This window comes from Amia ocellicauda, chromosome 4 (genome assembly GCF_036373705.1).
Source record: "Amia ocellicauda isolate fAmiCal2 chromosome 4, fAmiCal2.hap1, whole genome shotgun sequence".
Lineage (NCBI taxonomy): Eukaryota > Metazoa > Chordata > Actinopteri > Amiiformes > Amiidae > Amia > Amia ocellicauda.
Genome location: NC_089853.1, coordinates 30,550,638 through 30,694,816, shown reverse-complemented (window position 1 = coordinate 30,694,816; position 144,179 = coordinate 30,550,638). Strand labels below are relative to the sequence as shown.

At 37.2% G+C, this 144,179-nt stretch overlaps 2 protein-coding genes across 6 annotated transcripts; both read right to left on the bottom strand.

Moving 5' to 3' along the window:
* Positions 1–40,616: 40,616 nt before the first annotated feature.
* vps13c (vacuolar protein sorting 13 homolog C) lies at positions 40,617–137,886 on the bottom strand. Of its 5 annotated transcripts, XM_066701859.1 has the most exons (85): positions 137,678–137,883; positions 131,063–131,106; positions 129,392–129,434; positions 121,299–121,394; positions 120,810–120,842; positions 114,314–114,415; positions 108,574–108,683; positions 108,057–108,116; positions 106,265–106,324; positions 105,726–105,806; positions 98,151–98,208; positions 97,009–97,136; positions 96,519–96,625; positions 96,022–96,193; positions 95,529–95,591; positions 95,089–95,224; positions 94,501–94,595; positions 94,206–94,348; positions 93,660–93,852; positions 93,430–93,544; positions 92,758–92,894; positions 92,446–92,578; positions 92,148–92,265; positions 91,799–91,931; positions 90,330–90,420; positions 89,575–89,675; positions 89,180–89,333; positions 88,679–88,758; positions 88,362–88,421; positions 85,400–85,550; positions 84,717–84,833; positions 84,446–84,549; positions 83,510–83,677; positions 82,717–82,752; positions 80,777–81,081; positions 79,561–79,708; positions 79,019–79,130; positions 78,319–78,449; positions 77,850–78,006; positions 75,950–76,029; positions 75,043–75,102; positions 73,037–73,202; positions 71,481–71,600; positions 70,932–71,035; positions 70,492–70,659; positions 70,036–70,340; positions 69,628–69,775; positions 68,993–69,143; positions 67,979–68,106; positions 66,641–66,810; positions 65,928–66,172; positions 65,557–65,789; positions 65,309–65,401; positions 64,622–64,987; positions 64,019–64,108; positions 63,668–63,823; positions 62,861–63,125; positions 62,182–62,342; positions 61,526–61,647; positions 60,576–60,873; positions 59,481–59,870; positions 59,213–59,317; positions 58,924–59,088; positions 58,651–58,776; positions 58,169–58,302; positions 57,772–57,898; positions 57,301–57,536; positions 56,759–56,903; positions 56,094–56,234; positions 55,544–55,625; positions 55,352–55,421; positions 55,125–55,236; positions 54,097–54,210; positions 53,437–53,570; positions 53,066–53,147; positions 52,653–52,766; positions 52,280–52,355; positions 51,630–51,793; positions 49,372–49,417; positions 48,939–49,062; positions 46,819–46,933; positions 43,399–43,490; positions 42,858–42,981; positions 42,347–42,430; positions 40,617–42,162 (listed from the first exon to the last, which is right to left on the bottom strand). In XM_066701859.1, the coding sequence occupies exons 1-85, from the start codon at positions 137,775–137,777 to the stop codon at positions 42,061–42,063; spliced, it is 11,208 nt and encodes a 3,735-aa protein (XP_066557956.1). In that variant the 5' UTR covers positions 137,778–137,883; the 3' UTR covers positions 40,617–42,060. The 5 variants fall into 5 exon arrangements, with proteins under 5 accessions (XP_066557956.1, XP_066557959.1, XP_066557958.1 ...); XM_066701862.1 differs by lacking the exon at positions 82,717–82,752; XM_066701861.1 differs by lacking the exon at positions 120,810–120,842.
* Positions 137,887–141,108: 3,222 nt separating this feature from the next.
* c2cd4a (C2 calcium dependent domain containing 4A) lies at positions 141,109–142,904 on the bottom strand. The gene is made up of 2 exons (XM_066701858.1): positions 142,791–142,904; positions 141,109–142,593 (listed from the first exon to the last, which is right to left on the bottom strand). The coding sequence occupies exon 2, from the start codon at positions 142,560–142,562 to the stop codon at positions 141,231–141,233; it is 1,332 nt and encodes a 443-aa protein (XP_066557955.1). The 5' UTR covers positions 142,563–142,593; positions 142,791–142,904; the 3' UTR covers positions 141,109–141,230.
* Between the last annotated feature and the right edge of the window lie 1,275 nt (positions 142,905–144,179).

Sequence of the window (144,179 nt, the reverse complement as noted above, 5' to 3'; positions counted from 1 at the left end):
CACTACTGTCATAAACCTTTTTGTGTAATATATTTAGTCGTTTTTATATATATTTGATATATAACACCAATGGAATGCATATTATTTTAATTATTTTTCTATAACTGCTGGTATTGGTGCTAACCCAACTAAGAATGTGTATAGAGTATCTCAGCTGTAAAACTGTATGGGAGACAGCAACAGGGATATAACTACAGAGCCCCAGACATCCTGTGCTGGGTTAGTGGATTCAGGCTGCTTTAGCTGGAGCTCCTGTGAAACGCACTGTGAGTGAACCCAACCTGTCTCTCGCAGCAGGAGCGGTGATTAAGCAGCTCCATCGCAGAAGGCCTTTGATGGCTAAGGTTGATAAACGGGGTGAAGAGATTTTTTTTTTTTTTTTTTACAAATTAATTTAGAAAAAGCTAGATTGCAATAACTTAGTGTTTTGTTTTCTCAGGGCATTTATATTTTATAAATGTATTAATTATACAATATATATACATACACACACACACACACACATATATACAATTATTACAATTGTCAGGACAAACACAAAGAACAAATCAAATAAACCCATTAAGGTATTTATAATGATTTGTTTTAACGTAGCAAACACAAAAATTGCATCTTTGAAATCTCCAAACTTACTTTCACCAAGATTGCTTTTTGCGACCAGTTAAATTGAATTGTGTCACTTTGTTTTTGTGCATGCTATTTTGTTTGTTGGTAGAGCTCTTTGAGTGCCTCCCCCTGCAGCTAATATCACAGCTCTCTTTTCCTTTGTCCTACAGGCTTCAATAAGTGGTTACCTGCATTGACCATTCTTTCCTGCCATGACCATTCAGACTAAATCACTCTCCTCACTTGGCTCCTCGTCTACGCAAGCAGTACTGTGTGAAGAGATCCGTGGGGCACGTTGACGTCTGCAACCTACAGCTTAATTAACCCTGAAGAGCAGAAGATGTGTGTGTGTTTGTTGTTTAGCTTCTCCAAACACAGAGAGGCCACTGCCTATTCAAGTACTACAACATTTAATCTGGCAAGGTATTCCGATTAGGTCTTTTAATAAACATACTGTGCATATTTTATAGATGTGTTGGTAGCATTAAAGAAACCAAAACACGATAAGGAAGTGTTTCATAAGACTGCAGGTTTCACAGTCCATTGGCTCTGAACCCTAACCAAACCTGTGATAAAACATAAATAACCAACATAATAATAATAATTGTATATATTATAAATATATTTAAAATACATAAGTAAATACATTAAAAATAGAAACATCACATAAATGGAACACCTGCCTTATCAGACTGATTATGGAGTTGACCGAGAAGCAGCTTCTTGAGGTTTACAGATTAAAAGTGAGAGGGTTAGGGACACTGATTGGTTTAGCTATGGTGTAATGTGAAATAGGTATTTCATTAGCATATAAGAGTTAAAAATGAATTAAACCCAAATCAGTGGGGCAGGTTGCATTGGAAGCGCAGGATGGGCACAGTTGTGAGTGCTGAAGGCCGATAGATAACAATTCATCATGAGCCCGAAGCTTTGGTCCTGTGGAATCACAGCAAACGATAAATTACAGCAGGGATTTTTTTCCTATATATTTTTTCTGAATACAAAAGGTAGGTCTTTTATATATATATATATATATATTTTTTTTTATTATTATTTTTTTATGGCAGCAATGACATTACAAGGTGCATGACACAACTCCAGTGATTTAATGTGGCCAAAGGAGAAGAAAGGAAAAAATAAGGGACTGGGGACTTAATTGTAGATTTTTAGATTCCTGCTAAATAAAGTTGTGTGCACTGAAAAAAAAAGATAATGTAGCAGGATTTCCAGAGAGCTAGTGTGGAGTCGGCTGTGAAGCAGTCGTGGTGCTGGAGCTACAGCTGGGAGCTGGACCATCCTGCCTGCTTAATGAGCCTCACTCCTGCCCCCGAGGAGCCCCACTCTAGGGAAGATGAGGGTAATTCAGTCTCCATGCCCATCAAACGCTTGGGCTCTCTCTGAAATGGTAGCAAAAAGAAAAAAGAAAAAGAAAAGCCACAAATTAATCCTAATCTTGCTGTAGATTTAGTTTTATCCATGAAATACAGACTCCTACAATGTCCACACTATGTTTACCATATATTCTCTCCACAAAACACATACTCACAGGGAATTTTAAACTTAACACCTTAGCTTCACAGCTGTCTTTTTTTGTTGGCATTACTTTAAAAAAGAATATACAATAGTGGTGCTGATGGTGAGATGGCTCCAAATTGACAAACAGTAGAGACACAGCCAATGGCATTAGGAATCAACTGTGACTTGCTAGGGTACAAAAAGATTTTGGGGGGGGTAAAGCACGTCTTATTATCTGAAATGTGCAGGTCCTGGTGTGATGAGAGCGGGAAAGTAATCTAACAGAATAACATTGAATATTAACTCAACAGTTTTTGTGTTCAGTAAATACACAAGAACATGTACAGTGACTAAGTTTTGAAGGTGTGTTAGCACTATTTGGAGCTTCTGTTAAGAGCACTGTTCTCAAAAACTGTTTTGCAGCTACTGTGGACAATTATAGCAATATACACCTGGTACCCAAGTCCTTGTAAATGAAAGACACACAAAAACACAGATGGTTCATTGTTGTGGCCATACCACTATCCAGTGACTTACAATTACATCCTCAATCCTTTTTAGTCAGGTAAATCAAGAGCCAAATGCCTTTCACATTTTTAGTACTCTCATAACTGAAGAATACCAGCATTTCAAAATAACATCTTGGTCCTCTCCCAGTTACCCAACAGTTCCTAACAAACCCAATAATCAGCCAGGGCCACAGTCAGAGACCTTAACTTGACCTTGTATTTGTATCCAAAAGGAAGAGGTGTCAATAAGCACCTAACGGCCAAATCCTCTGACTGACGGAAAATAATGGTGATAATCACAGGTTTTGACCTATAAAACTGTTCGTGTAGCTGATGAGTTAGACTGGACTCTTGTAATAAATCTTAAGGAAGTTTGCCATGGGTGCTTGTTAAAAGATGGCTAATTTTAAGCAGCCTATGGGTTTAAGATTTTTAATTCAGCGTTGGCCCACTGAGCCCCTGTGGTATTCCTCAAGTTATGAAGCCTTGTGTAAATGGCCTTTGCCTTCTGGAGCAGCAGTCAAAGCTTCCCACCCTCGACGCATACTCTCCAGGCAGTTGTAAATCCCAATAAGAGGTTCTCCAAAGTGAGTGTAAGCATTATTTTGTTAAAGGAGAAGAGGTATTACTTCAGTTTCCTATTTCCAGTACTGCTGCCCCTGCACTTAATGGCCCTGCCATTCTCAGATTAATAAATGTGTAGTCTACCATGAGGAAATATAATATATATATATATATATATATATATATATATATATATATATATATATATATGAAAACATGTTGCAAACACAAATGAAGAATCTTGAACTGGCAGGGAAATAATGATGTATTATAGCACGCTTTTGGTCTGAGTTTGTTGCAGTGACGCTCATTAAAAACGAGATGATTCTAATGAGGTTTAATGCAGTCAGGACGATTTATATCACATGTGTTGAGAGATCTAGCCTTCTAATGAAAGGAGGGCGTATGATGCACATACTCCCCTGTAAAAATATTTGAGCAGTCTATTCAAACACGGTTAGGCATGTGGTGGGGATGGCTGCTGAAACAATGTCAGGAACAGGCAATTAAGCCTTTTAGCCAATTGTATATTTTCTTGGCATTTGTTGCCAAACGGCTTTGAAAAGCTGAGCAGCTATTGATAATTTTTTCTCTCATCTGTTTCTTTTCTTACCCAAGCCAAATAATAAATGATAAAAGCTGTGATGTCACTTTCAACATTTAATTGTGTTTATATTTCTAGCGTTTTCAGTAGAGAAATGCACCAGGAAAAATGCAACATATATATTCTTTACAGGTATTGTAATGCCCACAGTATTTTAAATATTGAAGGGGAGTAATACTGCAAATAACACTGGTGGGTAACATATTTTAGAATTTTAAGAAGAAACAATGAAAAAAAAGCCAACAGTGCATTTCTACAGACAGCAACAGACATTTCACATGTTATAGATTCATTTTTTATATTTCACTATATTTATTTATTTTTCCTCTGTAATTTCTTTGATGCTTAAAATATTAATTTAAATGATGGCTGTGCATTAAGCATACATTAATATACATCACACACAAAGGTGGTAGCAGTAGTAAGCATGGCCAGAAGAGGCATAAATACTGCATCAAGCCCCCTGGTCTCTCCTAAGTCTGTTTGCTCGATTGTCTTCACTTTCCACAGTCTCAGCACCCACTCCCCTTTTGCCTCCCAGCTACCCTTGAGCTCCAGAAAGAGGCAGTCTGTTCAATGTACTTAACGAAAACACAATTACAGTCTGAATTATGGCTGCGTAAAGTAATATAATTCTGTGGGTGAAAAATGACACTTTGGGTAACCAAATGTGTCTGAAACTACAGGAGGCTCAATGTAGACACCTTCAGAATGAAAGCAAATACCTAAATAAACAAATAAGCTTACAATAGGCTGTAGTTAAGGTTGCATGGTACCATTCCAAGCAAATATGGTGAATCTTAAGATGCTTTGGTTCAATCTGAAGTTTCACACATTATTTACCAGGCTTAATTTTCAATTCATGTCCATTACCATCGATTTCAACAACTTGGGCATTTTGTAACTGAGCTCCCATTGAACATCAAGCGAACTCTACAACCTCAGATTTCACGCACACGTGTGCAGCTAAACCGTGTAACTGTGCATCATGCATTTTCTTTATGTTCCAAGTTTAAAAAGAAGAAAAAACAAACAAACAAACAAACAAATAAAAGAAAGAGCTGTGGATATTTTATGTTTTCAGGTTTCTCCAACAGATTTTCATAGTTACATTTTCTGAAAGCATTAATGATTCATCCAGATGTAAATTTTTCACAAATGCCATATTGCAGAATCATGTCACCCTTTCCCCCTGCTGGACAGCTTTCATGGAATAGTGATTAATTCTGTTCCCAGTATCTACAAACACACACAAACCGCCAAAGAAACATGACTTTTGAGCCAATGTCTCTACTTCTGAGTGAGGTGAGTGCACAGTTAAGCCTTTCCATTCTTCCTCTCTGCTCTTTGTCAAGAGAGCTAACCATTCAGAACCTTCACTGGAGATACCTATACAGCAGACCTACTGAGAAATTAAGCCCATCTTCAGCTCTTGGAATGATAAGCTAGTACGATAGCCCCCATGCCTGTCTGTGGGAACATACTTTTATTTCAATTATTCATTAAGAAGGGTTTCTAAATTATTTAACTAAACTTGGAGGGTTTTCAGCGCAATGGAGCTTCACATGAGCATGATGGATCTCTGGGATTCAATGCCTTGCACATTATATAAGCTGAGGGAAACGTAGTGCATATCTGTGTTTGCTTTTATTTAATTAACAGATCCATTATTTAGAGCAAGTCTTTATAGGTGACCTCTGCTCTGAGAAGTCAACAGCATTTTTATCAAAGGCACATCCATTGATTTTTCTTTTTCTTTCAACGTGTGTCCTTAATATCCAAGAGGCAGACATCATTTATATTTTTACTGGCAAGGCAGAACCATGATACAGAAATGTAAACATCTGTCAAAAGCGATTTGATCTCTGAACTGACACTTAGCTATAAAACAGAATGTGCAAGTGCTGATACTTTTTATAACTATAAATGTTTTGAATTTGAATGAATATAGGATATCAATTTAACATGGCAAAGCATGTATCACTGCATATCTTGGGTTCAAGGGTGTCTTTTCTTGAAGGAATTCCTATCCAAGATCTGCACAGTGACACACAGGCATACTCCAGAATAAAAAGTTTCTTGTTGATCAAAGCCAATAGCACAAAACTCCAATCCCAAAACTCCAGCTGTTACGTTTGTATCCAAGTGAGATTAACACAAAATACAAATTTGCCTTCTCAAGAGGAGAATACTAAATTAGAAGAAAGTGATCTACCTGCACATGCACAGCTGGCATCTGGAAAGTAAATGCAGTAATTGAAAACATCTGGTTGAACAAGTGTAAAAGCCCCTTAATACAAAAAAAGAGGACAAAATTAAATTCGACATTTCTAATAGTCTGTAAATTCATAAAAAAGAAGGAAAAACAGGATGTTAAAGCTCCTGTCTTTGTCTGTACAAAGGCTAGTTTTTCCTGTTCTAAGAGGAATCAGTAATACAGTATCCCACTGCTAGCAGTAAGATATTCCGATAATGAAAAGAAAACTACAAAGTAAGACTTGCTTGAGATGTATAATGTTATATGAAAGAAGTTGCCTCCTAAGAAAGAAAATGAAAAGAGTGCAGCATAGATGTCATGCTACTCTTCAATTTATTTATTTTCCACCTGCCAATATTTAGGACTGAGCTGGATTTTTTTTTTTATGTTAATATGCAAGAAAGCTACATAAGGTGCATACCACTTAATGGCAAACCTTTGCTCGAAGCAAAGATTTTAAGATTTCAGGTGCTTCTTTTATTATTTGTTCCAACGGACTCTCCTGTAATTATGAGCTGTAATGGAGCGTAGCATGTGCACTTCATTGCTATGCTGTAGCTCTTCCTCTTGAGAGGGAGGTAATGTGTTCCCCAGTGTGACAGTCCGGCTCGCCGGGTTCTCTGATGGGGTTACAGCTGTCATACTTCCACGGGCGAGGGGGCTGAGCAGCCCAGGGAGCACAGAACACTAACCTCTGGGTTGGAGGAGGTCAGATAAGAGGAGATCTGCACACGTTCTGTCATTGCGATGATGAAACCAGCCTCCAAATTCAAACCTCAAACACTGCTCTCCCCAGCAGTGGTGGAATGGGCTGCCTGTGAGAATCAGGACTGCACAATGTCTTACCACCTTCAGGGGCATCATACATTGTTTTTATTGTTTGAAAACCACGGATAAAGTAAACTTAAGCAAAGGCATCTGTTTAAATGACTTATAATAATAATTAGTAGTTAGTAAGAATAAAAATATGAAGATTGTAATGATGATCATGCTGCATGGTGCCTGTGACTGAAACAAGCATCTAAAATATAGTTTTCTCCCAATAATCTTTTCAGTCAAATGGAAAATCCAACAGGAATGATAGTATCGCACTCCTGACATTGGCTGCCACTGGCATTAAACCAAACTTAGTCTGACAGCAGGTAACTCAGTGCCTCTCCAGCTGTTTTATAAATGGCACTCAGAATGCTGAAAGGTACTGGTTACAACCCTCGTAACTCAGCATCCTATATTTTAGTATGAATGTCGGTCACTAAGGCACAAAACTGAAGAGTAATGCAAAGTCACAGAAAGCAATTCATGCTCTTGCAGTTTACTGCTTCGGTCTTTACTTATAGTGTACTCCAATTTCAGACTGTATGTCTTTATAGATATGTACATCCGTGTATCTGTACACACAAGCTGCTGGTGTAACAGGGCTCTTTCTGTGTAGTCCATAGTCTGTATATAGTGTGCAATGATGACATCACTGGCTTCAGTTGTAAAACTCCAGCTCGATCAGGAACTGTTTGTAGGCCTAGTGTGGTTTGGATGCTCGAAGCTATACCTGTGCTGGTGTTTGAAATCTGGGATGTGACTTTATGCTAGAAAGCTGCTAAGACCCAGATGAAGTTTTAAAAAGTTATCAATTGCCAAGGTTACTGCGGAGTTTACAGGGAAGAGACTGGACTCATTTTGTATAGTGAGGTTGCTACGGTGACATCACTCCCATGGGTTTTCAAGAGTGAAAAGAAAAAAAAACAATCTTCCATTTGCTATCATTTTCTGTCTATAATATGTTTGTTGCTCATTTGGACCGTCCCGCTCAGGCACTCAGGGGTCTGCCTGTGGCAGCGCAGCAGCAGCCAGGGAGGAAAAGGCCCCACGAAGCTCACCTTTTCAGACAAGTGAAGCATAACAGTTATGGAGATTTTAACTTGTATCTGAATTGAAAAGGTGCTGACTGTATGTGTGCAGGATAATTAAGCTGCCAGGAATAAATCTAGAAAGTACACGGAAAACATGTTTATACTCAGTATATATAAAATATACAATCCACATGCACAGATGAGTTTAACATTAAAGAAATCATGAAGGATTTTAACAACATTTGTGTGCATTTTTCATCTTTGATTTAAGTCACGCTGGTGAGAATTTATTATTAGCAGTGTTCCTCCTATTAAAGTTTATGCCTCACATTTTGTTGTTCCCATGTCATGGGATACTGTTGTTAAGAGTATTCTATCACATGTCCTCCCTGAAGTTATAATTATTTATCCCTTTACTGAATATAAAATGTGCCATTTGTTTATGTGCATGACGGCAGTGATTCTGTTAACGGTTTATTTTGGTTAGACAAGATAAGGGACGGAAAAAAGAAAAGAAAATGGAATATAAAGATATCTGCCCAAAAGAGGCGATGCTGAAGACTGTTGAAAGGGGGAAGGAAAAGAAAAGGAATTCATTTGTAATTTTGAATCAGCCCATGAGAGAGTATTCAGTATTGTTCGGCACTTGCACTTGGGAGATGGGGAAAAAAGCTTAAGGCCACAAGCAATGCTGTTAATATTCAGAATCAGAAAAACTTAATGCACATCCACTTGGAGGTCAAGTTGAGCTTTGTCTAATGTAATTTATAACACTGTTGCCCGCCTTGAGCAATGGAAAAGAAATCTGAACAATTGTACCTCGTTATAAAACGCAATTTGATGTGATTTAATACTTCGATGAGGAATTGCCTCGACTTTTCACTTGGGCTGAACACATGTTTTGAGAAGTGTTTGATCTTTTTATTGAGAGGGGTATACACCAGTCTTCACTGTTGTTTTTCCTTTTTTTTTCTTTCACTATGGATGAATATCCAATTGGGATAGCCAATTAAACCTACAATACTTTACAATTAATTTTAGAAGTCTGTATTAGATCTAATGTCACAAATGTGTGCAGTTTGTAAAAAGAAAATACATATTTATACTTACATTTCTGATGTAAAGACTCACAGTATCTGTAACTCCTAAATCATACAATCTCTACATTAAGTCTTCTTCCCTTTCCATCACTCATTTTAAAGATTTGGTTATTCTTAAAACCACTTTTATATTTTTGGTGTTAATAATGACTGTAGGAATGAAAATGAAATCCATGGAAAATTCTCAAGGAGTTTTTTTAGATGTATTTAATTGATCACATTAACACTATAATCAAATGTCAATTGGGGATGGCCTGAAATTAGAAAATGGCTTAATAAGCAGTATTGTTTTTTCTCCTGGTGATATGGTATTAAAAGCAGTGATACAAATTGTTAAAGGTCTTTGTATTGGAGTGAATTTTTTCTCCTTTTTGTGGCAAAACATTGAAAATATATTACTGGGAGTACACCAACTGCAAACATCACATGGATAAAAATATTAATTATTCAGATAACTTCTTATTCCAGATAAATAGATTTTTCTAAATGTAAAATTCAGCATTGTAATATGATGATCCTGTGGGGTTACATGTTTCCATTTTATACTTCTAAACTAAAATAATCATATATACACTGAAAATGGGTTACATTTCTTCAAAATGAATTAAATAAATAAATAAACAAACAAAGTAAAACTAAATAAAACATATTTTTTTGTATGGAAAATAAAGAGAATAATCTGGAGACTAAGTTCTTCAAAAGTGCACTGAAAGGTCTGTGTGGTACTTTTATTTCCAGAGAATCCAGTAAGGCCTAGCTTGGGTCCATTTAAAGATCATATAGACACATATCATTATGTGGTGAGGAGGGAGACATAGAAGGCAGCTTGAACTTTCAGTGACATTAGCATCATATTAAAATAATGACATTTGGAAGTACAGAATCTGTTTTGAATCCAACCTGACGTAGAGAAGGTAAATTATTCATGAATGCAAATAGAGTTTTCAGTTGGAAATCAACTATACCACATCTTTTATACAATGAAGGGAAGGCAATTAAGTAGAAATAAATTCAGCAGCCTTAATATCAGCCGAGGGGTAAAGCAAGGGTCTTTATTGTGAACATTTTTACATTGTTCCTTTAAAAAAAAAGTTACCATATAGTCACTGGGTTGCATCTGTGGATATGTTCTACAAAGGTAGGTGCTAGGAGGCAACAAACACCTAATTTGTGATAAAGCTTTATTCTGATGTATACTTCATTCTCACAGGAATTCATTATAACCAGAGGTTACTTTATTTTTTTCTCCAAGACTCATTCCTTCAGTGAGGATGATTTAATTGTATTCACATGGTAATAAAGAACTGTGGAGTGTGACAACAGATACAGTGAATACATTATATTTTCCTTTCCCCCCTTCTCCTCAGGAAGGTTATTTTTTGTAATGTGAATTACTCCATGCGCGCAGCATGGTTGTTGTTCTGTTGGTTGTTCTGTTGGTAGTGACAAGATGCACAACATATTTACACCATCTGATCTGTATATAGAGCTTAGAAAGGTTATGGGATTATACTTGGAATAAGGTATTTACCCTGAATACCCTGATATGCATTTACTGTATTTATTTGACACTTGTATCATTTACTTTTTTCATCTTTTGTACACATGTAAGTATAATTGATCACTTTGAAATGTATTTTGTATCACTTTGAGTTCCCATGGATATATTTTTTAAATGTGCTAATGACTAATTAAATGAATAATTTGTGTCTTGTGCTACCACTACCAGTGAAAAATATTGCATTTTATTACTTTAATATTACAGCTGTTATGTAACACTACTGTATTTCTCTACTGTAAAGATTCAAATCCATCTCAGTGTTTTAAGCTTATTCTTGTCATGTATTGTGTTTTTGGAATGGGGCTGGGGGATTGGGGGGCATAGCTTGGCCAGAAAAATATATGCAAAACATTACATTAAATTGACAAAGTGCTTTGATTTATTATTATTGCACATATGAAAATGATGTTGCTACTCAGCTCACCTGTGTGTACTTTGCAGCTGCCATCCCTGTGCTAAAACCCTAACCTTTAGGCAAACACATATGGTTTTAAATGCACCCGATTAAACTGGCGCTTTGGATTAGCAAATTGATGTTGGAGTACTCTGATCGGCAGTTATCCATTTAAAAAAGGCTATGTTTAAAATCAAGTGTATTGGCTGTATGTCATTAGAATAAACATACCATAAACACTGCCTTCTGATTTTTGATTTCTGGGATCATACATTTGATAACTGTATCCTAATTTGAAAAATTCACTCTTTCACTCTTCACTGATGGTCACTGCGAGATTTGACTTCAGTTTCATCACATACTTCAGAAAAGATTCATAAAAATTGGCCTCTAGACAAACTCACACATACTGTGATATACATACATGCATGGTATGTGTCTATATAGGCTAAGACCCCCCCAGATCTTGCGTGGGATGATATCTCTGTTTATGTTTTCTTGTTTGATTTTACATAAGGAATGTTACCTGGATAAAAAAGAATCTCAGTCTCTTTCTAAGGATTATTAATATATTTTTTCTCCACCAAAGGATTTATTTAAAAATGTTTTTGAAATGGGATGCACCATCTGCGGCTATGGCATGAGCAACTGTTGCTTGTTAAATTAGCCAGCTCCATCATCTTGATGCATCAGTGGAGTACCCAGGCTTTCGGTGACCTTTCTCTATCCCACAATCAAATCCTCCCTTCCGCTAATATAGATGCTAACTCAAGTAGGTCAAGCACCAGGTATAAATCTTCCTTGGCAAGGCACGGCAGTCTTTGCCAAGCACACACCGCAGGCTAGCATGACAGACCGTGAACAGGGCTTTGGTTAGAACTCATGGCATGAGTGTCTGTCCTCATGCCAGTGGCTTCATCTCAGCATGTGATTGGCCAAAGGGCGAGGTCTCCTGCTTTGTGACCAGTTGGTTGCTACCTCGTGTTTTGAAAGCAGATATTTGTTACTGGATGAGGGCTTGGTCTCGGTTGAAGAGCTGTATTGTCATGGCCTGAAACATTCAATACAAAACAAAAAAAAAGATACCGAAAAAGAAAAACAACCAGATAAGATTTTTTCCTTGAAATGCAGCGGAATTCTATGACCAACCTGATTAATGGCATTAGTTCTGGTAATACTTGTACTATTGTGCACACTAATTGCTGATTTTACGTATAAGCAAGGGCAGGGGCAAGGACACAAAGCTACATTCCCTTCACACTAGATGAAATACAAAGATTACCTCGTTGAAATAAAAGAAAGTTGGGGGGTGGGGGGATAGGAAGGAAGGTTCCCCCAGGCTATCCTTCAGTTCAGCAGTACAGTATGTGTACAATTACCTCCAATATAGCATGGCACTAAATTAATTAGGTTTAAATAGATTAAAAACAGAAAATTGAATCCATCCTTTTCTATTTGTAAAGATGTTTTCTCATGTGGGGTCATTTGCGACCATTTGATCAAACAGAGCACATGGTTATGAATGGGAAACCGGGGCCTGTACTTAATTATTTGTACACACACACACAAGAAAGGCACTGTTACATCAATTTTCTGAAGTCAAAAGTGTAAGCAGTGTGGTCATTTTTTTGACAACTGAGTATATTGAGGGCTAAAAATTAAAATGGGTTTAAAAGAAAAATAAATGAGAACTTTCAAAATTAAACCATGCTACTATTACTAAGATGCTGTTAACTTTCTCATAGTTATAGCTAAGTATTGGTTCTGTTCTCTTGTGCACCAAATTCACTCCATTTCCTGCTGATTTTTGGAGATTCCATTTTTATTTTCAGCAATTTCTCTGTTTGAGGCCGTGTTGTATTAAGACTAAAATGAATCTTAAAATGTTCCTGTGTTACAAGGGATCTATAGTACCACTAGAAATATAGATATTTGCTTCTTTTATTGTATTGTATTTTTATAAAATTTTATTTGCTGCACATTAAATGTCACACTTTATAGAAAACAGCTCAAAAAGAATATTATTTATGTAGTTTATGATTCACATATTTGTGACAGGTTTGTTTTTATGTGTTGGAACATCTGGTTCAAATAAATTATTAATTAGAAACACATCGATGAAGGAGACAAAACTAAAAACAACTTTACTTGAATAACCCCACATTTTCAAAATAGTTTTAAATTAGGAAGCTAAAAAGAAAAGTTGTCATGTTCCGCAAAGGAAGTTTTCAAACCTATTTTGTAAGTTATTGGGAATGGCTTTGTGACAAGACGACATGATTGAAATTGACATTTGACTGGCTTCCTTTAGAGATTTAAAAGGCTGCATTTTCTACAATGCTAAAAAGGACTTCACATTTCAGAAGCAGTGGGGACCTGATACGTTTAATGATCAAACCCTTTCACCTCAATATACCCTCATGCATTCACAGTACAGATCAACATGCCTTTTACCAACAGTTGGGACACACACCTGCAATAAAAATATACTTTCCTTTCAGTTTTCTTGGTTACATAACAGATGTTATTAGCCCCCAGGTGGGATGAGGTAATGTGTTACAAGTGCAAACTGCATGTGCTAAACAGTTTGAACTTGGTGTTCTACCCTTAAAACCAAGTGCGAGGTCATATTTTTCTCTCAAGTCTCCTTCAATTATGTTGACACTTCATATCACAGGAATGAGAAGGTCCATGTCTTAACGTTCTGTGGTACTGAATGCATTGACATATAGGAGGGGTGGATAAAATACATATTTTTTAAGACTTGAATATACATTGAGATACAGTACAATGTGTATTTAATATAACATATATTTCATATGTGTTGCATGACCTTCCTTGTATGTTTAATATGAAGGTTGATATTTAATATAGGATTGTCTTCACCATACTCAACAAAGGTATAAAACCTCTTTACATGAAACTACAACTGAAATCTGAAAGTAATGGGCATTTTAATGAGTCTGGAAAGCAGGGGCAGTAAAAGTGAAGATTACCTCAAATGAAAGTGATGCCATTCCTCAAGGGTGCTGGTACTGGAGTTTAGTTAGTTGCCATCTCAGAAAATGAAGAGCTGAATGTCGATAATTTTGGGAGCCTCTGAGGTGCATTGATAACCTAAGAATATCCATAAAATACAAATCTAAATCATAAAAATCTTTAAAACTTGGATTTGTAACTGAAATGAACATAAAAGAGTAAAATGTATCTATGTATTGTTTAGTCATCTTGTGCCATCCTTCGAAGTCCTTGCAGGAGATCATTTCATTGCACCGTCCTTACTGCAAACATTTTCTCACCATGACGTATGTTTTCCCCCATGTTTAACAACCAGACTTGACAGACCTGACTGGATGGGCGTTTTATTAGGTTAAGAAGTGGAAGCTGAAGAATCTCAATGATCTGAAAAATGCTTAGTACAGGACAAAGACAATTAATACAACTATATTTATAGATGCTAGTGTTTATCTAAGCCAGTGGTCATATGGCAAGCCAAATTATCATTTAGAGATATCCGGAAATGCATTTCAAAATATCTTTAAATATTTTGAGATATCTCTACATTATTTCAATATATCTTGAATTCAGATATCTTTAAACCATTTACAGATATCTAATTAGGTGCTTTTTAGATATATCTGTACATGATTTAAATATATCTCTAAATAATTTGCAAATATCTTAAAATCATTTAGAGATATCTGCAAATGATATAAAAATAAATCTCAATATACTTTAAAATAAGATATCTTTAAACCATTTACAGATATCTAATTAAGGTGTTTTTCAAATATATCTCTAAATGATTTGCAGATATCTCAAAATTATTTGCAGATCTCTAAATATTAATTTGGCTTACCAGATTTGCCAAACTGTAATTTACATTTTTTAGAGATATATTTTAATAATTTAGAAAAATCTTTAAATCATTTCAAGATATATCTAAATCAGTTCAAGATCCCTAAATGTACTTTTAAATAAGATACCTTTACATTATTTAAATGATTTACATATATCTTTAAATGGTTTTGAGATTTGCTTACAAAGGAAATCAAGCTTTCCAGGGCTCTTTAAAGCACATGGCAGATGTCCTGGATTAGTAAGAGGGCACAGATGTATTGTTTTTAATAAACAGGTAGAAATGAGGCCCACCTTCATCACCATATGTCACCTACTTGTTAAAACAGAAAAACTGTCACTAAAATCAGTCTCACTCCAATTAACAAGTAATGTACATAATGCAACCTAATGAAAGTCATAATGTTAGATGTATAATGCACATACACGAGTGCTAGTGCAGTGATTTAAATTGAATTAGCGCTAATTGCTTCCACTTGTATTAGATTAGAAAGACAAGCACAGATTATGATCAAAGTATTGATAGATTGGCAAAATACAGAAAACATTAATTAATTTCACAAATACAGTATTCCTGTAAAAATCCTATGCACCCTTTAAGTTGAAGAAGAAAATAAATACATTTAGTTCAGCCTTTGTGAACTTTTTGATCAAGGCAGCTCATAAATCGCCCAATATTATGCAATGGACTTTAACTATCCTTGTCATTTCAATTCGTCTCCACAGATTTGTTTTAGTGAGGCGGACTAATACCCAGAGTTCCACTGCATGTGTTTTGACTGCTTAAAGAAGTTCAAAACATACATACCAGAAATGGAACCATCCCTATATTTCAATTATTTATTTATTTATGTAACTACAGAAAATGTTTCAGTTTAATAATGCTAAATTGGTAAACATTGTGCATTTGCAGCAGGAGGGAAGAGTGATAAATAGTCCTGCAGGTGAATGTCTAGCAAATCAATTCCGTGAATGTTAAGATAAATTGTCCGCCATGCGCCGATTCTGAAAGGTGTCTTTTGGGTTTTCCCGTCACCGAGAATGATATTTCGGCTTTGAGGAATAAGTCATTCCTCACAGGCTGGAATACATCTTTTTAAAACTGCTTTAGGACACGTGCGAGCTAAATGAAATGTGAACCTGCAAGTTTCTCATCAAAATTTACATAATTCATTTCTGTGCATTTCCTAGAATGCTCTCTGCATAGAGTGAAGGGAGGGAAGCAGGTCCAGCAGTATTTGGGGTCCTGGAAAGGAAATTCACTGATCAGCGCGTTTATGTCCTCCACGCCTGCAGTTGTAATTGGAATTGATGTTGCTTGGTCTACATTATTCCACCTACAAATTAGTCAAAATTTATCTTGGCTCTGCAGTTATATTTGACTTGGTCCACAAATATGAGTGTTGTATATTTCTGTCCATTTACAGAAGATATAGTCTGTTGTTTTTCCACATCGAGTTCTTTGGAAGAATAAGTAATAGGTTAGAGAGCAAAGATGAGCATTTAATGGCATTTAACACCATTGCAAGAGTGAAGAGTCTCATTGGAACAGAAATATTGGGAAGGATTCTAAGATTTAATGTAAAAATGTGCATATTAAATAAGTACACAAGACAACAGACAGCACAAATAACTAACAATGTGCACTGTGAAGAATAAATGAAATACGTCCAAATAAAACAGGGAAAGTGGCTAGGGCTTAAGGCCATTACTATGTATTTAACTATGTCAACTGTTTTGGTCCAAAAGTTGTTTAGAGTTCTTCAAAGTATTAAGTGAGTCAGAACTGAAGTCAGAATAAAGTCATAGGGTTGGAAAGTCATTATCTATATTAAAAAAAACAAAAGCACAAGAAAGTTTCCAAGAAAAAAGCAACCCAATGTATACTCCAGAAGAAAAAAAATGTAAAAGGAGTTATCAATACTTGGATGCATCATGGCTTTAAGTTTGTATATATATAATGCACTGTTTTACTTGTTTGGACTTTGGCATTCATCACCAATACTGCTGAAATTTGGTGTGACAGCATTTTGTCTATTTTTTGTCTTCTGCCTTGGAGCTAGTTGGAAAGTTGGTACATGTCATACATTTTTAAAGTTACTTCTCTTTAATCTCTGCAGTTTCATGTGAAGTTTTGGATCAATAAGAATGACAAACATTTCCCCCCTGTTTTTAAGCATCAATAAAGCTCACAAAAGCCTCAAATCCACAATTCTCCTTCTCGTTATTTTAATCAGCAATCCGTGTCCCAGCCAAAAGAGGTTAGGTTTCCCTAAACTGATCAAATCTTACAAGTTTTTGTTCTTGTCCTCATAGTTCTCTCCAAAATCTTGCAGAATATGAAACATTAGAAAATTCTTAGCAAGTTTATCTGTCTTATTTTCAGAAAATCATTAATATTGTAAAAAAAGTAATTGCAAGGTAATAAGATTTTTAATCTAAGTAGCAACTGGAACTATTAGAAAATAGTGCCTGATATCAGATTACCAATTAATATATATGTATCTTGCCAATATGTAAACTTTACTGTATAAGGTATTTAATATGACATACCCAAATAAAATACAACTTCCATCTGTTTTTGACTCATTTTATTACGATATTTACAATTTTTTAATAGGGTCAGCTGACTGCTTCAATGATTAGAAATGTAAAAACACATGCACACGCACACACACATGCACACAAACATTTGCAGGCAAGTGGATTAATTAATTAATTCATTTTACCACAATCCACTGTAATCGATTATATTTAAACATTTGAGAAATAAAGGGGAAATAGAATGCAAAAAGATTAAAGTGAAAGAGGTTGACTATAGAAGAATAAATGGTTAAAATACAAAAATATTCTGACACAATATTCAAAACCTTCACTGAGCAGAAAACCAGTGTTATCACCTTTTGGATTAGACATTATTCAGGCCTGTACTGGTGTCAATCAAACATCTATGGGTCTCTTTCAAAGAATTGGTGTGCAAACTCGAGTGCTTTGACTCAGTTTCATCTGCAGCATCTGAAATAGTCACTCTAATTCAACTGGTAAATTAATTTCTCAATCCTCCACCTTCCTTTGTAGATGGCTGTTGTGTGACACCCTGGAGGGTGCTGCAGTGCTCTAATGGTTGATGTGAATTCACTCATACTTTTATTCTTGTTAGTATTATTGTTTTTATTATTACTGCTACTACTTATGTTATTCAATCTTCAGTACCATCCCAACCAGCTTGTATATCTGTAGAGTGGTTCAGAATAGGTTGCTATAGAAACATGATGAAAGTTTTACTGGTTTCCCCTGCCAAGAGAAGTCTAAGGGTTTTGATCCTTGAGTTTTGTTCATTTTTTTTCTGCTTTATAAAGGGATGGTAAAAGATCAGCCTTTTCACAGAAATATAATTACAGGAAGAGGAAAAAGCACGGAGGAAGAAAAAAGACTGCTTCCATGGTTTCAGCTAGAGGAAAAACAAGTGAAGCTCAGTATAATGTACCAAACACTGGCAAACCACAGTTTCAAATAAGTGTTGAGGTTAAGATATTTTTTTGCTTTTTAAATTTAAATAACTTCTATAGTTCTATTTATTAATGCTTCGCTCTATAGCTATTGCATTGTGCTGTAATGTACCTCATGCGACTTATTTTGCCAAAATCTGTTTGCCAAAACAGCAATGAAAAGATAAACATACAAGATAAAGATAAAATACAGATCAGCCGAGGTCCACAGTTTGATGCTCTTATTCACAAATTACTTGCTGGCTTGTTGTACACGGTAAAGGGGGAAAACATTGTGTCAGACGAAAAGCTGCCAAGACGTCACTAGTCTGTGAATTTACAATGGGCGGATGGAATGTTTTCATACAATCTGGGCCTAAATCAGTCTTCATCATCAGGAAGTTCTTCTGTCAGGACTTTTTTTCTTGTCCATTTCCTCCACTCTAGGCTGTCCCCCACACTTTGCCTTCTAGCAGTATTTGAATAATTTTCTCTTTGGGCAACATGTTCCTGTTTGTCAAGCCTGTCTTTCATGTTTATCCAATACACTATAATTTACAGTACACACTTATAAATTACAGTATATACAGTACAGGCACAGTAATAATTATTCTTTTGATTGATATGCCATCAGTTTCTATGTTATGCAGTGCAGGGCATTACCTCTGAAAGTAAAATGTTGCTACTTTATCAACCCCTAATGCTTTTTTGATCAATGCCTTGTGAGGCCCATTTAATATAATTTCACATTTTGTTAACTAAGCTTCTGCTGCCAGCTAACAAGGCAAACAAGCACAACTGGTAGGTGTCACAATCCACTTATAAATACATACCGTGGAAAACAAATTGGCCTTGTACCAGGACTAATGTGATTTACATTGCTAAGCTCAAACAAGCTTAGTTTATATAGATTCCTGAACTACAGCAGGTCAATTTTGTTTTACATTTTGGTTCTGTTGATTTATTGTGCAACCAGTACAGCTGTGATTATTATTGACAATTAAATATGATATATACGAGGGATCAATTATTTACTTGTCAAAGCTGGGTGAATTAAATATATATGTATTCATTAGAATTGGTATTTTAGACAGAGAATGGACATAGAGGAAAGTAAAGCACAGGACCAGAGTACAGATATTTAAAGAGCTTCTGATCTTCAGCACCATCATTAATAACCAGACACAAGTAGCCCAGTGAATTAAGAAAGCTACTGGAGCAGCTGCAGAAGATTATAGGTTGAATTCATAGTGTGGACACCGGCTAGAATGAGACCCAATAGAAGCCTAATTTATCTTGAAACATCTCCCCAAACACTCCTACTGACACCCGCAGAAGAAAGAAAGAAGAAAGTAGAACCCTGAACTATTCCAAGCACCAGAGTCAAGCCTCATTCATTACAGACGATGTTTAAATTAGAGGTCCGTCGTTATACTTAGTGTCTAATATGATAGTAAATCATTGTAATATGCTTCCAGTACACATTGTGCATTTTTGTCTTCTTCTTTTATAGAATAAAGGAAAAAGCACAGGAAAAAAAGTTGCTCTTAGCACCCAACCAAATTAGATACAGTTTGCATATACTAAATGCAACGGCATCATGGTGTGCCTTGCTAAAATTAGCCAATATTGAGACCTTGCTGTTAGACTGATAAAGAGCGCGCAATAACGTCCTCCACATGGCATTCAAGATGAAAGGTTTGGCCTAGTTTGAAACAAACTATTCTTAGTCTGAAAAGTTGGAATTTAGCTTTGCATAGTTTATTGCCTTTATATATAAATATTTATATGGCATAGATGTATAAGGTATAAACAAATAATTGTAATAATAATAATTTTATGAAACGTGCCCTCACAAGATATTCTTGAAATATATGTTTTGTGGTTGACTGACATAAATTAAAGCCTGATATACAATATTGTATAACTAGATATGCATTGGTTTCATGTTAACTTTATTTTTGTGCTTAATGACAATAAATCTTTACGTCAAAAAGTTTCAGTTCTAAGATGAATGTATGTATTATTGTCTATGCCATGAGGGGATCTCAGCAGCTTTCATGATTTTGGGACAAAATTTATTTAAGAACATACAGATTTGTTGCTAAGATCTTTAGGATCCAATTTTGTTCACACTCTCTCGCAGTGTTAACTGTGTGAGGCCAATTTACACTTACAATGCTTCCTCTACTGCTGATTGGTATCCTGATATGACAGCTTTAAAAAACCCAACTAATGTCAATGTTCCTTCCAGAATATGTTCAAGCAATTTATTGACTATGTTATATAAGCTGTACAGGCCTATCTGAATTGGTAAGTTCACCAATAAGAGCTTCAGATCATGTGATAAATAAATCATGTGGTGCCTTTGTTATCAGATTTTCGATGCAGTTCACCTGAAGACAACGCCATTTCAGTAAAATAGCCATGCAATGTAACGCTCATGATCATAATGACAACATAGTTTTGCAAAGTTTAGTTAATAGTCCTAGATTTAGTTTATGAAACAGGGAAGGTAACGGAGGGGAGCGGGTGGGGGGCGAGAGAAAACCCTAGCGGGAGATTTTGCCTGAGGTAAGACACAGGTGGATGGAGCCAAGAGCAGGGTCACAGTAAAGATTTATATTATGTACAAAGTAAAGAACAGAAGAAAAATAGCCGTTCACGTTGTGTCTCACTGAAGCGAGCGAAACAGCTGTTCACAGAGTGAAGAAATGGTCAGGTAAGACAGGCTGGAAATAATAATCACAGGGCCATCTGCTGACCTGGGACTGCACACCCCCAGGGCAACCAGCACAGTCTTACCTTATGGAGCACACTGCACAGTTAAAGCTGTGAAAGTTATTCAGTGAAAGAAGGCTTTAGCAGGCCATTAAAGGTGTTATATGCTTCCATCCAAATGTACATTGCAGTATCTTTGAGATGCTGTTATCTCTTGTATGACTGACCAACCCCCCACCACAAACACAAACATATTAACATTTGAAATATTCCAATCCATCAAAATTATAACAGCAAATAAGGTCCTGATCTTCGTAGATCATTTGACCTGAACAAGGTCCTTTTTGCTTTTGTTTCTGGGATGATTTTGAACCTATAAGCAGATATTAAATAAAACAAATTCAAATATAGTAAACATGGAGAAAGAAATCACCTACTTTGTACTGTCAAATGACTCTAAATACACAAACACTCTAGCAATACACAGTTAATCTTCCAGTTAAATAATTTATTTATAACGAAAAGTAATGAATTGCTGAACTACACTATTATTTTACAGTGGAACTACAAAATGAATTAAAATGGATTTCATATATCTGTGTATTGAAGTGTTTCTGAATCCTGTTAAGTGAAATGGCCAAAAACAGGCTGATGCAGTGGCAGCAGACGCAATTTAATTTAACTGTTTATATAGTAGTTAATAATAGTACAAGATGGCATTTTAATGAAACATGGGATTAAAAGGCATTTATCATATTAGACTGCATATAAGTGATTTCCACCTTGTGTTCCTTTAATGGATTTCCTGGGAATAAATCAATATTGTCTTATAATTGATCGATGGAGGGTGAAAAGTGGGAAAAGTTGAATTACAAATTTAAATAATTCCAACTCTTTAAAACCGGATTGTAGGAGACGAAAGTAAGGGGGTCTAAAGTGAAAATGTAACTCACGTATCAGTTGAAGTTACTGGCTTGTGAAGATTAATGGTATTGTCCTTAAACATCATATACTTACTCTACCCCCATCCACTCTCACTTTTCCTGTGGACCTCTTTAACAAACCATTTTGATGTGCGCTGACATCTCGCTATAGATGCGGCTGCTAATTACCAACACCAGAGTTCTACAAAAGAAAGTTGAGAAGACCCTTTCTTGTGCCTTCTAGATGAAATCACTGTTAACAGCTGCTTCTTGGAAAAGGCAGCTCTTATTATAAGAATAATGCTTTATTGCAGCTGAAGCACTAGGCACAACGGAAGCTATAACTAATGCCAGCAAACACACAAATCGTAAATCATAGAAAATAAGATCAAATCTGGGGCATGTGCAGGGGGCTTCGAGCCACAACCACCTTTAAAACTGCAACAGCTACGGTGCAAGGAACCTTTGGAAAACAAACTCGGGAAAGCACAGCTGTTCATTGGCCCTGAAAGCTTGGCAAAATGCTTTAAAAGTGCTGAAAATGATCACCAAGTTGCAGACACAAATATTATTTTAAGTACCGAGAGAGCATTAAGTTGTCTGCTTAGGTTTCATGTACAATACTGAGCTATGTGTAATGTTTGCCCATTTTTCCATCAACCTGTGCATTCCAGACATCAGCATGTTAGCAATTGATGGGGAACATCCCAGTAACACCAGCATTTAGAAAACACAAGAAGTGTTTGAACTATGTTCACTTGCACCCTTTTTCTCCCTTAACTTTATAACGTATCTAGAAATGTGTTAACCTTAGAGGGAACCACCTGCGTAATGATCTTGCAATTTGTGTTGGCAGCATAACCATATGCAAATAATCCTTTGGAAAATTTCACCACAGTCTGCACCATGGACTTTTATCAGCCCAATTTTTCACTCAGTACTGCTCTGCACTTACTTGGCAATATATAATTTTCTTTCTTTGAAAAACCAATACAAGCTGTGCTTTTAACACTATAGTAATACAATTGCAGATACATGTAATGAAGTAAAGAAATCTGCAAATCTCAGGCCAGGGTCCATGACATTGTTCCATAAAACATATCCAGATTTCAGAAACAGACAGAGATAAGGCATAGCAGCAGATAGATGACTAGAAACACATGTTTTCTCAAAATCAAAAGCCTGTTCATTATAATATGCTTAATCATTATGAAATCAAACCCATTTAATCCAGTCTCTGCTTGCATTCAAAAGCAACATTTATTAAAATCCATCTTCCCTGCCACCTTTCCCTTCCTTTTATATGCTAACCAATTATCAGATGATCTAATTATTCCCTGTATGACATTGACAAACATAACACAGAACTGCAATTGCTTCTATGGGTATTTAAGCAATTAGTGTAGATTAAAAAAAAAAAAAGGAAAAAGAAAAGAACTGGGAAAAATGAAGAAATCCATTTGCCCTGGTGGTATCTGCTGTCAAAGCATTTAGTATAACTGCAACCTTGTGTGATATGGAAACAAACCAGTAAACAAACCCGATAGAGAAGATTATTATCCATACAGCACTTTATACTGCTGACATCTTAAACAGGGTTCGTTTTATGCACTGTAGGTCTTGAGGTTTGTTGCAAGCAAGTTGACAGGGATGAAAATATTAATGCACAAGGGGTGGGAATCTAAAGTTTGCTGATGATCACACATTGAAGTACAAGTAGAACTTTACAAAGCCCACTTTAATTGTATTGATTCAGCTATACAAATGTATATTTCCGTTCCAAAGTGTAATCGTCAGCAGCATGTCTCCTGCTTGATGAGAAAGCAGGCGCGTTTTGAAAGCCTGCATTTCACAATGTCAATAAATAGCATCTCCGTGAAGGGCTTTGTTTCATGTCAGGCTGAACAATACCAGAAAGCCTGAGTGAAAAGAGGAAAACAAGCAAAAAAACACCACCAACAACAACAAAAAAACGACTTTCAGAGGCATATTTAAAGATGATAAACGTCACGGCCCTTTGCTACATAAAAGACAAAGTTTGACATCTTTAAATAAAATAATATGCAAGTGATTCCTGAATTGGTCTCTTTTTATTATTTGGTGGAGGTTGGATTCTAAAGGAAAAAAGGGAGCTTTGTCTTCCCGCTTTGGAATAACCATATTTCTATATACTTGACACCTGACAAATGCTTTAAAGGTGGCCTGTCAGGTAACGGCTCATAATAAAGAGTGTTGGCCAAATCAACCTCCAATTACGCTTGTCGGCAGCAAAACAGACAAAACAACAAAACAGCTTTTGCATGTCGCTTGCTGGTGATTATTTTCTCTCTTCCAGCTGTAGATAGTGATTATGCCAAAAGCTACCCTTTTATCATGTGGTTTCTGGGGGGAGAGAGAGAGGGAGAAAAATAAAAACACAGCTTTTCTCCAACACAGAAAGAGCAACATTTTCTCTTGCAAAGCATTTTTCTTTATATTCTCCTGACATGTGGGCTGCCACGGTTTAAAAACAATTTTGAGCGTTGTTTGTACAATCATTCTACAGACTGGCCTTCTAATACTTTTAGTAGTGTTTAAAGAGCAGTTACTTTGATAAAGCATCTATGCAATGAGGAATTTATCATCGTGTTTAGTTGTAGGTGGCTTAGCTGGTGGCACATTGGTCATTATAAAGCTGTGTGTTTATGGTTGAAACAGACCTCAGTGAAAGACTTACATGTTTTTACAAGAGCTTAGGGCTGTGTTCAATATGTGATATATATAGTGTATATACCAATAAATGTGTTATCTTTATATATATGTATAAGAAATTGATTCTGTCTTTTTCTCTTACATGAAAGAGCTGCTTTCTAGAGATTTACACTTGTTACCTTTGTTGTGTTTTACTCTTCCCTGTTACTCCTCGCATTTCCAAGTAGTTCTGAATATATCTATTACAAACATATTCTAAATAACACCTATTTCGTTTTCTATAATTTCTATATCAGTACAAAAGTACAGACTTACATTAGATACACAAACTGTATACATATATATCACTGTATTGTTTTCTTTTTGCAATTAAATACAAATTACATACACAAAATAAATTAAATAATTTTCATTACACAATGTTAACGTTTCGAACTACACAAAATTGTAATTTCTATTTCTCATAATTGATGCATAAGGTATGATGAGCAAATTCTGTAAGGGAATCTCCCAGAAACAGTAGTTAAACGGGTCCTTATTTTCCCTTCAGGAGTCTCTGTATACATATGTTAATATAACATCAACTGTTCAAGCAGATAAAATCCTTACATTTGAATTTTATTTTGGTATTCATAGAGCTGAGTAACGGAAAGTGGGCACATGCTGTAAACAGAGCTGCAGGAAACCAGAATAACAAAATAATTGCAGCTTGTGAATTTACTATGCCAATTTATCTTCAAGGGGTAATGATAGGCAACAATCACTACAAAAGAAAACATGCGAGATAGAGCCGGCCCCTGTCCAAATTCACTGCCTATGCAACAACGTTAACGTCAAGCAGTTATTCAATTTATGTCTTTTAACAAATGAATAACATTTCACTCACCCACATAAAACGGTTTTAAATGATACATGTCATTTTTCAAGACTGTCCCTGGGCATGAATTAGTACCTACCTGGCCACATGTGTTATGCAGTTAGCGCCTGGTCCTAAAAGAAATAGCTATAAAGTTAATGCCTGAGGCTTACAAATGTCACAATCATTTTGATTGTAGGGAGGGGTGAGGGTCTGATTGCACTATCGAGTTAGCTATCATGACCTTAAGGAAAAAAAAGTTTTGATTATTTTTCTTTCAGCCTTTGATGTGGTATTTTTTTCCTTCTTCCCAATGTGTGCATTATTTTTATAATTCTTGTTGCTGTTGTAAAAAAGACTGTAAAATAATAAATGTAACACATGGCTGTATCCTCGAGTTTTTAAGGGTGACACGGTTTCCATTGCAGCATTAACATTAATAGCACAGATTGGCAAAGTTTTAATGCATTAAATATATAAATACATGCTGTATTTTCCCATGTCTGGGGAATATTTAATTTAATTTGGGCTTATGTGTATGGTTTTTTATCTCAGTAACGCTGTGCTTCTCAGTAATATCTTTGCAAGAGAGAAAGATTGCTTCACCAATTCCAAATAAATAACAAAAATCTATCAGGATCCGTGTCAAAGATACTTTGAAAGAAGGAGTCTCCTCACAATTGAAAAGATACCCATCACCTGTGGGACTAAAGTCTTATTTTTTGATGGTTTACTATTTGATGTATTTCAGTTTTAATCCCTATTAACCTTGACAAGTATTTTAAAATACCTCTAAATCAAGATCTATAATATTTATGAAGGGAAAGAGGGGGTGTCCTCAGATCCTGAAATGTGAATGTGAATGTGTTCCACTACTATTATGCTGTTTATTTGTATATATATATATATATATTTTTTTTTTTGTATTTGTTTTACATTGTCACATATTAAACAAGGCAGTGTTTGGTTTGACTTGGGTTTAGCTCAGAATAAAACTAATCTGCTGATCTCTCTCATGACAGACTCTCCTTAATCCAGATTGTGCTGGCATAAGGGTATCCCACTACAGGAGAATCTGTACTACGCAAGAATACTTTTCCATTTTGGATACAGTGGCCTGAAAAACATATTTACTATACAGAAGTATGTAATATACAGGATTAAACATTGTTTTCTCTTCATTCAGTAAAGGATCAAGAAACATTTGAGATGATGTTTCAAAGAAAAAAAAAAAAAATCAAGGTTATCCATGATTGCTGATTTATACTGTGATTTTTGCATATGGTTTCTTTTTAAAATGCTACATCCATTGATTATATCCCCAGTTTTCACTAGGGAAACATACAAATCTAAATCTAATGTTAAGAGACAAAAGCAGAAACAGCAGTGTAGGATACAGTGGGGGCAAATCTCCCAAATCAATTGGAACAATGGGACATTTGGGATCCTGTAGAACTAGCTTCATTATAATTCCTTCCTTACATCCACAGGAAAATTTGAAGAAATGAAAGATAGAAAAAAAGCTGTGGTTAATTGGGAAGGGATGGCTTTGTGCATCCCCTATCTACAGAACAGCAGCTCTCTGACAGACTTCTGACCTCTTTATTCTGATAAAGAACATGTTCTTCACTCCTAAATTTGTATGTGTAGTTTTTTTTATCATTCAGAAATCATTTGGGTCTGGCTATGAATACACCCGACAAAGCTAAAACAGTCTGAGGTCAAAAGTAATGTTAAAGAGGTATTGTGTTTCTTTCTTTCTTTTTATGAACAGGACCTGCTAGGTTTCTGTTTGGGGGGATGGAGAGTGGTGATTTGCAAAGAGGTCACTTTCAGACTAATAGTAATCATTTAGAAATAAATTACTTTAAAGCAACTCTTTTGCAGCCTCACCTCCAGCACAGCACTCACTGTATGCCCAGCAGCAACAATGTTGCATGACCAGTAGCATGGATACCTGCAAATATATGACATAAGGACTAGCTCCCTATGGTCACAGCACATTGGTAATTGGTCTTGAACAGAATGCAAGAAATCTTGTATTATTACTCACCAATATTCCCCAGTTGTTTTTCAAATGGGCTCTGGCTTTATCTTTTGGGTCTGCGTACAGAGACTGTCAGTGAGTGCAAGTAAACCACCAGATTGACATTGATCCCTCAGATCAAAACTGTTGTCAGGCAAAGCTAGCAAATAAAGGTCTTTTGAGAGCTCTTGAATACAGCTAAGGCTGTACCACTACTTTTTACTATGGCCTTTGAAAACACCATTGACTGCATTCGAAATCTCTATCCGCTACCACCGTAAAATGCAGCTCAGCAATGCCGGCAAATTAACATAAAGCAGCAGGAAGTTTCAGTTCATTACAGCCCTGACAGCACTTTGTTCAGAATGATTGTACTTCAGAGAGTGAGGTAAGAAACATCTTACCGTTCTTAGAGAATGGTTTAAAAGCAGAGAAGATAAGCTGCATCTTCAAAGTCCAGCTCAGCCTTCCAAACACACATGAGAGGGGAATCTTAAATATAGCAGACAATACTCCTTGCCCATTCATATCATCAATAGTAATCAATAATACATCAAAAACAAAAGACCAACATGTCCTCCTCATTTAAATTCTACCTGGTAAAATAAAATGCTGTGGTTTGGTAATGTAATGTAAAGTTTGTAGTTTAACAAGTACCTCTCATAGACACCCACTTAAATCAACTTCAAGTTTGGCAAACTACAGTTAAAGTTGATATTAATTTAAATAGGGCACATCTGTTTGCCGCCGCAGTGTCTGACTTATTTAATGAATTCTCAAGTTGTTGTATTTTTAGGTTCTGCAGTTCGTTTTTGTTTTTTTTAGGCTTTTTTTTCTGGTTTGTCTGAATAATGTCAAAGACATCAGTTTTATTCACAGAGAGCAACACTGGTAATAAATACATAAACAAGTAAATATACAAGCAAAAAAGTACAAAAAAAAGTCAGTACACTTGGGTGTCATGCACTATATTTTGTTCTTATTGCATACTAATACACTGAATCCTTTATACCCCTCCTGAAATTGACCTGCTTTTACCCTGTGCACATACTGAACTTCCAGAGCTGAGAAGATACTCCGACAGAATCTAAAGGCTGTTTTAATACCTGACTATTTGATTCTTCGATGTGCTGCATGTCTCAGTAGGCTATATTTGAAAGAAAGAAAGAAAAAAGAATGAAAGAAGTAAAGCTAAGCAAGCAAAACATGTAAGGTCATTCACACTGAATAGAAAGAGACAATATATGAATGGATACGCTTTTGATTGAAATTCTCAAGATGTTCACGATAAGTTCTCTATTGAAACAAACTTGATTCTTTATACTCCCCCCCCCACCCCAAAATAAAAAGAAAGACACACAGATTCAGCACTGTTTTAAGCATCCACCTCCTCAGGCTGTTAATTGCCATGCTAACTAAATAACTTCCATAAAAAAACAATTTCCTTTTGAAAGTGGACCGTGAGGAGGTCTGGAATAATCCAGTTTGTACTGAAGTTCACTTTTGAAGAACTGTGCATTAAAAGAGTGAATCAATGTATTTACTTCACCAGTTAATTTGCTCAGCTATAAAAGCTGTACAAGTCCCGCCAGAAGGTAAGCCCTGAAAGTAAATACATAAAAAAAAAAAAAAAACCTGTTCTCTCACTGGCTTCTATATTTTGTGTTTTCCAAAACACATATTGATAAATACGGTATCTGCCTCAAAGATTACACATCAAGAAGCATCACTAATGAGAAAATGGGTGAACTTGGGTCTGCTTTTAATGACTGGGGGCCTGCTCTTTTTTCTTGGTTTGCATTTTTTACTGGGAGGTGGGAGGGTCAAGCAATACTACCTTTGCAGGTGTTTTTTTACTTTTAGTAGAAAAGCTAAATGACTATCAATTTCAAAATTATGTATTTGATATTTATTCGAAACAACTAAAAATAATAATAAAAGTCATAATATAAGACAGCATTTTAGCCTCTAAACAGGAAGGGGTTGAGTCTTCAAAGAATTTGCTATGGCAACCTAATCAATGCAAATGTCTGAAATGTAGACAGATAGAATATAAGCTCTTTAATGTAGATACTTAGTTATTTCAATTGACTGGCAATGTGGCTTTGAGTGAATGGCATTAGTTGTAGATTTATTTTTAAAAAGAGAGCACAGGTCATGTTTTTTGGTTTTGGTGATGTAAAGCGAATTAGCAGCTTTTCTCGAGGCAGAAAAAAATACATATTTAAATTATATATATATATATATATATATGGCAAGGATTCACCGAGGATTAATTGGATTTGCAAAGGCCGGGCGAGGGACAAGTGCTGGTGTCATGTATTAAATACTAAACAATATTCTTGTCTTGCTCATTAGATTCCCAGACACTTTAACCTTTGAAAGGTAAGTTCTTTCCCTGCCTTCATCAGTCTGAGAGGGCTTTGAAGTCATTAACGTCCTCACAGCTGTTGGATTCAAGGTCAACCCAGCTTTGTAAAGAGCTGGAGAACAGCATGGATGCCAGGCTTATAGCTGGTGATAAAACAGGGAATATTTTAATGCTTGTATTAGGTTTGGACAAGACAGCACTAATAAAATGTTTGGCAGTTTGTCTCTAAGATCAATTAGAGGAGAGCCCCGGTGCAATTGCAGGCAGGCGGGTTGCATTTGTCTTCAGGAAGTGGCCTGCAATTTGTCTGATCACGCCATAGCTGGCACTCATCCATTACTAATAAAGGTGAAAAACCTACAAACATACCAAGCTTGTTTTATATTGAGGACTTGGAAAGAGGCATTTTTTGCGACACTGTACAGTCTCTGTGCTTTGTCTGAATGTCTTTTCACTACCAATTTCCCACAGTGTGCTTTAATTACAAAAAAGACCAATAAACTCAGATATTCCTATTATTAGCTTATTGTTACAAGCCTTTGGCTTGGTCAGATGGTCAATGCTTGGGGGCAACGAGTCACACTACATGGGCACCTAAGGTAGCCTGTGAATGCCAATGGAGATTACAAGAGGACCAGGTGGAAATAGAATGATATCTAATTGGCTTCTATCCCCCTTTAAGGGCTATGATACACTGAGCTAAATCTGTTACTGTTGATTTTTGGCCCCATACCTCCAATAATTACCCACATGGACACCCTGTCTGTTCTCCATAATACAAGTAGTATTGATTGTTGTTGTTTTGACCTCAGCTTTGTGACCTTGACTTATTGAGGCAGATCCCTAAAAGCTACTTAGACCCCTTTCTGTTTGTTAAAACGTATCTTCATTATTTTGAATATCATACTGGTCACTTCCTCAGAGACACCGCCACCCTTTCTGCTTTTCCACTTCAGCTAAGGACATGGAGCTCCTTTTATAATGTGATTGACCTTATTTTGCAGCCATATGTCACAAAGGCCTCAATCCTATTCACATGTTGGAAATGGACAATAGGAGATTGTATGGTGGGAATTATTGATCTTAGTCTTGGGAAAGAATGCTGGAGGCTCTTAACCAAACCTTCTCACTCACTCAATACTGACGTAAAATACAGGAGGATATAAAACAAAACCTATTATCAAACATCAACAAAGGTCAGAAAAGATGTATGACTTTATACAGGACTTCACACGAACATACGGAAAAGTATAGATGCATTGCATTAATCAATCATTAAACAGTGTACCTATTAAAATGGCAGAGCTATTGCCTGTAGCAGTTTTGTTTCAAGTATTTTAAGGCACGTGAAGAAGGATGTCCATCTCTATATTTGTCCTCTTTATATTGTACTTATTGAACTAGGGCAACACTCCGATTCTGGAGTCTGAGCTGTACTGTTTGTTCTACTGCTTAACTAAATATTTGAAACGTCATTATGGCCTATTGATTTGCACTGCAGGGGATACTAAAATTGGTCAAATTAACTACTGCTCATGTCTGCTTTTCAATGCATGATTCTAAGGTTCTAGCTTTCTTATAACTAAACACATTATACAGATACAGATACCTAATTACTCAGACAAAATACAGTTGATTAATACTTGTTAAGTATGATATAGACAGTGGCATTGACAATTAAAGGTCTTACCATGACAGACATCTTTATATTGCTGGGAAGAAAAAGCCATCAAACTTGTTTCCTTTTGTTTCCCTCCAATTCCATTCCATCTTGGTTTGGCCTCGTAGGAACTCTTGACAGGAAGTCCTGCCTCCATTCTACCTTGTTGGAGGCCTGTCAATCACTCAACCTTATGCTCAGCATTCCTATTTAGGGTAAACTAGGGAAACAAAACTCAAGATTAAAAGTAATCTTTCAAGTCAAGCACCTTAATAAATAATAACCACAAAATATATGAAAACTATATTTTAATTATATTAATCAATTTCCAGGAACTTATAGGCATACTTTAAAACACTTTTCTACACTGATATTTGTTATATAACAGAGTATAATTATAATTCAACTAATATTTTGACTTACAGGTGAATTTATACATATATTATAGCATATTTATATTTTTGATATTTTAATATGTTAGATTATACATTCTAAAATAGACAATATTGAGTTTTCATTTTCATAATTATAAACATTTTCCACAGTACATTTACATGGTAAATTCTGTTTTTTATACTGAAAAATAACTGTTTTGTCACTGTTTTATTTTAAAGATTGTAGCATATTTTATACATATATTTGAAATATTCTTATCAAATATTTATATATTCCTCTTCTATGTGGGTGAGCAGGGTAAAGTGGATGACGAAGAAAAAGTACATATCACTGCTAGTTTTTGAAGCTTTAAGAAAAAAGAAAAAATATATCAGCAATATATATATAAGAAAGGACTAAGAACATGCATGGTAATTTATCTCTGAATACAGTTATTCACATATGCTGTCCTCAACAAATTCAGATAAACATTAAATACAAGCCTGAACTATTTCAGTAAGACTATTTGTATATATTTTAAACAGTGCCACTGGTACTGATGCCCTAGGAACAGAGGATGTGAGATTTTTTGGTATGTTGTTGAAAAGCATGGAAGTCTGCATGCACAATTGGATTTGTGGATGCAAGGGCTAGAGTAAATCTATCTTAGCCACTGTGGTGTACATTTGTCAGATTAATTGGTAAGGTCATAATGTATGATAGTCTACAAACATTTTTCATTTTTGAGAGAATCAGTGTTCAGCTAGGGCTATATGTGTGTGTTTGTGTTATGAAAAATAAATACAAACCAAATCAAATTTCTGGTCAACACCCAGCTGAAATGAGTATAAAAAATAATTTAAATTTATGAGTGCCGCAGTTGGTATCTGTTTTTAAGATGAAGTTTTGGGGTTATGGCAAAAGAGTGTGGTAGCCTTCTTGGATCTTAGACATCATGGGATGAAAAATTGCTTATGGTATATTTATACTGCATATTCTGTTCTACACACCTTCAGAGGTAATAGATAGGTTTGGAGGTACCTACAAGTAAACACACATATTGGTCAAAGTAATATAACTTTGCAGCTAAAATGGTAATTAGAAACAAGACTGATTTTGAAGGAAAATCGTTCAAAATAATAATATTTTAAATGGAAGAATGTAGAATAAAATATATTTGTGACCAGAATTGTATTATTTGGAATGTACAAAGGGGAATGCAAATAACAAGACATGTAAAGAAAGGCATGAAATACACACCTGTTTTCATGAGAAACTGATATATCCCAACCTTGTGGATGAATTGCCACTGCAGATTACAAAGACTTGAATTACTTAATGGATTCATTAGTCTAGTTCTCTCTCCCTCAAAGACATCTCAGCATTTGTTTTGCTTCTGTATTGAAAGCCTTATTTGGAGGTGGTCAAATTCCGCACCTTCCAGTCTAATCCTCTTGAAGTCTTATCATCAACTAGAAAATTATATTATAGATTTAATTACCAAGCAATCACAAAATTAAAGAGCTGGTTGGGCCAAAATCCTGCTGTATAATATATTGCAAGGTCTAGTATTTGACCACCCCTATGCAGTACAGTAACTGAGAAAATTAACTATGAAGACCCTTACCTCCTTACAAGCAGAATCTTTGTACAGCTTTACTATTTTAATATTTTCACAAAGCAAAACCATATTATGTGCACAAAAGATCATAAAAGAGGCAAAGGGCATTTAATTGAGAAAAAAAACAAGGGAGAAAAAAACATTTGTAGTCAAAGGCAACCCTGCTGCTTAAGCTGCCATTAGGAACCTGAGTGAGCACAGCAGGACCAAACAACTGCATTTACTGCCAGGCATATCAGGGGTCAAAGCACACCTGAAACCTTTTATATGGCAAGGGATAGCGGGCACTGCGGTCTGACCCTTTACTGGCCTTTGTTCGACACCAAGCTCCTGGGGAAAAAACGTTTCCCTTCGAGAATTTCAAAGCAAGATGTTAATGGGCCACAGAAGAAGTAACACTGCCATCTTAACATCACAGTTAGAAGCGCACAAAAGCAGTGTAAGCATTTCATAACAAGCAGATTCACTTGTACCTATGAAGGGAGTCTCTTTTTGATGTTACTTCAAAAGAACAATTTCTCTTCCCCTCTTTCTTCACATATTCTTGCACATACAGTCTAGCAGGATGTTTTTTTTTTTTTTTTTTTTTTGGTCAATATCTCCATCTTGTGGATACTTAACTCCTCTTAATTGCCCAATGCAATGAGATACTTTACTTTGAAGCTGTCCGACAGAGATGTCTTTTCAAATGTAACTTTATAATTAAATTAGGTACAGCACATTTGTGACCTTTTATCACTCCTGTTTTTACACACCGTGACACGAGAGCTTTTATTGGCTGAGTTCTGCTGTGGAGAGTCTTTCCGAAGTCTGGACCCAGGAAATGTGCTCTTGGAATCAAATCTAAAAGAATCAGTGTGATAGACATGTAGTGTTTATTATTATTATTATTAATCTTGCTGGCAACCTACAGTTAAAAACATTGACAGCACTGTAGAGGACTTTTAAAGCAGCCCTCAAAGCTTGCGTTTAAGCTTGACTTCAAACAGCCCGTCATAAAATATGAAGACTAATCACGGATTCTCATTTTGAGATCAAATGTTGCACAATTGTCTTCCGCAGCATAATATAACTGTCAACGACTATGAAGTTCCACAGAGCTTGCAGAAGGCCTCAGCACCACCCATGGGAGTTGGGAGCGGCTGTGTGGAATTTGAAGCTGACGATCATGCGTTCTAGGTTTGATTTGTTCAGAGAATGAGACACTCCTTCCTGCCGACGAGTTCCATCACATTCAACTGTTGAACAATATTGTTGAAAGGTCTCTCGAGGAATTCTTGAAAATACAAATGGACTGTGGAAGTACTGAAGCCCAACGGATCAGTACTATTGTGAAGACCATTTCTCGCCCAGGTTTAGTAATAGCTGCACCACCCGAAAAACACACTGGGCTCAATTTGCAAAAAATATCAAAACTACACTACAGGGTAAATCAAAATGGAAAGCCATCATAGTATCCTCTTTGATCACATCACAAATGCCTTCAGTGCTGGATAGTGGAACCATCATTCACAAACTGTGCAATATGGGTCTAGTTGTTTGTTCTCTAAATTCTCATCTAGTTGGGGTCAAAACATAGTCAGGGTCAAACATAGTACCTTGACTTGATTTTTTGTGTTGTTTTTGGTTCGATAATATTCATTCTCCACACTTCAGTTGCCTCAGTGGATGACAGCACAGGTGAAACCTTCAGAGGAAATGTATTTTCTTTGAAACCTCAACATTTTTAATATGCAACATCTGTGCACATAGTGTGTTCCAAAATGGCTGCTCCTTGGAGAGTGTTGATGGTGTCTGCTCAAACTTCAGCTGGGGCGGTTATTACACAGATGTTAGAACTCGCAATGTCATTTTGTCCTAGCCAGATGTCCCAGGGGATTTTCAGACTATTTTTGGGAGATTCCCAACATTGCTATTCAATTTGGTAGATTTTCATTATTACTTAAAGTTTTGAGGGCAGGTTTTATTTTTCACAAATTCTATTAAGGACGCATCCTTGTTTTACAAATTCTGTCTCTTCTTTTGAGTACTTGCACACTGTACTCAAAAGAAGAGGCAGAATTTGTAAAACAAGTAGGAGTCCTCAATATATATATATATATATATATATATATATATATATATATATATATATATATATATATATATATATATATATATATACACACACACACAGTTAGGTCCATAAATATTTGGACAGTGACAGAATTGTCATCATTTTGGCTCTGTACGCCACCACAATGGCTTTGAAAGGAAACAATCAAGATGAGCTTTAAGTGTAGACTTTCATCTGTAATTTGAATGTAGTTATATCCAAATTGGGTGAATGGTGTAGGAATTACACACATTTATATATGTGGTCCCCCCAATTTTAGAGCAATCTTTGGGCATGCATGCTCAATTGGATTCAGGTCAGGTGATTGACTTGGCCATTGCAGAACATTCCACTTCTTCGCTTTAAAAAAGTCTTGGGTTGCTTTCGCAGTATGGGTCATTGTCCATCTGCACTGTGAAGCACTGTCCAGTGAGTTTTGAATCATTTGGCTAAATCTGAGCAGATAATATAGCCCTAAACACTTCAGAATTCATTCTGCTGCTTTTGTCAGCAGTCACATCATCAATAAATACAAGGGAACCAGTTCCCTTGGCAGCCATACATGCCCATGCCATAACAAGCTTCACAGATAAGGGTGGTATGCTTTGGATCATGAGCAGTTCCTTCCTCCATACTCTTCTCTTCCCATCATTCTGGTACAAGTTGATCTTTGTCTCATCTGTCCATAGGATGTTGTTCCAGAACTGTACAGGGTTCTTTAGATGTTTTTTTGGCAAACTCTAATCTGGTCTTCCTGTTTCCTGTTTCCATCTTGTGGTAAACCCTCTGTATTTACTCTGGTGACGTCTTCTCTTAATTTTTGATTGATTGACACAGATACACCTACCTCCTGGAGGGTGTTCTTGATCTGGCCAACTGTTGTGAAGGGTTTTTTCTTCACCAGGGAAAGAATTCTTCTGTCATCCACCACAGTTGTTGTCCGTGGTCTTCCAGGCCTTTTGGTGTTCCTGAGCTCACCAGTGCGTTCTTTCTTTTTAAGAATGTACCAAATAGTTGATCTGGCCACACCTAATGTTTTTGCTATCTCTCTAATTGGTTTGTTTTGATTTCTAAGGCAAAACTGAAGGCAAAACGCCCCAAGAACAAGCAGGAACTAAAGACAGCTGCAGTGCAGGCCTGGCAGAGCATCACCAGGGAAGAAACCCAGCATCTGGTGATGTCTATGGGTTCCAGACTTCAGGCAGTCATTGACTGCAAAGGATTTGCAAGCAAGTATGGAAACTCACATTTTAATTCATGATTATGTTAGTTTGTCCAAATACTTTTGAGCCCCTAAAATTGAGTGGACCAGATATATAAATGGGTGTAATTCCTACATCGTTCACCCAATTTGGATGTAACTACCCTCAAATTAAAGATGAAAGTCTACACTTAAAGAACATCTTCTTTCCTTTCAAATACATTGTGGTGGCAAAATGATGACAATTGTCACCAAATACATATGGACCTAATGGTATATATTTCTCTCTGGTACACCTTTGCTTTTAATTAGTCGTTGAAAAGCTACTGATACATTCACAATGAAATTCCCCTCAGAGTGTCACTCACCTCTCACCACCTTACAGAGATCCTGTGGTACGACTACTAGACTGCTTAAAATATAATGAAGTTAAGGGGGGGATCAATTTACAGGCCACACGACCAGCGACTCACCTTCTGTAGTTACATTTCCACTGAATTCCAGAGGATATCATTTATAGTTACATTAGTGTATTCATACAACCAGTAAAATGGAGCCTAGGACTCAGGTTACATATTTAAAGAACAATCTGATGGGATTTAAAACATACAGAAAAGTGAACCAAAAACAGGTTCTGTGTAGGGATGTCTTGTGGGTTCACACATTCAGAGATGGGACTGTTTTTTTTTTGTTTTTTAAGTGATCCCAGCATTAAAGGTATTAACTTATAAGTTGAGCATTACACCTTTCCTAAAATGAATTTTAACACTACTAACTGGCCCCACAATTCTGGAACACAGAAAGAGATCATCACAGAATCACTAAGGGAATCAAAGAACCAAATAAATAGTAGATTTGTCAACTGAATGCAAACAAAAGCATTTAGGATGTATTCAATTGAATAGCCTTTTTTTTATTCCCTTTGGTATTTTAATACATAAGGAGCATCTTGACCAATTGCAATTGAAACAGGTGTTAAGTCCTCCAGGTGTAAAGATTCATACAGATGATGAAAAACATTCATCCTTACGGTCAATTGTTATATGTAGCTATTATTCTTGGAATCAGATCAATCACACCAAGATGAAGGATTTACTTTGTTTTTTGGATTGCCAAAGTCTTGCATTTGTGCAATGGATTGCCAGTGCAAAGGTTTTCTTGATATATATTTCTTTGTTTATTTCTTAAAAGATGATGGTAATAAAATGTCATCCTGCTATCCTTTCACAAAATATCAATTTAGTAAAGATAAAAAAAAATAATAATCAGCTTTTGTGTAACTTTATAAATCCATCCGGACTCAAAAGTACTTGGGATGAGGGGACCATCCCATTCCTTAAATGTCTTATTATAGCTTCCCAGAGGACAATACAAAATGTCTCAATCATATCTAAAGGGCAAATTTATACATCAGTGCTTTGGAGAGTCTGTTGAGTATGACCGTTGGGATTTAAAGGTTAACACTGAGGCCTTTTGCTACCTCTGTTACCCCAGACTTCTCTCCTGATGTTATTGAGAAAATCCTCAAAATGCACAGAGCAGACCTGCGAAGAGGATGAAGACGGCATCTGGCTGAGCATCCTGCATGCTACCCCCCTCCTAATCCTTTTCATCTCTGAGTGCATCTACTCAAATAAACCGAAGCACATTCAATTGGAAACGCACATTTGGTCATGTTCGTTTTATTCATCTTGGGAGCGAAAGTTACGGGCAGCAGAGGTACGGTGGCTCGGAGAAACAGAAGCACCAGAGCTCATGCGGAATTGCGGCTTGGGACAGAATTCTAGAAAGCACTAGAAAAAATGGCGCAGAGTCCTTATGTAATTTTCTTTGTTGCATTTGTAAAGAGGCATGAGGCTAAGCAGACCAATGCTTTTTTTTTTTTAAACAAAAATGTATTTCATAACAAAGCAGACAGGACCTTAAAAGATTTTACCATCTGAATTCATTTTTACTCTCAAATGAGACACACACACACACACACACACACACACACAAAACCCAAACAAAACAAAAACCAAGAGGATTCTTAATGCATCGCTTATGAAAAAAAGACGTTCATATTTAATGTTCGTCATGCCGGCTGGAGCTGAGTATGGAAGATGCTTTTGTTATTTTCCCACAGCCCTCGAGCCAAGTCCTTGTGACAGCTCTCTGTTGCATCCTAGCAAATTATCCGCATGAATTCCCTCTAACAAAAACAGTACAGTGAGGGAAGCAAGGCTGAGCTGCAGAAATCGTCCCGTGATGGGATGCATGTCACTTTGTATCAGTTCCATCGGTGTAACGCACATCAGTTCAAGTGGGGAAGGACAGGCACACTTTAAGAAAGCTCACACTGCCTATGGAACCAGCCCGCCATTTTGACTTCCAGTGAGGGAAACGCATACATCCGGGTCCGAAATAGTGTAAATAAAACCAGGATTGCAGAAGAGTCATGGACTACAGACACATACTACTTAACATAAGGTTTGTTTGAAAACAAGCAAAATAACATAGATCAACCATACACAATAAAATATGTTATCATATATAGAAAAATAAACGTCCCCATACAGTGAGATCACCCTGGTTAAATTCTATGTGCAAAACTTAAGAGGTTTCTGACAGCAAACTTTACATGCTGGTGTGACCTTTTAGGATCGTTTTAAAACAAATCTCCTGTGACAACCTTGAGATATATACACATTCACATATACGAAGTGACAGGCAAGTGGAAGTTTAACAACTGCAGAGAAGGAAAAAGGCCTTCTCATGGTCAGGGTTAAATTTTCAGCTTTTGTGATGCAAACAGACACATACAGACAGTGGAGCGGCCCTGGATCCCCTTTGCTACTCCAAAATTCTTCATACATTCAATCTTCATCCTCATTTCACCCTAGGAGAAAAGGATAACTACAAACGAGCTAACACATCTGTTTGGAAGTGTGCTGTCTCGTTTGGTTTTAACATCCATTATTCTCCAACAGAGGCAGGAGGAGGTTAGCATCATTATTCAGCTGGTACTGTCTTTTCTACCTTATCAGCACCACAAAAACTTCCTGAAGGTAATATTGGCTTTTTTGTTTGTTTTCGATTGTGTCCCCCCACCAATCTTTCTTTCTTCCTTTTTAAGGTGCATGTTTATATTCTTTGTCCCCGCCATTTGCTTTGCTGAAGCAGCTCTTTCTACATCTCGCATTCATCCCCAGAAGTACCTTATGTGAGCACCCTGGGAGTACAGGAGCTGGTGAACTAAGATGCAATTCTATTCAAGTTGCAGTTTGCTGGATTTTTGTACTACATCTCAGAGCCCCTTCCACCATTTGTTACTTTTTTCTTTTTTTGTGGCGCTATTTCTCAACCATTCTTCAGGAGTATTTCCTGATGCACTGCACGATGAACTTGTGCTGCCAGTGACACCATGCCATCTAGTGGCGATATGAGGATTTATAGGACGAGAAGATGACTCTCCCTCAGCAGGCAGTCTTTTGTCCCCCAGGTTTCTAGAACCCTTTTAGAAAAGCCCTCTCCTCCCGTCCTCCTTCTCAAGGAGACGACTTGACGCTTAAGGAGACTTGAAAAATTGAAGTTTGTAAAAATAAACTTGTCGGCTTATAAGATGCATGTGTAGCACGTCAAATTGGCCTATTTAAAGCGATGTATACACCGAGGATCGTTGGATTTTATTGACTTGCAAAGCACGAAGAAGACTGAGCACTGTTTTATACATTTACATTAATCAGCGGGCCGAGTGTGTGGGACATTTCTTAGATTGAAGCAGCAGTCACAAATTACTTACACCTCTTCTTTTTAATGTGACATACATATGCAAGCCCAACATTTGAAACATTTCAGATCATAATCTTTGGGATCAATGGATACATGATGACAGAGAATTTAACAGATGTTTCTTGTTTTTGTGCTTTTTTTTTTCTTCAATATACCATGTGATGCATATTAAGGAAATCTGGCATCCCCACATTCAAACAGACAAACACAATACAATATATATGTTTTTATATGCCTATATAATCCAAATTAAGTTGTTCTTAGTAACAGAGATACTTTCTAAAAAAATCCATGTTAGAAATTACGACTATCTAATATAGCTTTCATAGGCAGAATTTTAGCTAGCGTTTAGACATTCAATTTTAATCATTAATCTTCCTGGGGGAAACAGACTGACTTCATTGCATGCAGTTCTCATTGACACTGAGAATATTCTATACAGTAAATGCTACCCATACATCTACAGAATCAGAAAGCACTGTTTTTAATATCCATTTGTTTTCATACAATTGATCTAAAGTATGCCAGTTCCTTTGGTCTCTTCATTTGATCTATGATCAGTATAAAATTCTTATCAACATATCCATAAAATAACATTTAATGTTAACGATAATTTAGCAAAATAACGATTTCCAATATATATATATATATATATATATATATATATATCGCAGACAATCGTTGCATGCCAAACAGCCCTTTTTAAATTCTAACCACTAAACATTCATTAATATGAATAAATATTCATATTACAAAATCCAAAACATCTCAATATGCTTAATTATTTTTGGGATTTTAAAATCTGCAGTTCAGAGATACAATTTTAAAATTAATCTGAGAACTTTTAAGATGACATGTTTGGATAGTACCATTTTAATGTCTTGTTTGCCTGTCTATTTCCAGCCCGGCATTAAAGGATATTACATTCAATGTATTTAATTAAGAGATATCGATTAGCCATCAATTAGAATTCATCTCAGTTACTAAAGACGAGATGCATGCGCTACCATTTTTCTAAAGCTAAACTGTCTGTATGCAGAGTTAGGCCTTATTAAATCAATATAGGGTCAGCTGATATCCACAGGATTTAAACAGCATGGGGAGAATTAATCAGGTTTCACCATGAACTGAAATAAAAAGCAATAGTTTATCTGCACAGACTAGAAGTGCCGCATTGTGTTTTTTCTGTATCATTATTACAACATTCACAAGCAGAAATACTACATAATGACAAGGAAACACAAACAAAAGAAAAGGTAAAAAGTGCATAATCAATTCCCGGTATAGTATTATTATTATTAATGTAATTTGCCTCACTCGCACATGTGGAATAAAAAATTTTTCCCCCTCAATGTATTATTCCATGTACATCCATACACAGGATTGTCAACCTTCAGATTACTGTAGTGCAAATGTATGGTACGTAGCATGAAAGGCAGCCGTGTTTCATTGCTGGTATCCCTGTTTGAGGAATCGCTGTGATTTCTGTTTCACCATCTGATGCTGCTTCCTGGATACCTGGGCTTCATCAATCGCACTGCACAATTTCTGTGAAACAGGCATAGGAAGTTTAAATCAAGGACAAATCAGGGACAACTTTTCAAAGTCATCTGGGAAGTTATCCGATATATTCCCTCCAAACACATTTCGTTCTTGCTTTCTTGTCCAAGTCCTTCTAAGAGATTTCAAATCGGTTGAATATTTCAGACTGAAAGGCCTTGCAGCCATGTACCTGGGCAAGAACAGGATCTCTGAGCTGCACTCTTCTCACTGGATTCTGGACATCTTTCTTCTGTATCATCAATATTCCCTGTTCCTATAATATTCAAAGATGTTAACACATCACACATGATGTCTAACAATTTGGGCCACATTCATGAAAGCTATGTTCACCAGTTTGTTTTTTTACAAAAAAAAAAAAAAAAACATCCAGGGGTGTGGCCATGTGGGCCAGATTGTCCGTGATACACCTGTCCCCACCTTACACCCCCCCACATTTAATTTGCTTCTGTTAACTCTTAGATAAACACCCTGAAAGATTTAAGCGACACTTCCTTTATTAGGCAAAAACATTTGTTAAATGACTCTCTCTCAATTTCTTACAAAGTTGGATGAATTTCTGGCATTGAATAGCTACTTACAAACAAGAAGGGCAGAGTGACCCCATCTCATTTTTAACTGTTCTTAATTTCTTACGCGATTAATGTACATAACAATATGGAAAACTATAAATAAGGTCTTACCTTGCAGTATATTTTCAAGTCACCTCCTTCTACACAGGGCGGGTGGTTGAAATGTTCATACAAGCATTCCCACTCTTTATTGAAGTGACCCACAAACTCTATCTCCTTCACACACATCACTCTTCTACACAGACACAAGCAAACATAATATCACATGAAGCTTACAAATCATATTTCTGAGACAGTCTAAATTCCCTCACCCCAGTTCCTTATGACCTTTTGAGAAGCAAGCTTGACCCACGTAATTACTCGGTGACAAACACATTTAAAAACAATAAATATTCTAAAGCATAAGAATTGTTTTTCCTCCTAGAATAAGACTACTATACTAACACAAACACTTACGTCTCTTTAACATGTACACTTCTACTAGTGTATAATGTTGAACTCCAACCAAAGAAAGAAAGAAAGAGCTGGACAATTTCACATTTAGCTACCAGACTTTAATTCACCAGCACATATATATCAAAGAGCAGTTCCCAATATATTATAAAAAGGCCTGCACATACTGTTCTCTCAGAAGTATATCTTAAGATCTTACCTGTTAGTCACAATAATGTTTGTTCTCTTACTGCCTGGATATTCAACGTGCTCTCTGAATATCTCACCATCCAACTGCTTTATCTCTGATCTCTGCAAGGGGCACAGGGTGTTTTACAATGTAAATAAATAAAAAGCCCTTCAGCTATAAGCTCGCTAGCATCCTTATTTCTGAGCTGGGATGGGATGAAGGAATGTTAACACAGGACACACTGTGTTATTACTAATCATTCCTTGCTGTAAATGTTTTCTTGCATGTCCCTGCATAATACTGTTGAAATGAAAAGATGTAACATGGCATTGATGTCTCTAGACACAACCGTTTTTCTTTGTAAAGAAAAACTTTAGAAGCGGTGCGGCTAAAACCTGCATTCAAAATACAAATTATATATTTCAGAGAAACATTACTTGTTTTCAAATCACCATTTACATCATAAACCCGCCAAGGAATTCAGTTAACTTAAAAATAAGTACTTTTCATGTATATATTTTTATTATATGCCAAATATAATTCCCTGAAAGTATTTGAATTTCCCTGGTATTCCTTTAAAAAAACTGCACTAAAACAAACAAAATGACAAACCATAATATCATGTATACACAGAGATAGATTTATTTTCTGTATCTGCTCAAGATGACCTTAAAACCGGATATTAAATACACATTATAAAGAACATCAAAAATACATTTTCACTTACAAGGTTTCAAATACCACAACCTGTTTCACAGACACTTTAAGGCAGTCAAAAGAAGCTTGCATTTATTGTTTTTAAGGAATATTGTCTGATTTTGCAAATATATACTAAGAAAACGTTCTAAGACAAGTTTCAAATGAAAATGATACAATATCAAAGCTATATGGAAAACTAATAGGGTAGTCTTAGTGCTTACTCTTAAAACTTGAAATAATAAAAAGTAAGAAAATAATATTAAATTAAGCTTTTGATTCAATAATATACATGTATACATTTAGCCAGTCTTAGAAAGTCAGGTGTATGATATGTATTCCGAGGATTGGATTACAAACTGTAAAGGAAAATAGTATATTTTTGACAGAATTCGTGATTGATTCACTGATGTATTAATTCACTGTATTAATGTTTTATTTACAGCACTTTGTAAATATATTGTATACCTGTGCCAAAGTTGTACACTAACAACTTAAAATATGTTGTACATTAATTAAAATATATATTTTTAAAGGCCTGTGGTATATCACATCTTAGTAACAGTTCAGAACTTTTCCTTTTGAATGGAGTGTAGGAGAATCTACTGTTTTCATGCTTTACTGCTTACAACACAACTACAGAACTGACTGATTATAGTCAAAAAGCCCTTTAAGAAAGCTTTCATAAACAGCAGTACTGCAGCAGGATAGCCAAGGTTTAACTACAATTTAGAAGAGCCAGATGCCTGCAGTAATAATCCCAGGTATGTTTTATTACAAAGCCAACACTAGTTTTGAAACAAGGACTTAAATTCATTAACCACAGACTGTTAATCTGTATTGGTGGGGCTTCTAACTTTAATTGGGTATGAACGAAACCATACCCGGCAACACAGATGAATTGTCAAAACCAGATACATGAATCTATACAACTTTATAGTTCCCATAATGACATATATTTAATAAATAGGACTTCTCCATATCATGGTTGATTTATTCATTATAAAAATATTAGAGCAATTGTTTTTTTCTGACAAAGCACAACTCAGCTAAATTCCAGTCAGTTACAAATAAAACAAACAGTACATCTCCTTCCATTTCAAGAACAGTCAGCTGACATTTAGTAATAAGCTAAAATGAAGGCATTTGGCAACATAATTCCACATTATAAATGACTAAATAACTTTACAAGCAACTTGCATAAAGCAGTCTTTTGTTGTTGCATCCATCCTCAGGGGTAAAAGCGCTAAAACATTTCTACAGCATTGCATTACCAAAATTAATTAATATTTATGATCATCATCATATATTAAAAAATAAATCACATCCTATTCCATGTCATGCTGCATGTGAGGAAAGAAGAAACGACAGAAATTAGATTTCAGAAATAAATATAGTCATCCAGAGAGGTTTGAAAGATTAACAAGTTACACTCATTTTATTATGGCTGATGAAAAACCTAAATTAAAAACAAATGCAAAGACAATGCAAATGTTCAATCACTGGAACTTCAGACCTTGTCAGATATTACATTCAAACCGCTGTTCACTGAACCAATTTAAATAATTAACGCACTGCTTTAAAGTTTGCTCATTATTCTGTTTAATGTTACATGCAACCGTTTAATAAGAGAATCTTAGTTGGAAGGTAAAAATGTGATAATTCCTTACTTTTTCACCATTTGCAAATTAATACGACCATCTATTAAATAGTCCTAGGCTGCGATTAAATCAAAACTTTGACCCACCCACTACTAGAAAACTACCATACTGTACTCGGCATTGGTTTTTTTTCATTGTCTGTAAGATGGTACTTTCTTCTACTCATACATTTAACTACTATGATATACAGGTTTGTTGTTTGCTATTAGATGGTGAATTGATGCATTTTTTTAACTAGGCTTTAGAAGTATTATCATTACCATTTATTTTCTTAAAAGTTTATTTAAACTGGTGTCAAGCAGGATATATATATATATTTTTTTCCACAGCCAATTTTCCAAGATTGTATTCCTGCATTCCACAACTGAATGCAATAAAGAACACTTAAGTTTAATATTTGTTTTTAATTAAGTTTTTCTTCCACTAGATAATGCATCTCCTTTCCCTGTGTGAGAACAACAGATTGTCTTGAATGCAACTAACAATCTAATAATGCAAATGGGACTCTATGAATAAGTTAAGACCTGCCCATTCGATAAAAATGTACCTACTGGACTTAATACTCAGATACTCTTGTCCATTTCCTTAATCTCCAGTCCCTGAAACCCTTAAAAGCCTTCAGTTTAATCAAAACAGCAGCCGTGAAATTGAAGCCCATGTCCTGATGATGCACACTTGCCAGTTCTGACAGGTTCCCCTGCATGTGTACATTGTTGAGGGTAAAAGTTAAAGATTAACCTTTTCCTCCCTCAAAAGAATAAAAAAAAATACATCTGATGCCTACACCATTTCAGATACAGCATAGATGCTTTGTAGAATTAATATCTGACAAATTCTGAAAGCAACATTTTCAAATTCAGATATAAAGTGAGAGTAACTGAAAAAGGAAGAGAAAAGGCCAACAGTGTGGTAAACAAAGAGTGTGGTGCACGTGTGGAAGCCATCTAACAAAATTGTCCGTCAAAATCAACACATTTCTAAAGTGTCCAGAATAAGAACACTTTGCCGTATGAGAAACGGAGCAAGAAAGTCTCTACCATTTGATGATAAACACATAGAGCAAGTCTCATTGTGCTATGCTGTGATAACGTACCTGGAATAAGTCGTAGCCCTGTGCATCCCCTTGGTTGTACGGGCGAATGATTCCATCCTCACGGATGAGTCGAACGGGCCTCAACTTGGTCACTTCCTCTGTCGACTCTGCCACCCTGTCGACCAAAGCAAAATGTCAGCGCTCTCCATACCTGAACTCCTTCAGGAATACTAGCCATTCACCCGCAAACAGAAATGCTTCTGTAACTGAATTCCTCATTCATAGGAGCTTCACTGTAGTCTTTCACTGCAGCATCTTGTGTCACCGTGATCATGGCATTGCCCCATAATGTTTTCAGGATCTACTAGGAATTTTCACCACAACCACATTTAACTCAGCAGTTTTTTTTGTTTAGCATTGAGTCCAGCATTAACATGTTTCGTAGCAAGGCAATCTCCTTTACTTCACAAGTTAAATCTGTATGCACACTCTGGCCAAGTCTTCACTGGCCAAGTAAAGGTTTATTTGTTCCATAGTAAAATGTACACTAATTCAGAATGTCATATAGATGCAAGTACAGCACATTCTACACAAGCATTAAATTCATATGTAATACATGGACAAGCAAGGCCTGATGTGAAAACAATGTTTTGTTTTCTTCAAGAACTTGTGGATTTCCTTGAAGTACATTCGTGTGGGAATACTTACTGCTCTGCAATCCAACACTGTAATGCAAGAAACAGCTGTGGTTATAAGCATTTAATTAATCAAAGGCTATATTGTCTGTATTATGAGCTACTGTATCTCACCTTTCATTACATCTATTTTGAAAGCATGGAATAATAAGTTTAACCGGTTATTAATAATTACATTCCAAATGTACATGAAGAATGGCGCATAATGATTGTTGGAGAAAGGGTCATATAAGGTTGATTTAGTTTGGCACTACACCATAACTGGGAATTGGGAGAGTGTAGGACGATGACTTACTAAGTAGAGAAGCAGGGAAAGCTCATGACAAAGCGAGGACAGTAACTGGAGAAACTGGAGAGTCTGTATGGTTGCACGGAGGTTTCAAACTGCAAATTTGTGAATTCAGAAATTAAAACTGTTTTATCCCCACCCACACACACGCCTATGAAATAAGTGTTTTCTCCAAGTATGTATATTCTTCAGGTGCAGAATAGAGCGCTTGTATGACATCACGTTGAAGATAATTTGTTTGGCATCACAATATCATTTTGTTGTGGCGGAGCAGTGCATCACGTGCAGTCAGCCAAACCAAGAGAGGAAAACAGCTTGGGGGAGGTGGCTTAGGGCATGACTGACAGCTGTAGGATCTTTAAAAATATATATATGACCAAATTATGGTAGTAACAGACATTTAGGTCCCTAATATTTTATAATATTATTATTTTAATATTATTATTTAAAAAAATCAGCAAAGAATGCACAAACATGCATAGAAATAAGCCTGGAATAGATATTTTATCGTCATTCAATGATTTTTTCCTCTCAGTGCTCCTCTCTGGCCTCCCCACAATCTGTTGTGCCCTCAGGGTTGGGTCGTTGGCTCAGAAATGCTCCAGCAGGGAAAGGGAGTACATTGCAGTGTTAAATGATGGAAAGGCAAATGTTTTTAATTAACTGAATCATTAATTTGGTTTGTACGGAAAGTACAGCGGATTACTTGAAATAATGCACTGTAAAATGGGTTACATATCTTCCATGTCATGATGCAGCACTTACCTCACCGGCTCAAATACCTGTTCCCGGCGAAGCCCCCCTTCCCTTTGTGACCCAAAAGTAATTTCACATTCACCACATTAGTAACGACCCTGTTCTGATTCTGATCTACAAATCAACAAGGGTTTCTTTTTGTTTTTTTACAGAAAGGGTTTTAGAAAATCCACGGCAACCGTTTGTGACAAGAAATATAGATGTCAATCACTGAATAAATGAAGAAACAAATGCTACACAACTAGACAGTTGGCAAAACATGAAACTAGACTATAAATTAGTTTATAATCAGCATAAGCTAAAACAAAAAAAGTATTTATTTTATTTTACCACCTATAGTTTAGAGTAGTGAGATTTGCTGCGTTGACACCAAACAGTCTGCAGTAAAGACAGAAATGACACTGCTTTCAGGTGAAAATGCCCGCGTCAGGATCCTTTACCTTTGTATTCCCTGAAATGTACTGCTGGCCATGTCCACGATGCCACCCGTAGGCCGAGCCACCACCCCCACCAGCCCTTTGCCGATTCCCTTAAAAAACCCAGCTGCTCCTTCCTTCTTCGCGCCTGAAACAAACATTATTCCAGACTTATGTGAAAAGTGTGTTTTTCCGTCTTTCAATAATAGAGAAAACATGAAAACCCTAAAACTGTATTTTTAACATGCTATTGCCCTTTAATAGAGTTGTCATGACATCTGTTTATTACGCAAATTATTAATTTAAAACAAATTAATAACTGACAAGCAACTGTTTAAACATCAAATAATACATTTGATTTAAGTGTAAATTAAAAAAAACTAAACCTAAAACAAATACATTTTATTCTTATTAGAATGCTTACAAGTATGGACTGTAAACAAATTGAGAATTATACCTTCAACCGGCTTTGTAACAATTCCTGTAAATCCACCAACGACACCCTGGAAGAGAGGAAACGTAGACTAATGAGCCTCCATGGAAAATGTTAAGTGAAGATGAAAGGAATATTCTAGAAAAATATTTGTCAGTGAAGCAGAAACGCAGTGTTTTCACAGTCAGGGGAGCCCATTTAATCAAGGATAGATTAACTTTTCCCTGCAATAATGTAAGAGGCCTGGTAAGGTTGAATTGATCACTATCTTCTTGTTTTTAACAGCATGGTATCATTGACAGGAGACTCCAGCTGCAACCTGCCTATAAGAAGAGCCTCACCGCGTGTCAGACACACTTGGTTATGTGCGGTTTGCTGTGGCGGGTGGAGTCTGCACTGGGAAAATCCAACACAGGAACATAAAATGAGATTGCTATTGCTATAATCCTTTAAATAATTGATTCACCTATTACTCACATTCTTGTTTCTGTTTAGTGCATTGCCAATATGTATTAACGGCTGCAGCAAAAATCAAGCATACACACATCTGCCATTAAATGTTCACTTGTTTTCTTTTATTTTTGTAGACTGAATAAATGCAATGCATAAAGAAATATAAGGTATTTCTATTAAGAGTCTTTAGTTCTTGGACCTCTGAGCTATCTCTATAATGTAAATGACAAATCTGATGTACAATGAATGCAACAGGTGCTTTTAGCAATAGCGGAAGGAGATTCATTCATTTTTATGTAACAATACAATGAACCATTTCAATGCAAAGGACTGGGGGAAAAAAAAGTGTTAAAGTTGCCTGGAAACAGATTTTTTTAATTTTTTGTTATCTACTCAGAGTATGCATGTTGAAAAACATATAAATATAAATTTGACAAGTTCTTCACAATACATTACATTATATGGACAGAGCTGTAACAGTAGGCTATTGAATTGATTATGACAGCAGAGCAACAAGAAAGGATGTTTAGAAAATACATTTTGTGGTGTGGTAATTTGACAGAAATAATGTGTCATTCTGTCGCTCTGCTGGTCACAGTATGGAGATGAATAGGTGTTAATAGATGCTGGGTTTATTTGAAGTATTAATATACAAAGGGATGACAAAATATTTGTTTATAGATGCATCTTGGATGGAGGTCAACAAAAAGAGATTCACCAATAAAGAGAAATTTCATCAGTTTATTACTGTAACACTTGTATAAAAATACTTAAAGCTGGTAGGCAAGTACAATTACTGGGTTTGCCATGATTAATGCTACCCACTGCTAAGTAAGAACCATGCATAATAACTGAGCAAATCTGAAGCGTTTCTGTACCAAACAGCAGATCACAGTATTTATATGTACATGATTTTTTATTGTTCTGTTGCTGAATGACATTTGCATTCCCTAAAAATAACATCAAAAACCGAAGGTCTCTCACAGCAGATTGTTTGTATTCATGAATCCATCTGTGTTAATTGGTAATAAACAAACCTCTTTCGTTACAGGGAGCAGGATGCGCTGCATGTTGCAGAGACAAATTAAACAAATGAAATACAATCTGCATGTAAGATTTCATTGCGTCTGTTACTTAATCAGGTTTTTATGCTTCTCTGTTCTTACATCTGTCACTGCAAAACCAAACAAGCACTTTTCATGTGACATTTTTAGACTTGCCAGTACATAGTACAGCTATTCAAATCCCTCAATGTGGAATTCCAATGCATGACACTTAAAAATCTGTCATATTAACATTCACTATCCATTTTACCGTCCAGGATGTAGGACCTCACTTACTGTACTTGCCTGTGTAAATTGTAAATTGTAAATTGTAAATTGGAATTTGTAAAATGTATTATATTTTGAATTGCTATGTTTTAGTTAGATTTAACTTGTAATGATTGGTGCCTTTTACTGTATTTTTGTACTTATGTTGTAAGTTGCCCTGGATAAGGGCGTCTGCCAAGAAAAAAAAAAAAATAAATAAATAATAATAATAAAAAAAAAATAATAATAATAATAATAATTCATTAAAACTGCTTTAATTCCTATACTACCAAATACTGTTTTGGACGCTCTGGACTCAAAAAATATATTTTACAAGGGTATAACCAGGGAACCAGTGTATTTCATATACTCCTTTTAATTTGGACCTAAATATATTTTGTATAGCTGTGCTTCACTTTAGCTTACTTTCATGAGAAATCTGCAATTGTCTTTCTTCCTGTAAAGATACACTGTTTATAATACCTCAGGAGAAATAACACATTCATTCAGGCTGTTTACCTTAAGGAAGCCTTTCCCTCCTTTGGCCAGGCTCTCTCCAAAGTCCTTTGGTGGTCGGTTCATTTCCTCCCTGCGTTTCTGCTGGTACTCTTTATCCATGGTGATGGCGGCCAGGCCTTTCCCCACAGACCCAGTGATTCGGGACACCATGCCTGCTGCCCCCCCTGTTATTAAGGATAGAGCAAATGTGAGAAAGTGTAGTGCAGTCAAGCTATTTCAAATGTGTCTCTGATTTAGGGACAAAACCAGCAACAAGACCTGCACACCCACAGAGTGAAAGAACATCATTCAAGATAGTCAAAAATACACACAACTGTCAGAATGTTAAAGCCAAACAGGAGCAGACAAACTGATGTTAGCGGTCATGTGCTCACAAATCTTTCATACTGTAAAAAATATATATTATATATAGAAGCAGAAAAAGATGAAGACTATGACATTTTTGATAATCCCGCCAGCATGAAGTCTTTTAACAATGGTTCATTTTCAGCACAACCTTTATTATTATTATTATTATTATTATTATTATTATTATTATTATTTCTTTCTTAGCAGACATCCTTGTCCAGGGCGACTTATTTATCCTTAGGAAGCATTAACGACTTGATATTTGCTGGATTTAATAACACATTTAAATGGTTCTGCATTACCTACGGTGTGGCCAAGGAGACTCCTCACCCCAATGACAAACCCCTCGGCAAACTCCTCTGGCCCTTGAACAGCACCCTGCAACAGCAATTAACCACTTGATTTTAATCAGCTGTTTTCTCAATTGTTTTTAAACCACACATGCTTTAGTAACAGGTAACCCAACCCCCACCCTATGCACACACATCCCCTTGGTCCTGTTGTATTTACAGATCCAGTAATGCTACTTTCTTATTTATATTTATTTTGCTATCAGAGTCCTTCCATTATCCTTCCATGTCAACGTGTTTAGCTTGCTAAGAGTGGTGACAGCCGACACTATTATGGATGGTTTGGTAATTCAGAACTGAGCTCGTGAATGTATAGTCTGGTCACCTGGAAGGGCTCATAGAAGAAGGCCTCAACTCCCTCTGACAGGCCCCTGATCAGGCCAAACGGGTTCCCCAGGACGTCCAGACCCAGAACCAGGACGTACATCTGCTTCAAGAACTGAAAGGACCACAGAAATATTATTCCAAGTAGCCTGCAAGTACCTACTTTACTTGCTCACAGTTTCTGCATACTAATTCAGAATACTAATTTAAACTGTGGCAGCAACAAAAACAGTGAATGTATGTACAGAACAAATTAATCTATAATACAAGATGAGACAAGGAAGGTGTATTTCTACAGGATGAATCTGAAAGAAAAGAATCCAAAATCTCTCTGAAACATGTTTCCGCATTGTTTCAAACTGTTAACATGCAGAAACACTTGGAGGCATCACTATGCATAGGACAGCTACTCACTTGTTCACTATAATGTCTGACCACAGCCCACATCAGCTTATCCTTTTTGTAGAACTGGTACTTCACCTCAAAGCAGGCAAGTCTGCACAAAATGAGAGAATGGATTAACCAACCTATTAGGATTATAATCAGCATTCTGAAACAGTTAATTGACCCATGCTTAGTGCAGTCATAAATGATATATCTACACTAGCCAAGTACATCAATTAAATTATTTTATTTTTTCTGATGCCCGTATTATGAAAGTTGGGTTTGAACAATGGCATGGATTTAGTATGTGGCTTTACATATTCCAAGGACTAAATCATTAAAAGCTGTGCAATCCCTCCACTGCTGTGATGAGTGGTTGCCATAACAAAACAATAACTCACTTAAAGATGAGGTCATCAACATCTGTCAGGGTTGCCCCGATGCTCTTCAGTAACAGATTGACAGACTGGATAGCAACCATGTCCTGTTTGTCAGAGTCCTCCCCACCAGATCCCAGGGACAGACTCAAGTGCAGCTGCGAGAAACGAACAATAGAGCGCCTGGGTCAGAGGGAAGTTCTGCCAGGAAAGGTGAAAAGGTCTTCACTCTTCCTTTCATTTTCTCGTTTGTTTCAAACCACCAGTGTGGGAAAGGACACTTATGTCACACACACACTAACAAATTAAACTGGTTTGCAGACCTGCAAGGTCAACGAACATAACTCTGCGGTCATCTTGGATGATTCTCAAAATTTTCTTGACTCATACTCCGCCTCTGTGGATTCCCAAAATATGACCCCTTCAAATTATGTAATTTTAGTTCCCGGTGGGTGTATCAAACAAAACACCATGTAGTCAAGGTTTTATAACAATTATCAATATTTTAATTCATGACAAAGAAAACTAAATAAGATTGTTTAAACTTTTGAACCGAGCATGAGTCAGAAACTCTAATAAGCAATAAAAACACATTTTACTTTAATGTTAAGTGGGCAACAGAATTCATGATTACTGTCATTCCTCTGTGTGTAAACACAAGATTGACACAAGATGAACTCTTACCTTAATAGGTGAAATGTGGAAATGCTCAAAGAAACTGAGCCCTGAAGTATCTGTCATTGATGTTTCCATTAGCTCCGCTTTCAGGGATTCGAGATCTTTCTCAATGAGCTTCGTCTGCAAGCATGAACATGTCAAACACGTGTCTCTCCATTAATACAGCATCCCTCAAGTGGTTCTATATCCTCTGCTGCACAACAACACTTGTGAATGCATTCTGAATGAGTGTGTTCTGAATGAGTGCATTCTTCAGGACATGTTGTAAAGCACAACAATGTGGAGAAGATTTTCCCTCTGACTGCAAGAAACTACTACATACAATAATTGGCCTTTGCATTACACAAAACATGTCAAAGACGCATTTGTGTAAAGCTTCCCTAAATATTTTGTATTGGCATCGTACAAGCACATCTACACAGCTAAATGAATAGATCATCTGTCAGGTCAATAATATGATCAGCCGAGCGCTGCTGTGTTTTCGAGTTCTGAAGGGAACTTTCTAAGCTGACTGCAGCCCAGAACTACTCCCATGACAAAGTAGAACAGGTGTTCGAAAAGCACACTTAATTGGTCAACAAGCTGCTCGATACATTTCACCCTCTGTTCTGCAGGGCATGAAACAAGTTAACACTTAGTAATCCTCTGTTGATCTAGTTTAATTAAAACAAAATGATGAATGGGACAGCAAGGCTCAACGGCTGTTTGCAGGATAAGATAATTTTCTTTGATTTGCAAACCGAACACGATCAGCTTGATACAACTATTCTTTTTTAAAACATGCCCACAGCAGTGATCAATATTTACAATGATAATACTCATAATCGTCCTGTCTTATTTGGACCTTGATCTGACACAAAACAGTATATGGACTAAAATAAAGATTTGCACATCTTTCCTGGTAAGTTTTCAGCTAACAAAAAAATGATCTTTAACCTATGCAAACAATACTATTTTGCATTTCAATGCTGTCCTTAGAAACTACAAACTTCACAATCTCTTAAACACTGATATAGATGTTGCTGGTCCTGTACCTTTTGCTTGTCAGCCTGTAGGTCTGTCGTGGGGGTAAAAACAGAGATCACTGCTCCCAAAAATCCCTGATCAATTTTCACAGCCATTTCTTGAACAAGGGCCATAAAATACCTGTACAGAACAGACCAGAGCAAAACAAAAATCATGTCAGTGTAGGGGTAGGATACTGAAAAATAATAGAAAAATAATAATACACATGTAATGCACAATAGATACAAACACTTACTTGAACTGCATTACTTGGCTGTGCTCATTAAACCTAGTGATGATGCTAACATCAATGAAAGGCTTTGGTTCTGGAAAAATAAAAGGGAAAAAGGATGATTATATATTCAGGAAATATACATAACTTAATAGAAGTTATTAATAGAAGTGTTAATATAAGTGTTTTGTTTCATGTATTTGTATTAATTATTACCTGAATCCAGGGCAATTGACTTAGGTGGCGGCACAGGGTGAAACACTATGGGAAATATAGCCCCCGGGAGTTGGTTATCCACCTGTTAAAACAAAGCTGACAGTGAGCTTTAAGTTTGCAAGTCAGCTGCATGTGCTCGTTGCTTGCCGCCAGTTCTGATTGAGCTATGCTAATTCTGCTTCCTACAGGATCTTCAAAGCAATAATATCCTTGTACTTTTTTCTTTCCAAAACAATTTCAATATTTGGAAAGAATGCAGTCTGAAGCAAGACTGCAGTACCACAGGGCTGGTTTCATTTACATATTAAACATAAATAAATTCATAAATGGATAGATTTTTTATTTGTTTACGTTTCAGAGCTGTCACATGTCACCTCCTCGAATGTGTCACATAAGTAAGCAAATGTAATGATTGAATTGCCCCCAGGGCTACGTTTAACATACACTGTGCATGGCTGGCACTGGAGTGAATTTGAAAAGGACAAAAAAATAGGATAATTTTGTGCGAATCAAGCCTTAAATTCAACTCTCCCTATCAATTTTGCATTACCTGAAGCCAGTGCAGCTGAGCCCGTAGACTCCTCTGGTGTGGGGACTGTTTGAACTCCACCTGAATCCCAGACAGAAAGTTTCGTCTGATGATGCAGGCGTACGGGAGGCGCATTACCATCGGCAGCTTGGTGAAGTTCACCTGGTACATTTAGAGATTGTGAATAAATAATATTTCAGAAAAAGAAAAGATAGTCTCTTTCTGCACCACAGGTTGTAACACAATTTGTGCTGAATGAATCAAGTGAAAATACAGACTATTATGTCTAATCAGAATTGTGTAGACACAATTAAGGTTTTTGAAGGGAGTATGTTTATTTGATGTTCATAATTATTTAATTCAATGCATTACATAACAATGTTTAGGATTCACCTGAAAGACATCCAGATCTCGGAAACATGAAGGAAATAAATACAAACGGAAGAGTTCGCTCCCTTCAAACACAATGGGAATTGTGATTCTGATTGTACAGCTTAAATTTCCTGTCCCAACCTCAGACATTTCTATTATTTCAATTCAGTTCATATGCTTCAAAAGCAAATACCTGCATGCTGAGCTTCTGACCAACTGGAACTTCTTACATTTACAGGTGCTGCCTAATTTTTAATATCTGCGTTTTAAATTTTGAATATTGCACACAAGGGAAATCAAATCGGGTGGCTTACTTCTAAATGGTTGTCTATCATAACCCAGCCTGGATCTGTTTTTCCAGCAATGTGCTTCTGGTAAGCCTTCTCCAGGAGGTTTATGTTCTTTTGGTTGAAGGATTTCCATCTGTTCTTTGGCTTCATCTCCCAAACAACCCCAGAGCTGGAAACAGTAATTTAACAACCCATTTTTTATAATTCAAAGACTGCTCCAAGAAGGAGTAAGACCTGGATAAATCATGAATAGGCAGCAGAACATTGCCAATGATTTCCATAAAAGATCTACAGAGCTTGTGATGTCAGTGTTTAAACAGTTTATTCAAGGATGTAGAGCAACTCAAATTCCAGGCAAGTATACATGCTCAGTTTTGTTCAGTGGCATATATTGCTGCAACAGTTCACCCTATCCTGGGTAAATCGTAGTCCTAATTCCATATAAAAAACAAACAAGCAAAACCACAATACCATCATCAAAGTCCATCAGGAAAGTATCCTTTCTACACATTTCTTTACTAAACAAGGGGACATTTCAGAAGCTTTGTTGAGGATTGCAAATATACCTGGTGATTCCAATATAGCAGATCTCCTGTCGGGTCTCATTATTGATGAGGGACAGTCCGAGGTTCTGCAGGGACACACAGATCTCCTGCTGGAACTGCTCCATCTCCTCTGCCTGCCGTGCCTTCGTGACGACTGCCAGGTCTTCGGTGAAGAGCAGCACTCGCTGACGCCCATCCAGGAAAGACACCCAGTGAATCTGAGACAGGCCGTCATAGGCAAACTGGCCACACTCATCCTGGGGATACAATAGGCAGCATTTAGCACTGAGATCTAGCTTTGGAGTTGTACATTTGGTTGACACCTCAATTCAACACAAACTTAATTTCCACATTTCACCTATTAAGTTAAGAGTTCAAATAAGGAAATAAGTATTGCAATTAAGTAGTTAAGTTGGAATTCTCCAAACTGATTGATTCAATTACAGAAGAAATTAAAACAAATTAAAAAATTGACAAGTTGCTAAGGCCCACCTTCACCAGGTCCAGTTCACCAGTTTGCTGTTGACAGCTCCAGCTCAGTTTCCTCACAGCAGCTGGATTATCCCAGGTGAAGTGCTGGGACTGTCCTGGCTTCAGCTCTCGCTCCTCAAGAAGACCACTTTGGCAATACACAACAACATAACATGGGCTGTATGGATTGTAGGAAACTCCATCAAATTGATGGATGGTTCCACTTATCACAGAGATATCCCCCAATGGTTTTTAAAGGAAAAATCTCTTGTCCTGTAGGTTTTTATGGCAGCCATTTAAATCTGCATTAAGAGTAGTTACTGGTCTGAGTTGAGGAATAATTCCACCACATTTATTCCTTTAATTTGTGTTGACCAAGCTAGAAACCCTGATATATACTCAATGAAGCATACCATACCTTTGTTTGTATGTTATAGAGATCCATGGGGTGTGGTTCACAATGAGTGCTGGGGCAGCTCCTTCATAGTAGTCAGCAAAACTGATCACGGTGGAATGGTCTGCGATATTTACATCCACAATTACTCCTCCACACTGTCAAAACAAAACGTAAAGGATTTAAAGACACCATAAAACATAACTAAACTGGTCATGTAAATCAATACAAAGAGACACAGGGACGGATAAAAATGAAACTTTGACCCAACCACTAATAGTGAGCTACAAACATGTTCATCAAAGTGGTTACATTTATGAGTAGAATAATGTAGCATCTGACAAAAAGTCACTACACTGCAGGTCAGTAGTTCTGTTTTGGCGAGTGGAGGCAAGTTTTGATTTACTCCCAGGTCTAAAAACTGTACCAAAACTGGATGCCAGCTCTAAGTAACTCAATAGCAAACTAGACCTATACCATGTGGTTACACAGAAAACAACCCTTACCATATCAATCCTGAGCAAGGTGCCATTATCCTGCTTATCGAAGAAGAAGGATTTGGATGATGATTCTGAGCCAATAACCCGGACACACAGCTTGCCCGTTGTGGTTTCAGGCCACAGGGGAAGACACTAAAATAAAGAGAACCCGGCATGAAAATGTCAACTAAACAAAGCAGGTATGGTCTTTTAAAGTCTAAAGTCAGTCCCCCCCACTTGGCATGTTCCATCAAATCTGATTGTTTGGTACGTTACATTGCCTAGTCTTCTTCTTCTTACCTCTGTGGCTCCGATGTAGTGCCACTTCCCATTCATCACAGTATCATTGGACTGCATTTCCCCCACTTCAAGTTCCAAAGATGATTTGTTGACCAGTGTGTAAAAGGGGCTCATGGTCACTATCCGCGTAAGATTAAAGCTACTCATCTGGATGCTCACTCCAACCTGCAAACAAAGCCATGATTTAAAGAGCCTCCCAGGTTGAATCCATTGAAAACATCCTTCAGAAAAATACTTAATAAAAGGAAATAATATCAAGGTCTAACATTGTGGACAAAAATGTGCCTACCAGATACTCCATGTTGTTAGCCGGGCACTTGACACATCCGTAATTTCCAACAGTGTCCAGAGAAAAGCTGCTGGACCAGCTACTGGTGGAGACACAGAGCTGAATCTGTAATAGAGAGCAAGACATAAAATAACTTCAGAGGGCACAGCCAATACAAGACCACCTAGGATGTAATAGTAGAAGTAAAGGATAATAAGAAAGTGGGTGAGTGACCACCTCAGTTCAGTATACACACCCTGGATAGAGGCTAAATGTAGAGGACACACACCTTATTCTTACTGAAAATGTTTTTCTTTTTGAAGGAGAAGAGGATGACATCTCTGAAGTCTGAGGGGTGCTTCATGTGGATGTCCTCAGCACGGTACTGGAGAACCCTGGAAGTCTTGTTGATAATCCAGTAGGGGCTGAAGACCGAGAGCACCAGGCGGCCACTCACTCGGACCACATGCAGGCTGATGTCCACCACTAGCTTCTCCACTGAGTCGCTGGTGAAGCACACGTGGAAGAACTCTGACATGCCCGGATGGATTCTGATGTGGCCATTCCAGTTGCGCCCCTGATACTTTACCAGGACCAGTTCCATGATCTCCCCATTGATCTTGGCATTTAGGACATCAGAAGAGCTCCCTTCTGGCAGCTCGTGAGTCTCTGCAGTGCCCTGCGAACAAAACACATTAGTTAGACCTCAGCCATTGCACAACTTACACCACAATGATAACTCCTTTGCCACCGAAGCCTATGCTCATGCTGGGACATACGTTAATACATTTGTGCAAACAATTGTTAAACATCCACACAATAGTATCACTAGACACAAAGCACTGTACATAAAAATTATCAATGCAGAAATGCACACTCTCTTCAGTTTCTAAAGCGTAGCCTAAATGTGGTGTGAAATAACCTAATGCCAAACTTATTTTAGTTATCAACTTAAACTGAGTCTAGTAAGACTCTTTGGCTTTCAGTTCATAAACGGTTAAGGTACACAGCAGAGGAATGAACCTAAGCCGCTTATGTTGCATTATGAATAAAAATAATTTAGGCACCCTGACAGAATCTTAAGAGACCTATGAATAGCAATTAATGTATTTCCTAATACAATTCGATTTGCCTTTCAGAAATCCTAGCAGGCATAACTTCTTCTGTACTGTGGAATAAGGCGGTTCTGTAAAGCACATTACAGAAAAATGATAAAAAAGGCAATCTGAATCAAATTTGGATAACAAGATACCACAGGGAAAAAACAACAACACAGTGGCATGCAACATTAGAGGGGTGGAGTCTTTGCACTTGTAAGCTACTCTGGACAATAAGACACCATGACAACTCGACGCAATGCAACAGCAGAGGGGAGGCACGTTACCTCAAGTAGGTAGCGGATGGAGTAGGGCAGCAGGTTGCGGACGGTGACAGAGGGGTGCAGGTGGATGATGTAAGCGGGGTCCCAGTCCTCGTCACCATGGCTGGAGATGAAGCTGATATCGTCGGGCACTGCCAGCGTGTTGACCACTAGGGGCAGGAAGCTGCTCTCGCTGGCCGGGCAGTGCAACACCGAGTGGACCTCTGAGCTGCGGTGCACCTCTTCTTTCCAGGCAATGCAGGCGGTCGATTGCGTATACTGGCCCTTCAGTCTCCCTGCAGGACTGAGGAACAGTTGCCCCCTGCACCGAAAACACACAGCCCGAAGCAAAAACACCATCAGGCCACAGGATCTCCCACAACCTGAGGTAGCCCTCTTCTACCCTACTCCTCAGATCCTCACTGCTCTCCCATTTTCACTTTCAGTTAGTTAATAGAACCATTAAGGGAACTATTGATTGTCTTCAATGGATCTTTTTAAATTTGTACACAGCTGGGGATATGTAGACAAAGTTTATGTTTTTTTGCATAATGATTAGCTTGATTAAGGTCTCTGAGTCAACAAGGGCTTAGTCAGAACAACGACTGGAGGACCCTGGAGGCTTGAAGACATGGGTCAAGACTGGGAAGCTTAAGATAAAAAGAGCCTAATCTAATAAAAAACAAAGCAAACAAATTCTACTGAGATTAGTTTTTCCCATTGTAGATGTTAACACATTTGTTAAAAATGAAGTCACTACTAAAATAAAAATAAAAGTCTTAATTTCTTTTTGAACTCTGTAGAAGAACACAAGCATGTATAAGGTCATGCCTTGTTGTACTCACATGCAGTACAATAATGGCTATAGAAATGAACTTAGTTCCACCCTTGAAATTTAAACCTGTCAGCCTTGTGTCAGATGCACGCAGGAAACTATTGAAGGTTTCCTACTTAAACTGGATATTATGCCCCACCTGTATGAATCAAAGGGCACGTGGCATTCCTTCTCGGGCTCAGCTTCCCCAACAAACTCGAGGCCTTTTGTCTGAGCTGAATACTTGACAATGGCAAAGGGGACGGAAAAGTGGTTCTTTATCTAAATGACAGGGGGAAAACAAATACAAGCATTGTAAAAACATTGAAACCATAAAATAATATTGAGCATAATGGGCCTGGCAAAAAGTGAAGCAACAAAAAACAACAACTTTATTATTGTTGGTGACAGACTTACCCCTTATCCTTAAATACTGATAATAGTTCAACGTCTTCTGTTAAACGTTATGAATGTCATATTAGATATGGCATGGTTGTTTTCAAAGCACTTTGCACCAGAGCAAAGTTTGCTCCTTATTTACTATTCAGTACCGTGGAAATAAAAAGGTGCACGTCTAGCAATAAAGTAAAGTTGATACTAAATTTAAACATATAATAAAAACCTAGATATAATTTGGTTATAGATCAAATAGCTGAAGTTAGTTAATCTTCAAACCCACTCCATGTAACATATCTTGAACTTAAAATTGGTAATGTGGTTACATTTCTCAGCCAAGGCATTGATGTGAATATAATAAGTGTATAAACAGGATCATTTAATGTGGCACATGCCAAACCAAACTCTGTATACTCTTACTTGTAGAGGTGAGCGCACAGTAATGACTTTATTTCCTTCAGTGGCATCAATCTGTGTCAGCACTGAAACGGCTTCCTGATTCATAGGCCCACGGACATTGTACAGCCGTCTTCCAGGTTTGTCAACGGGAATATTGACTATTTCACTATAGCCAGAGGGAACTATGAATTTTACAAAACAAAAATAATACAGAAAAAGGAAACAAAGCCCTGTCAGTGACTTTTGAAACCTTTAAAAGTTGAGAAGATCTTTACATAATAAAACCTCAAAATGAAATTAATTTACCATTAGTTGTTACATTAGTTACCATGCCAATAAATAAAGTGAAGTGAATGTGGCATATGGCTGTAAAGTCAGTGTTAGTACTGTATAAAGCTACAATTTAGTAGTACGGAGTCTACGAATGATTTCAAATGTGAAAAATAAATAAATATATTATTTGAAATGACCAGAGAATGATTTATTGTTTTACTATATATATATATTTTTAGTGCTTTGTTCTGTAACAGTTATATCACTGAAGTGGAAATCCCAGAGGGCCTTAAAACATTAAACATAACAAGTACAAGATATAAACTTAAACTCTACTGTCACAGTTATCCAAAAACAAAACACAGAGGCAGCGAAGCCCACAGGGAAGTGCCTAACAGTAGCAATTACAAAATACACCTGCACTCACCGACACTCAGGTTGAACAGACAGCTCTCCTGGCGCTGCAGGGCGGACAGCTTTCCCCGGCTACTGGACTCAAAGGCCGAATACTCGAGCTCCACACTCTGTCCCACCGGCACCTCGTGGACCTTCCCCAGAGTAACCGTGTCCAGCACACGCAGGCTGGAGCTGTGCTGGACCACCAGGGGGATCCCCAGAGCATTCTTGATCGTGAAAGGTGCCTTTTCTTTCAGAGAGTGGTCTAATGTGGAGGCTGTTCCCTCAGAGAAAGCCTTAACAGGTGATATATGAATAAATGACTGAATGTATGAATACATGAATAAAAAATAATATATATAATTACATTTTGTTTAAAATAAACATACCTCTTGAATACACACCCAACAAACCTGGGTATTAAAGGTATCATTTTCAAATAAATCTTGAATTATGTCATGAAAATCAGAAGAGAATCAGCTACTTTAAAGCACTTTCACTTTCAGCTTTCAAGAGACGAGAAAATTATCACCCAAGCCATTAATCTAATGTGCACATTTTGGCATGAGTACTGTGCTCTTGATTGAATTAAAACCTTATTTAGCTTTTGAAAACAATGTTCAGTTTACATTTCACAGAGGATAAAAAAGGGTTAACAGAAGGTTACTGCATTTCCACAGAAACACTGGCACAGAAAGACACAGTATGACATACCAATATTACACTAATGATGTTCTGAAAACACAGCTTAACCTTCTGCTCTCAATAGTCATGTAAACTGAGAGTCTGCTTGTTGACTTTTTAAACACTGTGATTGTGAGACAAAGAGAATTGTTACCTTGGCTAAGTTGGTGAATACATTGAGACAGCTCTTGGAAATAGTTATGTTCATGGTGTCCTTTGAGCAGATATTGATTGCTGTCTGTGGTTCAGGGAGGACAACAAAATTATCTCCCGGAAGTGGAATTTTATCCTGAACCGGGTTAGTCTTCATCTAAAGGAAAGGCACACTCATCAGTGTAATTAACAAGTACCAATGAATACAGACACATAACAAGCACCAGTATCCTTACAATAGACACATCACACACACAAAACAAATCAGATCTGACACGCAGTCACTTGCAAAGACTGATGAGAAGCCTTAAAACATTCAACATATTAATTATTGTAGCAAAAACGAGCATACCTCCAGCTTCAAGTTCCATCGCCTTGAACCATCTTCAACTCTCTCAAGGAGTGGCTCCCAGACAGCACAGGTTTCATTGAAGTAATTTACCTAAAAACAAGGCGTTTCACATTTATAAACAATACAATATCTCAATATTTACAAATTATTATTACAAATAAACCGATTTATTTATTTTTAAAATAGAATCTCCAAATTTGGACCCAATGGATGCAATTTGAAATCAACAAATATTACATTTGTCTAACTGCTATTTTTCACACTGCAAACCCGGAATTCTTACAGTCCATCCATCGCACTAATCAGAAAATTTGATGTAGATGGAACGTCTAACACCCTTAACTTGCAGGAGCCCGTGAAGACACAGGAGGTGCTTATGTGAGATGAACAGAGTTTCCTCAGCTGGCCTCCACCCACCCTCCCCTGGCACTGCTCAGCCATTTGTACACTGCGCCCCTGGGAACCCCCGGCCTTGGTTTGAGACGAGCTCATCCAATCCATAGGACACACTTGGGTGGAGTGCTTTATCCTAATGGCACACTGCGGAGCCCCAGCATGAACTGAAATTCTAGCCATTCCAAGAAATTCTGTGTCAGATCTCACCTCTAGAGCCATGTCGGCGTTGACGTTAAGAAAAGACGACCAGTTCTTGGCCCTTCCTGTGAGGGATGACTCCACCAGCAGCAGGGGTACTGTGCGGTGACCCAGGCCAGACTCCATGGTCACCTGCACCACCTTCACATGTACAGCAAAGCTCTCCCCATTGCCTTTGCCCACCGTGTCAATGAAACTTTCTGTAACTTCTTTGGCCGCCTCGACCCCCAGGAACCAGTAATTGCAGCTGTGAATATTCTGAACGTCCCAGAGCTTGCCGACATCTCTCGTCTCCTCCTGGGTCTTGTCCTCCTTGGGTTTAGGCGTCATGGCCGCTGTGATGGTCATGACAGTTTTCAGAATCATGGGCGAGATCTAAAATGGAGACGAGGATAAGAGCTCTGAGGATACAAACATGCAACGGTGCAGAGATATCTCTGCCCTAAATCTTCCTGTGACATCATACAGGTAAACATAAGAATGATTCATACCCAAAACTATTTTTTAAACATTTCTGCACTCTATACCTGTTAATATACTCAGATCTTGAAATGTACTAACAGAAACATTTAAATGGCGCAATGATTGTTTATCAATAGAACCAAATCAATAAGTAATGAATTATGCTGACAAAGCACTGTAAAACATCAGCATTCAAAACCATATAAAAATTGACAAACATCAAATTACACTGACTTTTACAATAACTTCTTCCACAGTGACGGAGCCAGCAAGCGGTTCAGTCGGGTGCATTTTGATCTCCAAAGATACTGAGCATGGACGCAGTACCTGAAAAGACAAACAATGTTTACACCTTAATATCGAAAACACTAATTTAAATTCATTAAACTCAAATGTAAGAACATTTAGTGACATGGTTTAACCAGTCATTTTATAGCCGAAGCCTGGCAATGCTGCAAAACTATAACTATCCATGTTCTCACGGTTGTGACAGCCTTGTCTTCATTGTTGCGGATGAAAGGACAAGCCAGCACTTTGAGCTCCCTCAGATTGGCCTTCATCGTCTGTGCAGCCCCCTCAGACTGCAGGGTGAAGTCACACTGGAAGGAGGCAACAAGTGCTGGAGCGTCGGCCTTCATCAGATTGGCAACAAACACCACTTCAGGATCCACAACCACTGCTCGGATCTTCATCGTGGGGAGAGACGGAGCTGGGGCTGGGAGAAAGCAGGAATTGGAATACAGCCTTTAAAACCTGACCCATATAGATTCCTATCCCAAACAAAATAGGAGAAAGTAAGTTAAATACATTACGTTTGTATTCAAAATAAGAGTATCACGGATGAGTAACACACCATGCTCTGAGCTGGCCTTGGGTATGGTGAGTTGCTTAATCTGCAACTGGCTGGATTTCTCAGGTAAAGCGGGTGGAGTTTGGGGCATGGCATTGATGAAGAAATCCCCCACGGCCATGAGGAACTCCACACTGGCACAGAGAGACAGCTTCTGCAGAACAGCCACCAACGACCTCTCGCTCTCACTCTGGGTAAAAGTCATGTCGATCATGGCATCCTTGCTATCCTCCTTCTTGCCAACCATCCTGTGGGACATTGAAACAAACCAGCAGAGTACTATACCCATCTCTCAGGTGATCTGTCCAGATTAATTCATTGTTTATTAATTGGTCATTATTTGTTAAAAAAAATATATATATTTATAGACAATGCTTCAAAAATATATATGTTGAGCACCCCCTTTTCAGGTAATGCTAGCAAAGCTTCTGCTTCCATCTTATATACACAAGACCGTTATCGAACACAGCAAGCATTCCTGATACATTCTAAGTAAAGACTTGTAATGAATGTTAATTTGCATACAAACAAAGGGAGATTACAATTCTTGGGATACTGATTCACATTATAAATTCACATTTCAAATCAGTGCCTAGCTGAGACACATTTATAGGCACGACTGATTGATTCCAACGATTCAGACTGCCATCAGACGCTTCTTCTTCTTTAAAAGGCTTCTGGTACAACTCAGACACTGAGAGTGCGTTGGCCGTTACCTTGAAGTGACCCTCTGCATTCCCGCCCTCATGTCATCGAGGGTACAGGCGGTGAGGATGGTCGAGACCTCCAAGGTGCCGTCGCTGAACATTTTCCCTGATGCCTTCATTAAATGCAAGGTGAATTCCCCTAGGCTCAGCCTGTCATGGCGTTGGCAAATTGGGGCTTTCTATGGAGAGGAACAAATAAAATAAATCCTACAACATTGGATAAAGGTAGAACTGTATTTTTTCCATGTTTAATATGTAGTCTCTAGTCATGGTCAATACAGTTGTTACCAATTGCTATATGTCAAGTGAACAGATGTGCAACTGTAAGGTTAATTATCATACATGTATTTATTCTTATTTTTACCAGTAACACATATCAGTAAAATTGTCACTCTAGGCACTGGTTGTATTCTATTTTTTGAACGTGTAACTTCAGATAAAGACACGAGAGATGGAATAATTACATTGTAATTGATCATCATTAAAAATCAATACTCTTTTTGCAGTTTGCAATTTAATGCCTGAATGTATGTTACCATTGGATGATTCTTTAGTAAAAGGTATTGGCATTGCTGTCTGTAAGCTTGAAAAGAAAATAAACCATACTGCCGGCTTCCCTGTGACACACGTTTATTCTCATCAATTAAACAATATGATTGTTCCACGTTAGCTTAGTTTAACTGCGGTCATTAAAAAAAAAAAAAAAAAGCAATTCTACTGGCAACAAACACCACAGAGAGCAGAAGAACAGTGTTTGTCATGTATTCTAGCTTTGCTCTGTAGGCTCATGATTAGAGATCCCCCAACTGGCTGTTATTTAATTACCATCTTAAGAACTGAGCAGAATATATACAAAACAAATTCTAGACTGAAAGCATCAAAGCATCCACAGTGGTACAACACATGAGTCAAAAATACACCTAGACAGATATTACAGGTCAGAAATACACACCACCTAGTTTTTGTATCCCTACTATACTATGACAAGACAAATGATCATTTAGAGATATCTCTAAATGCATTTCAAGATATCTTAAAATGATTGAGATATCGAAATATTTGAAGATATCTTGGTTAATATGTGTTAATATGATCAATGCAGTAAACCAGAGCCATGCAGGGCTTCGAAGTCTGAGCTTTTCAGTATTTTGACCAAGTTTGAAATGTGAGAGCCTTAATGCATATTAATAAGAGGTCATCTGGGGGTCATCTTCTACAAACACCAAACAAAGCTTTTACCCTTGTGCAACCTTCGCAATACTATGCAAGGGAAAAGCTTGTTTTCATATGCTGGAAATTTAATTGTGTTGTTGATGTGCTAACCCACGTGCCTCCTACAGTACAAACCTGTTCAGGGTCGTTGTTGTAAAGTACCAAAGCAAGGGACTCGATGTTGAAATTAAATTTCAGGGTTTCCAGTGGCTCCTTAGGAGCCTGCGTTTTAGACTCCTCTCTGAGCCTCTCAGTCCCACCTACTGAAAGATGAGACACGCATTCACAAAACAGTCCACAAACAATCCTGGAACAACACAAAAGGAATACATGACTCAGACCGTCCTTAAAAAAAACAGAGGAGATTCGAGCTGGCTGCCCTTTCCCAGAGGCCATGGTTATGAGTATTGTTGTTTTGTCTCACCTTGCACGATGAATGCATGAAACACTATAACCAACCAGGTTACTGTCAGCTGGCTTAAGTTTTAGAATAAAACCAGTATTGCAGATGAGAATCAGCCTTGTACAGTATTTGTCAGTGCAACTGGTAGGTACTATATCTGCAGATAATAATAATAATATAATATAATATAATATAATATAATATAATATAATATAAAAATAATAAAACCCTCACAATATTAGCAATTAGCCGAGACTTCAGAATTGCTGGCAATGGTGCATTCTTCTAAAGCTCAATTTTGAGAAACTGAAAGAATCCCCTATTTCAGTGCGAAAATTATGTTGGCAAAGCAACCATATTTTCAGCAGTTTGGTCAAAGAACACTTCCATGAATACAGCACTGAATGCTGTTTTGTTCAGAAAGGTATAGTCGCTATCCCACACTGTATGGCCAGATATTGTGCATTGCTAATCTGTGATATTGTCTTATTTTCCATGCTAAAACAAAAGCAAGTGAAAGCGCATCAGTCCTGACAATGGAAGCAGGAGATGCATTGTAAGTAACCTTTTAGCACTTCAAAGACTGCTTGATAAAGCGACTGAGAATGAATGCTGGTTATTATGCTGCTGCCATCATCAATATTCAGGGCAATGAAAGCAGTGCTGTCTTTTCAGCTGCAGTTCTATCCACCACTACATGCTCTGTCAGCGTTAATACAGAAGACGCTTCACAGTGTTTGCCCTACCTTTGGACAGGTCTGCTCCAATTGGTAAAGTCTCCAGCTTTTGCATCGTATCTGGAGAAACCTGAGGCCCACTCTGCAAACTGGCAGCCTCTCCAATATTTTCCATCAAAATGTTCAATAGAACAGACAAGTCATCCTGGCTCAGAGCCACCTAGAGTACAAGAGACATTGGGAACTCTTTTACCCTACTTACATCAATAACTTCAGCGTGAGGGTTTTTCTACATTCATATCAAGGAACATTATCAAAGCCAAGAAAATATTTACGTATTGAAAACTGATAAACTATACAATTTTGAAGAAAGATAAAAAGGATTGTATACCACTGTAAAAACAGGTAACAAAAACTCATTCAATACGCACAACAGATATAAGATGACCTATGTTTTGGGCATTTTGAAGGTCACAATCTATGAGTAAAGAGCTCTATTAGGTACAACTGACTTTAATATACTACCTAAAATAAGCTAGAACATACTAAGACAGCCATTTGCTTGTCAAATACATTAAAGTGACAGCTGCTACTTTTGCAATTAATTGCTTAAAACTGCTGAGGAACGTAAAGCTCTCAACATTACAATTTACACATTTATTATTACTATTACTTTTATTACTACTACTGCAAGAGGCCAATACCTTCATGGGTTTCACATCTCCATTGACTTCAACTGCTGCCATTTCATGGTACCAGGTGGCGGCCAAGTTTCTCTTGACAGACAGCAGGAAGTTGACTGGCTGCAGCAGTTCAATACTCGGCTGAGCACAACCTTCCTGCAGATAAGTTCTAACAAAAGCAACAGCCAAGAAAAGGATAAATAGCCAGCTAAACAGATACATGGGTATATAGGTGAGTATACCTGAAGTAAAACTGTAATACATGGGTTGATTTGTCAATACAACTGAGATATGGATATTAAAAAAAACATCTATTGAATTATAGGGACACACGTATACACTTACTACTTACTTAAGTAGCAGATACAACTCATACATGCACACATGTTATGCACTATCACTTGTGGTTTACAACAGAGATGTATTAACCTGGACAGCTTCAGCTGTGTTAGCTGCACGTCCATGATGTCAATGACAGCTGGCAGTGGGCAGTGCTCAGCAGAGAGCAGACGGAACTGGTTTTGCACTGTGATCAGACCCAGGTCCACCTCCAGGGCATTATGGGACACAGAGGACTGGGGGATGACGATGACGGGGGCTTTCAGCCTGATGTCCATGGAGAGGCGGAAGCTCTTCTGTGCCAGGTCCCTCACACTGGAGGCTGCCTTCTCCGCTGCCTGAGCCGTGGCTGCGCTAAGGGCCTCCTTTGCCATTTGGAAGTTGTTCGAAAAATTCTACAACATATAAATCAAGACATATATACACTATAATATAAGGTGTTAGCTAATACATAATCTAAATTTGCCAAATTCATTATATAGAGCCCTGAAGAACCAAGGTAAGAACGGAAAGGAAGTAATGTTTCTAAAAGTGTTGTAAGCTTACCAGGAGTGACATGACAAACTTGTGCAGATAGATTACTTGAATGCAGCCCACTCTTAGCTTAACCTTCCCATCAACCTTTGAGGTGTCTGTGTATCCAACTCCTTCTGTGGCTTTAGGATACAGGGCCATGGAGAAGCTGAACACTTCGTCTCCCATGATGGAGATGGCCTAATGTGATCAATGGAAAGAAATTGTATTATAAGATAGTGACTTGATTGAAACAATTGGGTTACCTGACTTTTAGACTTAATTTGCACAAAACACTCATCTCTTTAAATAATCCACACAATGTGTGATGTCCCCTTAATCTATTAGGATGTTTAATAAAATAATCATAAGAAAAAAATTGTAAACATGCAACACACAGCATTCCTCAACAGAAATGTACTTGAATATTACATATTGTGTAACAATGCTTACAGGAAGCAGTGTACACATACCTTTTTGTGAATAGTCTTTGAGTCAACATCAATGACAATAATATCTCTGAGTCGGGCAGAAACATGTGTTTGTGTTTGTTTCATCAACAGCGATCCATCTATACCTGCAGGATAGATTCACAGAGTGAGACATGCATCCTCTGTCTTTCTGTACATCATATCTGAACTGCAGTTCATGACACACAATCATTTTCATCCATAAATTGTCTGGAAAATGTGTTTTTGCAGTGGAATGTGCATCTAAATCAAGTTTCCGAGCAGATATCCTTATTCTCTTTAATACTGTAGTGTCTCCTTTGAGTAGGTGAACTTTTAATGTCCCATCAGGGGGAATTACATGTCTGAACTAGGGTTTGTTATGAACATTCACTAAGCTGTGCGGATATTAATACTGTGAAACAAAGAGCACTTGTCGTTATCATGTATTGATAAGAAACGCTTAAGACGGCAAAGTCAACAAAAATCAAAATAACATTTCCCTCCAGAGCTATATGCTTGATTTTAAATTGAGTCAATAACATGAAGCCCTTCAGGAAGACGACTTCTTACCTTGAATTTTAATGTCTGCAATATTGCACTGTTCATCACACACCAGCACATTGAATGCTCCCAGCTCGATGGCAACTTTGAGGTCAATCACATCCCCCTCAGAGGGAGAGCTGGGAGATACTGTAAGAAAATACACAGACAGTCGGCAGGGGGGCAGTGTTACACTACTGATGACTCTGTGCTATTGTTCTGAACTTCAAATGTACAGCAAGTACACATCTAACCTATATTTCTTGCTAATGAGAACACACATAATCTCATCTCATGCCAGACTGTATTCTATAAAAGCAGAGGATGCTAAAAATAAAGGAAGAATGTCATATCATATCTGACCACAGATGGTCCATTAGACTCTAACATTTAAGGACAATTAAAAAGACATGTATTTAGGGTTTCACAAAATGGCAAGAAAACAGGTGTTTCAGATTGCTAAATATATATTCTAGGAAAGGACAGGGTTTGTGCTGGAAGAGTTTATTCATATCAATTAACAGAGTAATGGCTGGTTTGTATTTTAGAAGTGCCAATTATTTGTTAATTTGTATTACTCTGCATTTCTGAATTCAATTTGCATGCCTGTTCATGGCATTTCCTGAATATATGTATTAGATATCCTAAGGGCATTTGAGATGCATAACTGCAAACATGAGATTATAAGCAGGTTTACCTAGAATCACCAGTACATATGTATGTATCTGATGTAGCCAATTTGACCAAGAGCAGGTTCTAGATGTGATACATGCTTTGAACATAATGAAACAAAATCAAATACTAAAAAGTGACTTCTGAGCAGTAAGGTGACATTATATTTCCACCTGCAGTTGCGTGTCTCTCCTGCATTTCATCATACAAACACGTCAGCTCAGCCCAACAGAAATGTTGTTTGGGAAGGTGTTCATTCCAGCAACAACATTGACTCAAGTAGGCCTAGATTACATTTAATACAATTAATACAATAATATTTGTTATATATTATGTTATATTTTATGTTCAAATGTTTTTCTTAAATTATGTACTACTAGTATAATTATTACTGCTTGGTTGTTTCAGTTGTACAATGCATTGTTATGTTTAAGTGTAAACTACTTTTCAGGTGATTTATGAGCGAGATGGCTTTATTAAAAAAAAATACATTTAATATATTGGTCCATTTGACTGGTTTTGGTGGTTGTATTAGATAGCCAAACTTGAAATTTTGGCGCTTTTAGTGTTAAAGAGCTACCAGTTAAAATGACCGTTTTTGGCTCTTGTAGGTAATTCGAAATGTTGGTGCTTTTGGTGTTAAATGGTAAAATAAATCCATCAAATCTCAATCATCAACTGTCAATTAAAATATATTTTAGTTTACTGCAGGACATAAACTCCTACCTCATATCACCCCCTACACTGTGGTGAAGTGAACATTGTGGCCAATGCTTTGCTTTACTTTGCTTTAGAAAGACTTTTTAGAAAAAAAATGAAGAAAATGTAATCCAAGAAAACTCAGCTGACAGATTTTGAATGAAGACTGAAGCTAGGTATAGCATGGGTTATAGGGAGATTAAGGTCTGTGTTACTTGTCTTGGCTTCCAAGACTTGGCATTCTTCCTCTGTTTCCAACTTCAGAGTAGTCTCTTTCTCAGAGGAGGAGATGCTTCTTGAAGATAAGGCCGAGGAGACAAAATTAATGGTGGAGAGCAGCGTCTCGGTGTGCAGCATCAGGTCAAGAGATGTAAAGGTCACCTGCACAACAGACACAACCATGGATTTCATTGTGGGACCAGTGGTTTAATTAGATTATACATCTGCAAAGAATTTCAAACACCCACTTAAGTATCCAGGGAAAGGCAGACCCTGAATAATTCACCCTTGGTATACTTACATTACATTCATTGTTGTGGTGAAAATGGAATGTGTGTGTATAAAATATAGATATAGAGAAATGCTCTATTCAGGTGCTCTCATTCTACTGGATTTTTATAATTCTGACTAGAAATGTGGAAAAAGATATAGCTTTATATACAGTACTGTGCAACAGTTTTAGGCAGGTGTGAAATAATGCTGTAAAGTAAGAATGCTTTCAAAAATAGACATGGTAATTGATAAATATAATCTATTAACTAAATGCACAGTTAGTGAACAGAAATCAAATCCATATTTGGTGTGACCACCCTTTGCCTTCAAAACAACTTAATTTCTTCTATGTACACTTGCACAAAGTCAGGAATTTTGTAGGCATATAGTCGGGTGTATGATTAAATAATTACACCAAAAGGTGCTAATGATCATCAATTCAATATGTAGGTTGAAACACAATCATTAACTGAAACAGAAACAGCTGTGTAGGAGGAATACAACTGGGTGAGGAACAGCCAAACTCAGCTCACAAGGTGAGGTTGCTGAAGACAGTTTACTGTCAAAAGTCATACACCATGGCAAGACTGAGCACAGCAACAAGACACAAGGTAGTTATACTGCAGAAGTCTGATCACAAGTGGCCTTCATGGAAGACGTGGCAACAAGGCCAAGTGACTCAACTATGCATGAAAACACAGGAACTGGGGTGCAGAAAAATGGCAGCAGGTGCTCTGGACTGATTAGTCAAAATTTGAATATTTTTGGCTGTAGCAGAAGGCAGTTTATTCGCCGAAGGGCTGGAGAGCTGTACATGAATGAGTGTCTGCAGGCCACAGTGAATCATGGTGGAGATTCCTTGCAAGTCTGGGGCTGCATTTCTGCAAATGGAGTTGGGGATTTGGTCAGAATTAATGGTCTCCTCAATGCTGAGAAGTATAGGCAAATACTTATCCATCATGCAATACCATCAGGGAGGCATCTGATTGGCCCAAAATTTATTCTGCAGCATGACAACGACCCCAAACATACAGCGACAGTCATTAAGAACTATCTTCAGCGTAAAGAAGAACAAGGAGTCCTGGAAGTGATGGTATGGCCCCCACTGAGCCCTGATCTCAACATCATCCAGTCTGTCTGGGATTACATGGAGAGAGAGAGAAGCAACTGAGGCTGCCTAAATCCACAGAAGAACTGTGGTTAGTTCTCCAAGATGTTTGGGCCAACCTACCTGCCGAGTTCAAAAACTTCAAAAACTGTGTGCAAGTGTACCTAGAAGAATTGATGCTGTTTTGAAGGCAAAGGGTGGTCACACCAAATATTTGATGTAGATTTTTCTTCTGTTCACTCACTGTGCATTTAGTTAATTGATAAATATAATCTATTAACATGTCTATTTTTGAAAACATTCTTACTTTACAGCATTTTTTCACACCTGCCTAATAATTTCCTAAATCAGAGACTTTTAATTATTTTAAACAGTAGGGGTTTTAAGTATAGAATTATATTAAAAAACGTATTGAAGAAACAACTATTTTCTTACACAATTTAAAAAGTTAAATCTAAGCAGATTGTTACTTCAATTAAGGTTCAATTAAGTAATTGAGAGCTCGGTTGGACAAAAACCAGCAGGGTAGAGATTCCCCCAGGACCGGTTTGGGAACGACTGCTATACAGGTTACACTCATTATGAAATGTCACAGAACATTGCAGGCACACCTTTACTTACATTGATCATCTGCTCTGTGTTCTTGTAAACAGATTGAAAATGTGGCCCATTCCTGTCAGCCTGTTGAAGAATGGTAAGAAGATATTGTCTTGGAATTGTCTTAACATAATCCCGACCACAGCAAGTATAAATACAGCGCTCAGGCCCAATACATCCCTTCACATCCCTCCATACTCTCCAAGCTATTTCACATACTGGGTCGGCTCTGATGCCACATCCACACGGCCAGGGCACTCAGCTAGGCAAGTTCAGGCCAAAAAGTCTTATTGGGGTGCAGCCAAAGCTGCTGAAATGCACTGTGTACTGTGCCCTAGAAGGCATCTGCATTCAGAAGTGTGCAATGGACTGGGATTCTGTGCACCATTTCCCAAAACGCAACAATTTAATAACCTATGCTGTCAAATGCATAAGTGTGGAATGACAATATATAACGTAAGTTCAGAAAACTGGGGGAAAATGCTTAGTTTTCTTTAATCATTCATGCACGGCTAATGTACACGAACAATTTATGATAATCTTATCTTCCAGAAGTCTTGGCTATGCCTGACATATGCTAGAAAACAAAGGGACAAAATGTGTATTACTGACAGCTGCAAAAAGCAACCAGCTTTTATCTGTTAAGGGTTTCTAGGTTTGAAAGTGTGAGCGGATTCCTATGTTGAACCAGCTTACAAGCTTGGTGCCTGGCAATGAGAGAACTCTGCTAGCCCACCTTTTCTACTTCAGCTTGGGGAGACTAATCCCAACAGGTGGCTTCTTATCTATTCTGCAAAAGGAGTCCCTCATTTATCTTACAATCTGTTTTTTAAATCTATTTTTGGAGTCATGAAAAAGACTGAATTAAAAATGATTTATTAATATCTTTGACCCCTCCTCTGTACACATGCGTTTTTAACCTGGCAGCTACCTTGAAGTATTGGACTTTGAGAAAATCAGCAGCAGAGTCATCACACGAGCTGATTATATGAAGAGGTTCACCGTTACAGTCTAAAGAAACAAAATATACAATATATGAATTAAAGCACCAGTAATTTCAAATATCTGTGGCTTAACTCTAGAGCTATCAAAATACATATACAAATATAAAATCTTGAAACATTTCTATAGAATTATCTTGTAGTTTTCACTTGCAGAAGTTAACATTGATCTGTGGTATTTACGAATGTCTACAGTAAATGACAATTTCATTCTATCAGCATGTTATTTTGAGAAGCAGTAGAAGCAGTTGTAGTTATAGTACCCAAGTTTATTCATAAACCTTTAGAAACACAATTGCATTATAATCTTATCAAATTATGAATTATAAAATTATAAAAGTATTATGTAAGTAACATGACATTGTTGAATGGTTTAACAAACAGGTGTTTGTGATCTGATCTTCTAGTGGGCATTTGATCAACCATATTACTTCCTTCAAAACTGTATGTATCTTGACAACCAGCTCTATTAACAATACAAATATATCACACACACACACACACACACACACACATATATACACTCAACTAAAGGATTATTAGGAACACCATACTAATACTGTGTTTGACCCCCTTTCGCCTTCAGAACTGCCTTAATTCTACGTGGCATTGATTCAACAAGGTGCTGAAAGCATTCTTCAGAAATGTTGGCCCATATTGATAGGATAGCATCTTGCAGTTGATGGAGATTTGTGGGATGCACATCCAGGGCACGAAGCTCCCGTTCCACCACATCCCAAAGATGCTCTATTGGGTTGAGATCTGGTGACTGTGGGGGCCAGTTTAGTACAGTGAACTCATTGTCATGTTCAAGAAACCAATTTGAAATGATTCGACCTTTGTGACATGGTGCATTATCCTGCTGGAAGTAGCCATCAGAGGATGGGTACATGGTGGTCATAAAGGGATGGACATGGTCAGAAACAATGCTCAGGTAGGCCGTGGCATTTAAACGATGCCCAATTGGCACTAAGGGGCCTAAAGTGTGCCAAGAAAACATCCCCCACACCATTACACCACCACCACCAGCCTGCACAGTGGTAACAAGGCATGATGGATCCATGTTCTCATTCTGTTTACGCCAAATTCTGACTCTACCATCTGAATGTCTCAACAGAAATCGAGACTCATCAGACCAGGCAACATTTTTCCAGTCTTCAACTGTCCAATTTTGGTGAGCTTGTGCAAATTGTAGCCTCTTTTTCCTATTTGTAGTGGAGATGAGTGGTACCCGGTGGGGTCTTCTGCTGTTGTAGCCCATCCGCCTCAAGGTTGTACGTGTTGTGGCTTCACAAATGCTTTGCTGCATACCTCGGTTGTAACGAGTGGTTATTTCAGTCAAAGTTGCTCTTCTATCAGCTTGAATCAGTCGGCCCATTCTCCTCTGACCTCTAGCATCAACAAGGCATTTTCGCCCACAGGACTGCCGCATACTGGATGTTTTTCCCTTTTCACACCATTCTTTGTAAACCCTAGAAATGGTTGTGCGTGAAAATCCCAGTAACTGAGCAGACTGTGAAATACTCAGACCGGCCCGTCTGGCACCAACAACCATGCCACGCTCAAAATTGCTTAAATCACCTTTCTTTCCCATTCAGACATTCAGTTTGGAGTTCAGGAGATTGTCTTGACCAGGACCACACCCCTAAATGCATTGAAGCAACTGCCATGTGATTGGTTGGTTAGATAATTGCATTAATGAGAAATTGAACAGGTGTTCCTAATAATCCTTTAGGTGAGTGTATATACACACACACACTTTACAGTGTCGTATTAGTTTATTATTTTTCACCGTGTAATGTGAAAAATGTAGCCTTAACCAATACAGACCTGTAAACTCAAGGCACTTCATGCTGATCTTCTTGAGGTAGGTGGTAGCACACATATCATAACTTCTGACTCTGGTATCAATTCCAACCTGAGCTACATGCAGCACAAGGAAAGGACTCTGCTTCTGGTTTATTGGCTTTTTAAGTTTCACTAGCACCTGCAACAGCAACAACAGACAACATAGTGTGGTTGACAAGGAATTTGAATTCCATTCATGGCTGGTATGATATAGCAGAACGTCAGTCCTTTTAGAGGTCTACTGTAGTATACAATGGTAAAACCACAGAAGAGTCAAGGTAAGTGAATTCATGATAAACCATAACCCTTGAAACACCACGGTAAATCTATTTTTTTTATAACAGTGGAGAGAACACTTCTGAACTACTTTGGCAGGGGTATATGCAACACCTGCTTTACGCGCAGTTCATAACTTTTAATATTCTTGGAATCATTTTTTAATTGGCCAGACCTCTTTGATTTCGAAGTTGAGGAGCACATTGATTGTGTTTTCGTTAGCACTTCCACTGATCACCGCTGGCTGACCTCCAACTTGGCCTGCGGAAGCTGTCACAGCTTTTGTTAGCTCTGGTTTCCCTTTACCTGTCAAAATAAAACACACATTGTTTCCAGTAAAGTAATGTGGGAAGTCTATTATTATTTTATAATTTATTTCTTAGCAGGCGCCCTTTGCCAGGGGTTTATCGAGCCATTCACAACTTCAGCATGGATTACCTGTTCTCCTAATCCCCTGTATTATTCTTCAGCTACTGTAGTCCCATTTTAAACCTGTAAATCCTTGTGTCTGAGGAAGCAGCTGCTTGTTGATTCTAGAGAGGCCCTTACCCTGTCCTCATCCATGTCCAGATCTAGTTTCAACACTCAGATCTTCTCCCTGGGTTTCCCTACACTTGCTATTTTTCTTATAAACCAATCATACGTCTAAACCAGTCTAACAGTGTCATGCAAATCATTGTGAACCGTGACTTGGTTAGTCTTGGAAAAGTCTAAAGGGCAACACAATGCAACTTTTAAACATACTACATTCAATCAATACATTTAAATGTTTTAATACAGGGTAAGTTGTGTGGTTGTATAGAGCTACAGTAGTTTTAAGACAAACTCCTGCATGTTTGTTTGCTATGCATCACAGCCTTGTACTCCAATGTCACCTTTTGCATCTGCCTTTTTCACATCGTCTCCACTCAGCTCCTTACTACCTTCACCAATATTTTCGACCAGGATTTTCATAAGAACTCCAAGATCTTCCTCACTCAAAGTCACCTGTAGAAGAAGGTATGGTAAAAAGAAATGAAACTAATATCACAATCTGAAACCCAATTCATAACCATGGCATTCTACTCTTTTCACCTCAGTACCATGAGATTGTATCTAAATTTTTGAAGCACTGATATTGTAAAGTGCATTACACCTTATAGAATAATACCAGAAATAATGGAAGGCAATCAGTTTTTGTGAGTTATTGGAAAGAAAACACCTTCCTTTAGCAAGTACTATATATGTTGCTGAAAAAGTCCTTTATACTTTATTTTAAAATGTTATTTGTTGCACTGGACTGGAGCTTAGTTTACATACAATAATCAATAAGTATAATTTACAATTCTTTATAGCTGAATATCCTAGATTGTGCAGTTAACTGGAAAACCCCTGCTTAATCATACCTCCCTGCATTACTTGTCTACAGGGGACTCACATTCATGGTCTTCAGGCCTCCCTTGATTTCCACTCCTGGTATCTTGGTGTACCAGGAAGCGGCCAGATTGCGATTCACAGCCAGCTGTAAGTTTATCGGCTTTAGAATCTCAATATCTGGCTGAGAAGAGCCTCCCGTCAGCACAGTCCTGTTAATATAAATTAATATAAAATTATATTTTTTTCAGTGATTTGATTACAACCCAGAATACCCAGTACCACGGGCATAGTTGATCTTTTATTATTATTATTATTATTATTATTGTCATTTAGCTGACGCTCTTATCCAGGGCGACTTACATTTGTACCCATTTATACAGCTGGGCATTTTATTAGAGCAATCTAAGTGAAGTACCTTGCTCAAGGGTACAACAGCACTGCCCCACCCGGGATTTGAACCCTTCCAGTCATGAGTCCAGAGCCCTAATCACTACTCCACAGTGCCGCCTTTTACAAAAACATCTAATACATTTATTCGGTCAAATCTGCCTAAAAACAAGTGCAATATTCAGATTAGTCTATTTTTTTTAAGTTGTTACAATATGAAAAGAAAAATCCTAAATGCGTTTCATCGGCAGGGACTGGGAAACTGGTCAGGATTGAGGACAAGATGGATAGAACCATATATAGGAAAATCATAGAGCAAAACCTGCTTCAGTCTGCAAGAGACCTTGAGTTGGGGTAGAGGTTCACCTCAGCAAGCCATGGCTACCCTGTAGTGGTTTAAAAACAAGAAGCTGGGTGTCCTAGAATGGCCCAGTCAAAGCCCAGACCTCAATCAAACTGAGAATTTGTGACAAGACTTAAAGGTTGCTGCTAACCAATGGTGTCCATTCAACTTGGGAGAGATTGAGCAATTTTGCCAAGAAGAATGGGGAAAAATTACAGGAACCAGATATGCAAAGCTGGTAGAGACCCACTCAAAAAGACTTGCAGGTGTAAATGCTGCCGAAGATGGTCCTACCAAGTATTGACTCGGTGGGATAAATACTTATACAGCTAACACACAATAGAAAAATATTTTGCACCTTCAAGGTGTTGTGTATGTGGTGTTAATCAAAGTGAGAGAAGGGAGTGTATAAACAAATACACACACATTTTGTTTTAAGCAATATTGCTACATTAGTCTTTCAGTAATGATGTATTAAAAGCAGTTACATATATGCAAATATCTACAAAGATGTTATGCAGGCAATGTTGGTTGCTGGGTCTTTTACCTGGACAGCTTCAGCTGTGTTAGCTGCACGTCCATCTTGTCAATGATAGGCGGCAGAGGGAGATTTTCAGCTGAGAGCAGACAGAACCGATTCTGCACTGTGATCAGACCCAGGTCCACCACCAAGGCATTCTGGGACACAGAGGACTGGGGGATGATGATGACGGGAGCCTTCAGCCTTATGTCCATGGAGAGGCGGAAGCTCTTCTGTGCCAGGTCCCTCACACTGGAGGCTGCCTTCTCCGCTGCCTGAACCGTGGCTGCGCTGAGGGCCTCCTTTGCAGTTTGGAAATTATCAATGAATTTCTGAAAAAGAAGATGATTATGATGTCAATCCATTTATCTCCCAAGAGATAAATTTATGATATCAGCCATGGAGGGAAGAAGTGCTGTTAGAGTGAAATAAAAAAAAAAACTTCCACTAGGCATTTTTGCTTCCTACTGCTTGTTAGTAGTAGAAAGCCATGCATAAGTTAGCAGCAGATGCTAGTGCTTGGGTCTCTTAGGACATTTGTAACAAAGAAAAAATAAATAAATAAATATATATATATATTAACAGAAGTTAATTCTGCGTAGTCCTACCATTGTCATATGACTTGCATTCACATAAGCATGTGTTGCATCGCGGTGACTTAGCAGAGTGAGATTTGCACATGTGGATGAGTATTCTACTTGAGTTTACATTTTGTGCATTAAAAAGCATTCCTCGCGTGCGATAACTCAACATTGCAGAATTCTGTGTGGTATCCAGTGTAAGGTTTGTGCCACAAAAGGCAAATACGATAGGTGCATGCAATGAGGAAATACATCAACAGGACTTACGCTAAAGTGTACACCATCTGATTGATACTTGTTCATTTTAACCAGATCTAAACACAACATTCCCCTGAGACATGATGCTTTCTGGAGAAGTGTCCCGATTAGATCTTTTAGTTTTTCCTATAAATGATTGTATAGTACTTCTGTACTTTGTGTATACAAGGGAAATATCAGAATTAAGTCCTGACCCCCCAGCTCCCTTGTTTCCCACTGCCCCCCCACCCCCTCGCTCTTTCGTTTGCTACCAACACCCCCCACGTCAACAAATCAGACTGCTGCGCCAATATACTTTTCTGGGGAAAACACTGGATACCATTATGAATATGATAAAATATTAAACCAATAGACGATATCTAAGATCTATTAATAACATAAAACATTTTCCAAGAATACCAGAAATTCATACTAGATTATTACACACTAGAAACTAAACTAAACTAAAGTAAAAAGTGAAGTCTGAAAACAGACTCAAAAGAGATATGTGCCAAGGAGGATTTTCATATTTAGAAAGACACACAAACTGGAACAATATTTGTAAAGAAAAAAAATAAACACTACCATTCACTGGGTGATAAAGTAAGTGGCATTCAATAATTTTAAGGCAGTGTACATCTGCATCTTTGAAACTCATTAGGTGAGCAATTATATTAAAATAGGAACCCCATTTGAGCATTCAAATCTGCAGAGAAAGAAGAGATAGCTCTCAGTTCCAAAGAATATTCATGGAAGCAACAATGCGAGACTCCCACTGATCCTCCACCTAAGCATCCACTACCCAGAGGGGGTAATTAAAAGGTTGATTAGGAAAAAGGAAACAACAAACATCTTCATAATGTTATTTTTAAAGACTATAGAGCTACATTATTATTCCACTACTGCTATGTACTATGGTTATGAAAAAACATCTAATTTACATTGTTCAGACTGTTTATGAATATAAAATTATGAAATACATAGTACATAAGGTTTAACTATCTACAGTTTTCACACCAACACCAACCACATGAATCCATTTCACTTTAGTTGAAGGTCCATCCAAATACAACAAACTCAAAGTGCAACAGTGTGTTTTTTGATAAGCGGCAAAGGTCAAAGTTTTGCTCAGCATGCCATAGCTTGTACCTGGTGAGGCGAAGAGTATTGGTAGCTAAGAAAGTCCTGAAAAGAACAAGAAAGATTTAGGTGGGGGAAAAATAAAGACAGAGAAGGCAGTCTGGAAAAGATGACGTACAGATAGCAGGAAAATTAAAAGAAAACAGGAAGTGACTCAGCACATTTAGCAGGGTTTACCCCAAACTCATATCCACTATGAGTTTGGTGTAGATGATTATTCTTTGATAAGATTCTGATAAATGAGCTTAATATACAAATATTATTAAGGCACCCATTGGTAAATACTAACGCCATAGTGTTTTTTAAATTAGGATAAAGCATGTCCGTCGCTGCCAGGAACCAGTTTATTGTAGACACCTTCCCAGTTTGGGATGTTTTGCAGATGAAATATTAATGGCATAAAAAAAGGGCAAGGACCTTCTCTCCCCATGAAGAAAGGCTGTTCCAAGTGACCTAAGCAACAAAGAATATCTTGCCTATTGGTGAAATCTTAAGCTGTTACATGAAGGATCAGCATTTCACTGCATAATGTAAAGGCCGGCATCTAAATATACTAACACAAAATGCATATGGCCAGTATAAATAATTAATTGCACATCTTATTTCACGTGAAAGTAAACTGTCCAGTTGCAGTAAGGGAACAGCTAACAGCAATGTATTGTTGGAATACACTGCACTTTTGTTATACTTATTGTCTAAACTGATCACCCTGGATAAAGCCATCTGCTAAGTAATAAATAATAATAATAATTTGGAACTTATTGGTTGTATGCTTATTCTATGACATCAAAACAAAACTCACCAAGAGGGACATTGAAAACTTGTGCAGATAGACAATCTGAATGCAGCCTAACTTCAGTGTCACTTTCCCATCAGTCTTGGAGGTGTCAGAGTAGCCATCGCCTTCTGTAGCATTGGGGTACAGCGCCATTTGGAAACTGAACACTTCCTCACCCATAATGGAGACCGCCTAGACACATTGAAATTAGAGGACAGAGAGAAATTATACAAATTTTCCTAAAAACCCTTTTTAAAGCATAATTTCCGATCTTTTGAGAAATCCATTGTGACAATTAAACACATTGAGCAAAGCACTGGAGATTGACCATTTAAAACCATCCTTTAAGTGATTTGTTTCATCACTGTGTTTTGGAAACCATAGCTTTAGCCTCAGAAATATGAAATAAGAATATTTACACTAATTTCTAAACAAGTGCTGATGGTGTATCTATCTCGCTATAGTCTGCCTATGCCAAGGGCCGGCCCTAGTTAGGAGATATGCAAACCATAAACAGGCAGTCGTGAATGTGACTATTTCAGAAGCTCTGAATTTGCCATTATATCAGAAACTTATTGTCTGCAGAAAGAAGCATTGAAACATGGCAGCAATGTCTGAATCAAGCGCGACACAACATGAAACAGGGTGATGTTATGATTGTCTTCCAAACACACACCGTCTTTGTTCTTTTTAATTGGCTAATGTTTCTTAAGTTGATTCATTAATATTACAAAATTTGTAAATTCATAGGTTCTCTTAGACAAATAGTTTAGTTTAAATTTAAGTGAATTAATGTCCTGCGTTTGATGAATAAAGGAAAGTTCTGAAATATCCCAAATGTATGTTCACATTTAATAAACCGAATGTCTATTTCCATATTACTTCAGCACCAATACACACAACCCTCTCTAATTAAAAATTGATTAGTGACACATGACACAAGTTAAAGCTCCGCCATACCTTTTTGTGAATGGTTTTTGGGTCTACATCTGTCACAACGATGTCCCTGAGTCTTGCAAAAACTTGAGTCTCTTTTGCCTGGACAAACACCGATGCGTCTATACCTGTGAAAATAACATATTGTACTCCTTAACCACAGAACGACAACTTCCTGTGATGTTTGGCCTTCTTCTGATGTTTAGTGCTTCTAAATAAATTGGAAACATTCTCATATTTCGACCAGAGCATCCTAATAACAATAACAGAAACAATCTCTGCCATTTTTACTTACCCTGAACTTTTATGTCAGCAATACTGCGACTCTCGTCAAACACCCCAACCCGGAAGGAGCCCAGCTTTGCGTAGACCTTGAGATTGTAGACATCTTTGTTCTTGGACCCCTTTGACACTGCAGAGAAAAAAAAACAAGGACAATTCAGTGTTACTTTCTATTAAACCCAACACAGATCTGTACAACACTAGACATGATAACTCAATCCTCCTGTTATCTCCTGATCTTCAGTTTTGGTGAGCAAACTGATCTCATCTCAAGAGTGGTGCCGGATGTTTTGGAAACATCTCACTGAATGTTGTCTATCTAGATGAGGAATTACCACAGATTACATTGTTGGAAGCAGAGGATTCAGGATTATTTTCCAAACTTGTCTTAAATCTGAATAAAAATCAAAACATTAGATTTTTTGGGGGAAGGGTTTCCTGCATATACATTTGCTCCTTTGAAATCTGTCGAGAAACATTTAATTTCTGATAATAATCTACTTTTCAAAATGTCCCATTATAAGCCATTTAGGGAATACATATACCCCATTACTTGGAATGACAGTATTTTCTAGAAAATGTACCATTCATGACATTTCTGAATACTGAATAACAAATACTGAATACTGTTTCTGAAATTATTTCCCAACAATGGCAAACACATATCAGAAGTTGTATTTAACTATCATGCTGCACCTTTCTTTGCAGGAGTCCCTTTCCCAGTTTGCTTTTTGGTCCCTTTCTCCCCTGAGCCAGGCAGGTCTTGTGGAATGGTGGCAGTGAGGTAGTTGATGGTGGACAGCAGAGCTTTGGTATGCAGGAGGAAGTCGAGAGACGAGAATGCCACCTGGATTTAAGCACAAAGGTCCTGTGATACCCTAGGTTATACCTGAGCCTGCCCTGGAGATGAATCCCCACTTGTTCAGATGCTTCACGAATTTGTTCAATTATGTCAGGAATTTCTGTTCACTTCATAAATGCATCATAGGCCAAATCGCCCATTCAAAAGCAGAGATGGATTGAAACAGTTTTGGTTTCTGACTTCCATGACTTTAATACAATTATCTGAAAAACTACAACATTATGTACTTATTACAAGGATAAATAAGTGATTTATCTAGTCCGCTGAGTTTCAGATCAATGCCATACTCTTGGTCTGTTAGACGGTGTTGAATAACTGGTCCACAGAAGGTTTCTTAACCTGATGCTTTCAGGTAATCTTCACAGGAGAAAGAAAGGCTTTCAAAAGCATGGTAGGAAGTGAGGTGAAGAGATATTTCCATTTGTATCATACATAGGAAACAGAAATCCTTGTCACTGTATAGCATTAGAGATCACATCTGTTGACTTTCTATTAATAGAATAATATAAATGTCAAGTACATTTATTATCCCTCAAAATGTACCCATAAGACACTCAGCACCATCCAGGATGAACTAAAATTGATTTGTCTGGATTGCTGTCACATAATATGATAAAACTGTATAATGTCTGCAATCAAAAGAACATTGAAGTTTACAATGAATTTGCTGGAAACAATGGGGGGGAAGAACAATGCTTATACAAGGAGCAGTATTCGAAACTGGGTTTCAGCATGAGCAGAGAAGGGCGTAATGTGTAATCCAATGCTCCTACCAGGAGGAATTTCACACAGTTTTTTGACAAAATACCATCACATATTTTTTCCATATTTCTCAAGAATGGTGGTACAATAAAATAACTGTATTCATTGTTTCAGCTACATAAACAAAATAATAAATTAAAGAGATTGGTTTTCCTGCACAGATACGTCTGCTGTAATAATAACCAATAATAATAATAATAATAATAATAATAATAATAATAATAATAATAATAATAATAATAATAATAGCCATTACTATTTCTTTCTTGTTTGTTTCTTTTCCCAAGTCATAATTTCATTTCTATCCATCCTTTTATATCTATTACATAACTTACATAATCAAATGACTGATCTGTGCAGTAGGGTTAATAAAACTACCCAAGTCTATTTAAAAAAAGAAACACAATGGTAGTGGGTGATTATAAGTCAGTTGTTGACTCCTTTAAGTTACAGAACAGCATTCCACCCCTCAGCTGGCTTTTGGAAGGGCACGGCTGTGATACATATACGACAAGGACAAGTCCAGCTGCAAGTTCTGTGCGATTACAATACATCTCCAGTGCCCCGCCGCTTCCGATATCGACATAAATAATAAATAAACAATAAATAAATAAATAATGTTGATTTGGTGACACACTTTCCCTAAAGTCCATGATAGCTTCCATGTGTGTTTGTGTGTCACCACTGAAGGTAAACTAGATCAACTAAATGCAGCACCAACAAGTACAATTACAGTAACTTCCTACAGTCTAGTCATATACCTTTAGGAGATAAAACTTGGCACATAAGTTATGTATGGCTTAGTCACAGCTTTGAATCATACAACATGTTATTTGATTTCCTAAAAAATAATGAACGGTTTTAAATACATGAGAACAGGTCAAATCCATTATCTTAGCCCAGAGTTTCTATGGTGCATGTAAGATGTCTAGACTCAGAAAATTGCTGATCTGTAGTCACATTATATTAGAAAACTATTTAAAGTACCCATGTTGTATTTATTTTATTTGTATTGTTAATTTTAAAACAAGTTTCAGTATATTACAAAGAAACTGCATTCAATTATGATTTCGCAGCCCTGGTGATTGTGTGTTTTGAGTAACCTGAAACACAAAACCTATGACAAATGGCTAAATTAACTCCAGCAACCAGAAAACAACATAGATCAGGATTCATGGGTAAAGAAACCGAAAACACCATTCTGTCAGGCACACCTACGTGGGAAGAGAAAGAGTGAATAGAAAAACAAATGATCAGAGCAACAGATTCAGCCTTTTAAATTCAAATTTTAGAACACTGTTGCAGGAAGATCAGTCCAATCAAAAAGAGGAATTCATTGAAAAGTCACGTGTTCCTTTTTTGAGGATTAATGAACAGAACGTTTCATAGAAGAAGAATCATTGAACATTTGTAATGACTAAACTAGCTCAATATTGTACAATGGGATGTCACAAAATGATACCTCTATATCAGTTCAATGTAGGGTACAAAGACTTATCCTACCCATGCTCTGACCTACTGCCAATTACAATGAAACCTATAATCAATGTTGATGTTTTTTTTACATTTAAACTTAAAGCATGTTTTTTTTATATACATATTAAAATCATACTAATAGTTCAATCTGTATTTAATGAGACACACTCAGGGTTATATTAAAAATATGCTCACTACTGATGTTCATCTTAGTGAGGGGTTTGGATTAAATGGTGTTACGGGCTTTATACATTCCTTCTTCAAAGGCAAAAAGGCAAATATGAGTCCTGGCTTTCTGCGTTACGTAAGATCAAGTCATTTCTCCACCTATTAAGTGCTAATTAATAGTAAGAGTAAGTGCACAAGATTGTATTCTGTTTACGGAAATTACTTTATCTTAAAATCACATTATTTACTCCGGAAGTTGTCCCCCAAACGGCCACTTAAAACAGCAGCTTGTGGAGGTGCAAGGAAAAACAATATACCTCTATCAACTTTGACAGCATATCAGTGGTTGTCCTGGACGACCAAATAAAAACACACCAACACACTACTCACCTTTAATGTTTGCTCGGTGTTATCGAACGTGGTTTGAAAGTTAGGTCCAGTGGTGACAGCCTGCAAGAACAATGCATAATGCATAAACAAATACTCATATCTATTTTTATATCAAGAGGCAGGATTGTGTACTTCATGTTTGCATATGGAACTACTCTACAGCTTGCACTGCTTCTTAAGTTACTTTGACAGAGAAGGTCAGTGGAAGTGACGGTGTGTTATTAACAATGGAATTTATGTTTGTTTTGTTTTTAATCCCAATGAATGATAAATATAGCAGAAACAGCGGGAAAACCCAAGATAGCTGCAATACTTACTTTGATGTATTCAACTTTCAAAAGGTCTGAGCCAGGTTTGTCTGAAGAGCTAATTAAATGAAGAGGCTGATTTTGGACATCTGAAATGAAGCACAGGATGTGCCACTCTGGGTTAAAGACATCTCTGACAGACTAAAAATAACTCAGAAAATGAATTTAAAAATGACAGCTGAATAAATGCAATAAATATAGTAAAGGATTATAAACAAATACTTAACAAAGATGATGCTTTTAAGATCACGACCTACCATGAATAAATCATGGGGGGGATCCCTGCATGTTTATTTTAGTCACCACTGCATTCAAAGATCCACAACATTGTTCAACATCATGCCAAAATAAATGTGCTGATTGTCAAAATGCTGGGCCATAGGGATAGGGATGTCTTCAACACCACATTTTAGAGGAATAAACACTATAAACACTATAGCAAACTCTAGTGGCAAAAGATCTAAGTTGGATCCAGGTTTTTCAATACGGGGAAAAAAAAAACCTCCATACCTGTAATTTCACAGTAATCCAAACTGATTTTTCTTAAATATGAAGTGACTGTTAAATCATAGGCACGGATTTTGCCTTCAGCTCCCAGCTGTGAAACACTGAGTGCCAGAACAGTGTTCTCTTGGTCTCCATGCCGTGTTAGCTCTAGCAAAACCTACATGAAAGAAAAAGGGTCAAAAATTACACTGACTGCTACTACACAGGTTAAAGAGCATTCTCTAGGAACTTTATCTGAATCCTTTTGGATCTGCCATGACCTCCGGCTTTTAAAAATGATCCACTTCTGGGTAATTTCTTAGTATGTGGACAATCTGTGAATGCTGTGAATCTTGAGGTAAAAAAAAATCACATGCAACAGAAATCTTGTCCACTGTGGAAAATCTTAATAACTGTACCTCCTTGAGTTCAAAATTAAACTGCAGGTCTGTTAGTTCCTCTACTGGAGCTCTTTGAGCCTCATCCCCGGTTGGATGCTCACCACCATCCTCTTCAGAATCTGAGGAAAGCCCAATAAATATCCCATTCAAAAACAGCCGATACATTGATGGAATACCACCATAAAGAATGAAAAAGAATAACGGCGTTCTAATAAATTCTTATAAAAGAATGCATCTGTCAAAGTTGACACATTGAATACTCAATTCAGTTCTTTGCTGAAAAATAATATAATTGCCTTATGAGACATGTTTCCATTTGGCTTCTTAAAGTTTTTATACATTTCTTTGTTTCCATCAAAAGGGGGCGATGTTGCATAAAAGAACAGCAGAGGCTTTCTATAACATCTACCGAATGTTTAGCTTCTTAAACAAATGCAGATGTAAATACTATATAAAAAGGTAATAAACAATTATGAGATGCATACTACATAAAATAACAGAATAAAATGAGGAGCAGAAGTGAGTGCTAGCAGCAATTTATTTTGCAAAGGCAAATTGAAGAAGTTATATTTTTAAATTGAAGACCAGCTGAAAAAACGATCGCTAATCAGTTGGGTCGCACTGGTAACAGAAAAATTCAAACTCACTCAAAATTTTACTTTCATTACTTTTTAGAGGTTGGGTTATAGTCCGGGCTAATGTAACCAGACAAGTCTTAATACACACACAATCAGCATTACACGGCACAATGGGTTAAGAATTGAAACACCAACCTGTATCTTGAACATCCAAAAGGACCGAAGGACTTAGGCTCTGTTCAAAACGTACCCCAGGTCTGGCTTCCACTAATGGAATAGCTGGTATCTAAAACAAAAGGAAAAGCTTAACTGACAGAGCATTCTTCTTACAAGTAATTTCTTTTTTTTATTTTAGATTCTCTGTGGCCATTGTTATAGAACATTAACTGAAAGAAACGCTTCATAGACGCAACGTATGAATCACTTTACTTCATACAGTGTTCATTGTCTTTCAGTACAAAAAAGCTGCACATCAGAGAGGCGGGGGAAAGGTACAAGGGCAGGCACAATTAGGCAATATTCTCAGAATATATGGAAAGCCTGGAATAATAATGAAAGCTGTGGTTTAATTTTATACCATATTGTTACAAAAATATTTATTTAAAAGTAAAAGGGGACAAGATATATCTATCAATATCTATATTGAAATAGATATATTTTATGATGTTGTGCAAGGCCGCATGACAAGAGACAGCCCCGAGATGCGCTGTACATCCCCGGACCGCAGGGAAGGTGATTTAACGGGGGAAAACCTGACCTGCTATTCCCTCCATAACTGGCTTCCCCCCTTGACACAATAGGAAGCGTTCAGCTTCTTTTTGGGGAGAGGCAGGGAGGAGAGCCAGTATGTCTGTGAGAGAGAGTGAGAACGAGAGAGGAGCACAAAGAGATTAACGGGTAGTATTTATGGACATCGACATTAGACTTGGCTCACAGACTTTATTTGGCTGCCAGAGTACTGTGTCTTTTGGTTTATGCTTAGTGAATGTGTAGAGAGGGACCCGTTTATATGTTAAGGAATGCTCCAATAAGAGTCAGGATTTTGTTTGTGTTTTGGTCGGTCTCATTTGGTCGGTTTGAACACAAGCATTGTATTTATATAATAAATTCATGTTCTGCACTGTAACCCTGCCTATTGTATAGTAAGCCCTGCCTTGAGAGCTTGGACACTGTGTCCAAACCCACAAGGTGTCACAATAATTTGGCTGCATTTAGGCTATTGTTTCTATAGTACACTGTAGAGTTCCCGAGTGGCTCAGCTGCTATAAGACTCCTTCAAAGGCCCAGGCTGGCTCCTCCAGCTGACTGCATGACCACAAGAACCATGTACTATTCACCAAGTGCTGCTGGAATTGATTAGGCTCAAAGTGAGCCAGGGCTTCCAAAGCACAACAGTAATCCTTGTGACTGGCCTGTGAGCCTACAGCCTGCTCAATGGAAGCTGTATCCCTTCTCCTCACAATGTTCTAGCTCTGCTGTTGGCGCAGTGAGCTGTACAGATATTTTTATTTTATTTTCAGAAGCATTACAGGCTTAAATATCACTCTTATTATTATAAATATGCATTGTTTAGATTTTGACACATTAATTCGTTCTTTGATCATTTGCCTTCCTGCTCTTTTTAATCTCTGGGATTTAATCTCTCACGCTGCGGCCAGACTGACCTTTTTTGTGGGGGTGCTGGGGGTGGAGGCCATTTGTGGCAGGGGGATGCTGTTAACAAGATCTATGACATCCTGGAGTTTCTGGTCTGACATCTTTACGTGCAGCAAGGGAAGTTCTCCTGAAATCTTAAATCTGAAACAATTAAATAAAAGTCACACTGCAGAAAAGAAGAGGAAAAACATTCCACAAAGCAGCAAACAGCTTTTCCTCTTTCATGAAAGAAAGGACAAACTTATTAAGTGTTTGTATGTCCTCATGGTTACAGAGGCTCTGCTCTGTATTGGGAGATTCCTCCTGCATGTTCCAGGATGAACACGCTGTCTAAATAAAAGAGAGGGATCTGCATACTTGGCCATTCTGACATCTTTCTCCACCATGGCCTTGGCTAGTTGCACCTTGATGTCCAAGGGACGCAGAATATGCTGCTTCGAGGATTTCTGGGAATGAGCAGCTTTCCAATTCTCTCCTGTAGAAAAATACATAGAAAAAAGCATGGCCGTCAATACCAACCAGAATAAGATCTTCTACAGCCTTTAAAGGACAACATGTTTCCCCAGAATGATGACAAATAATTACTGAATTAATGCAAAAGGCATTCACATTTGAAAGAAGGAATCTGATGGAATTGAGTAGAAACCTAACATACCAGACTTGCTAAAGAGAACTTGTACGCTTTTGAGTTCTAGGCTGTATCTTTCATAGGCCCTGTCCATGATCTCTTCCAGGGAGGAGAAACTTCCAGAGATCTGCTTGTTGGCACCTTGATCTATGCTGTTCAGCTGCAAAAGATATAATAATTTAACTCTGTGAGGGGAACACATTTAAAACTCCATTACCATTAAATTATAATACAGATATTAAACAATTCCCAGAGGAAGGGCAGGTATATCCAACTCTTCATGGATTAAGTTTATAGTATAATTATACTTAATACAGTACACAGTTTTATTACACATACCTGCAAACTACCAAAATCTAGGATTACCAGGTCTGATTTCCCATCATAGAAGCCCGATTTTGGCACCAGAAGGTACGAGGGCTTTAAATTGATCCTGAGATCAAGCACTTTACGCGTTTTGATGATATGTGAGAGACCTGAAAGTAATGCACAAACATAATTATGACATATCTATAAATGCTTTAATTCAATCCAGTTTATTTGTAAAAACACCTAATTTTGGGCTGTTTTTCAGAGTTTTATATAATGAGCCTTGTTCTTCTTTGAAATTATATAAAAGAACAAATCAGTTTTTGATCAGTCTATCCAAGCCACAATATTTAGGAAATGAAATTTCCACAAGTTTCATGCTATGTTTTTAAACATTAATCAAAACATCACATTTCTCAAGCACCTGACCTGACTGTCTGACATTCTGTAAGTACACTCTGTGCTTTTTAAGATGTACAGCATATTCTAATGAATGAGCTTAATTTATTTTTTTAAGTTCTCAATTGTGTTTGATAAATGTATTACAGAATTTTCATTTCTGTTCATTTTACAGGTGATTTGTTATGCAGTACACTGAACAAGTGGTATGACGCCTACCGTTGCAAAGGGCAATTCAAATCACGCTGAACTGCAAACTGATAACAGCCATGTAGGATAATATCATTCAGATTTACGGTTTACCTGCAGCCGTCTTCTCCTTGATCTCCTCCAACTTCATCAAAGTGGCAGAAGTAAGCACTTCTAGATCTACCCCTTTGCCAGTTTTGAAAAACTCTGCCAGACTATTGACTGTCATCTGAGAAAATATGACAGAAATGCATTTTAACTGCTCCTCAACTGAACAGATCAATGCTGTGTAGCTGTGGTGACAAACACAGGTAAGATGGTTATAAAGGAGAGAGTATATTTACAGCATCGTAGATGATCTCCACCGGCTGGGACTGCACCATCAGCACCTGGTCAGCATTGCTGGCCTCTGGGTTGAGTTCGAACAGCACAGTGAGCAGGGAGGATTTGGAGTCGCCCATCGAGGCAATGAGAGAGGGGACAGAGCCATGCTGCTTCAGCCCAGTTACGTACCAGTGCTCCAGTTTAGCTTCCACTCTAAACAGCAAGTTGGGCACAATTCATTGTTAGTGACACAGAAGAAACAGCGGGAAGTATGATAATTCAGATCATATCTTTTGATAAGAAACAAAATATAGATGTGGGTCAAGGATTTAAGAAAAGGAGTATATAATGAGAATGTATAATAAGAACTACATAAAAGCACCTTAAATATCATAACAGACACAAATTAAAAGAGAGCCTATGCACCAATTTGCCGTTACTTGAGAAAGACCATAACATCAAATATATGTTTATTTCTAAAACTAGTTCAGCTGCCACAGTGTTAGTTTTGGTTTCTTTTTAAAGATGACTTCCGTTGGGCTGATGGTGAGTAAGACAGCTCTTACTTTAAGGCCTGTGCTGCCGGCCGCTGTGAAATGCTGGTGCTCAAGGCGATCATCTGCACTTTCAGTATCTCCGGCACGTTGGGCTCCTCCCGAACTGTGATGGATGTGCTGAACAGCTGGAATGTTATCACTACTGCAATGTACTGAAACACAGGAGTGACAGGACCAACAGGATTCTTCAGTGAATCAATGTCTTCATTTTATTTCCATGTGCTTAGTTTTTTCTCCCAAGGTGTAAGGATGTTAATGTAATTTGTAACCCTTCCAAAAAAAAAAAAAAAAAATTAATACCAACCTCCTTGGGTAAGGAGAGATTATGGGAACTGCCGCTGTAACCGATGGCAGTGTACAGTTTGGCCTTTTCTTCAGGAGTCATTAACTCATCGATACCTAGAGAGGTGAAAAGAAGAAACAGAAGACAGACCTTCTTCAACAGCAATGATAACACATGCTTAATGTATCTAGAAAGGCTACTGCAAGACAGCTGCTCAGTTTGGGAGGATGGATAACGCATTCTAAAAACTCTTGATTCTTGTTAACCTTCCATGCTTCTCCTTTACAAGGCTGTTCTCTGTAGATTTCAGTTGAGTTGAGCCAATTATAAGCATTTCCTGAATATCAGCCTTTGCCTGGGATTGGGAGCGATTTGACAGATAGGCAGGTGGTAAAAATGCAGACAGTGAGTTCTGAGATGTAGTCAAACTGCTGATCTTGTCTCGTCTTATTTTCACAAATCAAAATTAGGTTTATTAGCGCAAAACAAAATAATGTTTTGGAATTGCACTGCTTTGGGCAGTGGCTAAATTCTACCTTAGATAGAGATCTGCTGTATTATTTGGCAACTTTTTGGTATTAAATTGAGAAGGTCAGTCTAGTAGCTTACTGTCAGCCTCTTTTGAATCCTCCTCCACTTTTTTCTCCCCTTTCTTTCTTCCAAAAAGTCCACTGAAGAACCCTCCTCCACTCTGCTTCTCTCCACCCTGCTTCTTCCCCACAACCTTCTCGCCAGATCTCACCACCTGAAGAGATGAAACATAAATGATTTAGTCCCATCAGATCTGGTATAGTTTAGAAATGGTATAGTATAAATAAGTACTGTAACATTTTACGGGAATAAAAAATCCAGAAAAACTACAACTTAACAAGTAAAACACAATAGAATGGGAAATGTTTGTAAAGGCCAAGAGGGGTCTGCTCTATGAATGTAATTTAGTATGCATTCTTAATAACTTGAGTTAACTCAGCAGGTAATAACACAAATTTAATAAATATATATAATAGCCTACTACAAAAACTACTACTTATAATATTAATAATACAAACCTCCATTTGTGTCTGTTGACGAGCTAGGGTTATATTGAAAACATCAAGAATTTTCTCTAGCTCCTATGGATAAAGAACACACAATGAAGATCCAGATTCATTTACAGAAGTAATTTACATCCCTCAAATTTAAGTTAGCATCTTTCCTTTGGTAACCTGATTTCAAGTCATAAGTATTACATGACTTAAGAAAAAACATCAACAGTATACAAAGTAGTTTTTCACATCTGAAACGAGCAGAACCAAAACAGATTACCAACGAAGCTCAAGTATAATGCCATGTGCAATCAAGCATAAGTTAAATAAAAGACTTTTATAATCACGTGTAATTTTGCCAAAGCAATAAAGATCCATGTGTTTTTTTTAAAGGATCTAGTCATGTCAGAATCATTAACTTCAGGAAGGAAATATGCAATCTATTCTCGTAATAATGCCATGATGGGGGCTATTTCATTGAAGAAAGTCACAGATATGATGATGATGATGAAGTCACCTGAATTTGCTTTTCTATGTCATCTCTTAGTTTGCTCTGTGTTAGTTTGGTTTTGTAAACTGCTTTGTAAGCCTTTAGGGTCTGTCTGTGCTTTCTAATATAAGCCCAGGACCACATTTGATTTTGTCTCCTGATGTGAACCTCCATCACACTGGTAATACAATAATTCCACCTGTAAACAATAGAGTCAAAATTAAACCATGAGTAACACAGAAGGAAATTCAACTCAATGTTACAGCATGCTAAATATATATATATATGTATGTATAAACCATCCATATCTTAAGTACTATAAAATTAGCAAACGTGTTACTGAAACTGCAAATGACACAAAGAAACATGGAAAGATGTAAATATATATATTTACATTTCATAATAAGCCAACTTTGGAACTTTCATATTAAATTGATTATTAGAAAGGTTTTGAGTATTTAAATATCATAAACTCTTTAAGCCATATTCTTAGGATTGGTAAAGCTTTTTTCCTAGTCACTCACCATTGTTTGGCATTCTTGTGGACAGGTAGCTCTGGTCTGTATTTCCTGTATGGGGCATTTTTAACCATACAGTCTATGGATTCAAGAAGGTCTACCATAGTGAGATACTGAAAAAATAATCAAACAAATAGATAGTCAACACCCATAATTGTATAAGGTATGTGTATGCAGAATGTTAAATATACAGCTGTAATGTATGAGGGAGCTTTATTGAAAATGGCTATATGGTTACTTGGATGGTCAGATGTTCCTACATACCACTGGTTCTCAATCCTGGTGTTGTATATAGACACGGGCATATGACATAAAAACAAACATTTAAAACAGGGGAATGGCTTACAACATTTGAAATGTGATTCCCCCATTTAGGAGGGAACTGGTTAAAAAAGGCTTCAAAGCAAATAACCAGTACTGTAAAAAGCTGTGTGGCTCCAACATATTATTGTATACAAATTATTTCATAACAAACCACCACAGTTTTATTCCTTACCTGTGGCTTGGTCATTTCAATGGCGATATTTTGCACAGTCAAATCCAAGCTGACTTTTGGAGATTTTAGTTCAATCTCAGCGTAGGGGTTAATGCACAGTTTTGCAGAAGCAAATATTGGTTTGAAAACTTGGGAGAGAAAAAAAGAAAATTAATAATAATTACAATTGCTGGAAATTTCCACAGTACCAAAGCCAATGAAAAAGTTTGACTGCTTTCTTAAATGGTGACTGTTCTCTACGATGAATCAATGTCAACTGACTAGTAGTGCCTTTTTCGATCTCCTATTCACGATGCATGTACAGTGTTGGTCTTAAATCCTGCAATTCAGTGCTTCTAATGCTGTTGTGCTCTCGCATCACCAAACATCTGAGGAAAATATGATGACTTTCTTGTGGATTCATTCCAAAAGGTGCCAATTAATGCACCACTTTGAATCCCAATATTATGAATCAAAGCTTACAGGATCCCATTTAAGTGTATATTTTCACTGTACCTTTCATGAGCTTATGATGTGCAGAGATGAAACTCATTGATATCAGTAGGTATTGTTCGACCTAATCACACATCAGTAATTAACTCCTGTTTGCTTCTCATATTGCATCATATTTGTATTATTTATTATGATATTTATGATTAATAATATGAGACTGGTGTGATGCCATAGTAGTTGGTCTTAATATTGTCAGAAAGCTTTGACATTACAGAAATTGTATTTTTAAGCTAGCCAATCAAATGTGGTGGTGTTTTCGCACACAGAGACTTTATACTAGAGGCAACTAACATTGCATAACAGTATCTTCCTGCAAGAGTGTGTAACAGGGTGCTCAACTTGTGTAATCCATTGTTATTGGCTATTGCAGGCGTAATGCATGGGTAAAACATGGGTATTGCAGATCGAAAGACAAGCTGCATTTTGACTGGCAAAAAAACAATACATAAATTCAATCAATTAATCAGATGCTAATGTGGGTGTCTGGAGATAAAAGACTGCTCAGATATAGGAGAGGATTTCCATGGTTTCCCTTGTGGCTTGGTTCTGTTGCTATGGAGAGCAAAGGGAATCCTAATCCGAAAAAAAGAGATAAAAGCTCTCTGTTCCCATGCTAACTTATATTGTGTTTTTTAGTTTTGCTTACGTACTGTATTGGTAGTCTTGGAGCTCAGTGTTGGTTGTACTGATTCCTGCTTTAAGCTTTGCCTGTAGAGAGATAGAGACAAGAGTTCAAAGAGAGCAATTAAAACACCAGGGTCCTGTGTGAGAAGGGAAAACAGCTTGAATGATTCCAAAGCCTTATGGATAAAAAAAAAAAAAAAACACTAATACAGGAATGTGTCTGTGGATTGTAGTTTAGAGAGGAACCCTGGAACTTGAATAAAGGCAACATATTTTTTTTTTAATGGAGAATCTTGGTTAAAAAACCTTTTGAAAGGATCTAATTATCTAATAACCAGACTACTACATGAACAGCTCTTGTCTTGGCTAATCATTTGTCAAAGCCAGTTACCAACAGATTGATGAATACTACATTAAAGCAGGATACATATAGGTATAAACAGGGGCATGTTTGTCAATTTTGGGGCCCCAATCAAAGCTCAGTTTAGGGGCCCCTCCACCTCTACCTGTCATGACACAAGCTTTTAATCACAAACAATAAGGTCACAGACAAAAGACTGTCATCAACAAGTTCTCTTTTGGAAATCATACTGGAAATACTTATACTTATAAAAACAAATAGTGCTATAATAAATCATAAATAACATTTAAAGTACATATTCAATTCAGTAGCTACATAAATAAAACCTGATCACTTACTGTCTCGTTTGATTTAGATCAAATACTTCTAAATGTCCTACGATTCCAAAACAGCCTTTAATTAAATCCCACAGTTATAGCCACGGCAGTTGTAGTCTTTTAAACTGTTTAATCTCACCCCTATTTATCGATAACTCCGGCTACATGGTTGTAACTGCAGGCTTCCAATGGAAACTGTAGAACTACAGGCATCACTCTGTCGGCTTGTTGACATGGGGTGCGTTCATGTTGCGCAGACTTTTGTCATTCTGCAAGGAATTTGACCATTTAGTCAATGCTCAGACTTTCGTCTGATTCGTGTGACTTCAGAGTTATGAATACAAACATACTTCTTAGCATAACAATACTAAATACTGAAACAAAAATTGCCCACAATGATAAAAAATAAATGAAAAAATGTCCTAATGTATTTTCTGGTATAATAGGCTATGAGGATTCTAAATTAAAATGAAACTTTATTCTCACAGCGCTGCTCATAGAACGGCAGCAGTGGAATTTGAACCCGGTTCTCCTGTGCCACAGTGCAGAGACCTTACCGCAGCACCAAACAGAGAGGTTTCAGCACTGCTACATTAAAAATAATTTAAATAAAAGTAATTTGTTGCAAGTTACAATTCAACCTGTGATATAACACAGGTACTAGGCATCAGGGGGCCCCCTAGCCCCTTGGGGCCCCACGCAATTGCGTGGTTTGCGTGTTGGGAAACCATGCCACTGGGTATAAACAATTAACACAATTGAATTACAAATTGTTTTATTATGTTTAATCTGAAGTGTTTTTTTGTTTTTTGTTTAATCAAAATGTCCTCTCCCTGTATGTTATCAATACAAATTATCAATACAATAACATAAACAATATGCATGTACCTCTTTTCATAGCCTATGAGCTTGTCTGGGAGTGACTGTTGACTGACTGTCACCAAGAAATAACTTTCTTGTATAGTACAGTGAGAGAAAGAAAATACCTCATTGAATAATCAGCTATTCTGGGCTAACGATGACACTGCATCAACTCATGTCAGTAGCAGCACAGAAGAACAGTAATAAAGGCCCTGTACCGTATAGGGAATCCCATTACAAGCTTTCAAATTCTGGCTTTTATTTCTCCTTTATCAGAGTATTCAGGACTGTGCTACATACAAAGTGCTATCTGCCCTTAGGCAGATGACTCTGAAACCATTTGTCATCTTTAATGAGATACTACAAATACAATGGGTGCGTCATAGCTCTCAGACACAAGTAGGCATTACTCAAGACTTGTTTAATCAGCATTAAAAAAATAAATATATCTAACTGTCCAGCAGTGCAATTAAGCAGTCTTGCTAAATGCAACAATATTACGACACAATCATGAATATATGAACTGATGTATTGCAGAAAGAGACAAACACTGTCAAGATTACAGGTTTTTTAAATTTGTTCACATCTGGTACATATTAATCAAGTGTCATTTTGTTATTTTACAACATGTTAGACTATTTTGTTAAAAGGTAACTTAGAATGTTTTACTTGAGAGACAATCAACAATCATACATTTATTAAACAAAATTAACCTGTCTGGGTATTCACAAAGACAATATTTAATTGCATCCTAAACGTGAGCCCTACCTCATCATTACAGCAAGATTAAAGCGAATTAATAACAGTGCTCATTAAAAAGATTCACTGTGGCCACAAACGTGACCTGACCATCCCATAAATGTAACTGAATAATTCAACATGGAGAATGAAGAATGAGCTGCTGATGAAATCTACCAAACCTGTACTTGAAAGGATGTTGGTTGGTACATAATCTACAAGTTTTTAATATGGGTAGAATAAACCACTTAGAATTACAGTAACTTATTAACTACTGGGTGGTAACCTAGTAATAGATTTATGCCATATTTATAGTTGGTAGATTTCCCAATAACAACATTAACACAGAAATTAAACCGAAGGACAAAATGGTAAATGGTACTAGTAACCTGGTAATTCACGTAAACAGTACATGCTTTGGGATGCATTGGGAGAGTGTATGTGCAGAGTAATTGAGAATCTTTTAAACTAGGGACCAGGGGTGCAGGGAGCTCTGACAATGGGACATGTTCCACTAAGGAAAGAAAACCAAGGGAAACTACTAGTAGGAAAGTCCTGAAATGTTTGTCCCTCAATGCCAGGAGTATAAGGAACAAAATGTTAGACCTAGAAGCCACAGTGCTGGCGGGTGACTATGATGTTGTAAGAATGACAGAAACATGGCTTACAGAAAATGATGGGGATGAATACAAGTTGGAAGGATACACACAGTTTAGGAGGGACAGGCAAAATCGAAGAGGTGGTGGGGTAGCATTATGCCAAAAGAGGCAGAAGAACTCAAATTAGATGCTAGTAATGAAACAGAATATTTGTTGGTTAAACTTTTGAATAAAAGATCCGGAGGATTAGTGGTAGGAGTGTGTTACAAACCACCCAACTCAGATATTCAGCAAGATGTTGCACTGTACAGTGTAATCAGGACTGCATGTAGCAAGGATGTGGTTGTTATAATGGGGGATTTCAATTTCAATTAGACTGGGAGTGCCCAGTTGGGACTACAGAAGCAGAAATAGAAATGGTTGAGATGGTAAATGACTGCTTTCTAACTCAATTTGTCAGGGAACCAAACAGAGAGGGCGCATGCATTGACTTGATCTTTTCAAATGACCACGATAGAGTCAGAGGGACACAGTTAGAGAACCAATGGCAAACTGTGATCACAATCTTGCACTTTGTATTGCGCTTATATTTTGTAAGTCGCCCTGGATAAGGGCGTCTGCCAAGAAATAATGGTTTTATTTTAAGAATGTACTACTTGAGGCTCAGGAGCAATTTATACCAAAACTTAGCAAATTAAGGACCAAAAAACATTGGCCAAAATGGTTTAATAGAAGTATGCAAAAAAATATCAAGAGAATGAAAATGTTGTATAGTACATACAAAAGGGATAGAGATGAAACTAAATACAAAGAATATGTTGAACTGCAAAGAGATCTTAAGAAAAAAATCAGGAAAGCAAAGAGGGAAATAGAAAGAAACATAGCTCTTGGATCTAAAACTAATGCTATGAGCTTTTTTCAATATTACAACAGCATTCAGTGTAATGTAAGAAGATGGATTATGAACAGGTTGATGTATAGGAAACGGAGGGTGTCAATTAGAGGAGTTGCTTCTAACTGGAGTGAGGTTGTTAGTGGAGTTACTGTCCACAGGGATCGGTATTAGGGCCTTTGCTTTTTCTAATCTATATTAATGATCTGGACTCTGGGATAGTTAGCAAACTTGTCAAATTTGCAGATGATACTAAAATAGGTGGCTCAGCAGATACAGTCTCGGCAGCACAGGTTATTCAGAGGGACTTAGATAATACTCAGTTGTGGGCCAACACCTGGCAGATGAAATTCAATGTGGACAAGTGCAAGGTATCACATACAAGTAACAAAAATGTCCACTATAATTACACTATGGGAGGGATAGAACTACATGAAGTAACACATGAGAAAGATCTAGGAGTCTATGTGGACTCTTCACTTTCTCCAGCCAAACAATGTGTTGAAGCAATAAAAAAGGCAAAACAGGATGTCAGGGTATATTGTCAAAAGTGTAGAATTGAGAACAAGGGCAGTAATGTTCAGACTGTACAATGCACTAGTTAGACCTCATCTGGATACTGTGTACAGTTCTGGGCTCCACACTTCAAGAAAGATATCGCTGCTCTAGAGGCAGTTCAGAGGAGAGCAACCAGACTTATTCCAGGTCTGAAGGGAATGTCCTACTGAGAGACTGAGGGAACTGAACCTTTTCACCCTGGAACAGAGGAGACTACGTGGGGACTTGATTCAAGTCTTCAAAATCATGAAGGGCATCGACCACATCAAACCAGAGGAGCTTTTCCAGATCAGCAGGGACACACGCACCCGGGGACACAAATGGAAATTGGGCTTCAAGGCATTCAAGATAGAAAACAGGAGACACAATCTGGAACAAACTCCCCAGCGATGAGGTAGATGCTGAAAATTTGGGAACATTTAAAAATAGACTGGATGGGATCCTTGGATCACTTAGTTATTAATGGACACCAAATGAGCACAATGGGTCGAATGGCCTCCTCTCGTTTGTAAAATTTCTTATGTTCTTATGCTAATAATCTTTCCTTAACATGATCATGAGTTACGTGTGACAAAGGTGTGCTTCTGAAAGAAAAGGCTAATTAAAATCAGACCAAAAAAATATATATATATAGATATATATATAATGCTAATGTTCACCCTATTCCAAGAACGAACGGTTTCCCATACTAGCTTCCTGTTGTGCAACACCTCGTCACTCGCATGCCTCAAAATATGGTTTTGGCTTGAATATTCATTTAGACTGCAATTAAATCCCTCGGCATCAGTTAACTATTAGCTAATTGTGCCTTTTTCACAAGCATGATTACCTCGACATCCTGTTTCATTTAAAAGTGTTCCCAGCAGTATTGTTGTTGTTATTAAGGCAATTGTCTACTAATATTTAGCTAGATGAGTCATTTCATTTTCATGTAAATGGTTGTACATTTAAATGCCAACTCTGATCAAAACAGTGAAGCTCATTGGCTTTCCAGGGATTCATTTGGATGAAGGATTTTCTTAGGGCTATTGGATGCATTTCTGCTTGCCAGAGTGTGCATAAGAAGAAGAGCACCATATTTAAAGCCTAAATAAAAAATACACATCATACTTCTTAAGCTGAATTACATGTGATTATTATTTCACTTACCCGCCAAACTGCAAACAGAAACTTCTGTATTTTTAGCATCAAGCTCAGTTTCCATTTGTGTTTAGGGTTAGTGTCTTTGTGGGATGAGGTGGTAGAAATCCACTATGTTGTGAATGCCATGTCACGTGCTTCTGTTACTATACGGCTGTCCTGAAACACCCTCAGCTGTTCTCAAAAGAGAGACCCTATTGCAGTAACCCCTCCACAAACAGCTTATATCCTTCTAATCAAAAGTCACAGTATGATCAGATCAGACAATACTAATGTGCTGAATGTAGCGACCAGCTGCTATGTCTGTTACCAGCAGAACGGATGCAGTAGTGGAGCCAAGCCTGTGCTTTATCTCAGGGAGCTCCGATGTCTACTGCCACTGGTGCAATAGAGCAGGGACTGAAGACCATTCAGCCGATGCAGTGTTTCGTTAAGTGCCTATTGATAAATTTTGCTGAGTGCAATTAAATATCTCCTCAGCTTCTGCCTAAGAGCACCAGGTAGGCCGCACAACCAGCTTTCACGCTGATTCATGCTCACTTGCTTAGATTGCTGCCCCGTCTAATGTGCACAGGGAGGACTACAATGAAAGATTCAAGAGAGAGGTCAGCTATTACCTAGGGCCCTCGTTCAATATGATGGACAGGACACTAGGATTAGCAACAAAGAGTGGGAGACAATGAAAAACAAGGAGCTCTGCCATCACAGCCTCCGCTCCAGCTTACAGTACATTAGTGCAGGAATATAGAGACCTGACATATTACATGAGAAGCTTTGACACAGAGATAATACAGCTCTGATAAACCACCAAGCACAAAATGGAGCAGGCCTGGAATCAGAAGCCTGATATTGAGACACAGATTCAACTATTATGGATGATATACATATGAATGTCAATGAGCATAACGTATCATCGTATGTATAGTTTTTTCTTTAAATAGGTGGTGTATTTAACTGTTAAATATTTTAGAATTTGCATAGAGGGTCATAGTATTCAAAAAACTACTATGACTACTATTATAAATAAATAAATAGAAAAATAATTTTAAAAATAGATAACAGTATAATATCATGTAAAAATCTTTCATAATTCAAAATGTGATATGCAATCAAATCAGGAGAGAGAAAATGCATTTAATAACCCCCCAAAAAGTACAAGAAACCCTGGAAGTTGAACATTGTACACACAGCAGTATTACAAGTTTTAGAAGTAAAGACACAAGTTTGATTAACTGCACAAAAGACCAACTCAAATTAAAGTCATAATGACATGCCTTGGTAGAAAGCTGCAACTGAATATGTGTTACCACTGTCAGTGATATAAAATATGTAATTCTCAATAAATGTATAATCTATAAACACTGATGTTTCCTAAAGAGGAATATTAAAAATAGTGAGATTGTGGAACAGGAGCTAAATGCTGCACACTACATACAAACTTAAAAAAAAATATATATATAATATATATATATATATATATATATATATACACACCATTCATCAAAAAGTGAAAATGTAACCCTGAAAAAGCATCAAGGCTGTTTGGATATGCTTGACTTTAAACCCAGAGAAAATGTTTTACTGATACATATTCAGTGTATTAACAGTAACCTTTTAACACCTACTAGAACAGTCTGAAAGCAGTGAACTAGCTTATTTTTAAGCTATTTATTGCATCCATATTCCTTCTAGTTAGCACTACAAGCAGCATTGTACTGGTGATGTGGCAGACATGTATACAAAAATAAATGTAGTACTGTTTGAACAAACCACCAGGCCAAAAGTATACTTTTCTTTCCATTCTTTGTTTCCATTAGTTATTGGTCTTCATAATACACTTTATCTTATGTTGAGTACTTCTAGGAAAAGTCGTGATCCTACCCTGGCACAAAATTGAATCAGGTGACCCCAGCTGAGTTCAAGTTTATCACATTAACCGGCGGTAAATCATTAAGCAAACATTTGATTTGCCAGCATATCACCTTCGGATAATATAACAAAGTAATGTAGACTCTGATATAAAAATGTATTGAAGTGAGCAAGGTATACCATATAAATGTAGGTTATAGTTGAAGGAAAGCTACAAACTAAAAAGAATAACAATTATTTAAAAATAATTAGAAAACAGAGGTTACCAGTATGTTTTCCCAGGAGCCTTTGTAGAACAATGGACTGTTGACATTCCAGTATGCACACAGGCTCTCCAGACGCACAAGCTGGAATAAACACCGAAAACAAGTCAGTCACAGCATATTTCTCCAGTCAGGATGGTTTTGCAATCTTTTAGAAATATTATTTTTGTATGCGTTTTATTGTAATGAGTTAACTGGATAGACAACTAGCTGGATATCTGGACAGAGTGACAAGCACAAGTCAACCAGATGGACTGACAGACTGACAGGTTGACAAGTCCACAGACAGAACAGACCATGCTGAGAGAGAGATCAAGGGACATACAAAAAAATATATAATAAAAACAAAAAGAAAAAGGGTGAAAACCTAGAGTGAAACTCCTTGACATTACTGTCTAGAGAGCTAGAGGTACAGGTAAAAAGGGATCTCATTAAAAATAAAACAATATGCCCAAATTGATCTGAATGAAAAAGATGATTAGATTAGACAAGACTACACTTGATTGTGTGATATTTTTATTGTGATTACTGATGTTTGTTACCTTATAGATGATTTTGACTGTTTCATTTAGTATGCATGGCTTCCAGTTTTCATCTGCTGTCTGTGAAAAAGGAGAGAATTTAACAATTTTAACATCCTATTTGTTGGCTATAAAAATCAACCCGTGCTCAAAGGCACCAAATGCATGTTCCTAAGAAAATATGTTATCAGTAAAGACTTCAATCAAGTTTTTTAAAATCAGCTAGCTAGCATTTTATTGAAAACTGTTATCACAGTCACATCCAGTCCCAAGGCGCTTTGCTTAATATCCAACATTTATAAATCTATGATTATATAAGTGAATATAATTTGTGATTGGGGAAAAAGTAAAAATAGCTTATGTAAACTATTTTCAAATGTTTAAGCTTTAGTAGTTTTCATAATTCTAAAGAAGCGTCTAATTTTTCTCACTGAATTATGTTAGTGAAGCTAACCATTCAACGAAGAGAAAAAGGTTTGGAGAACACATTTACTGAAGACTGCCACTTTTTGCTTATGCACAAAACTGTTACTTAATTCAATTTCCTGTTCACTTTGATCCAAGTAAGCTCTGAGTGCTGCACACTAATTAAAGCTCTCTTCCTTGGGTGACAGGTCTTCAAAGAGGACACCGTGTTCTCCTCTGTTTGAACAGAAAACTGCATACAAATTTATAACCAAAATGAATGCAGCAAATGACCTCTCCTTCCTATTCTACAGAAAGGTACAGAATGCCCGAGATATAATTTTCTTGCTTCGTATCAATGAAAATTTTACTCTCTGACAATTACTGCCACAGACAGTGTTTCTAAACAAAGATAACTGTAGCATGGGGGGCGGGCTGTAAAGTGTGACCAACAAATATTATTCAGCACAAAGAGGAAATGAAAGGGAAGTAGCATCCAGACTGCAGCTAGACACCCTGTAATTATCTTAAAACAGTGCTACTGTAATAAACTTCCACATAGTGAAACATTATAGTCGACCAGGTACTGAGGATTAAGATGAAGATTAAGTTAAAATGGGTAACAGCTAGCCATGTCAACTACAACATTGCTTGAGCACACACCTCACACATGAGTGAGGAAGGCTAGGCTTTATAATGCCAGATATCCTGGTTTGGATGTGCTGCGCAAACAAGGCCCTGTATAGTAGCTGACATCATCGCTACCTGTAGTCTGCTTTGCATATGGGGATGTACGCAATACTGAGGAAGTACTGTTTGTTGAGTGGATGGGACTCTCGCACTTGTGTAATTTATGGGAATTACGTATTATAATATTTACCTACGATTAATGTTTAATTTTATACAAAGAAATTAATTCAGAGAACAGTGCGTGTGTGTGGGGGGGGATATGCCTTTCAGTTTTTGTCCATTGTTTGTTGTATTTGGTGTTTTGTTTTGTACTGCCAGGCACTGCTCAGCAAAAACACTGTTCAGTTTCAAGGGAGGACATGCAATCAGGAATGAATACATCTGTTATTTGTAAAACCTATCATTTGCAAACAAAATCAATACAAATATGCACATTTTGGACCTTTACTGAAGGCATTAAGCACAAATAAATATAGCTTATCAGCAAATAAGGAGTTTAAATATAAAATGTTCTCCAAGAAGCAACACTGACTCAGTTATAAACAGCAGTTATTTAACTAACTAATGAGGACAGGGAACCGAGCAAGTGATTACAGGCCACGAGAACCACACCGATCAATCAATCAGCCTCTCCTGCTTCAATCTGCCCCCACTAAACAGTTCCAGCCCCTTCCCACATGTACTGCAGTGCTCTATACTGTGCTCTGAGGTACTGCACCTGCAAGCTGAGCTCTCCCAGGGTGACGCCCATAGAGAGGGGACGCTGTGGATCAGAAATCTGGAAATCCAAAAAATAAGACAAAACAAAATCATAAGGGCTAACAGTGTCATACAAGCAGGTGGCCAACTACCACAACTGACAGATGAGAAGCAGTACAGATGACACTTACAGCTTCACTTTCCATTCTAACTGTTTAGTAAAGGAAATTGTGCATAACATTAAACTGACAGACTGGTATTCTACTGCACTCAATGTAAAGTAGATCAGTAAATAACACTATAGAATTGCTGTTCTACCCCCCAATATCATTCTTTATGACCTTTGCTGAAGCCCTTCTAGATTTGGAAGATATCATGTAGCATTATGTAGCACAATGTAGAATTTCTGTAAATTAAAGTAAGAAGGGGTTCAACTATATAACACTTGTTTCCAATTAAAAGAAAGGCATGTTACAGGTTCACAAACAATCACATTTCAAGAGGCTTTTAGGTGAGAAAGATCAAGAGGCACATACATCATCTTCGTATCGGATGTGAATGCTGGTGATTTTGACCTGCAGGTTTTTGATGACTTGTGTGGCTAGCTTTTCCGCGAACGTGTCTTTCTTCTCGTCTTTGTTTTTATCTGAAAGGAAAAACATACATGTTAGCACAAGTTCATGGATGAACATTAGGGGCTGGTAAAGACGAAAAGTGAGAAACTCCTTTATTGGTGACATGAATCAGCAGTTTAACTTTAAATATATAATTAAGGAGCTGCCACTCCAGAAACTGAATTTCAAAATTAGTATCCACACCCGAAGATTATGCCACTTTTAAAAACCTCTCCTTAAAAGAATGAATTAGAGGCAATGGAACGATAGTCTTGTGAAATGCAGAAAAACATACCAAAGCAACAAAGACTACACTAAATGACATACAACAAATACAATGAGCTGTGCAGCAAATCCACCATTTAAACTCTCCTTTTCAGTCCATGTGCTTTATTCGATCAGATATTCTATACAAATTTGCTACAGTACACTTTCCTAGCGTGCACTACAAGTCTCCCCTGCAGATGCTACAACACAAATTACACGATATCACTGCACATACATACCTTGTTTTTGCTCATGCCGCTTAGATTTCTTAATGTTTTTTTTATGCTTTTTATGCTTACGTCCTTTTATTACTTAATGCAAGCAGTAAAAAGAAAACAAAGTGTTAGTACTGGTGAGCTTTGCAAAACAATTAAACCACAAAACAAATATTCCATGGTAATATTCATCAAGGAAAGCAGCAAGTAACAGGCGCGCAAACCAGGTGGCTGATATTAAAAATAGACTTGCACCGCAATTTGGTGAAGAACTGCATTACTCCCACTTTTTTCTTCAACATAATATGAGATAGAAAAAAGGCACTTTTAATTAAACTGCTAATTTGAAAGAGGAAATGTTCTTTAATGATTAGAAAGTGCAGCAACTGTCTTTAATTGAGTCACTGCTCATTTTACTGTGTTTCGACAGCAGGAATCAGTTTAATTATAATGTTGCTGCTTTGAAAGCTAAACTGTACAAGCAACATTTAAATAAAGAAAAACATAAATTACCCAGTTCATTCACATGTTTCCTCAATATTGCATTTCTGGTATGTTTCTTAACCTACTGTATGTGCATTTAAACACTGAAGTATATGTTATGCCTAGCTGTACTGTACAGTCAGTATGTTTTTAAAAAGCAATAAGAAATGCATATGTACACATTTGTCTTCTTAGTCACAAAAGGGTAGGCATTGCAATGTAGTTGTAACTAAGGAAATACTACCAGACTTTAAGCAATTAATTAGTATTAGTTTTTGGTTAAATGCATGTCAGCATGCAGTCATTGATCTGCTTCCAATCCATTACAATAATAAAAAGTTATGTTTCCCAGCATTCCTGTGCCGTGGTATTTTCAGTATGAAAGGGACTGGCTGAGAGACAATCCAGTCTGCAGTGATACCCTCTGTACCTACCCGGCGTTGGCTCCTTGTACACATAGTTCTCCAGATTGAATAAGAAGTCCCCTGACTGAGAGCCTTCATCCAACGTTTGCAAAAGGCAAATAGCAAAACATCATACTCATATATTAACCGTTTCAGAGTACTTTCCATGCATTCACAAAACTGCAATCATTTATAAAGCTTTGATGAACTTATGTCATAACACTTTTCAATGTTGTCAAAGTTGTATACTTATTGTACACATGTGCTTACTCTAAACAATAAATTATCTTGCTTACATTTTAATATAAAATTATATCTTGAGTTTCTAACACAATGAGCATTCTATATAATAAATATAAATAAAGATATACATAATAATATAAATTAAGCTCTGGGCTCAATCTTGTGTTTTCTTGAATGGATCATTTCCCTATGGAAAAGAGAAGCTATAGACCAAAATAAGTGGAAACAACTTGGGGAGGCCTTCCTCCAGCTGTGGATCGATATAGGCTGATGATGATGATGATGATGATGATGATGATGATGATGATTATATATATATATATATATATATATATATATATATATATATATATATATATGCGTGTGTGTGTGTGTGTGTGTGTATTATATATTACAGTAACAGTAAATTAAGCTTTCTTTTGCAAAGTGATTGGATGTAAATGCCATGACATGCCCAGAACATATAATGAAGGTGTTGAATGTAGTTGTTTCTTTAACCTTATAATAAATCTATTTTCCTTTCTTTGAGAGTATACATTAAAATTTTGGTGTGCTGGGAACCACTTCAGATATGGAGGAAAAATCATTTTTAGAAAACAGCATGGAGTCTGGTTTTCAAGGACACATTTTTCTGTCCCACGTGAAGCTTTTGTTTATATATATATATATATATATATATATATATATATATATATATATATATATATATATATATATATATATATATATGTATGCATACACACATACATACACACACACACACACACACACACACAATTGCAAACAACAGCTCTTTAGACAGCAATTGATCCACACTTCCTTCTCAATTATTCTAGCTTCAGTTGACTTGACTTCTAGTGTATGTAACCCAAGCCATGAACTTACTTTCTTTCTCTGTGTTTGTATGCATATGCATGTGTGTGCCTGCTTCAGCATGCGTTGGGTATGTGTGTGTTTGGGGTGCAGAGGATTCATGCTTCAGTCTCTTTCCTAGTCCAATTTAGATTCCAAAGATTGAGGAAGATTGCCTTAACCATATCATGTAATGCAGACAGCCATCATATGTGAATAATTAACATTAACCGGACTGAATAATAAAATGTTTCACAGAAAATTGACCTATGACCCAAATATCCTTGTTGTAAATATATATTTTCCACTCAATTCTGCAGGTAACAATACCTGAAACAATAAGCTAGGGACATTTAAAGAAAATACTGATGAAACTAGCATACTGATAATAACTGGTTAGTGTTTAATTCCTCACAATAAGCCAAACAACTGGAATTGCAACAATGTTTAAAAATGAATCACCTGCAGTGTTTTCACAATGCCACGTCAAACATTCTGTCCTCTAAATTGCAAAAGGATTGTGTTATTTATTATAACAGGCTAAACACCAGTCAGATCCTTTCCATGAATTCTAAATTACATGTCGGATCAAAACAACAAGGGAAATTCCAGTCTGATGCTCTGTTAATTCATGAAAGCACAGGAAGACATGCTGTATGGTTTACGTGAATAAACAGACGTGCCATTTGTTTATATAGACTTATTTTTCTACAATCAAAAGCAATGGTTTCCTGTAGGCCAGTGTATGGTAAACTTGTATACAACCACCAAACAGGACAATGATATTAGTATTGGGAACTCCATGTACCAATCAGTGGACAATAAGCCTAACATTTGATGAAAACCATAGGACAACAATTAACAAGTGCGGGTGGGAGGAGGGTCCTCTAATGATTTTCAGAAATCAGGATTTCTGTGAATCTCTATTGATTTGTTACAAGATACCAAAGATAAAATATTATGTGCCAAACTACATTTTGGATTCAATATTTATTTGTAAGCTGGAGCCTTACGGTGCATAAGACAAAAGCAAGAAGCACAATTAAAATCATTATAACTAATTTGCATTAGGAAACGTTTGGTAAATTGATAACATGGATGAAAAGCAAACAACCTTTATCGTTTCATTACCTGCTTAAGCTGTCAGTACAATTATAAATTATAGTCTATTAATACCCCTGTTTTTTGCAAGTTGAACAACTGGTGTCATTTTCTTTCTTTTTTGTTCTTCACACGTTGGCTGATCGTAATGGTAAACATGTCCAGATGGCTTTGGTCTGAATAACAATCCTTGCCTTTATGTTTAAATGAGTACTTCAAAGACAGCTTTAGACTGAAGTATAGAAGCACATTCAACTGACCGCCTCACTCACACTATTATCATTAATATTTGTTAGTTCTTGTTATAGAAAAACAAGCAAAGGAATCGTAATTATTCACATGCAATGGCAGGTATTGAGTTGCAAATTCTACATCCAGCTTGCTTATCTGTTAATTTGTTGTGTTCCTTAGCTGTGTTTGTGGTTGCAACCAAACTTAGGCAGTAGTACAGTAACATGTTATTACTATATGTAATTAGAGTAACAAGTGATGATAATCGTTAGCTAAATCTAACTGAAAGCTGACATTTTTAGACCAAGTGCACCATAGGGAATCCTGATCACAGTTAACTTTGATAAGGCACAGATTATAACCATGAGCACATGAACTATAAGGCACAACATGTACTCATTGTTACCTCATTGTTTTAGGATGTATGCTTATTGTATTTTGTATTGATTGTATTACTTGCACTTTTGAAATGCTTAAAATGTCTGGTGTAAACTCTATGGAGCCCTGTATAAGTAATAAATAATGTACTCCACGTTCATTTGTATTATTATTATTATTATTATTTATACAGAAGAGCTCCCTGCCAAGGATTTTGTGTCGGACTATGACTGTATTGTTAATACCTGTCTCTTCTATAGGATAATTTAAAAACATTAAGGTTGCAGAGTAACCACCGAATATACTTTTAGACCTTGTTATTTCAAAAAATCTTAAACCAGTTAAAAGCTAGATCACTTAAGGCACAGCTATCAAAAATATTTCTGTTTAGGAAACAGAACTAGGGAACTGTAATTTAACCACATTTAAAATTCATATACTGTAAAGTATTACTTTTTTGAGACAGCAGAAACTAATGAGGAGCTATAGATACAAAACCATGCATGCTTACACCCTCATGTGTTTTTACTTTTACTTCGTTTTGGGGGGTGTTTGTTAACAAAGGCTGATTACTCCACTCCACTGATATTTTAATAGCAAAATAATTAGATGGGGAAACAAATTAAATCATGTACAAACATTGGGATTAGAACATGACAGCATTTTTGCCAGATCACTGCTTGCTTGGAGAAAGCAGTAGAGCACACAGTTTCTAATGAGTGACACATTGCATTTTTCTTTTCCTAATCTTGCCTGTTGTATCAGTACAACGGTGTCTAAATGGCAGCACTGCTGTTGAAATATCCATCTTGTGTAACCTCATCCACAGACACTGCATGACGAACGTGAGGACGGAAGAAGGATTTGGTACGTGGCTAACGGGAGTAGATGGGTGTGATATGAGTGGAAAAAAATGCCATGCTAGTTTCAATCAATTTGGCTGGTGAGTGAGTTGTGGTGACCTCATATTTAGTTTAGTGCTGTTACAGAAGGCTTCATCTACTGCCCAGGAAGAGTCATTACCATTGTGACAACCATATCCAAGGTGAAGATCAACTGCAAATCAGATTTGAGCAGAACGTAACAGTGAACGTCTGAGGAGGAGGGACACACAGAATAACCCTGGCAGACTGTACTAACAGAGGCCTACTAGAAGCTTTCTGAGTTGGTCATTCATCCACTAAATTTGGCATGTCTGTGTTTCTAGGATATTCTACAGATGACACCTTACCTCACACAAAGGAAAGCAGCACCTATTTTGTATCCTTTTTTTTTTGTTATGCCTCCTTGACTTGTTCTAGGATGATTTATCTTCAACTTCAAACAATTAAGTGTTTACTATAGATAACAATATAAAAGCAGAAGCCAATCAAGCCAGGATCATAGATTAAAATTGAGATGTGAGATGGACTGGCTAAAAGAGAGAAAGATCAGTATGTTGCAGACCACCACCTTCCTGCCAACATTGTTTTAAACATGGAAGAATACCTCTCTGTGCTGCGATACGCAAGGCTTCTTCAATCCGCAGCAACTCCTTCTGCTTGGCCTCTTGCATGTATTTCTCCTCCTTTGCTGCATCATATTTAATTGCTGTAAGAAAATTAATACAAAAATAACCATACAAATATTGCTTGCTTTCCACTGAATACTGAATTGAAATCTACCACACACATTGTAGAAGCACATCTACAATGAATTAATGAGCCAAGTCAACCTACCTTTTATACCTATACACATATATACATAGACATACAAGAAACGTTTATTTTTGCAGCAGGCCTAAAATAGTGTAAAAATAGTGTCACATATTGCGTACAAATACAACCCCTTCCCTTTTACCACACAGAAGAACTAAACATGTATCCTGGAGCAGTATTTGAACAGGGAACCTTGAAACTACAGAATCAGTAATCCTTTCCTGTACTAGTCTTGAAAAACACATTTTTTTTGGTCAAGTCAGCTATTTTAAATTAGGCATGACAAATTTGTTTTTTAAAAACAAGTGATAGCAAGAGAAAAAGTACTTTACTGAGCAAGCAGGAAGCAAATGGTCATGTTTGAGCTTCCTTTTTGGAAATGGATGTCATTAGAAGTTGTAATCGTTCATATAAATGACAGAAAATTAAAATTACTGTAATGAATTAAAGGGATACATTTCATCAAATTGTGTTTTTTTTGTCTCCTGACGAATAGATTATTCTAGAACGTTCCATCCTTTTAATGTGAAACTGCCATTTTAAAAAGTAGAGTACTTGAGCCTGGTTCTTCAGTACATCTGACAGCAAAGACAACTTAACAGGATTCCTCAGTCGGTTTGTGCGTTTGTGAAAAGGGCACTATAAATGCTAATGGTCTGAGACCAAGCTTTGATAATCTCAGACTACTGTAGTGGCTGGAGCTCGCTTTGAAATATACAAATTAAGGGGGGACTAATTCAGATAGCATTCAATTAGCAAGATTTGAGCAGCTAACAATATTAGCACATTCAAATTAATTATGTATCACTGTTTCGGGCCAAAAATACCGAGGGACACCTGTGCTCCCAGGCAACTTATGGGAAATAAAGGCTTCTTTGTCAAATCTCCATAGAACCAACACTTAAAAGCTGAAGCTTTGCACACGCTGTCACAAAGACCAGATGTCTTGCAAGCTTGATATCGACCTTAAGATTTATGCAGAAACACGTCAGATTTTGTGAATAATAATCAAGTTAATCAAAAAATGTCTACCATCCTATATGAATAGTCAATGCGACATCATTCCCTGCAGTGCTACGCCATTTTAACCCCGACTCCATAGTGCATACAGCAAGAGACAGAGTTGCTTCATGGGAAGGCATTTTGAGCATGAATATCACACAGAATCTCCATTCAGACTAGAAACAACTGAATGAGACACCATTAGTACACTTTATCAGTTCTGAGCTCCAGAACATGATCGAGCAAAGAAACAACACATAATCCTAATATTAATAAAATAAGGAATAGAGTGGTGAGTTTCATATATTTAATGCATATATAAATAAAATATTTTCAGTAGAATCTTAAAGTTACAGTCTAGTATAGTTTGTGTTTTTCAATTAATTTGTTTCCCCATATTATATTGTTATGAACAAAACCAAAGCCACCCTTCTCTCAAACAGAGGGACTGCCCTTTTAACGGCAGGCCTATCAAATTACTTGTTTGTTTTCTCTTTCAGAAACAATGAACACACTCTCATCTGGTATTGGAAAACATTTAAAATGTATAACAGCCTCAACAATGGAGACAGAAAACCTGCTGCAGTGCTGTTGTTTAAAGTGTGTGGGTTTCCCTATTGGTCTGCAAAAAAAAAAAAACTGCAAACACTGTGGCCTACCTCAATAACTCCGGCAATAGTTAATCAGCATGGAAATAAAACTCGTTGGGAAAGCATTAGTCACCAGGCAGGAAGGCTGTGCATGTGCCCTGCTAATTGCTAATGTTTCTGATTGAGATGCAGGACACAGCCACAACAATGGAGACGTATTTATTATGCTTTTATTCTTACTTGGCAACACCTTAGCCCTTGCAATAAATGCATCAATGCTTACTGAGTGCCAGGAGGTGAAGAAGTGGAATTTGAATGCAATTATTTCAACCAGATCCCTTTCGTTATAAAGGGGAGGTGGAGGTGAAGATGATCCTGCATTAAAGAGCTATGTTGTCAATGACACCAGCACATGGCTTGCACTCTGTTCTACTCAATAACATGGATGTGGGAATTACGCCACACTGCAGTGAGCAGGGTCACACTGACACGGACAGGGTTTACATCTCATTCATCTCATTCATCTCCCACTCCCACTCATCTGTACGCTCTGCAGCAGCATTGTCTCAATTTCCACACTACAATATTACTGGCACCAGAAAAACTAATATTAATTATTTACTCATTGATTTACTCACTCATTAATTTACAAAAAGATTTGGGGGTAAAACATTAGTAACATAACGCGCTACTGTAATAATGACTTGTCTTTATGTAATAACATTGCAGTTACTTTCCGTATAAAGCAAATGAGAGGTTTCTCACTACATTCATCTAAATTACGTGGTGTTTAAATCAGAAGCAAGTAGCAATATATTCCACAAGACTTATTTAATCATGTGTGCCATATCTAAAACACAAAAACAGTCCGCACAACATTTTTATGCAGCGGCACCACTGGGCTGTTTGGTAATTAAAAGAATAGTTTCCGGGTATTGAGAAAAGAACCCCATGCCTTGCGCACATGCGTGCTTGTGTACGTGTTGCTGTCATCAGGCGCACAGAGCTGAACTGTAAGGTGGGTGTTATTATGAATCCCAAGTTATATTTGAAACCACATGCTACCCATACTACACATACTACATACCAACATTAAATATTACTGATATGTTGGTATGTACTACATATAGTGTGGGTAGAATGTGGTTCCAAATACAGCCCCACTCCTTTTCCAGCAAACTACACCCACACACGATTCGAAACGCTGGCATTGGTCGCTGGAGTAAGTGTCAATCATTTGTTATGCAGCCAATCACTTGCAGAAGACACTTGTCAGTCTTTGGATGTGGCCAATCGGCTTCTTCACATAGTTCCGGTTTACCTGTTGTAGTAGGGGGGGGGGTTCATTAAAAAAGGCCACTGCAAAGTTGGGATCGAGGCAGGCAGATGAGACGTTCAACTAAGGTCAAGGTTAAGAAATGGTATGGTCCACTTCAGGGGTGTCTGAAATCGTATTACAAGATTCTTCCAGGCATGAATATGGTAAATATCTTGTAATATTTACGATTACAGGTAAGAACGATATATAAATGTTTCGACCGCCCCAACCTGTTGTTTTGACCCCTTTTGGGGGGGCCCAAGTCTAATTCATTAACAGACAGTAAGGCGGGATTCAAAAAATTTTGTTCAAGGTTCGTGTAGTTTAATACAGGCAACTGTGACCATAAAACTTTTGATTTTTGTCGAGTGCACAGCAATCTCTATTGAGCTTCCACTTGATTTGTATTTAGTTGGTTTTAATTGTTATGCAGTTTATAGCATACTACCAGCATATTAATTCGTTTTCTATTATTGCTGAGCCTTTAATGACTTTGCCGATTAATAAAACGTGTGAAAATAAAATAATATCATCCAGCCGGATTCATTCACAGTTTTCTACACTACTGACCCGAGAACTAAGGTAACCCACGGCTTAAGTTTATTTGTTTGGCACACATTTAAAACACGCTTTACCAGAATAGGCAAAAGGAAGCAATGTAGCGGGTAATATAACACGCTACATTTTGAATTAACTAATATGTAATACTAATATTATTACTTTTTTCCTCAAGAAACAAATAACGACTAACACATTACGTTTCATCAGTAACGACCCCAACACTGTTTACAACTCAGTGAGATTAAATATAGAACACATTAAGATTTAATGGAAGTCTCTGCAGGCCAGATATTAAAAAGTACAGTATGAACAAATACCATATTAGCTAATACAAAATGACTAACCATTAATTAATTTCTATGGTTTAATTATATGATTATATACTTATTTGACAATAACATTAATTATTTCAACGCAACCTTATTAAAAATGCAAATGCAAGACCATTCCTACCTTGACTTTACTAATTAAATCAACCTCAATCATATTCAAATGCTTTGTTTTGTAATTTGGTATTTTCCATATTTTTATATTTTAATGCCATCCACACTGGTCTTTCCCCAATCAGTGTTCATCATTCTTAGTTTTATTTTATTTGCACCACATCTCTACACACAGTATAATAAGAGACCATGTTAATTTTCAACCAGACTGCACATATATAAAGCCTCACATGCAGCACTTACTTACTGTTAAAAGCAGACGTTTACAGCTAAACACAGTAGGTCATGGATATCAAAGGTTTTCTTTATGAGCCACAGAGCTCTCAAAGGCAGTAAACATCCTCCCTTCTCCAGCTTCAATTAAGTCACGTATCTGCTGAGCACGCAGAAAGGCAACCTTGCACAGGAAATGTGTGAACGGGAGACAATGAGAGTAGGTAAGGGCAGAGAAGGGAATGGGAGCCAACCAGAGCAAGTACACTGGAAAGAAAATGAAACCATAAGGATGAAGAACGATCAACTAAATTCAGTTTTCAGCTACAGAAACCCATCTGCTCATTTTTATTTTAATTTTCAAGTTTTTTTTTGCTTTGTTTTTGCAGCATGCTCTGTTTTATGGTGGCAGAAATCACAATATCACCATATGTCAGATACTAAAAGACTTTGGAAACAAAATGTTCAGAAATTGATGCTTGAAAGTCAGGGTCAATGAACAGGTGCAATTATTCAATGTAGTCTGTAATTATACTGCATCTTTACTTTTCCGGGTAAACAAGGTTCTGCTCTTGTACACTTGCTGTGTGTGGTCAGACTGGCAGCCGCAGTCAACTGTGCAGATTATCAGCAGTTTTTATCACACGTGTGCCAATTGTATATTTAGAAACAAAGGAGAACTCTCAAAGGTCTTTGCTGGGAACTTAAAAAAAAAATCCATTCCTAATCAAAATGAAAATCTGTCTTTCAATTTTAATACAATTTCTACTACACTGGGGTCTTGCCCTGTCAATTCAACCAACTCTACCTATCTCAAGCTTTCAATATCAAGGCACTACTAGGGCTCCAGACATGCTAAATATCATTCTAGGTCCTTAAACTCACTCACAAATTAACTATTCTCCACACTCTGCAATGGGCTTGTATCTCAGCAGCCACTCATCTTGAAATATATGGCTTGATTTCATACCTGACCTGACTTGTATCTTCCAGTACACAAATCCAAACAAATAAGCTAAAACAAAATAATGAGGTAGGAAGCCCTGGCTGAGTTGAAATGGAATCACCCACTATTGTGATACAGACTACTTCTAAGGTCTTTAAGAAAACCAAGTGTTCACAGCTTCAGACCACTGTGATTTCAGTCAATTAACACAACTAAGTGGCAGACATGTTTGCGGTCAGCCAGGAGCATTCAGTTATCATAGTTCTTTGCTCTCAGAATTTCTTCCTCCAATTGAATTGCCACAGATAACACATCTGTTTGTAAGTCTGAAATGCTGATTTTGTTCCCTGTCTGCTGTATTCAAAGAAGCTGAACTGTGATGAACTGCATAAAAATATTCCTGAATCTTAATAGAAACAAAACACAAACCAGCTGGACCCTGAGTGCATGAATGTTCATGAAACTACAGAGCTTCACCAGTCAAAAGGACAGTTTTAACTGGGCTAGACTTTGTTTGGGTTGATTGCAATGTTCATTTCCTCTGTTTAGATAAATAAAATAAATACAACCCACAAGTTCTGCTTTGAGTTTTTGGAAATAAACCTCTTCAGACCATAAATACTTTCCACACACTTAGTAATTCAATAATGAGACGTCTGTCACTAGTAGCCGAGAGATAATCTACAGTGTTAGAACTCACGAAACCTTACCAGAATATGAAGACACAGAAGTTGTAAGAGTATGTCTCATAAGCCATGTTTATCTTGAGAAATCAATATGGTATACCCAATTATTTCCCCCTTTTATTTTGGAGCCACAAATAGTTATTTCAGGCAATAGAAAATGAACATTTACCCGCATCAGCTTCTGATTTATCTGTACAATAAATCTTTCTAGAGTTAAAGTTACATTTCAACTCTATTTATAGGTGGAGCCTTTGGATCTTTTTTTATTAAGTTTTATTAAGACAATTACATTCCTGATGAGACACAATCTTGTGTTCCAAGCTCCCAAAGAACTGGAAAAGACAGTCAGGAACTACCAAACTACAATTTTTTTAATCAAGAAGATAAATAAACCTAAAGGAAACTAAAATCTTGAACATAAAAGTTGTACTCTTCACAGTATTTCCTTTAGTTTTATTTTGATGTTATTACCCAGGTAACCATGATTAGATCTGATATCGATCCACCACCTCACCACACAATTCTTACCATCACCTGGGGATGTACATAAACCAGACACAGCTGAAACACACAAATAGTATTACTGTATCTTGTCTGCATTTATTTTTGTAAATGTTGGTAGAACTGTGTTCCAGCAGCAGTAAAACATGTAATAAAAAAAATACATTTTAAGATAACAAAATCCCTGTATTGGGGTCTATAAGATGCACAACAAACTAAATCTCAGCTCCAAAATAAATTGTTGGCAGACAGAGACCACAATATTTATTTATTTTTGTCCTCATGCATTTTTGGTACAATTTACAGTTTATCTTATTTCAGTAATACGAAATACAAATGAAAATGTTTACCTCTATCATTTCTGTACCCAAAAGCAAAATTAAATGTTACAAACATTTTTTTCTAATGGAGCAGTAAAGTTTCAGCCCTTTCATTGCCTGTCTCCCTAATAGACCAAGATGATGACCCTTTCCAGAGGAAAGTAGAATTGAAACCATGTGTTCAGAAAGCACTTACTTGTTCCAGGGACAACAAGGAGATAGAGGCCATCCAAGGTTGCAACTACAGCTTCACTGTACAGGTTCTTCCATGGAATCTTTAAGGTCAGCTTCCCTGAAAAACACATAGATACAATGTTTTCTTCTTCTCTCCATTATGTGCAATTAAAATATGTATACTTTCAATTATACATTATATTTTCTATACATTAGTTCTTAAACAATTTAAAAAAAAAATGCTTATTTACTACACAGAAGCACATGTACCAAAGTTTCCAAACAGAAATGTATGCATGACCAAATTACACAACATCCTGACAGTCACATTATACTTGCTGTAATTACTTTGTTTGCAACAGGAGAAGACGGCTCACTTGCTTCCAAATTATCATTTCAGGCCAGTATTAAGTGTCATGGGGAAATATCACCTTATAATAATAGATCCAAAGAAACACCTGAAATTTTTTTAATTTAGAGGTGTGAAGAGTGCTTTAAGAAAATGACAGGAAAGGAAAGCAATCCTCTATATATTAAATGAAAATACACCTCAGGTTACCCATTACATAATATGGTAAAATGTCAGAAAGCTGTATGAAAAAGGACCAGACTGGAATGTGACAGTTTACACCTGGTATACAGCCACCCTTTTAAATGTCATCCCTACACGTCATGTCTAACCTAACATTTGGGCCACAGACAAACAATAAGAATGCACCTTGCTGTGAATCAATTTAAAATTACTTTGTATCTAGTTTAGACTTTTATTTTTAAATGCACCTGTGATCACAATGCTTTTTGTGTCGTACTAGATTAGGTGTGGACTGCTCTTTTTTTTTTTTTTCATCTTGATACAGGCTTTAGTATTGGATGGTACAGTAGCTATGGCAATACCCAAAATGTATTCCCTGAGCAACACATCTCAACTATTTCACTGTAAAATGCAATACAACATCTCATACCACCAATCCTTTATGACACAGTGATACGGAGGACAGTTAATTCATCTGTAAGGCCTTGTAAACAGAAGGGATTGCAGCAGACAAGATCTTAATGTGCCGCCCTCAGTCTGAACTCGTTCTGGTTCAGACTGCAATTAATGGGGTTGCCCGGCAACACCTCCGCTAGACTCCCCTGAAAACTGGCTGAAGGGTTTTTATCTATTTATAACATTTGCACTGAGCAAATTTGCTTTTCTGGTTTATTTTTTTTTTAGTGGTGCAAGAGGCCTGTTTTAGCCGCTTTCCTGTCCAAGCTGCCTGAAGGATGGGCCTTCCCCTGCTTTTATTGGATTTCAATGACATTGCCGTTCTCCCAACAGCAGCACACAGGCTCTTAAAGTCAACAGCTGTGAACGTCATACAATTAGGCAATTAAGGCGCTTCAGGCTGTCTTTTCCTTCAAAATCAAACCGCATGATGATAAAGATCTATAGGCTCTAACACTGTCTTGCAGAGCAAGCTCAAGATTCTCAAATTGCTTTTTTGCTTGTTGTTGCACAATATACAGGTAGCGCGTTCAGACTATGTACAACAGCTCCAACGAAGATCACTTCTCTGTCATCCCTGCCCAAGAAATGCTTCTTCTCAACAGGCCCTGGCCAAAAGACGCAGGCCAGTCAAGCCGATGTGCCCAAGTCTGAGCAGTATTTGCATTACATTTAAATTCTCCTTTATTTGCCCTTTATAGTATGTGGTGCAGCTATACTAGGTTGTGTGGACACTCTGGACATGTCAAATACAGTGAAAATGCTTAAATATAAGCATGCTCATGTGGCCCATTGGTTTACTAAACACACCAAAAACTAGAATTTGCTCCACTGACCTACTTAAGTCTGCCATGCCCTGCTAATTGCTAATAACATTTTCTTGATGTTATCTACTGTAGACTGGAAAAAAACATACATAAAGTACTGCAGGCTAAGTGAACTGACCAAAGGAAACAGATTTAAGTTACTAAAAGTATTATCATTTGCAGACTTCACCGTACCAGGAATGGTGAAGTGAACAATAATTAAACCACATGTTTGTTTGCTTCTTTGTACAAACTTACATTTGCTGAAGGAAGAGAGCTGACAGCAAATACCTCTTTATTCAAGCTGTCTAAGAAAAAGACCAGATAATAAGACTATCTTTGAGAGAGATAGGCTTTTTTTTCTTGTAAATCCAATTCTGTAAGTGTTTCCAACTCGAATGGCACATTTCTTTGAAGTTTAAAGCATACCTTTATTATTATAATCACTGTCACACATAAGCCCTATATAAGCCAATTATTGATGTACTGCTGGAATTCTACAATACAATATTTTACAGCACATATCTGGGATGCAGTAAACAACATCTGGAGTTTAAGAAATAAATGATGTCATATGTATAGTTTAAAAATAAATTAAGAAAATGTGTAACTACTACAGGAACATGCTAAATGAAGTTACTTTCTTTCGCCATTTCAAATCACTGAGGTAATAAAACCAAATAATCTAGAAGTAACAGGATTTATTTTGGTAAAATGCACAGTACACATGTTGAAATCCCAAAGCCAGCATGAGTGTATGACTTCTAAGATATAAACAGCTTGAAAATGTCAAGTGAAAAGGCTGAAAACCTTCAGGTGAAAACATTCTTGATAACAGCTAAAACAAAGTCAATGTTCATTACAGGCAATCTCTAATCTTTTAACTGTAATCAGCATCAAAACATTAAACACAAAATCTTGTCTTTAATGTCTCCTTTGAAACAGTCTTGATCTTTTGAAAGTCAATATGCAAGAAAATAGAATTACATTACATAATTACACTTCTATGAAGTGGGTACAAGTATTCAAAAGGGTATCATAAGTCCGGTTTTTGATATAGTCGATTAACCCTGGGACAGAGTGAACTTCATAACAGTCTTTAAAGTAAGCAATCTTAAAACCATGTGTGTTTTATGTACACAACAATCCATACATAAGGGCCCACTACAATAGTTATATAAACAATAATGTTTCTGTATTGTACCCAAGAAACTGCACAATGGGTTTAAACTGGCACCAAAAAAGGTTCACAGATTTCAGATTAAACAAAGAACATTACTTAAAATAAATTATGTGTAAATAGAAAAAGGATTTGTTTCCCCAAGGGTCACTAAGTCCAACCTTTAAATAGTGTAAGACAGCATTCAAGAACAAAAATGAAATTAATAATACAATTGCTAAAATAACACTGCATAATATGGTGTTATTCATGAAATAAGAACGGACTAAAACTCCCCTGGATATGGGCATCTGCCACAAAATAATAAGTCTAGTCTTCTCATTGTAATGTACTGAGGGAAAGCAAGCACAATATGTATACAAAACAGTCATAACTGTACGGAAATCGGTCAAATCAATCATTTCATTGGAACACTCAATTATGAAGTGTAAAATATATACATTAATAAAGAAAAACTTTGTATTGGGCTTGTTTCTTTTCATTTTCCATGCAATTACATCATCTCCTGTATGAAGTAAGAACATTCTGAAACAGGCAGGAATTCAGTCTCCTCTGTGTACAGTACAGTAGCTCTCTGCTGTGATACTGTGTGAGGACTGACAATTCAGTAACCGAGCAGAAACTAATTCTTGATGAAAGGCGTGGTCAGTGTTCTCCCTTAATGACCGGCATGTACACGTATCACGTCCTGCATGTACTGCACGCACACACACCACTCATCTCCTGAACAGACGCAGTGTTTCCTGATTTTGTCTCATGTAAATCTAATTTCTGAACCACAACATTGCAGATACTGTATTTCCAGGCATGAAACTTTTTTTTTTTTTTTTAAGTGTAATTATATAGGTTTCTTTTCACAATCATATTAGAAATAAGTAAAACTCCTAATTTGTATGGTTATAGGGTCAACTAGAAAATAAATCTCTCTAGATATGTATTGGCCGTCAACATATCCCAGCTCAATCTGTCCAAAAATACAACCAATCCATCCAAGTTTTTAATATATTTATTATTCTTGTATTGCTTTTAAACGTTTTTTATTTTGTATGAAACGTGTTGGGATGTTACTGACATGAATTGTCCTCTGGAGGGTAAAGGGTACTTTCCATCTGTACTCAACTGTTGAGGAATGCACAATGCAAAAAGACATCCAAGACTTGGAGAATGAAAAAAGGTTACTATAGGATGCAGCGCCATTGTAAAGTCAAGAACAACAGTACAAGAGGAATATAATATAAATAAAAAACACTATAACATATAGCACAGCATATAGAGGATAGAACAGTCGATCACACAAGCCAACAGCACAGAATCTGATATGTAGTTTTGCAGGGCAGGGCAGTGACAGGCTGCTCCTATAGCAGGCTTTGAGGATTCAAACCGAGTGGCTTCCAAATAGCAGTTATTTTTAATCCAGTCAACAAGATGTACAAGCGTGCCTAGAAAGGGCACCTTCCCTAAAAAGAGTTTAAACTTCAGCCTGTCCTTTAATAAAAATAAAAAAGGGGGTCCATGGTACAAAAGGGTCAAACAAACATCTTCCATTTTAATGAAGAATACCAATGGAAAACTGAAAATTTTCTTTTTTGTTGTTGTTATAGTGGCTATTTCTTCAGAGAAGAGAAACAACAATATGCACTATTTCATTTACCACAGTAAAACTGAATGTACTCTGTCTGTTCACTTCATATTCATGGATATTGGAAGAGGTTTCATCATTCAGACAAATATATAACTTAGAAGACCTGCGATTGAGAAGGAAGAGCACAGGGAAGAACCTTAATTTCATGTTCACGGATCCCTACAGAGAACAATTACAGAAGCACAAGTACGGCATGAGTTTGAAAGAAAAGCACGAGAAGTGTTTACATGCACTGAAATATTCTGATACATTATTGATAGATTAAAGCATTCATGAGTTTAAAACAAAAAGTCATTTTCAAGCTGCGTTTTCTCTAAGAGTTTAAACTCAAGGGCTTGTGTTTGGAACACACTTCAAAAGAAGGAATGATACTATATTTGAACGTCTGGATTTACTACACATTTCTGCAACTACTTCAATGTGCATTTACAAGCACAGGGGGATCTGGTTTCTACAACATATTAAATCTCAGGGATCTGACAGTTGGTTAAGATCCAACATAATCTTTAATATCTATAACGTCATTCAGAGGGGCGGTTTACTGACCTTATAGCTCAAACAATGAATTAATTTTGCAGAAAAGAAAATGAGCACACTCACAGAACAGGTATTGAATTAACGACAGAAAAAATTCCATTGAGTACTTGTTATTTTCTTATGTGTAGATTATTTTTTTATCATTTCCTAGAGTTAAACGGTATCAGAGTAGAACAAACAATTAGTAGATTATTCTAATTAGAATTGCATTTCAATAACATGGTTCAGGGAACATGAACTAGTAGCAAATCAGACAGAGCAAGCAAAATTCAGTAACTGACATCTAGTTAGAGTGGAAGATTATTTGAATTCAGCCAAACTTAATGTAAGAAATCAATAACAACAATAATAATAATAGTAAGGCATCCACATATGCACTGAATTTATTGCTTAAGTGAAAAAATAACAAATTAGATTTGTCAGAAGGACTGACCCTCCATATGGAAGCACTGACTCAAAAGCCTTCTAATTGTTCAATCTACTACGATAACTCCTGGAAATTAAAAAAAATAATCTACACATAGGAAAATAACAACTATTCAATGGGAATCGAACCCAGATCTCCCGGTTCACATTACTGTTCCTTAACATCTGCACCAACCGATATACAATTTTAACCTGAAACCTTTTTTAAGTAGCCTGCAGCCACTACTGCCAGCTGTCGTGATTGTATAAAACTTAATTTTGGAGTTATAGTATCAAATTAATGTATCAATTAAAAACATACGTAATAATAAATAATACAAAATAGTTGCTTGTGTGTATTTATATATACAGTGAGGGAAAAAAGTATTTGATCCCTTGCTGATTTTGTACGTTTGTCCACTGACAAAGAAATGATCAGTCTATCATTTTAATGGTAGGTGTATTTTAACAGTGAGAGACAGAATAACAACTAAAAAATCCAGAAAAACGCATTTCAAAAAAGTTATAAATTGATTTGCAAGTTAATGAGGGAAATAAGTATTTGATCCCCTATCAATCAGCAAGATTTCTGGCTCCCAGGTGTCTTTTATACAGGTAACGACCTGAGATTAGGAGCACTCTCTTAAAGGGAGTGCTCCTAATCTCAGCTCGTTACCTGTATAAAAGACACCTGTCCACAGAAGCAATCAATCAATCATATTCCAAACTCTCCACCATGGCCAAGACCAAAGAGCTGTCCAAGGATGTCAGGGACAAGATTGTAGACCTACACAAGGCTGGAATGGGCTACAAGACCATCACCAAGCAGCTTGGTGAGAAGGTCACAACAGTTGTTGCGATGATTCGCAAATGGAAGAAACACAAAATAACTGTCAGTCTCCCTCGGTCTGGGGCTCCATGCAAGATCTCACCTCGTGGAGTTTCAATGATCATGAGAACGGTGAGGAATCAGCCCAGAACTACACGGGAGGATCTTGTTAATGATCTCAAAGCAGCTGGGACCATAGTCGCCAAGAAAACAATTGGTAACACACTACGCCGTGAAGGACTGAAATCCTGCAGTGCCCGCAAGGTCCCCCTGCTCAAGAAAGCACATGTACAGGCCCGTCTGAAGTTTGCCAATGAACATCTGAATGATTCAGAGGAGAACTGGGTGAAAGTGTTGTGGTCAGATGAGACCAAAATCGAGCTCTTTGGCATCAACTCAACTCGCCGTGTTTGGAGGAAGAGGAATGACCCCAAGAACACCATCCCCACCGTCAAACATGGAGGTGGAAACATTATGCTTTGGGGGTGTTTTTCTGCTAAGGGGACAGGACAACTGCACCGCATCAAAGGGACGATGGACAGGGCCATGTACCGTCAAATCTTGGGTGAGAACCTCCTTCCCTCAGCCAGGGCATTGATAATGGGTCGTGGATGGGTATTCCAGCATGACGATGACTATGGTCCCAGCTGCCTTGAGATCATTAACAAGATCCTCCCGTGTAGTTCTGGGCTGATTCCTCACCATTCTCATGATCATTGAAACTCCACGAGGTGAGATCTTGCATGGAGCCCCAGACCAAGGGAGACTGACAGTTATTTTGCGTTTCTTCCATTTGCGAATCATCGCACCAACTGTTGTCCCCTTCTCACCAAGCTGCTTGGTGATGGTCTTGTAGCCCATTCCAGCCTTGTGTAGGTCTACAATCTTGTCCCTGACATCCTTGGACAGCTCTTTGGTCTTGGCCATGGTGGAGAGTTTGGAATCTGATTGATTGATTGCTTCTGTGGACAGGTGTCTTTTATACAGGTAACGAGCTGAGATTAGGAGCAGTCCCTTTAAGAGAGTGCTCCTAATCTCAGCTCGTTACCTGTATAAAAGACACCTGGGAGCCAGAAATCTTGCTGATTGATAGGGGATCAAATACTTATTTCCCTCATTAACATGCAAATCAATTTATAACTTTTTTGAAATGCGTTTTTCTGGATTTTTTAGTTGTTATTCTGTCTCTCACTGTTAAAATACACCTACCATTAAAATGATAGACTGATCATTTCTTTGTCAGTGGGCAAACGTACAAAATCAGCAGGGGATCAAATACTTTTTTCCCTCACTGTATGTATGTGTGTATATATATATAGCCTGCCTATTATATATACACATATGTGTGTTCTATGGCTCTACAATAAGTGAAGGCACTCATGGTTACAAATGCTCAAGTGGAGAACGTATAGCAATGGGGACAAATTGTTATTGGGGCGAATTGACACGGGGACGAATTGACATGCTCCCAGTAAAAGCTGCACTCTGAGCAGGGGCATTTACTGGCTAACTTATCTGAGAGCATTTGATAGCATTTCTAAGCATTATAAATGTAACTGGAAATCTACACATTGAATTAGCATTCTTGATATAAATTGTTTTGTCACGTAAGGCACTACACAAATAAAATGGTGCTTTTATGTTGTTGCGGTTGTTGCTGCTTGTCCAGCCAATCATATTATTCCAATTGATTCAGACAAGTCCAATGTAACAGACAGCGGTACTCACCAACCTGGCCGGTCTTCACAAGGAAGGGGGCATCGAGTTCACTCTGCCAGGAAAAGCAATAAACAGTAACGGTGTCAAGAAGAACAAATCAAAGCAATGAAAACTATTCTTCAAACAACACACAGGTAATAAAATAGAAGCTATTATATAGTGTTCATACTAACTTTTACAGGTTAGTTTACAACTTTACAATACAGTACAATGCCAAACCCCTCACTATAACAAATGTTCTGTGGTATTTATAGCACCTTGAGATAAGCAGGTTGTAGAGCACAATTAATCCTCAAAATTAGTTTTCTAAAAATGAGTAGCTGAAAACACAAAAGCAACAGCAATCTTAAAAAAGTGACTGTACAGATCATCTGCCTCCAGAGCCTCTGGGTACCTTGTATTCAATTTTATACTGACACTGATTGACAATAATGCATCTCTCAATGCCATAGATCACTTGGCCTAAAAGGGTAAAAAATCAAATGCTGAGTCATTCCGTCTAGATTCACTTCCACAACAGCATCTCTCTTGTATCTGCAACATTGTATTTTTTTTTGTAATTCTTCGGCACAAGAAGCAAATAAAAAAAAATAAAAAAACGTTTAATCTCATCCCTCCTGAAGAAGAATAGTGCTTGTAGGGGTCACTTTAAAAAGTACCCACCCTTTCATCTGACCATTGGGAATAAATGTTGCTGAAATTTTCACTGCTGTTATCACTGTGTGAATACTCTTGCCATCACCAGTATTAAAGATATTCTGATAAAAGAAGTACTACTTCTTCAATCAAATGTCAATGTCAAAAGTCATTTCCACCACTTTCCACCCTTTACAGAACAGATCAAATGGAAATCACTTCGAATTTATCACACTCAAAAATCAGAACACCTCCCATCCATAAAAAAATAAAACATCTGAATGATTATATAATTCTGAAGAGAAAATTATAGATTTACACATTTCCTGCTGCATGGTATTAGCCTATTAATGAATGAGATAATTTATATCTAAACTTATCAGAAACAAATTCCAAGCAACTCCATTGCAAAATAATCATAATTTGTTTTTAATTTGCTACAGAACAACTAGGCTTAACTAAAAAGTGACAAGAGACAGACTTGTTTGGCATTGTCATCACCTATTGCAGTGCTTAACCAGTTTGCTATGGACCCCAACCCCATGGGTCAGAGTGCTGATGAATTCCGTGTGTTGTTTTTCACACAATATAAAAAACACAAAAAACACACAAAAAAAACATTAAAAATGTCATGCCTCATTTCCTGCCTCTTCACAACTGCCATTAAATAATGGATTGGCATTTCCCTCACAAAGTGATTTCAATACACAATAGATCTTAAATCACAATCCTGCCAAATGCCGGTTCCACGCCATCATTGCACTGAAACTTGACTCACATCACAGAGACATTGTGTCATCAGTTTTTGTGCAAGAGGCTTAATCACATATTACATCCACTTTCAGGATTAAGAAGCAGTATGCTAGGCAGGAATGTGGCTTTGAAGACAATGTTAGCAACAGCTGTTACTCACAAGGCAAAGGTTACTAATGCCCGATGCTAGGAAATGTTTTTCTTCAGTTCCTTGATGAGTATTATTGGGGATAAACTGACAGAAATAAATGTAGCCATTACATTACAATGGCTCACAGAAAGGTTACTTACCAAGGCATTTTCCTTAACTTTCAGGTTTTCCAGAACCACATTGCCTGCGAAATAAAAAAAAGGAGAAATACAAGTTAATTGTTATGTTTTATCAGGACCTTCTGCAGTTTGGTCTTTGATTGGGATCAAAAGTACATTGCTGTAAGATGTATACTATAGAACATTAATGTTAAATGCCTTCTATATCATAAATGCCAATACTACAGCACTATTCTGCTTGTCTTCATTTTATATATTAAAGCAGATTGATTTACATGAACAATCATGAATTGACCTTGCAGTTCATGAAGACTACATGAAGTTGAAATAATTTTTCATAATAAACATAAGATGCGTAGAAACAATGCTCTGCTATAGACTAATATCTCCTATAGTATTTGGCCTCAGGAGGATTGATGTTCTCAATATCACAGGATTGCTATGACCTATTAATCCGGTCTTAACCTACATCGGAGAAAAAAGCATTACATACAATTTAAACAAACAAGGGCTATAAATGATATACATCTTCCTACAACTTACATGTTGCCCAGAAACAAAAATATGTTACTGCCAAGCCTGGGTGTTGGGTAAAAAAAAGGAAATTCAAGAATGAAGCCAGAATACTTTGCAATACTGAGTCGTTCGATTTTGTGACCATTCAAAGTTCAGGTCTGGAATCCTGATTCAATATTGCAGAGGTCTCTGACCTACCTGACATTTCTGTGTGTACCACTCAAACATTGTTACAACCAGCTCCTGACACATAGAGCATATTAATCAATTCAATAGTAATAAAACAGTATAGGGGCAGCAGATGTGATGGAAACGGAGGAATGATAGATCTGTTCTGTTTAATTAGTAAGGACTGCGTTAGTAGAAGTTAGCACTATTAAGAATCCAGTCAATTAGTAATGAAAATTGTTGGCACTGGTCTCTGGTGTCCATGGTTATTGCTAAACCCTGTATAGGTCAGGGGGATATAACACGCTTAATGGAAACAAGAGAAGGCCAGCTTCTACGAGTTCACTGCCTACTTTAAGCCAAATTGGGAGGGACTTATTTATAACTTACCAGAACAAACAGAGACAAATCTGACTGTAAGTGTTAATGTGGCACTAACAATGAAAACAATAAGAGCCATTCATAAAGGAGACTGAGTGAGTGAGCAATAGTAATTATTTAGGCCAGCTTTAATCTGCCTTGAATGCGATTGTCTATTTTTTTCTTTTTTTTCGCTCTGGAAGATAAAGCTACAAAGCTCTGTGAGGTGCAGTAACTGCAGCTGTCCTTGTTTTCCTATTTCACAACAAATTACACTTTTGTCAGATTTGTATTTTGTCATTAATACAAATACCCTTAGGTTGCGTCAATAACAACAATTTGCCACTGACATCATCCAACTGTTGTGTCCACCACTTGATTGTTTATTCCGATTTGCAACTATTATAACATTTGCATTCTGGCACAAACTCAACTGCACATCACTTAGCCAGGTTAGTGATAAGAGTCAGTCCAAATATCATATATCATGCAGTATAGCACTGGTAGTTGACCCTTATTGTAATATTGCTACGCACCTGAAATAAGACACAGCGAAACAATACAAAGCAAGCAAAAGCCACAGTTCCTGTATTCGCATAATGTATTGTGATGAGCCTGGTAGAGTCGAGGGAAGGAAGGACACATTAAGCAGCAGATAACCAGTTTGCCAGATAGAGCCTTTTACTGCTGCAATAACAAGCTGGTTTATGTAAGACAAGATACAAAGTTTAATTCCGGCCCATACATTACACTTCTATCATCACACAATAAGAGAATCACCGGATTGATTCCGGCTGACCACCATTTTCTGCCACTTGGTTTCCATGTTCAGAATCAACTTATACACTACAGCTCTTACACACTGCAAAGAGCAAATTTGCATTGCCTCATAGGGCAACTGCAGATAAGAGTCCCTTTATGAAAGTCCTGCAATGAAGCATCCTTATACACAACTGCGGGATGCAATTAGATATTATTATAACTAAATTCATAAAAAGTGAAGCAAAAGCTGCACTGGTGCCAAATGCTTTCAATGACATGCTGCGAATTGGTTCACTTTGACATGATGAAAGTCTCCTTTGTGCATTGGTGCAGATGTGACCTGGACATGTGACTTGTGAACAGTTACAGCTTGCCTTTCACCACTTTCACAAATAGGTGAAAGTGGTCAGGGTAACACCAGAAAGCATTTGGAAATATAATAAATAAACATGCAAATCATAATTATGAAATTACTTATGTAGGTAGGGCAGCAGTAACCCATACACATTGAAGTAATTGGATGAATTAAAAGCCATCATCAATACACATAACCTGTAGCCTCTCTGCATGTTAAAGACACACTGGTACAACTGACAGGAAGGATGAAAAATGAATAGCCTACATATACAGGACTCTTAGATATTAAATGGTTTAATGTTTACAAGATGTCCTTCCAGCAGGAATCAGTCCATTCAATATGAATGTATTTTACGAATGGCCAGAGACATGAACTGCTCCATTCCAATTGCCTTCACTTCCTGGCTTACATTCAATATGCAGCTTCCTGCAGGAATGCACTGCAGGCAGCCAATCACTACAGGTTACTGAAAAAGGGAAAGTGAGTACTTGTTTAATAATTACTACCACATTGCTCGAGGAAGAATCAATCATACTACATAGCTGTATTCATGATTCACTGTTTTTTGCCTGTAGACAGCATGGGGGAAGTTAATCACCTGTCTTAGGAAACTGACTGGTGTGTACTGGAGTGGTGTCAGTCTTGCTACACTACCGCACATACCCAGGAATCTGGACCCATCAGTAGTTTGGAGGTACAGAGTTTCTGGAAGTTAACAATACCAATAACTACATTTAAACCCTCAGAAAATATAATTATCAATGTAGGAAATTATATGACACACAATATAATTATGATTATGTTTCTCATCAGGCACCCTTGTCCAGGGTGACTTACAATTGTTACAATATATCACATTATTTTTTACATACAATTACCCATTTATACAGCTGGGTTTTTATTGGAGCAATCTAGACACAGTACCTTGCTCAAGGGTACAACAGCCCTTGACATTCTCACCATTTTATTTTAGAGATGCATTGTATTCATCTACACAGGGTACAGTAAGTTACATTAATACTTTGCCAGCTTCATAACACAAAACAATTAATGCTTTATTGAGAATTACCATGCACTGCTAAATCAAAGGTGTTTATGAATCATAGGACCAAAAATAAGCTTGTTGTCTAAATGCCAATGTTAATATACTTCTGTGTATGACTTAATATTACTCCAGAGAGTGGTAAAGACATATAATAAAAATGTATATTGTATATATATATATATATATATATATATATGATATGCATGCAAGAAGAACAGATCAAAGATAGACAAAGGAAGCTATTGAATGGATATCAGGAGATGAAAAAGACCTAGAAATCTACTATATAAATAATGGGAAGATTAAATAATAAACTTTGCAGCCATGAGAAGAGAACGAGCAGCTGTAGATCGAAGCAAGTAGAAACATCTTTGGGAAGCCTTCCTCCAGCATTTGATCGATATGTGCTGATAGTGATGATATATTATATATATATATATATATATATATATATATGAGTATAACAGTAACTTCATTTTTTGTTTTTTTGTTTTCCTGCAGAGTAATTTAATTCCTTGTGATGGATCATCCTCTCACCCATTAAAAAAAAAAATGAAATGAAACTTTTGGCTGCAACCTCATGTGACCATTAGTCATATACTTAAGATTCATAACATTTCTGCTGTAAGTAAATGTCTGAAATTAACTGAGAAGACCAGGGGGTTGACTTCTTATAAAGTATTGATATATGATAGTGTAGCTTTGTTAACGCAAGTCAAGTATGTATTATTTAACAATACAGAGTACAGCTTATTTTGCCAAGACCTAGTCATATTCTATTGAAAAGAGCTGACTGTTCTACTTGCTACAAGGATATGACCTGTCAAGGTTTATAATGAAATTATTATTATAAATCAGAATAATAAGGATTATATTATTATACTTACCACACAATATTCACTAAAATTATAAAAGTGAAAAATAAATACAATATACAAATTATATGTATATAATTGCACATTTGTATCCTTCTCCTAATCAATTACTTTATCCCTGACTTTCTCTGAAAGTTCATTGTTCTTCACAATTGAGTCTTTGCTTGAATTTTATAGTAGATTGAAAGTGTGAGAAAGTAGAAAGTCAGATAGATCAAGGAACCTCAGAGACAGGTGTTTCTATTCTGAAATCAAGAGAACCACTATTATTGCAAACAGACAAAGGCCATTCAACTAACTGTGTGGCTTGTTAAGGTAACTGTGTGCCCCTGAATTAATTTAGGTTTGCACATAGCAAAGGTTTGAATATATGCAATCATGACTTTTTGATGTTTATTGCATATTAATTAGACCTATTTACTTATTTATTTTGGTTTTTGCTTTGAATGTGTGGATTTGGTTGTGCATATAACACATATGAATTCCTACATCAAAGTGTCATGCCTGCAAGTTTTAAAGCAACAAAATGGGAGGAGCTGAGGAATTACAGGTGTGTCTTTTGTCAGAGCAGTGGGTGGGTCATTCTTATGGGTCAAATGTAGACTGTGCATGCTCAAGAAGAATAGAGTAGCAAAGATGTCAACACTTGCAAATTGGGTTAAATGGTCAAGTTGGTCATTGGTCAAAGTTGGGCCAATATTATAAGAGCATTTTGACAACACTGCCTACCTGGACAACCCTATACCACTCTATATCTAACAAAAAATTAAGGAAAGAAATAAACTTGTGAAATGATCCAAAGGGTACCAATCTTTTCATTGTTTTTAACTTTCATGCTTTTTAAAATAAGTACAATGAGCAATGGCTTCAAAGTATATTAAATGCAAGACAAAAACACCCTTCTAAAAGACATGAGCTCAAGATTGCTCATTTAAAAATATCACAGTTTTTTTATTTATAAAGCAACTAAGGTGGGGTACTGAATTAACCTGTTACAGAAAAGCTCAGTCAATATTTGAGATTAAGGCCTAATTGATTTAACTACTCCCTGTAACAGGCGCAAACAGAGACACCTTTTCACAACAGTTCCCCCCCCCCCCCCAGGCTTTTGTCAAATAAACTGTGAGCCAAATCTCTCTGTTACACAATCATATTCTGTGAACACAACCACACACAACAAATACAAATAAACCTAAACAAAAATAGAAACCTATGCTAAAATAAAATGTTAATGTTTAGAAAACAAAACCGTTTTAAGAGAGATTCAATTCGTAAGCATTAAGTATGCCAGGAATGATTGTGGGTGGCATGCAAATGTTTCCATACTTGTCTCATTCTGAAGAGAGGCTGCAATGCACTAATGAATGATCATGTGTTTAAGGTACATGGATATGTAAGTAGGTCTATTAAATTGGGTTTACTCTTCTGCAGTATACTACAGGACATTGTTCATTATATATTAGTGCATGCTCATAGGCTGCACCACTTAGTTTACTATAGTAATCACATGTACACATTAATGAATGATGAATTTATAGCAGATGGCATCCTATGTGGAAATGTGGACTGCATTCAGGTCTTAGATGTCTTTGCTCTCCACCAATCTATAACTGGACTGAGATCCATTATATTAAAGACAGAAACGGAGGTTGTGTAAAATGAAAATTCGGTCAGTGACCAAGACAATTAACATCAAAGGGCACTAAACATGAACTGGGTGGTGTTAAATAAAAAATATGATGCTATGTTTGTTATCACAGCATGTCAAATTTTCTTTTTCAGTTAAGTCTCCAACAACAACAAAAAGTGAACGTAATCCTGAATATTATTCAGTTATCGTGATTACAATTGTTTAAAAACAAAGATATGATTGTACATAGATATGATTGTATGTGAAATGTCAGTGAAACTATTTTTGCATGGATGGTTGACTTTTCAGATGCATACTGCAAATGCAACTTTTTACTCATCTAAACTGTAGTTAATAGGGGGCAATTATGAAGCTATCTGATGTAAAGATAGTTCTGCTTTTGTTGTCAACACAAACGGCTATTTCATTATTGCAAGATCCTGTGCGTAGTGACAATCACTTATTGACCGAAAATTGCAAATGAAAACTGCCTTTGAATTTGAGTTTGAGGTTGAATCATGTTTACTTCATATAAAAACGTAATATCCCCACACTGGTGCTGCATGTAAAACACCAGCACTTTTGCATTCCACAAGGTAAGCACTGGGAGTTTGCATTATAAACGGGTAGCTCAATGTAATGTATACGCCAAAGATTCATAACAACGCATGATTCGTGTTAATCATTTTATTAATCAAGTTATGTGGTGCAAACTTCAGCAAGTGACATCTGATTTGTCTTACTGTGCATTTCATATTCTGTTGCATTGTTGTGTATTGTAAAGCAGCGGTGCTTGCCTTGCTGTGTAACAAAGTATCAATAATCTGTTATGCTGGCCCTGCATCACATACTACACACTTGCGGTGTTAACATTGACAGTGAGCCATGGGAGCGCAGATGTGCACGCATATCTATATCTTACCTCCCCAAATGCCAATCTTCAACTGGGACTTGTCCAGATTCTCCACATAGTCCCCTATGAACCTGTTCAACAGATCGCTGACGAGAGACTCGAACACCATGGCCGGACAGCAGCACCCCGCTCTGTGTCTGAGGTCTGCCGTGTCGAAGCGCCGCACGGTCCCGTGATGTCACATTCCCGCTTCGAGTCGCCGGAGCTGAGAAAGCGAAAGGAGAGCTCTGCGATCGACTGGCTCTGCCTGGACGCGTCTCGGCGGTATCAGCGGGTATGGAAGTACAGGTGTAAGCCGCACTGACAGACAGGGCATGTCGGGAAATCTTAGCAGGGCCGAAGATGATGTTGAAATCTGTTATTGAAAACACTATTATTATTATTATTATTATTATTATTATTATTATTCTGCGATTTAAGAGGGATACAATCTTAATCATGCTAGCGCAAAGTCATTGCATGCTTTTGCCTGATTTTTTGAGTCATGCTTTTGCTTTCCATGCGATGGCTGCAGTGTAACTTTAATCATACAGTTGTTGTAATAAAAATAGTTTTCGGTCCGTTTGAAAACAATAAGGAACACGCTAAGGGAGTATTCCTGATAAAAGCAAAGCCTGCACGTTTCTAGATTATTTCATGTTTGAGTCCAATATTATTGATTTCTTAATGCATTTGTTTTACTAATGTATTGTTAGTCGTGTTTGTCTGATGCTTTTTGCCATGCTGTCTCTTTCCAAAATGATTTTTTGTAAACATTCAAGGAAGTTTATAAATTGGCATGATGTAAATCATGTCGTGTTCCCAGAAATTCGTGTGGAACTAATAGCATGTTTTATTTTTTCCACTGCTTTGAATTAAGTGTGTTATCATAAACCAAGAGAAACATATTCAATAAAAAAATATATCAATCATATGTTTAGCCTATTTACACTGAGAATTATGGGAGTGTTTCACTTCACTGTTTAACGGGAACACACTATTGATGCACTTTTAATTTTGAAATACAAAATTTAAATATACAGGTATTTAAACGATAATCATAATCAGCATGAAGTTCACTACTGCAAAGATATATATATATATATATATATATATTAGGTAAATGCTACTACAGAAATAAACAAAAACCCACACACATCAGCCTCACAAGATAATAACGTTTGAACAGTCATCTTCTTGTGCATCATCGGTCACTGCACTACAATATGACATTATTTTGTAATCTCATTGGTTTGGTTTTTATGAGGAGTATAGCAGAAATGCATGTCTATTTATACCAGGGATGATATCACATGTTGTCCCTTGCTGATCTAATATCCAGTCAGTCATTTGTGATTTTTATGGTGTTTACATTTGGATTATCAACAGTAAAAGTGCTTTTTTTTGCTGTACTGTGTATCTTCACTTTATGTGATACAAACACACACACTCACAGAGCACAGATGACAACTGCTGCTCTCAGCCTTTGTCTCTCTGTCCGTTCAGGGCGTTATACACTTTCATACATTTACATTTCAATCTCTATAGTTTTCTTTTAGTCTTACATAAATAAATAGACTTTGCAGAAAAAACTGCCCTATACCTGGACATGCTGGTATAGTCTCTGATGTTGAGTTCTGCCTCCGATCTGACATGTAAACTGCTTTTATCACTTATCCCTCCCACCCCCATAAAAAAAAGTAACTCTGACCATTATTATGTGGTTTGATAGCAGGTATTGTTAGCATATTAAAATCATAATCCTTTCTTCCGTATGGAAACTAAAGGTCATTACATATCTCAAGGTAAACAGAAGAAAGGAATCCCTCATGAACATACAATACACGCATCTATTTTTATATTTAAGTACGTTCCTGGAAAATATTTAGAGCAGTCAATTCAATTTGGAGCATGTGTCATTTGGGATTGGAAACTGTTTCCTTAGCCCCGTTACCTCCAAGTGAAACATTTCCTTCATGAATTTTAATGGCGTAGATCCTATTTGGAGCAGGAGTCCCCACCCACATATTCACTCACACACACACACACACACACACACACACACTCAGGCACACACATTCACACGGTCACAAAGGCTGAGTGATTTTCTTTGGGAATTTCCTAAATTATTCTCCTGCATTCAGCCTTTAAATGTCACACGTTTGTTTGTAGATTGAACCTTACTGTTAAAGTGCGTAGGCAATGAAGGAATGAAACTGAGGTTTAGGACAAATGGTATAACAGGATTTATGATGTGGTCTATACCAGACAAGACCAGCATGTTTCTTTTTGCTGTTCATTTTAAACTCTGTATTCTCTGGACTTCCATTCTAATTGGAAATATTACCTAGGTGATGCAGTGATCAAAAATAAGCCGCAGTTGTAGCTGTTAATGTATATTTCACCTTTAGTCTTGGATTATAATCATAATAATCATCATCATAATATTCATAATAATTATTACTGTTTTATTATCGTTACTGTTATTGTCAGTATTATTATGGTTGTTAATATTATAATTAGTGAAGATGTTTCAAACCAACACATATGATAAACAGGTGAATAGATCTTGAAATTCAACAGTAGAAAGCATGGCTATAAATGAATACATTAACTAATTACATTGATTGATAGATAGATAGATAGATAGATAGATAGATAGATAGACTTGCTTCAATACATATTGGGAATGTACTTTGCAAATTGGTACTGAAGAAAATGTAAGTATGCTGTATATCCCTTATGTTGGACTAAAACAATAATACATTTCAAACGTTCACTGTATTTGTATGCAGTGCTACAGTATCTTTTGTTGTATGTGATGGGTCACCTTTAGACTGTCTCTAAAGGTGACCCGTACCTCACACACATGGTACATGTAAACCTATAGAGCCACTTATGTATGTTGATATGATTTAGGATGTGTCTAACGGAGGATCTGAGTTTCTTGTGAAGTTACAATTGTGTATCCCTATCACTGGGGATTGTCTTTCTTTGTACATTATTTATGTTGCTAAATGAATAAATGAAAATAAAGGAACATCAGCACTCATAGTACTGGGATACCCAGCTGCATTCCCTGCACTAGTAAACTCTTGTAGTAGCAATACATAATTTAATCTATTTTAAAAATAGCTATGAATGCTTTATGAATGATGAATTATGCATGCTTAATAAATAAGGTAGCTGATGGCTTGAAACATGTTTTGGTGATACTCTTGACAAAGAACTACCTATCTGGGAGCAAGGAATAATTCAGAGAAGCCCTTATTAAAAAAAGGATAGAGACAAAAGCCTATTCAGGTGGTAGTGCTTCTATTTGTGAACTCATTATGTGATAGATGGCCTTATTCAAAGTGTGACGAAATATAGCTGAAGATGGGCACACTGTGCAAAGATAAATAGGAACTTTCTTACTGAGTTGGCCAAGCAGTGTTAAAAGAAAAGACAAGAGAATGGAGTCGTTTCTCATAATTGTCATAATTTAATATCAAAACAGTTCTTTGCATAGTATAAAAGTATAAATAAATAGTGCTTTAAATACATACATCAATAAAGAGAGAGTCATATTCAATCAGAAACATTACACAGGTAAAATACTCATCAGAGGGAGCTCACAGTCAGCTAAGACATAATCTCGTTTCATGCTTGACATTTTGTTTACTACTTTAAACCGCAGGGACCTGTAAGAGAGTTCTTCCTCGGAAATCCTGTCAAAGAAAAAATCTTCGTTGAAAATAGGATTCCGGCTTTTCCTGATGACAGTGCTGCGCTGCTTCTGGATTTTTCCTGGCACTAGAGAAATGCTGACACTGCAGTTTATGCTTTTGGGGTCCACAGAGAGGGCATAAAGCCCTTCAGCACTGATCAGACGCACACGCAGCCTCTGGTTATCTGGGCAGTACTCGGCCGAAAGTCTTAGGGTACCTTCTCTGCCCACAGGTATTAGACTTTCCTTCATGACTCTGTCCCGGTAGTACACCAGGTCCATTGGGAAAATGGCAGGGGGTGTTAAACCATAGCTGCCAGGCAGAGGCTCCACCAAACCCTCAGAAGCCCTTCTCATTATATTAGGGCTGTTGTCTGTTGAACTTCCTTCATCAGTTGACAACGAGTTGTTCCTGGCTACTGTTGTTTTTTTGACAGTCCTGGAAAACAGCTTCTCTTGGCTTAATGTCTTGAATAAAGATGTTTTGGGAGGAGACCGGGCAAGCAGCGGAGAGCTGAAAGGGGAGGATTCGGTGGATGAGGCAGTGTCACTGTCCAAAGTGCCTTGCCTTTGAAAGCTTTTGGGTGACAGTCTGGAAGTCAGAGAGTTGAGGCTGAAGGAGGAAGAGGAGACTTTGGAATAAGTGCCACACCTGCCTTTGGGAAGCAAGATGGGGATTCCACAGGAGTTGGGATCATTGTGGAATAGAGACTCCTTTCTCCGGGTGTGGGGGCTTTCTAGTAAAGTGCAAAATCCATAGCAGGTCTGGGCTTTCGCCAGGTGGGGCAAGGAAAGAGCGGCTTGGGACTGGGGATCTGCATTGGTGCTCTCTTCATCACTGTATCCATAGTCGAAGGGCATCTCATCAACACTTTCCACCTGGATCACGTGCGTGTTGGGCAGTTCTTGGATCAGGGCTTCTTTTCTGGGGCTTCCCTTCTCCGACATGGAAATCTTTATGCTGGGAGTGGGCTTGATCGGTTCAGCAGGCTTTAGATCCTGCTGGGAGGAGAATTTGGGTGGGATGCAGAACTCAGGAATGCGATCTGGGGTGATGATATTTGGACACATGGAGATTTTCTTGTTTTTCTCTGAAGATTTGTCTCCTCCAAACATGATGTCTACGATTTTGAAACTGTATTCCGCTACGGGGAGAGCCAGATTTGTTCTTTCCACAGACACACGGATCTTGTCCACCACCCACATGGGCACAGGATCAAGGAGAAGAGCAACAAATCTGTAAAAAGCAAGGAGGAGAACACTTTAGGGCACAAGCAAACAGCTAAAATGCAGTTATTTTCACACTGTTTGGAGAAAGGAAAGAAAACAAATCTTTCACTGGAATTTCTCAGGCTGAGACAATATTTTAAAACTGAAATGATTCATTCAGAGCAGCTAAGAAGTAAGCTTGTACAAAAATATGCAGATGCCTACCTTGAAAGATTTCAAAGATTTAGCAAATGGTGCAGAGCTTTCCAGCCACTGTGCAGAAGTGTCTCTTGGCAGCAGATTCCCTCTCTTCTCCAGGCTCCCTTAGCTTTGTGGTGTTCTGAAAGCTGCAGGCTGTATAAATAGGTCTCTGAGACTGGCGAGGGTCCAATCTCAGTCAAGCACACCTCCGGTCGCTCTGGAAAGACCCTCCCCCTTCTCCTAACAATCTGTTCTCATGGAGACGGTGAAGGCACAACAGTAGTGTTCGGGGCAAGAGCAGAGAAATAGAAAGGTTAACTAGATAAGCAAAGGTGAAGGTAAACCACTCCGAAAACAAAACAATCTAAAAAAGCAATTCGATACACTAAGAACATTTAATTAGGTTATTTGTTTTTCCATCTGAGTTTGTGTGCACAGAGAAGTGTCATTGAAGTCTGGGTCAAAATGTAAGTAGTGCCCGCAGTTCCCCCTGGCAGCAGACTTATGTACAGTTTGCAGTCCGATGATGTCTCCTTCATGTTAAAAGCACATGGTATTAATGGCAAAAAGTTTCAGTGGCATTAGCAGCACCTCTTATGATTCAGCCAGCTGCCTGTCCAGCAAATAAAACCCTCATGTTTCTGAAATCCATATATATTATACATATGTCCTTGTCTGTGTGTCTCTGCATGTTTGTTTGACTGAAGTAAAGGAGAACGTGCACATACCTTGACAATGATGTATATTAATGAACACATGCTCTCACTTCTATGCCCTTTAGTATTGCACATATAAGATTATTAGATTGGGTTACATTAGTTTATTCATCTACATACTTTATGCTGTCCTTATATGAGGTTTTTCTACAATGAATTCAGGGATTGACGAACTTTGTTGTTGAGGAATTGTGTTGCTTCATCTCCTAAAAAGGCTGAAATATCCTCTCTTCCTATGTAGTTCCACCTGAGACAAAGATTACCATTCATTCAGCTGGCATTTTGCACAGGATTCACGGCTGGATAGTAGATGGCATGTGATTTCCACTCCTCCCTGAGCAATGTTCATGCACTGAATACGACCAGGTGCCAGGAGCAGCCAGGGGTTATGAAACTGCCTCAGTTTTGAAGTTGTAACATGTGCGTGAGGAAAAGATCCCTCCTTTGATCTTTCATTAAGCTCAATGGCAAGGCATGATCTAACTCATGCCAAAGTAAAGTTCAGATATCATGGTCTGTGTTCTATGGTTTCCACGCAATCACTATTTTCCTACTCCCACCATCTCCTCTTCTCCAGATCCCACCTGGTACTTATCTTGCTGTGCAGTGGTTTCTATTTTCAAGCCTACTTATCAAGCTAGTGGCCATTGTAGTTAGACAGAGAAACTGAAGGCTGATACATCTAATGCCTAACTCC

Excerpts from the sequence above, each read along its gene's own strand:
- vps13c (XM_066701859.1), bottom strand. The coding sequence starts at position 137,777 with ATGGTGTTCGAGTCTCTCGTCAGCGATCTGTTGAACAGGTTCATAGGG. Across the intron at positions 76,030-77,849 it reads GAAGTGCCTTGAGTTTACAG|ACTGTAACGGTGAACCTCTT; the intron begins GTCTGTATTGGT and ends TTGTTTCTTTAG. Across the intron at positions 65,402-65,556 it reads AAGACAAGGCTGTCACAACC|GTACTGCGTCCATGCTCAGT; the intron begins GTGAGAACATGG and ends TTGTCTTTTCAG.
- c2cd4a (XM_066701858.1), bottom strand. The coding sequence starts at position 142,562 with ATGTGGGTGGTGGACAAGATCCGTGTGTCTGTGGAAAGAACAAATCTG.